We start from the raw sequence: 144,179 nt of genomic DNA, 5'->3' as shown, positions 1-144,179 counted from the left end.
ATTGAGAATGCTAACGCGTTTCTTTTACTCCGAGGTAACGTAGGTCGGCAACGCGTTCATTTTTATTGCAAGTAAAGACTAATTCATTTAATAACTTTTTTTCCTGTAACGCCTACATCACCGATATGCTCAAAACAAACTTGCCTCGAAGATTCTAGAGGAGTGTGGGCAGATAATTACGGATAATATCTGCCGCGTAAACCGTACGTCTTCTTCGTGGTGTACGACACCAGCGTAGCTTCGGCTTTAGTCTGAAAAGTCGAGAATTTCTCCGCAGGTGATAATTCTGGAGAAAACGAACCCGTTAACGTACTACTCACCTCGTTTTAACATGAGTACCTAATTGTGTTACTTAAAGTGTTTCCACTGAATATATTCACCCGGCAGACTCGTTTGTTCGTCCACCGCGTATTCGAAGACCCCCAAAGTCCTCCTTTGGTCGGTAAGTCCAAGATTTGTTTACTTCTATCTCAGCATCCTTCTCAGCAAAGAGGAGACGAAGCATGCGAGCCCTCAAAAGACGACATGACGGGAAGTTTGCGGGGGAGTCGGGTGATCCGGTACGTCGAGACCTCCCTAATGACGCTGACAATCTGGGGCCAGAATAAAATCACGCGTCGTCGGGAAACCGTCTCAAGGTTTCTCAACGGTTGTATTACGACTACATCGAACGCACGCCATTATTTTCCGAAAAATACGAGGAAGGTTTTTATTATTAATATTATTCTGCAAAATAGTTTGCGCGTCTGACTTCCCGCTGACCACGGGGTCCGATTATGGTAAAGGGAAGAACCAGGACGTTTTCTGCTGCTGATTAAACGTGGTGCCACAGCTTTCGCCTAAACAGACAACGACACGCTTTGGGCAGATTCGCGACTTCACAACCGGCCGATATATTAGTGAAAATATCTGACCACATACCAATAACGACCACTTCTGATGTGCTAGTCTTTAGTACTTTTTTATCCCACCGGCCGATGTCAGCTTGTGTATGACAGTGGAACAAACAGCTTGAGATTTGCAAACGAAGCGCGAGTCGTCAATGGTTTCCTAAGTAAAATAGCAAATGATGACATTCTCAGCTGGCGTCTAATCTCACTCCGCCGCGGCGCTCGGAAAGTAGTAGTCGATAAAAGAAGGATGGATTCCTTGTGTATGTGTGTGTGTTCTTTGTGTGTGTGTGTTTTTTTTCTCTGCAAATCACGCTTTGAAGCAGACGAGCCGTTAACGAACCCTATCTTTGGTCGCTCGGCAAAAGACCAATTAGAGCTCGCCTTCGCTTTTTGCGATGACCATTGTTAAATCACAGATCCGGAAAAATATACCCAAATAAGCACAAGGTACAGATAGTGTTTGAAGTCGTTACAATGATTTGACTTTGGGTACCGAGTGTCGTCTGACTGATATTTCAGTTTGCACGTAAAAAGACTTCCAGGCGGTCGAAAGCAGCCCTCAGTCCCTGGCTGAGTGCCAGAGAAGTTCAGTTTGTTCGGTCATTAGCGTTCAAGCTTTACTTCTTTTTTTGTTTTTACCCGCGTTTAACAAAGAAATCTAAAGAAAAAGAGAAAAAAGGAAAAGAGAGAGGAAAAAAGAGACAATTTTTATGCACCAAGTATGTTGCTACCACAATTGGTGCATTAAAAATATTGTTTTCTCACACTAATGCATACGGGACTGGAGAACGACATCTAACCTACAGTATCAATTATTTCAGTCGCTACACTTTTTTATATCGTGAATTAGAGTGGTTGCCTTTTTGTCTGCTGTGCGGGAAAGTAAGGGTCAAAACCTGACTTTTGGAGAAGGTTGTCTATATTTCTTTTCACTTTAGGTACCATGGCAGACGACACTGCCATTCAATAGAGCTAATTAAGCAGAACCAAAAGTGCATTGTCATGGCGCTTGTTGTGTTTTGTGGGTCCGCTATTACAGGCTATGCCATACATACGCGGAAAAATTGGCTGTATGTTGGGTCATTCTACCAAACGCCTTTAAATGAGGTGGTTTTGTAGGGTGGGTGTTGCACTAAGTTCTTGTGGGTGCCAAGGGCAGGATGACTCTTAGTCTTTCGGCTGCTGTGGCGGGTGGTGCTCTTAGTCCAGGTGGTGGCTAGGGCAGTGTTTTTGTATGAAAACAAATTACATCATAGCACTGACTTCTTGTGAGTCCTCGGACGCTTCCCCACCTTCAGCATCACCCGGATACAACGCCTTTGCTCTAAATTTTGCCGGTCACGAAGGAAGGGGAGGCGCGCGTTCATACGCCCTTGTGCACTCTTTTCTTATTCTGCGCGGTCTTTGTACACTATCAGTTTCTGCTCCTCTCTTTCTTGCCATTTTCACCCCTCTCCGCACCCACCTGCTTCTTCTCCTCTCGTTCCTGCGTGCTGGGTTCGTGGATCAGCCAGGAGCGCACTCGGCTTCCACGCCGGTGACTGGGGGTCGGTCCCTGGCACCGGTTGTCTCTTTCAAGATCGTGCAGCAGGTAGGAACTGACCGAACTACGCATTTTGTGCTTACGCGGCACCTGAGGCTGGGTGGCCCTATAAAGCTTAGCAACCTGGAAAACTGCAGTACGACGTCGCGGTTAAGTTATTGGTGTGGTGAGCTCTTTAGCATCAACGAGGCCGGGAAAATCACATTCTTTATCCAGATCACACTCGCGGCGCAAGCACATTCCAATGGTGACAGGCTATAGCTGAGCTTTCGTTGAAAACAAGGCAAACTCTGTTTCAAAAACGGGATTTTTTTATTTATTTTTTTTTTGGGGGGGAGGGGAGGGGGGCTCGGGTCTATATGTTATTTGTCCACAAGTCCGATCGTAGCCGACGCTACAATCCTATAAATCCAAAAGTGCAATTGACGGCGCTCATTGCCTTTGTGTGTTTGCTATTACCGACGAAACCAATCGTGGAAAGTGAATGCGCCGCCATCCTGCAATTTTAAGTCGGTCACTCGTAAAAAAGGGATTAGCGAAGTAATGCGTTTTTGTTGTTTAGTTTCGTTTCAGAAAATTTGTTTGCCACTTTTACAAGCCGCAACTTTAGACTCTTAGGAGTCTTCAAATCTAGAATTTCGTTCGTCAAAAATGTCCAACATTATTTTCAGTGTGCCTGACAACACCAGTTTTATGTACACATGAAGACAAAATGACAAACCAGCTCGCACGCCGATGGGCACGCGCATGCGTGAAGATCGCATTCCCCGATTATTTAGAGCCGACGTTACACTACTCGCACAACGTACGAAATACACGGAGTTTCTCTGGAAACATGCTGACAAAATCATCTGCAGACACGGGTCAAGCATGTTGGCTTTATATATATATGCATACTTTGAACATATCTGTACTACTAATGTGAAAGGTCCGTCATACACAACCCTAAACGCGCGTCAGACAGTGTGTGCAGATAGGCTTAAGCGAGTGCATACTGATGGCTCTTTAAGTTCCCAGAAAACAGATGTATTTAACCGACGAAGCACGAGCTTCAATTTATTACAGAGGAACCCGAAAGGAATTTTTGTTTTATTAAAATTGCTTCTACGTGTTCGTTTTCTTTTTTTAACGCGTGAACTTATAGGGCTGAACAATTAATGGAATGATAGCTAAGGTTATTTTGTACTGCGTGTATGTAGTACGTCTTGTTGATCGGCAGTTGCAATTATTTCCGAAATGCCGCTGCCTGTATAGGCCTTCGAGCTGTTGGTAAGCACGCGAAAATAAACATTGAATTGAATAGTCTCCGTTACTGCTTGGCATACATCCTTCCGGCAATCTTGTCAGTCACTGTGTCGTAGACATGTAAAACGTTTTGAACTCGGCTTTCTTTCTTGCCTTTGGAGCTTGTAGGTAGGCTCGCGGGAAGCCCTGGAAGCCCTTCGGAAAAAACCCAGGGTGTGTTTGCTCGAGGTAACTACCCTTTGGACCGTGATGATTTACGCCCGTGGAAGTATTTTTGGCAAGACGTTAACCCGGAATACGGTTTCCGCGCAAACAATCCTGTCACGGTTCCTGAAAACACTTTATAAATTATGTCTGTCCACTATTCTGCTTTTCTATACGTGCGTCAATTTCTCTTGATGTTGACCGTTCTTGTTTTGATAGCGTTTGGGGAAAGTGTGTTTGAATCGCTGGTCGTTTACACACCTCCAGTTACCTGTGTCTGCCTATTTTTTTTTGTGACGGTCGTTCCAACTTTTTCTATGATGGGGCTGTGTTCGGCCGTTCGTGCTTAGGTTGCCCTTTTCAGCGTTTTTTTTTAAGCCATTTTTTATGTGGGTTTTTGCTGCTCGATGTTTGCTAGCATGCACGTTTTTACAGAAGAGTTTTATGGATATTGTTATTCCTCTTCGCGTTGACCTGCCTTAAATGTCCAATCAAGATTCACAAAAAAAGAAAGGTAAACAAATATACACAAAGGAAACGCCGATAAAATGACGTACCGCTTTGCGCACGACCCTCAAAGAGTTCAATTAACGTTAACGCGTGGCGTACATCTTCATCTGGCTTTCTTGTTTTGCGCGTGTTTGTTCTTTGTATAATATGCCGCACTCCGGCGTTTTTGTTTTTGCACGCGTTTAATATTTTATATTTCGGACTATATTTCTCACTCGGTCTGTGGACCAAGACAGCGTTTACAAACAAGTCAGCGTTTGTCCACGCCAGGTGAGGTCACTGCGCGTGCGCAGAAATCAGACTTCCGTGAAGTGTGTGCACATTCCCATTGCCGACAGCAGCGCCACCGCACTGCCTCGACGTCACAGGGTTGACTTGGTGTATGCGGAGCGCAAGTTCATCTGCTTCTTTAGCAGGGGCTGTGGTGACGTCAAATCTCCGAGCTCAAGCTGGCTTTGATTAAAGAATAGTGGGTAGACCTCACAGAAACCTGCCTTAAGCTCTGCCCACTACACTTCAACCAGAGCCAATCAGAGCTCGGCATTTCGACATCACAAGTCCTGCAAAAGAAGCAGACGAACATCCGCTCCACGTAGTCCGCAGAGGCAAAGTCTGCTTAAAAAGAACTTTCCTTGGATAGTTTTTACCCGATGAGAGCTCACATCTGCTGCGTAATGCATACCCTTAGCAAAAAGAGGCAGTATTTGAAACGAACTAGAAATATATTAAATACGAATATTAATTTTGTATTCATTCTGTATTATTTTCTCCCCATTCAAAATACGTGCGAAAGGTATTCGAAATATATCATAAATATTCATCAGAAAAAATTTAAAAATACCAAAAATATAATTCCTCACCCCTCAAGATGCCATTTGGGCACTTTTAGTGCACAAAGGGCATTTTGAGGGGCAAGGAATTATATTTTTGGTATATCTAAAATTTTTTCTGATGAATATTTATGATATATTTTGAATACCTTTCGCACAAATTTAGAATGGAGACAAAATAATACAGAATGAATACAAAATGAATATTCGTATAGCTACACAGCTACACCAGCTACACATTTTTGAGGATTTTGTTAGTAAATGTGTCCTTGCGGTATTTGAAGGCACTACTAAATACACCCCACAAATTAAATAACCATTAGAAACGAACACAAACATAAACACCATGACGCACTTAACACCTGAATGACAGTCCCGTTGACTGCTCTAGAACCTTGTATAGCCTACATATTGAAGGTAATCATTTGGCCGGTGACCAGCCCTGCACTTATTAAGGTTCCAAGCATTCGATCTTCTCCTCGGGAGTCTGTCAAAGGGGAAACTGTGTTTTGAAGTTTGTGGACGATATCTCTTTCTGAAAGCATTAATACAGCTAATAATAATTCGGCGCAGTCGCTAAAACAATATCCATAAAAACGGCTCCTACAAAAAATTGTATTGCTTTTCTGCGTAGCATCACCCATGATGAGGTGAGTGGAGCTAGTTTCTTCACTTTAAAATAGTTATTTTGCTTTTCTTTACTAGTTGACTATTTAATATGGTCATTAACGTCACTATATTAAAGTCACTGCTCACATCACGTACAATGGTGAGTATACCCATTCAGTGAACTAACATTGTGCCAACACAATTCCACGCCAAACATATCTGCTCACAGCACTTGCTGAAGCTCTCCAGTATCAGCAAGCGTTGTGGTTGTAGGATCCCGAACCCCGTTTGTGATTGGTGCGCAAGAAACTCATCAGGTCTGTTCTTGATAGAAAAAAGGAAACAATAACATAAACTGCGCTGATTTATCAGTGGGATGCTACACAACTCAATTGACAAACTAATCAAATGTTGTGTTTAGGCGCTTCAGTGTACTCCAAATCTGCTTCAAGTGAACTTCTGATAGGCAAGCTTTTCAATACTTTGGTAGTTTAATTAAGTCAAACTACCAACGTATGGCACTCAAAAGTTACTTAGAGCATAACACAACAGTATTTACGATTTCCAGGTATTTTAAGAGTATTCTGGAACATATTTTTCATCGCTGCATTTTTATTAGGGTTGGAGTATATTTTGCATGAAATAAATACATATTTAAAAAAATCTATGAGAGGCACTTTGGGCCTACTAATTTAGTGTTTACATATTTCAAAACGCTTGAAGGGAACTTGAAATGTAGTTTAAATAAAGGTATTTTTAAAAGATTTCAGAAATATATTTTAGTACTAAGTAAAAAAAAATAAGTGTATATTTTCGGTCTATTTATTGTTTAATTACAATTATGAACTGTACTTCAAATACACTCAAATTTGAATGTGGTATATTTTAAACGTCTTAGTTTTCGCTAAGGGTAAGTTGATTCAGTCTACACCTTCTAAAGACAAGTGGTGCAAGCTAATCTTTTAACGTCCCCAGCGGAAGTAAACGAGGGTCGAAAATTAGGCACGAATACCGAGTCATCGTTTGACTGGAGCTTGCGTTCTCACTGACTAGGGGTCCGATATCGGCAAGATTTGGGCCCCCGCCTGAGCGAGATCTCATTCGTCTCTCGCGGAGCCGGGAAGATAGCCTTTGTAGGCGGCTCGTCTGCTAACGCGAGCAAAGAACGCGGTTTGCCTGCTACGGGGCGCCATTTGCAGCCGGAAACAAAAACGAGGAAACATGGTTTGTCGTTTGCTAACAAACCTAAGAAAAAGTTTATCGTCTGCTACAAACCGAGCGCCGCGGCGAGGTGAGATCGGCAGCGGGTTGAAACTATGACCGCCTGCTCTTTCACATTTGCAGCCATTGACAACTCGCGCTTCCTTTGCAAATCTCAAGTTGTTCTGCTGCCGTACACACGCTTCCATCGGCCGATGGCTGAAGGAGCACAAAAGACTAGCCCATGTGAAACTGAGGGACTCTCGCGATTTGTAAGTTGGTGCGACGCTCCCACCAAAATGGTACGCAATTGCGACCTCGCAAATGGGCCAAAAACCTTTCATTGGTCGATTACGCACAAGCTTTGCAGCGCCACGTCCAATCAGCAGTCGAGAACATTGTATCGCTCTCTTTTTCACCTTGACAAAATTCGAACTTCAGGACTATCAGCCGAACTTTGTCGGATTAGTAGTATCCAATCTGCCGCCGGGTTCGCCTTTTTAAAATGATGCCGAAAGTCCACCACTACGGTCCCGTTATCTACAACATGTAAACTAACGTCTTAAACGCACTTTAGACGGCCCGCAAAACTCGCTTTCTTGACGTTTCGCGCTGCAATTTACAACAGATGTGCAAGCAGGTACTGGAAGTTTACAGTGAACAAATCGAGGAATAATCTCACCTCCTTCAAAAGATGAAAAACAAAAAGACAGTGGGAAGTCGTGAAACTCCTCATCAGTAAATGTGGGCAGTTGTTGAAATTGACAATTTACTATCGTCCCCTGCCCGATCGATGTGTCCAGTTGCCCGCATGACGAGTCATCCTGTGACGAATGTTCCTATGTGATGAATCGTCCTGTGACCAATCGTCCTGTGACGAGTGTGCATGTGACGAATCGTCCTCATCTCTATATATATATATATATATAACGGGCATGGTGGCGGGAGGCCGAAGGCGTGGGTATAAAACTGAGCAGAAAAAAACCCTTAGTGAAAAACAGCAACAACGGACGATTTAATCTTCGACGTTTCGGCCGGAGTCCGGCCTTCGTCAGGAAGAGGCCGGAAGAGGCCTGACGAAGGCCGGACTCCGGCCGAAACGTCGAAGATTAAATCGTCCGTTGTTGCTGTTTTTCACTAAGGGTTTTTTTCTTCTCAGTTATATATATATATATATATATATATATATATATATATATATATATTGTGTGACTCTTGTTGAGATATTATTCCAAGTTTATTCATTATCAAGTCGATGAGGATGACTGCTGTGCGCTGTAAGGAAAAGCTGACTCATATAGACGAAACAAAATCAAGTATCCCATTTCCACGTTACCGGAACGTAGAGGCTTGACTCACAAAATCCCCGTGCCAAAAATTAAAATCTAATTCATACATCTCTGAAGTTTTGGACTTAATAACGGGCGAGGGGGTGGCTTTTATGAACTTTTGTAGCTGCTCCCCCAATATTATCGTCCATGTGGTCAAAGCGAGTTCCGAAGCGAGGAGCTCGCACATACGTGTACTGTCCACACAAAATAAATCAAAACCGTGCCTATGAGTTTTTGTTGGCCAAACACAAAATTCCAAAGTACAGGACCTGTGTACTATGCGTAAGGTATGCCACGTTTGTGTCGACTATAGCATACCAAGTAAAGAAATGGGGGAAAATAAACGCTATACAGTTCCAGATGATGGGCCGAAGCACTTCTCGATCCATTAAAGACGGGGAAAAGCATACGCTGTGGTTGGGAACGCTAGGTACGCTCAAGAAGAACGTGTCTAAAGTTCCCAAATAGTCACCTTCTTCCTGCACTTCTATGGTCACTGAGCGTCAAGCTTCGAATCTCATCCTCACAGTTCATTCCGGTTCCCTCGTGTAGGGCTTTTTCTTTCGGTTCTTTCGGAATTCCTAACAGACGTAAAATGCACGTTAACACAAAGTGGAGGGACACTGTCAAGATCATTCTTCTGCAAACAGCATGCATTCCGGAAAACACTTAACGCATCTAAATAAATATGAACAGCCACAGCAAGAAAGAAAGATGATGAAATGGGCAACTCGAGAAGAAATGCCGAAATACAGTCTGATCATAGCAAAGCTAAAACCACCTTCACCAAAAGAGGCACCCATACACGAATGCAGGTTGCTAAACGACCGCCTATTCTACACCTTAGCCCCCGTGCTGTAAAAACATAAGAGTGCCCATAAACGGCTAACATAGCAAATGACATGAATGTTTACGCGGATACCTGGTCACAACCCAACATCTGCGACAGAAATGAGCCCGAGATTAGGCCTTGCTAAAAATACTTCCGTTGAAGTTAACCAATACGGTAAAAAAGACATTATCCTGAACGATGAAACCTCGGGTCGTATTGCATACAGGTGGGCACTTCCAACGTCTATGCTAAGGAAGAGAGCTGAGTTCAAAGCGTTGTGTTTACGATCGGGATTGACAAGATTGACAAGATAAAGACATTGCCGACAAAACGTCCGGGGGAGTAACTGAAGCTATTTACGCGGCGGCGTTTAGAGATGAGGGAGGCTGCTGACCAACAAGGTATGCATACGCGGGAAGCTCAAGTGTAGTTTCATTCATTGTTTACCACCTGAGCTTAACGACTCAAACACGCGCCTCTAAGAAAAACATCTAGACATTTTGTCCAGATTCCTATTTCAAGAATCCTAGCAACGCCGAGTCGAATTCAATGCCCCTGTTTTGCGTGCACTTAAAATGCCTTCAGAATAGAGTCTCTTAAAGAATCGTTGAATCAGGCCCCGATCTCAAATCTATGCATAACCATCCGCATACCGTAGTTCGTAGATTCTTACAAGATGATCGTTCAGAAACTTTTTAAGTGCCCGTAGAGCAGGGGTATATAAGGCACATAACAAACTATTTTTCTTTTTGTCAGAAACATAATCCTGAATTGGAAATACGCTCAAAACTGGTAATTACTTTTCGCGGAAGAAGTTACTCTAAAGAAGCAAGTAAAAACACACAAATTCACCTACTTTTTTCTTTTTTTATCGGATCACCTGAAAGACTGTCTGTATGACGCCTTAGTCACCTAATTGGTGTGGTCAGCCTTTTGTCCTCAACGAGCCCGAGGACACTAATGTCTTTACGAGTGTTCAACAAGATGCTCGACAAAAGTCTTTAAGATAAGTTCCTAAATACCTGCTTCAAAAAGTATCTAAGGCACAACTCAAGTCGGTTTCCTCGCAAAATATTTTGAGCAGAGTACGAATAGTTAGTAATGTAATTTAATTACATTTTACGATACTACTGAATTGCGTAATATCGACTCAGTGCCACCAGAGTGCTATATTTGCAAGCTACAAAATAAAGGAAGCAAAATTGCAGTGCTTCTCTCTGAAGTTCCAGTGCAATGAGTGGTGTCAATCTGGTAAAGGTTACAAAAGAATAAAAAAAATAAAAGCTCATGGTGGCATTATGCGCACTTTGCACGCATTGCTTTACTAATCGCCGAAGTCGATATATATCCGCAGTTGACGTTAAACAGATACGCAAGTAGTTCACCCAAACGCTGCATTCGGTGATGACTGAACTTCAAAAAGAAAGGCACAAGGGTACACAAAGACACCCACCTGTTTTTTTCGTAGTAGTAAATTTAATTATTTATCCCCATACCAAGAAACCCATTCAGAAAGGTCTACAACTTTGGAAATAATTTTTGTTAGCGTTTTTAGGGTTCATCCTGCTCCTATCTTGTTTCCTGTTTTGCTGTTACAATACCTGTCTTTATGAAAGGGTGGGGCTGTTCCCGCGATAACAACGGTGTTCCCAAGAGTGCCAGACTGAGTAAAAAATCTGACATTATTGATGCAGCAGAATCAAACGAAAACAAAATATGTAAAAAGAATTATGTGTTTTTTTTTTCGTTTTTTTTTTGTCCTTTACTTGGCGTTTTGGGTCGGAATCTCTGTTTCTGTCTTCTTTCCTGTGCTTTGTTCGGTTACTTCTGCTTCACGTTTGCAATCGCTCTCATGACCTCGACCAAGGAAGCAAGATCCTGCTGGGTCCATTTAGTTGCAGTGACCTAGATTGAGCATCCCCAAAGACTACTTTCCTGCAATTGCGGCCTATTCGCGTCTCCAGCTCGTTGCTCGCCCTCCCGTGGCGGAAACGGGAAGCGCTCTAGTGAGGGTCCCCCGATTCTCCTGCTCAGTGGGCACGGCGGTACTGCGCGCGATCATGGCTCGCGAAATGCAATGTCCGAATGCAAACAACACTCTTCACTGTCCCAACGTGGTGCTGCAGCCGGTATGCCATTGCACTTTATTAGAGAGTTCTAGTATTGCGTATAGATGCAAACACTGTGCGTTTGCGTTAGGGTAGCGTGCTTCACGTTGCGCATGCCCGTCGTTGCCATGCTCCCATCCAAGACCCCGATTTTGGGCTCCGCTCACGCGCAGTGTTGAACGCGCAAAGCTAACGCAAACACACAGCGTTTGCTCGTGTATTCAATACTGAATCTCACTACTGTTTTACAGGTTTCCAACGCCAACGCAACGTGGTACAGTGAGCAGACGTGCAAGCAGGTAGGCGTTCCTTCGAAATGGAAAGGCTGAGATTGGTAAAACGACGGCGCGTAAATACGAAAATAAATAAATGTTAAAAAAGATTACTAATTTAAACAAAAATTTGTCTTTCTTTTTTTCTGGGAGGGGGGGGGGGGTGAGGAGAGGGGGAATTTGGTCTGGAAGAACATTGGCGGCGACTTTGGAAGTTTTGCCGATTGTCAGAATTCACTACGTTTATAGCACCCTCAATTAATCTAACTTTACAAGAATTTCTCAGATTAGCTAAAATGTTTTCATTGATTTTAGACTGTATTTATTTTATAACTTGGTATTTGAAAATGCTGCAATGGGCGCCAGGTATGACAATTAGCACGCTTTAGATTGTCATACTTGTTCGCCCGTTTAAAATTAGATCATGAGCAAATAAATATTTTAGGGCTTCAAAATTTGTGAAATGAGACATCTTAATATTTATATTTATGTTATTATTAATACAAATCAAGGCGACGTATACCCCCGATTAACGCCACGATCACAAAAATACGCCATTTAGCCACAATAATATTTCCAGGAAGGTATCATTATGTTTTCTTTTTAGCACATGAAGACCTCTGACATCGTTATCAAGGTAGAAAAACAGTCAAACACTGTATGCAATATAAACTCATATGCGTCACGCGTTACTTTAATAAACATGCACACTTCGGCTGCCTGACTACGATTCCCTCTTTTAATTTTTCTAGTGAGAACAGTGTTTCTTAATTCATACAGTTTGTGATCATATGGTATAAATTGCATATATTTTGTTCTTCTTGTGCTGGGTAAAATGTTAAAAAATAATCATCGAAAAACCCAAAATCCTATTGAAAGGCCCGCAGTTCATTATTTCACATGACAGTTATCCAGAGCTGGCCAAATTACTCATATTTTGTAATTAAATTACATTACTAATTACTTTGCTGAAAATTGCTGAAATGTAATTAAATTACATTACAAATTACCACAGCCAGAAAGTAATTAATTACCATTACAAATTACTTTTAAAAGTATTGACATTACTTTCACATTACTTTTGTATACTTTTAAATATAAAGGAGCTATTGATAACTTCCTTTTACAGATAACTTTATTTACACTATTTACACAGTTCATGGCACACAGCTAGAACCAGGGTGTAAGATAGACAGGTGGGGAAACGGCCCATGGAACCCTACCGCAGCGCCGTGACCGGATTGTGTACTCGTCTGGTTGCGGGTACCCCCGATTTGCGACAGATGGCGCTGCGGAGAGAGGAAAAAGAATTGGAATCGAATTTGCATGGACCTTTATGGGAGAGTGCGCAAAATAAACCGAGAGCACGACATTCCTTGATTGAAAATCCACGAGAAATCATCTCCGTCAGTTTAGCCGGTCACCACCGGTCGCCCACTCGGAGTGAGAGTTCGCGGTGCTCCACATAGATGGCGCCACAGGAAAAGAGAAACCCGAGGGGGACACAATCCGGTCGCTCATTTGCCTCTAGTTTCCCCCACCTGTCTATCTTACACCCTGGCTAGAACTCTCTGTTGCATGTTTACTGATGGACAGAGGAACGCACGCGACTGATCCGTTTCCCACCCCAACCCGGACAACTATTTTTGGAGATGACTGAGGACCCTACGCTGATTATCTTTGGGAGGGGGGAGAACAATTGTCATTGTTCGCCAAATCGCGTCGAGGGCCGTTCCACCAGGGGCCTTAGTTCGACCTACTTCCCCTCCTTCGTTTCCCGAGAATGTCGAGCAGAAAAGCTCGAATGGAAGGCACTTACCAGCCCTATTTCTCACAGTGGAAGATCACGCAGAGAGGGTACGCAGTATGCATCAGAAAAAGTAAGCGGAAACTTTCAAGAGGGGCCAGAAAACGTCGAATGCAAAACCGCAAAACATAGGTAGAGAATCGCGCTGAGCGGGTTTTCACAGTTCAAGAGAGTGGCAGAAAATGTCTATACTTCGTCTCACCTTAGCAAGGACTAACTGCGAAGGCTATGCAAGCGCGAGCGGCTAGCTAGAGGCTTTTACCAAAGCAACTAGCTCGCGCTTTTAGCATGCACGGCTAAGGTGAGACAAAGTATAGCTGATAGCGGGCGCGAGAATCGCACCAGCCGCATTAACATCAGCAACATAGCGGCGGCCAAACAGCGTTTTTTGGAAACGTGTAGAGGAAAAAGAAAAAGTAAAATAAAAAGAAACGCGCTGTTGTGTATTGCGGACACAAAAAATATGCTTGGTGCGAAAAAGTAATTAGGTAATTTAATTACAATTACCGTCGCTGGAGTAATTCATTACATTACTAAATTACCTGCTACAAAAAGTAATGAATTACATTACTAATTACTGGAACAAGTAAATAAATTACTGTAATTTCATTACAGTAATTGCATTACTGCCAGCTCTGCAATTATCCGAGCGAGAAAGGGCAGAAAGAACGCACAAATATCAGCACTGATTTTTTCTACAAATAATAATATGCTGTGTTACCTCTAAGGCGTATGAAAGATCCTCTATTTAAAGGGACAAAAGTTTCCGCGAAGAACTTCTTTAAATAAATAATTACGATGTGGGACACATCTGGAGTTATGAACTGATCTGAAATGAAGGCCTATACAGAGAAATTAAATACCATATAGAAGTTAGTTTCAGTTTTGCTCCATAATTAAAACGTGCCTCCTGGCGTAACTATTAAGCTAAATACCATTTTTGTTTTCAGGATATAGAGGTGGCTTGGTCTCAACACCCTAGCATCCTCGTATTACCAGAAATAATTTGTGTCGCCCAGTGCATTCTGTCCAACCTTCAACCAGGCTGAGCCGCCAAAATCTCTTACCATATTATCATTCTCGTGATTGTTGTTTTAGCAGGAATTGCTTAAAAGCCGAAAATTCACAACAAACAAAACCGGGATCTAGCTCGGATTTAGCGGAGCTGTTTATGACATTTTTAGCATTTCTAACTTAAAATCAGCGTCTTTAAAAGTGCACGAGAATGATAATAATGTAAGAGATATGTCTGCAGCTCATCCAAGTGGAAGGTTGGACGGAATGCACAGTACTGACATTGGCGGGACATTTTAGAAGTGGTATGGCGGGCACTTGGGTTCTGTACGCAAGTGTTCAGGGTGACTTCGAAGTACACTTAAGTTTGTGTAACCACAAAATTGCTCGAAATTTTCGATCACTAGGCAGCTGAAGAAACACCGTCCCTATGATTCCTCGAGTACGGGCCGAGGCGCTTGGGGATTTAGCAAATTGTCTATTCGCGCGTAATGTTAACACTTCGAAATAATGAAGCTACATTGAAATCCTCGTGAAAACTAGCACAAATAATCTCAAACTTAAGCTTGTGAAAGCTGAAGTTTGGGATTATTTTTGCTAATATTTAGCTCACGAACAATGAGTCATTCCGAGGTTGCCAAAAAAATGTTTAAACGTTTTTTTTTTACTTTTTAATATATTGAAAACCGGCCGCCAGATATGTCTGTATATACGCCAGATCAGTCTGTATATACGCCATATCAGACTGTATATATGCCAGATAAGTCTGTATATACGCCAGATAAATCTGTATCTATGCCATATCAGGCTGTATATACGCCAGATAAGTCTGTATATACGCCAGATAAGGCTGTATATAGGCCGTATATAATCATATAATGTTTGATATGGCCAGATATGGCCCAGATATAAGATTTCCATACGGGATATAGTACTTCTTATTCCACCGGTCGATGTCAGCTTGTGTATGGCAGCGGAACAAAGAGCTTGAGATTTGCAAACGAAGCGCGAGTCGTCAATGGTCTCCAAAGAAAAATAGCGAATAATGACATTCTCAGCTATGGTCTAATCTCACTTCGCCTCGGAGCGCGGAAAGTAGTAGTCGATAGAAGAGCGTTGGACCTCTTGTGTGTGCTTTTTAGTTTTTCCTTTTGTTTTTTTTTCTCTCCAAATGACGCTTTGAAGCAGACGAGCCGTTAACGAACCCTATCTTTGCACGCTCGGCAAAAGACAAATTAGATCTCGCCTTCTCTTTTGCGGTGACCATTGTTAAATCACAGATGGGGAAAAATATACACAAATAAGCACAAGGTGCAGATAATGTTTGAAGTCGTTACAATGCTTTGACTTTGGGTACCGAGTGTCGTCTGACTGATATTTCAGTTTGCACGTCAAGAGACTTCCAGGCGGTCGAAAGCAGTTCTCAGTTCCTGGCTGAGTGCCAGATAAGTTCAGTTAGTTCGGTCATTAGCGTTCAAGCTTTACTCTTTTTTTTTACCCGTGTTTAACAAAAAATCTAAAGGGGAGAGAAAAAAAGAGGAAAAGAGAGAGGAAAAAATGGCACAAAATTTTTATGCACCATGTCTGTTGCTACCACAGTTCGTGATTAAAAGTATTTTTTTCTCTCACTAATGCATATGGGACTGGAGAACGACATCTAACCTACGGTATAAAATATTTCAGTCGCTACACTTCTTTATTTCGTAAATTAGAGTGATAGCCTTTTTGCCTGCTGTGCGGGAAAGTAAGGGTCAAAAGCTGACTTTTGGAGAAGGTTGCCTATATTTATTTTCACTTTAAGTCTTATGGCAGCCGACACTGCCATTCAATAGAGCTAATTAAGCAGAACCAAAAGTGAATCGTCATGGCGCTTGTTTTGCTTTGTGGGTCCGTTATTACTGGCTATACCAAACATACGCTGAAAAATTGGCTGTATGTTGGGTCATTCTACCAAACGCCTTTAAATGAGGTAGTTTTGTAGGGTGGGTGTTGCACTAAGTTCTGGTGGTGCCAAGGGCAGGATGACTCTTAGTTTCTCGGCGGCTGTGGTGGGTGATGCTCTCAGTCCAGGTGGTGCCTAGTGCAGGATTACTCTTAGTCTTTCGGCGGCTGTGGTGGGTGATGTTCTCAGTCCAGGTGGTGCCTAGTGCAGGATTACTCTTAGTCTTTCGGCGGCTGTGGTGGGTGATGCTCTCAGTCCAGGTGGTGCCTAGTGCAGGATGACTCTTAGTCTTTCGGCGGCTGTGGTGGGTGATGTTCTCAGTCCAGGTGGTGCCTAGTGCAGGATTACTCTTAGTCTTTCGGCGGCTGTGGTGGGTGATGCTCTCAGTCCAGGTGGTGCCTAGTGCAGGATGACTCTTAGTCTTTCAGTGGCTGGGGTGGGTGATGCTCTCAGTCCAGGTGGTGCCTAGTGCAGGATGACTCTTAGTCTTTCAATGGCTGTGCTGGGTGATGCTCTCAGTCCAGGTGGTGCCTAGTGCAGGATGACTCTTAGTCTTTCGGCGGCTGTGGCGGGTGATGCTCTCAGTCCAGGTGGTGCCTAGTGCAGGATGACTCTTAGTCTTTCGGCGGCTGTGGTGGGTGATGTTCTCAGTCCAGGTGGTGCCTAGTGCAGGATTACTCTTAGTCTTTCGGCGGCTGTGGTGGGTGATGCTCTCAGTCCAGGTGGAGCCTAGTGCAGGATTACTCTTAGTCTTTCGGCGGCTGTGGTGGGTGATGTTCTCAGTCCAGGTGGTGCCTAGTGCAGGATTACTCTTAGTCTTTCGGCGGCTGTGGTGGGTGATGCTCTCAGTCCAGGTGGTGCCGAGTGCAGGATGACTCTTAGTCTTTCGGCGGCTGTGGTGGGTGATGTTCTCAGTCCAGGTGGTGCCTAGTGCAGGATTACTCTTAGTCTTTCGGCGGCTGTGGTGGGTGATGCTCTCAGTCCAGGTGGTGCCTAGTGCAGGATGACTCTTAGTCTTTCAGTGGCTGGGGTGGGTGATGCTCTCAGTCCAGGTGGTGCCTAGTGCAGGATGACTCTTAGTCTTTCAATGGCTGTGCTGGGTGATGCTCTCAGTCCAGGTGGTGCCTAGTGCAGGATGACTCTTAGTCTTTCGGCGGCTGTGGTGGGTGATGCTCTCAGTCCAGGTGGTGCCTAGTGCAGGATGACTCTTAGTCTTTCGGCGGCTGTGGTGGGTGGTGCTCTCAGTCCAGGTGGTGCCTAGTGCAGGATGACTCTTAGTCTTTCGGCGGCTGTGGCGGGTGATGCTTTCAGTCCAGGTGGTGCCTAGTGCAGGATGACTCTTAGTCTTTCGGCGGCTGTGGTGGGTGATGCTCTCAGTCCAGGTGGTGCCTAGTGCAGGATGACTCTTAGTCTTTCGGCGGCTGCGGTGGGTGGTGCTCTCAGTCCAGGTGGTGCCTAGTGCAGGATGACTCTTAGTCTTTCGGCGGCTATGGCGGGTGATGCTCTCAGTCCAGGTGGTGCCTAGTGCAGGATGACTCTTAGTTTTTCGGCGGCTGTGGTGGGTGATGCTCTCAGTCCAGGTGGTGCCTAGTGCAGGATGACTCTTAGTCTTTCGGCGGCTGTGGCGGGTGATGCTCTCAGTCCAGGTGGTGCCTAGTGCAGGATGACTCTTAGTCTTTCGGCGGCTGTGGTGGGTGGTGCTCTCAGTCCAGGTGGTGCCTAGTGCAGGATGACTCTTAGTCTTTCGGCGGCTGTGGCGGGTGATGCTCTCAGTCCAGGTGGTGCCTAGTGCAGGATGACTCCTAGTCTTTCGGCGGCTGTGGTGGGTGATGCTCTCAGTCCAGGTGGTGCCTAGTGCAGGATGACTCTTAGTCTTTCGGCGGCTGTGGTGGGTGATGTTCTCAGTCCAGGTGGTGCCTAGTGCAGGATGACTCTTAGTCTTTCGGCGGCTGTGGCGGGTGATGCTCTCAGTCCAGGTGGTGCCTAGTGCAGGATGACTCTTAGTCTTTCGGCGGCTGTGGTGGGTGATGCTCTCAGTCCAGGTGGTGCCTAGTGCAGGATGACTCTTAGTCTTTCGGCGGCTGTGGTGGGTGGTGCTCTCAGTCCAGGTGGTGCCTAGTGCAGGATGACTCTTAGTCTTTCGGCGGCTGTGGTGGGTGATGCTCACAGTCCAGGTGGTGCCTAGTGCAGGATGACTCTTAGTCTTTCGGCGGCTGTGGTGGGTGATGCTCTCAGTCCAGGTGGTGCCTAGTGCAGGATGACTCTTAGTCTTTCGGCGGCTGTGGTGGGTGGTGCTCTCAGTCCAGGTGGTGCCTAGTGCAGGATGACTCTTAGTCTTTCGGCGGCTGTGGTGGGTGGTGCTCTCAGTCCAGGTGGTGCGTAGTGCAGGATGACTCTTAGTCTTTCGGCGGCTGTGGTGGGTGATGCTCTCAGTCCAGGTGGTGCCTAGTGCAGGATGACTCTTAGTCTTTCGGCGGCTGTGGTGGGTGATGCTCTCAGTCCAGGTGGTGCCTAGTGCAGGATGACTCTTAGTCTTTCGGCGGCTGTGGTGGGTGGTGCTCTCAGTCCAGGTGGTGCCTAGTGCAGGATGACTCTTAGTCTTTCGGCGGCTGTGGTGGGTGATGCTCTCAGTCCAGGTGGTGCCTAGTGCAGGATGACTCTTAGTCTTTCGGCGGCTGTGGTGGGTGATGCTCTCAGTCCAGGTGGTGCCTAGTGCAGGATGACTCTTAGTCTTTCGGCGGCCGTGGTGGGTGGTGCTCTCAGTCCAGGTGGTGCCTAGTGCAGGATGACTCTTAGTCTTTCGGCGGCTGTGGTGGGTGGTGCTCTCAGTCCAGGTGGTGCCTAGGGCAGGATGACTCTTAGTCTTTCGGTGGCTGTGGTGGGTGATGCTCTCAGTCCAGGTGGTGCCTAGGGCAGGATGACTCTTAGTCTTTCGGCGGCTGTGGTGGGTGATGCTCTCAGTCCAGGTGGTGCCTAGTGCAGGATGACTCTTTGTCTTTCGGCGGCTGTGGTGGGTGATGCTCTCAGTCCAGGTGGTGCCTAGTGCAGGATGACTCTTAGTCTTTCGGCGGCTGTGGTGGGTGATGCTCTCAGTCCAGGTGGTGCCTAGTGCAGGATGACTCTTAGTCTTTCAGTGGCTGGGGTGGGTGATGCTCTCAGTCCAGGTGGTGCCTAGTGCAGGATGACTCTTAGTCTTTCGGCGGCTGTGGTGGGTGGTGCTCTCAGTCCAGGTGGTGCCTAGGGCAGGATGACTCTTAGTCTTTCGGTGGCTGTGGTGGGTGGCGCTCTTAGTTCAGGTATGCCTAGGGCAGTGCTTTTGTATGAAAACAAATTGCATCACACCATTGACTCCTTGTGAGTCCTCGCACGCTTCTCCACCTTCAGCATCACCCGGATACAACGCCTTTGCTCTAAATTTTGCCGGTCACGAAGGAAGGGAAAGCGCGCGTTCATATGCCCTTTTGCACTCTTTTCTTATTCTGCGCGGTCTTTGTACACTATCAGTTTCTGCACCTCTCTTTCTTGCCCCTTTCACCCTTCTCCGCACCGAGCGCTTACTCACACCACCTGCTTCTTCTCCTCTCGTTCCTGCGTGCTGGGTTCGTGGATCAGTCAGCAGCGCACTCGGCTTCCACGCCGGTGACTGGGGGTCGGTCCCTGGCACCGGTTGTCTCTTTCAAGATCGTGCAGCAGTTAGGAACTGACCGAACTACGCATTTTGTGCTTACGCGGCACCTGAGGCTGGGTGGCCCTATAAAGCTTAGCAACCTGGAAAACTGCAGTACGACGTCGCGGTTAAATTATTGGTGTGGTGAGCTCTTTAGCATCAACGAGGCCGGGAAAATCACTTTCTTTATCCAGATCACACTCGCGGCGCAAGCACATTCCAATGGTGACAGGCTATAGCTGAGCTTTCGTTGAAAACAAGGCAAACTCTGTTTCAAAAACGGGATTTTTTTTTATTTATTTTTTTTTGGGGGGGAGGGGAGGGGGGCTCGGGTCTATATGTTATTTGTCCACAAGTCCGATCGTAGCCGACGCTACAATCCTATAAAGCCAAAAGTGCAATTGATGGTGCTCATAGCCTTTGTGTGTTTGCTATTACCGACGAAACCAATCGTGGAAAGTGAATGCGCCGCCATCCTGCGATTTTAAGTCGGTCACTCGTAAAAAAGGGATAAGCGAAGTAATGCGTTTTTGTTGTTTAGTTTCGTTTCAGAAAATTTTTTTGCCACTTTTACAAGCCGCAACTTTACACTCTTAGGAGTCTTCAAATCTAGCATTTCGTTCGTAACAAAATGTCCAACATCATTTTCAGTGTGCCTGACAACACCAGTTTTATGTACACTTGAAGACAAAATGACAAACCAGCTCGCACGCCGATGGGCACGCGCATGCGTGAAGATCGCATTCCCCGATTATTTAGAGCCAACGTTACACTACTCGCACAACGTACAAAATACACGGAGTTTCTCTGGAAACATGCTGACAAAATCATCTGCAGACACGTGTCAAGCATGTTGGCTTTATATATATATGCATACTTTGAACATATCCGTCATACACAACCCTAAACGCGCGTCAGACAGTGTGTGCACATAGGCTTAAACGAGTGCATACTGATGGCTCTTTAAGTTCCCAGAAAACAGATGTATTTAACCGACGAAGCACGAGCTTCGATTTATTACGGAGGGACCCGAAAGGAATTTTTGTTTTATTAAAATTGCTTCTACGTGTACGTTTTCTTTTTTTTTAACGCGTGAACTTCTAGGGCTGAACAATTAATGGAATGATACCTAAGGTTATTTTGTACTGCGCGTATGTAGTACGTCTTGTTGATCGGCAGTTGCAATTATTTCCGAAATGCCGCTGCCTGTATAGGCCTTCGAGCTGTTGGTAAGCACGCGAAAATAAACATTGAATTGAATAGTCTCAGTTACTGCTTGGCATACATCCTTCCGGCAATCTTGTCATTCACCATGTCGTAGACATGTAAAACGTTTTGAACTCGGCTTTCTTTCTTGTCTTTGGAGCTTGTAGGTAGACTCGCAGAGCCCTTAGGAAAAAACCCAGGGTGTGTTTGCTCGAGGTAGCTACCCTTTGGACCGTGATGATTGACGCCCGTGTAAGTATTTTTGGCAAAACGTTAACCCGGAATATGGTTTCCGCGCAAACAATCCTGTCACGGTTCCTGAAAACACTTTATAAATTATGCGTGTCCACTCTTCTGCTTTTCTATACGTGCATCAATTTCTCTAGATGTTGACCGTTCTTGTTTTGATAGCGTTTGGGGCAAGTGTGTTTGAATCGCTGGTCGTTTACACACCTCCAGTTACCTGTGTCTACCTTTCTTTTTTTTTTGTAACGGCCGTTCCAACTTTTTCTATGTTGGGCCTGTGTTCGGCCGTTCGTGCTTAGGTTGCCCTTTTCAGCGCTTTCCTTTTTCTGAATCCATTTTTTATGTGGGTTTTTGCTGCTCGATGGTTGCTTGAATGGACGTTATTACAGAAGAGTTTTATGGATATTGTTATTCCTCTTCGCGTTGACCCGCCTTACATGTCCGTTCAGGATTCACGAAAAAAAGAAGGTAAACAAATATACACAGAGGAAACGCCGATAAAATTACGTACCTCTTTGCGGACGACCCTCAAAGAGTTCAATTAACGTTAATGCGTGGCAGACATCTTCATCTGGCTTTCTTGTTTTGCGCGTGTTTGTTCTTTGTGTAATATGCCGCACTCCGGCGTTTTTGTTTTTGCACGGGTTTAATATTTTATATTTCGGACTATATTCATCAGCCGGTCTGTGGAACAAGACAGCGTTTACAAACAAGTCAGCGTTTGTCCACACCAGGTGAGGTCACTGCGCGTGCGCAGAAATCAGACTCTCGTGAAGTGTGTGCGAATCCCCATTGCCGACAGCAGCGCCACCGCACTGCCTCGACGTCACAGAGTTGACTTGGTGTATGCGGAGCGCAAGTTCATCTGCTTCTTTAGCAGGGGCTATGGTGACGTCAAATCTCCGAGCTAAGACTGGCTTTGATTAAAGGATAGCGGGTAGACCTCAGAGAAACCTGCCTTAAGCTCCACCGACTACCCTTCAATCAGAGTCAATCAGAGCTCGGCATTTAGACATCACCACAAGTCCTGCAAAAGAAGCAGACGAACTTGCACTCCACGTAGTCCGCAGAGGCAAAGTTTGCTTAAAAAGAAGAATTTTCCTTGGATAGTTTCTACCCGGTGAGAGCTCACATCTGCTGCGTAATGCATAAGTTGATTCAATCAACACGTTCTAAAGCCAAGTAGTGCAAGCTAATTTTTAACGTCCCCAGCGGAAGTAAATGAGAATCGAAAATTAGGCACGAATACCGAGTCATCGTTTGACTGGAGCTTGCGTTCTCACTGACTAGGGGTCCGATATCGGCAAGATTTGGGCCCCCGCCTGAGCGAGATCTCATTCGTCTCTCGCGGAGCCGGGAAGATAGCCTTTGTAGGCGGCTCGTCTGCTAACGCGAGCAAAGAACGCGGTTTGCCTGCTACGGGGCGCCATTTGCAGCCGGAAACAAAAACGAGGAAATACGGTTTGTCGTTTGCTAACAAACCTAAAAAAAAGTTTATCGTCTGCTACAAACCGAGCGCCGCGCCGAGGTGAGATCGGCAGCGGGTTGAAACTATGAGCGCCTGCTCTTTCACGTTTGCAGCCATTGACAACTCGCGCTTCGTTTGCAAATCTCGAGTTGGTCTGCTGCCGTACACACGCTTCCATCGGCCGATGGCTGAAGGAGAACAAAGGACTAGCTCATGTAAAACTGAGGGACTCTCGCGATTTGTAAGTTGGTACGACGCTCCCACCAAAATGGTACGCGATTGTGACCTCGCAAATGGGCCAAAAACCTTTCATTGGTCGATTACGCGCAAGCTTTGCAGCGCCACGTCCAATCAGCAGTCGAGAACATTGTATCGCTCTCTTTTTCACCTTGACAAACTTCGAACTTCAGGACTATCAGCCGAACGTTGTCGGATTAGCCGTATCCAATCTGCCCCCGGGTTCGCCTTTTTAAGATGATGCCGAATGTCCACCACTACGCTCTCGTTATCTACAACATGTAAACTAACGTCTTAAACGCACTTTAGACGGCCCGCAAAAATCGCTTTCATGACGTTTCGCGCTGCAATTTACAACAGATGTGCAAGCAGGTACTGGAAGTTTACAGTGAACAAATCGAGGAATAAACTCACCTCCTTCAAAAGATGAAAAACAAAAAGACCTGTCCTTGAAAATCTACGCCCCCACTTCACAGACTATACACGCGTGATGAGAAGTGCTGCTAACAAATGGGTTACGCCGCGTCAAAAAAGCACGCACTAATACAGTTTTTTTTTTTTTTGAGAGGGGGAGATTGTTTGCTAATATAACCTAAATCGGCAGACACGCCCTCGACACGGCGTACGGCATGTGTCGGCAATGCTTCTCACTACACGTGCATTGTCAGCGAAGTGGCAGCGTAAATTTTGAAGAGAACAAGAGAAGTTTATAATTATAAAGCAATTAATGCAAAAGTGCAAGCGAGCTGGACAAGAGTGGCAATAATAATCCCTGGAGAAGGGGAACAAGGGGTACAAAGGAAAAACACAAATCTCCAAACAGAGCTAGGTGACTGGTGAGCGACCGAAAAAATTAGCCTGGTCGTGATATACAACCAGGAATCTCTTCATTTCCAGTGGAGCATTACCTGAAATAAAATCATAAGCTTACAACGCAGGCCGTTAACCATTGTTGGTGTTAGACGGGTGCCAGCTGATAGAACCCGTTGGCTCTACTGACGTCTAACTCCTGGTGAGCTTAGTTGGTAGAGCGCTCTATCGGAAATAAAGACGTCCCTGGTTCGATTCCAGTGTCAGGCGGATTTTTTTCGGTCGCGCACCAGTCACCTAGTTGTGTTTGGTAATTTTTGTTTGTCCTTTGTCCCCTTTCTTCCCCTTCTCCAGTGAATATTATTGTCTGAAGTTTATATAATGGTGTTTAACTGTAAACTTTAACCACCTCCTGCCACCTCCAAAGTAAATTGCAGCGTGAGAGTCGATGTAACGATTTTCGCGGGCCATCTGAAGTGTTTTCAGAACATTAGTTTCCATAGTGTACGAAGTGTGGGTCAGGATCGGCGAGGTGGCAAATATAATTATGCCCATTCAATGGTTATTTCGGGATGCTGACTAAACATTGTTGGCAACAGTGTTAACTAAACATGATTTCATCCGTGTCTTTCTTCTTTTCTTTCGATCTCTCTCTCTCTCTCTCTCTCTCTCTATATATATATATATATATGTATATATTGTGTGCCTCTTGTTGAGATATTATTTCAAGTTTATTCATTATCAAGTCGATGAGGATGACTGCTGTGCGCTGTAAGGAAAAGCTGACTCATATAGACGAAACAAAATCAAATATCCCATTTCCACGTTACCGGAACGTAGAGGCTTGACTCACAAAATCCCCGTGCCAAAAATTAAAATCTAATTCATACATCTCTGAAGTTTTGGAGTTAAAAACGGGCGAGGGGGTGGCTTTTATGAACTTTTGTAGCTGCTCCCCCAATATTATCGTCCATGTGGTCAAAGCGAGTTCCGAAGCGAGGAGCTCGCACATACGTGTACTGTCCACACAAAATAAATGAAAACTGTGCCTATGAGTTTTTGTTGGCCAAACACAAAATTCCAAAGTACAGGACCTGTGTACTATGCGTAAGGTACGCCACGTTTGTGTCGACTATAGCATACCAAGTAGAGAAATGGGGGAAAATAAACGCTATACAGTTCCAGATGATGGGCCGAAGCACTTCTCGATCCATTAAAGACGGGGAAAATCATACTCTGTGGTTGGGAACGCTAGGTACGGTCAAGAAGAACGTGTCTAAAGTTTCCGAATAATCACCTTCTTTCTGGACTTCTATGGTCACTGAGCGTCAAGCTTCGAATCTCATCCTCACAGTTCATTCCGGTTCCCTCGTGTAGGGCTTTTCCTCTCGGTTCTTTCGAAATTCCTAATAGACGTAAAATGCACGTTAACACAAAGTGGAGGGACACCGTCAAGATCATTCTTCTGCAAACAGCATGTCTTCCGGAAAACACATAACGCATCTAAATAAATATGAACAGCCACAGCAAGAAAGAAAGATGATGAAATGGGCAACTCGAGAAGAAATGCCCAAATACAGTCTGATCATAGCAAAGCTAAAACCACCTTCACCAAAAGAGGCACCCATACACGAATGCAGGTTGCTAAACGACCGCCTATTCTACATTTTAGCCCCCGTGCTGTAAAAACATAAGAGCGCCCATAAACGGCTAACATAACAAATGACATGAATGTCTACGCGGATACCTGGTCACAACCCAACATCTGCGACAGAAATGAGCCCGAGATTAGGCCTTGCTAAAAATACTTCCGTTGAATTTAACCAATACGGTAGAAAAGACATTATCCTGAACGATGAAACCTCGGGTCGTATTGCATACAGGTGGGCACTTCCAACGTCTATGCTAAGGAAGAGAGCCGAGTTCAAAGTATCGTGTTTACGATCGGGATTGACAGGATTGCCGACAAAACGCCCGCGGGAGTAACTGAAGCTATTTACGCGGCGGCGTTTAGAGATGAGGGAGGCTGCTGACCAACAAGGTATACATACGCGTGAATCTCAAGTGTAGTTCCATTCATTATTTACCACCTGAGTTTTACGACTCAAACACGCGCCTCTAAGAAAAACATCAAGACAGTTTGTCCAGATTCCTCTTTCAAGAATCCTAGCAACGCTGAGTCGAATTCAATTCCCGTGTTTTATGTGCACTTAAAAAGCTATCGGAACGAAGTCTCTTAAAGAATCGTTGAATCAGGCCCCGATCTCAAGTCTATGCATAACCATCCACATACCGTAGTTCGTCGATTCTTACAAAATGATCGTTCAGAAACTTTTTATGTGCCCGTAGAACAGGGGTATAGAAGGCACATAACAAACTATTTTTCTTTTTGTCACAAACATAATCCTGAATTGGAAATACGCTCAAAAACTGTTAATTACTTTTCGCAGAAGAAAACGAAGTTACTCTAAAGAAACAAGTAAAAAAACTCACAAATTCACCTAATTTTTTTTTATCGGATCACCTGAAAGACTGCCTATATGACGTCTCAGTCACCTGATTGGTGTGGTCAGCCTTTTGTCCTCAACGAGCCCGAGGACACTAATGTCTTTACGAGTGTTCAACAAGATGCTCGACAAAAGTTTTTTAAGATAAGTTCCTAAATACCTGCTTCAAAAAGTACCTAAGGCACAACTCAAGTCGGTTTCCTTGCAAAATGTTTTGAGCAGAGTCCGGATAGTTAGTAATGTAATTTTATTCCATTTTACGATACTACTGCATTGCGTAATATCGACTCAGTGCCACCAGAGTGCTATATATTTGCAAGCTACAAAATAAAGGAATTGCAGTGCTTCTCTCTGAAGTTCCAGTGCAATGAGTGGTATCAATCTGGTAAAGGTTACAAAAGAATAAAAAAAATAAAAGCTCATGGTGGCATTATACGGCGCGTAAATACGAAAATAAATAAATGTTAAAAAAGATTAATAATTTAAACAAAAATTCGTCTTTCTTTTTTTTCGGGGGGGGGGGGGAGGAGGGGGGGGGGGAATTTGGTCTGGAAGAACATAGGCGGCGACTTTGGAAGTTTTGCCGATTGTCAGAAGTCACTACTTTTATAGCACCCTCAATTAATCTAACTTTACAAGAATTTCTCAGATTAGCTAAAATGTTTTCATTGGTTTTAGACTGTATTTATTTTATAACTTGTTACTTGAAAATTCTGGAATTGGCACCAGTTATGATAACTAGCACGCTTTAGATTGTCATACTTGTTCGCCCGTTTAAAATTAGATCATAAGCAACTAATTATTTTAGGGCTTTAAAATTTGCGAAATGAGATATCTTAATGTTTATATTTATGTTATTATTAATACAAATTGCGGCGATGTATGCCCCCGATTAACGCCACGATCACAAAAATACGCCATTTAACCACAATAGTATTTCCAGAAAGGTATCATTACGTTTTCTTTTTAGCACATGAAAACCTCTGACATCTTGATCAACATAGACAAACAGTCAAACACTGGATGCAATGTAAACTCCTATGCGTCACGCGTTGCTTTAATAAACATGCACACTTCGGCTGCCTGACTACGATTCCGTCTTTTAATTTTTCTAGTGAGAACAGCGTTTCTTAATTCATACGGTTTGTGATCATATCGTATAAATTGAATATATTTTGTTGTTCATGTGCTGGGTAAAATGTTAAAAAAATTAGTCATCGAAATACCCCAAAACCTTTTGAAAGGCCCGCAGTTCACTATTTCACATGACAATTATCTGAGCGAGAAAGGGCAGTAAGAACGCACAAATATCAACACTGATGTTTTCAACAAATAATAATATGCTGTGTTACCTCTAAGACGTATGAAAGACCCTCTATTTAAAGGAACAAAACTTTCCGCGAACAACTTCTTTAAATAAATAATTACGGTGTGGGACACATCTGGAGTTATGAACTAATCTGAAATTAAGGTCTATACCGAGAAATTAAATCCCAGATAGAGGTTAGTGTCGGTTTCGCTCCAGAATTAAAGCGTGCCTCCTGGCGTAAATATTAAGCTAAATACCGTTTTGGTTTTCAGGATATAGAGGTGGCTTGGTCTCAACACCCCAGCTTCCTCGTATCGCCAGAAATAATTTGTGTCGCTCAGTGAAGCCACCACAATAGACAGGCTCAGCAGCGGCACGCATCTCTGACCTTCATTAAACCCGCCATTTTGGAAAATGAGTGGCGCCACCAATAGTGAATTGGAGTCGCAAATACTCGAACTGATATCTGTTACGTCATGGCGCGGTGGTGGCGCGTCGGGCGCACTTCCAGTTTGAGGCTGTTGGCAGAAGTCCCCAGACGTGTATTCCTGCGTTGTTTTGAAAAGAACCAAACAAAATCCTGCCTTCTCGTCCAAACGCCGCGACTGGGGCTGCACCAAAAAAGTTGAGAAAAGTTTTAAGGTCAGTTTTTATGTGCTCGGTTCGTCCGAGAACGAGGATATATGCTGTGAAAAGGGAAAACCTGACGCCGTCGGACCACGATTGCTTGAGCGGGAAGCCTTTTGGATTAAATTCACGGATACTTGTGGTTATCAAATTTATTTGTTTTGTTCCAACATGAACTCCGAAAAACCGTCAAGTTTTACGAACCACCTGCGGACTACGTTCAGTGCGTCTTCAAGTTCAAACGGCCGCCTGATCGTTCGAACTGTCGGCTGCTCTTTCAAACGTTTCTACTTGTCGTCTGCAATATTAGACGACACCGGCCCGGAGACCAAACGTTGGCCCGGTATTTTCAATAAGAAGTGCTTGCCTCAAAAGACTCAAGTTTGAAGGGTGGTAAGCAGGCTCGATGTAAGCAGTTGATACAAGGAGATGTTGATCGTTGTCGCCAGTGCCCAATTTACACTTTTGTGAGTGTACATTGGGCAGTGTACATTGGGCAGACGGGGAGATGTGTTAACGACCGGGCGAGGGAACATTCTCTGTCGTTACGCTCCTCCCCGTCTGGCAACCTAGCGGTCCACTGTGACAGATGTGTGTGCTCTCCAATGTTGAATGAAATTAAGGTTTTAGCCCGACATAAAACTAAGTATGCTCGGGAGATTGACGAAACTTTTTTTATTGCCAACCACGACGCAGGCATGTGCATTAGTGTTTTATCACTTGCCCTGGTTAGTGATGAAATGAATTTTATCAGAAACGCGGGTAAATACCTGTAGCCACGTATCGGTTTGAGTTGAGGATGACGTGTTATCGGGTCGATTGCTTTTATGTTTCTCTCCTTTCAAGTTTACTTGCTGAATGGCGCAGCAGTAAATATTTCAGTTGTAAGTGAGCGCTGTGCTATGTGTTTCCTTTTACTGGTCCTTCGTCTTTTTTTGCGCTGTTTTAACCCATTCAATATGACTGGTTATGCCTGAGACACTTGGTCCAATTCTGCTTGCGATTTTCAGTGTCGCCGTTGACCATTACAGCTACGGTTCACTCTTTTGGAGCCCGAGTGACGTCGCGACTGAAAATTGCGAACGAAATCTCATCATGCGAATCAGGCTTTAGCGTACATTCTGCGGCGTCCACGCGGAATCAATCGCCGCATGTCACAATATTCACATGAAGTTTTGCGGTGTAACGAGCCTCGGTAGTTTCGCTGAGGCGGCTCAAGTAGTGAAACGTTGCCCCCCCCCCCCCCCCCCCCCCCCTTCAGGAAGACGTAGACTCAACAATTCGAACGTGAAAAAGGGAAGGGGGACGCACACCAAAGCCGACAACATCGCATTTTAATTGTTTTTTTATGGGCGACGGCGAGCTTCTTGCCCCCACTCCATCGCGCATGCGCGGCGCCGGTGGCGTCCACTCGGGGCGCTCCGGTTTGTTTGTAAACATGAGTTGGTGTATACCCCCCTCACACACTCGCACAGACACCCTCTTTTCTCCAGGTTCGTTTTAAGACGCGTCTTCCTTTTCTGTCTTAATCCGCGATTTTTTCATCCTCAAAATTCTTTAGAAATTACTAGAGCCCTGTGGCGCCAGTTATCTCTAAAATTTTGAATTGCCGTGACAATTGTTTTGCAAACATGAAAAAACATTTTATTTGAGATAATGTGTACCAAATGCTGAGTAATGTAATTAATATTCTTCTTGTTCGTACAGGTCATGGTCTGCTTCCCGTTGCCGGCTTTCGGGCCGATGACGGTCCAGGATTCAAGGGAGTTCATTCTTCGAGAGCGCGTGCCAAACCGCGTGGATCACCGTGACAGTGGATTTGCGCTTCAAGAAAGTGCTGCGTATCTGTGGCCACGTCGCCACATGATCCTCGACGATAGTTTCGCCGTATCGACAACGTCAACAGTCACATCGACATCGCCACCACCATCCAGAGCCGATATAAACGCCAGCCGGCGCCTCGCCGCCTTGAGATCAGACGATCGACGGCTCGCTGCGAGCGGTTTACAAAGTTCGGGCGGTCTTTCTTTCCGTTTTGCAGAAGAGTTTTCGTGTACAGTGTTGCGTCGTCAAGCGTCGTCAAGCGCATCCCCGGGGCGGTTTTTCGTACCGGAGCTAGCAGATTGTCTGACGACGGACAACCCCTGCACCACTGCGCGGCGGGACCGGCTGACAAGCATAGCGGCCACTTCGGGGGGCGCCCATTCAAGCCTGTGGGGTCCCGTCGGCATCCCTTCTGGTCGACAACCGGACGCCGGCGCCTGGAGACTCGTTTTCGGTCCCCTCCGTGGCAAGGACGGCGCCTTTGAGGTTTGGTTCCCGAGCGCCTCCTCTCTCGGGACCCATCTTGAAGACATTGGCGGTGTCGGCGGTGGACATCATAGGACCCCCCCTCCCGGACCGCGTCGGCGCCCGAGGCCCTGCACGTGCTACGGCAGAGCCAGACGGGGAGCTCCAGCGAGAGACCGCCCAAGATGGGAAAGAAGAGGCTCCGGCCGGTCTGGTACGCGGTGACGGCGGGAACGGCGGGGAGGGCTCGGACGACGGGAAATAGGGAGAGGACTCTTGCGCGGGAAACGGGGCACGACGGACGTTCGCGCTGGTGGCGACCACGCCTCCCGCCGTCCACGTCCGATGGGTGAGATGTCAGCTCATTTATTAGGCGATGGGACGCGTGCAGCCGCCTTTGTTCGCGTGTCGTTGCAGTGCCTTGGATTGACTGTTTTCGATCGCTCGCGTCAGAGAGGGTTTGCTGTGGGAGTATCTTAATACCACTTCCATTGCAGACGGCGGTTGCACGGACTGCATTGGGAAATTATACCCGAACTGCATTTTGTCCGAGGGGAGCCTAGCGTTCGAGTTTTACTGCACGCTCGCTCTCAGCCGGCCTTGTTTTGAGCTGTCGGCGCGGTTTTGAGTACCGTGCGTCCACAGCGTTTGGGTACAATATGTGTTCTTGTGGCTCCGACCGCACTGATGCAGTACCTTGCGGCCAGAGGTGAAACCTTGGGACTAATCCTCCCAAGTGTTGCCGGATACGCGATGCCTGTTGTGAATGCATTGGAATTCCGAGAGCCACCGAGTTTCCGTGCCCACCTCATAAGTAGCTGTGTGTAATGCTCCGTGGGGCCCAGGTTGACGCGATTGTCACGTTCCGTTTGTCCCCGTCTGTAGAGTCGTGAGGGTGATCCCGCTTAATTGCATGCAGTTTTTGCCGGACCCTCAGACCGCCATATCGGAGTTTGCGCTTCGGGCGGAGATTACTCTCGAGTTGTTGTCCCCATGCCCGGAGAGGGGACGGTAAAGTGCGTGCCCTGCGTTGCCGCTGGGCATGGTACCGGTTCTCCGCCGTGTTTGGAACGCGTTGGGACGCGAGGGCGTGCGGAGGGATAACGTGTTAGAGTAAAAGAGGGAAAGACGGTTAGGTGGGGAAAGAGCCGTTCTCGTGTAGTGAAGAGCCTCACGAAGGAGGTGACGGTCTTGCGATAATGAGACGAGTTGTTGATAGTTTATCCTGTACAGCTGCGCGGGAGGCCCGGAAAAACGTACGGTTCACGTCGGCGGGTGCCCGGGAAGCCTAGAAATTATGGCAGCGGCATGGACGTCGGCGGCCTATAACTGTTGTGCGTTAGGTCAGCCCGTCGCTGTACAAACTGCAGCTTTTGCATGAATGACCAGCGGGTGTTGGAAGCCAGCGGTAAATGCGGTAAACACTTCGACGCTGCGGAAACGGTTTATGCGAAGCAAACATAGTTTATTAACTCGTCCATTTCCAAGATCGGCCGTTTAGATTATATGACACTTTGCTGTCGCGCTTGTAGCGCGGAAGAGAAAAGGCGCGTGCGGGGTGCTCACATTGTTCGAACCTGGCCAGTCTTTTCAGTCGCAAGAAGACTTTTGAGTTATGCGGTGCTTTGACTTGGTCTGGGGCGGGCTTTGTGCCTACCCTGCTGCGTTCATCCAAGGACTCGTTGCTTGGATTGAGAATAGAAGAGTTGCGAGACGCGTAGATGAGGTACCTCCATTGCTCGATCCTGGCCGACCTTCACAGTCGCAAGAAGACTTTTCTGTCATGCGGTGTTGTGGCTTGGCCGGGGAAGAACTTGAATGTGCGTCAGTGCGTTGATCTCAACTTTCGAGCTTGTGCACGGCCAGGACTCACAGTGGTTGCTCCACTAGACTTTTGTGTGTACCCCCGTTGCACGCTCGTCGCTCTTGTTTGGAGATTATCCCCGAACAGTGACGCGGCAACCTCTGGTACAGGGCCAGACGTTGCGGACAGGGCCTTGTAAAAAAGGACGTCCAACAGACTTGCTGGGCGCATCATCCGGCATATCAAAACGTTGTCCCCTTGTGCTGGTCTCAATGGCCGGTACCGCGGGACACGGGCCTCTCGGGGTGGTGGTTATCCATCCAGCATGCCGCGTAGCCTATAGTCGCGGCTTGCTTGTGGCATAGGAGTCGCGAAGGATGTCTGCGTGAATGTGCGTAATGTTAATTGATACTGTTAGCAGCAGGTTTTGTTCGTATGGTTATTGTGCATCGCACCTCGCAAACGGTGTAGGATTTGTAGCTGCTTGTGACGTGCAGCCGGTAATCTTTTGTGTTCACGTTTTGTGTTTTCATCACAAGTGATTTAGCTGTGAGGAAAGTGAATTTTGTTGTCAGAGAAACGATTCTCTAGCGCTCCCGTAGATTATGTAACATTTTAGCAGAGAGATTGGGTTGTCTTGTATAAGAGCAATGGTTGTCTAATGACTATACATTTCGACAATAGATTAGTGTTGTTGCATGCTTCCTGTCTGGATTATTAGTTTTATTTTTGGGTACGTCTTTTGAACATGTAGCGTGACGGCCTTGATGAGTGCACGCTTAATAGTTTTAGAACGGAAAGGCTTCGTTTGTATCTCGTGGCAAGCTCACTGTGCTGAAGATTTGGTTTTGTCATGCTGTCTGATATTCAGTGCCGCGATTTGTTGGCGTTTGTTTTTCTGTCTCGAACACTGGGGGGAAAAGACTTTAAAGTTTTGGTGTATTGTGTGTGACCTAGTGCCGGTGCGTGCTGTGAGCGGTGGTGCTCTGTGCCCGCTTCTGGACTGTACGCTGCCTGGTCGAGCTTCCCGGCGAATGAACTGTCCCCGCGGGCTTGCCTCGTTTGGCACCCTCGCCGCAATCATCAAGGGTGATCGCCATTATCGGCGACACTCAGCTGAGCTCCCGTGCGGTATTTGGGTCATCTGCGCCACCTCCACTTCTGACCTTCATGACCCCCGGGCCTTCGTTTGAGGGGGGGATGGTGTGGGGTCCCGTCGGCATCCCTTCTGGTCGACAACCGGACGCCGGCGCCTGGAGACTCGTTTTCGGTCCCCTCCGTGGCAAGGACGGCGCCTTTGAGGTTTGGTTCCCGAGCGCCTCCTCTCTCGGGACCCATCTTGAAGACATTGGCGGTGTCGGCGGTGGACATCATAGGACCCCCCTCCCGGACCGCGTCGGCGCCCGAGGCCCTGCACGTGCTACGGCAGAGCCAGACGGGGAGCTCCAGCGAGAGACCGCCCAAGATGGGAAAGAAGAGGCTCCGGCCGGTCTGGTACGCGGTGACGGCGGGAACGGCGGGGAGGGCTCGGACGACGGGAAATAGGGAGAGGACTCTTGCGCGGGAAACGGGGCACGACGGACGTTCGCGCTGGTGGCGACCGCGCCGCCCGCTCGGGCGACGGCCCGGTGACATGGTCCGGACTTAGACCCCGGATTCGACCCTCGACGACGGTGTTCCCAGGATGCGGTGTGGAGTAGCACCGCAGGGACGATCGGCATGCAGCATACAGTGGCGGCGCACCCCTTCCAGGCCTCCTCGATCACTTCTCCCGATCCCGAAACCCCCAGCAGAATGTGAGTGGAATAAACCCCTTCTGCCGAGAGCTATGCGTTTGCTGTGTCACGTTCATCCGGAGACAGGGGCCCGGGGAATCGGACGAGAACCCTACAAGCCCCAGCCCCATGGATGAGGACCGAGGCCCACCGGCTACACCAGGTCGGCTATATCGGAAAAGGGACCGCGACTTGAGCCCCACTTCGGCATCGAATGCGTCAGTAGCATCCTTTTCCTCCGAGGCTGAGTCGGCACTGGAAGACGGGACGAACGCACATGCCAGCAACAAGGGCGAAGGGGACGAGGGCTTCACCCTCGTAGGCCCGAAGAAAGGTCAACGGGGCTCGACCAACAGCGGCGACACAGTAGTCTCTAAGGAATCGCGACTAGCTGCCAGGAAAACTGAAGCCCGGCTCACAGTAATGTTCTGGCCTACAGAGAAAGCAAACGTCAGGAAGCTCAACAGGGTAGAACTAAACGCTCACTTCGACGTCATCGCTCCTCGCCAAGTGAAGGAGATACGGGTCAACGGCCGAAAGAACGTGATAGCGGTCGACGTTCACATGAAAGAGGCTGTGCCTAAACTTCTACTCGTCAGGAAGCTCGGCGGCATACCGGTTGAGGCCCGCGTACCATGGACGACACATCATATCGCAGGAGTTGTTCGAGACGTAGATCAAGGCTTGTCTGAGGAAGACATCTACAACAGCATGCGGGCCCCAGTTAACATCCTCGGCGTGCGGCGCCTGGGGAAGTCGACGACTGTCAGGGTCACCTTCGAAGGCAAGGACCTTCCGCAATATGTCCACATGGGATACGTGCGTCACCCGGTTGCACTCTTCGTGGCTCGTCCTCTGCAGTGTTTCCGGTGCAAAAGAATGGGCCACATCGCCGCGGTCTGTGAGAGAGAACGAACGTGCGCGAAATGTACAGGTAATCACGAAACATCGACGTGCGAAAGCGAGACCGTTCGGTGCGTCAACTGTCGACGGGACCACGCCGCCACTTCGTCGGAGTGTCCAGTCCTGAGGAAAGAGAGGAAAGTGTGCAAGCAGCGCGCCAGGTCGGCCTCCACCCACGCGGAAGCGAGAGCAGCGGTACGAAAGCAAAACACGGACAAGGTAGCCAGCCGGCGTGGCGCACCTCCTACAGCGACCTCAAGAGCTGCGAGTGCAAAGGGACGGGCAAGACTGCCAGAAGACGATTTCCTGCCGCTAGTAGCGTGACAAACTGGGGCGAAGCAGATGGCGGGGCACAAAGACGCAACCCGCTCTGAACCAACGGAAAGTAACCGAGCACGCGAACCAGAAGGCTCTGCACAGGTGGAGAGGCGCCGGTCTTTTGCCCATGTGGCACGAGATGAACGCCACAAGACCCCATTGACGGGAGAGGCTACAGACGCCGTCCTACTACGAATGGTTTCTCGGCTCTTCAGGGCGGTGCGACAACTGGCACAAGCACGACGCCACACACCAGAAGCGAAATTTGCACTCGAGGTACTAGATGCTGTCGGAGAGAGTTCCGAAGGAATGATCACACAGAATGCCTAAGCCGGGTATTGTGAGTCCACAGAAGCAAGAAAACTCGACAAGCACCCCAACTTTGAAGGAAGGGCGAGAGCCGAGTCATAGGACGGGGAGACGGGACGTCCCAACCGTGCTGCAGTGGAATTGCCGTGGACTTACGGCCAGACACAGCGAACTAACACTGCATCTGCAAAGCTATCCAAGCCCAGTGCTGGCACTCGTAGAAGCCGGCCTTCCGGGAAAGCAGACACTACCTGGATACGTGAAGCTTACTACGCAATCCATCCCCAGTTTTCCCCATGGAAGTGCGGCGCTTTTTATACGGCAAGGAGTGCCCTACTTTCAAATGGACACCAGTCAGTTCTGTACCCTGTCGGCGGAGTTTGTGGCCGCAAGAGTCAGCATCGGCAAAAGAACTTTCCATGTGCTCGTGGGTTACGTCCGGCCGGATGGCACGGAGTGGCCGACAGCTGATATTCTGACATGGTGCAAGAACATCGACGGGGACCTGCTTCTGTGTGGTGACCTCAATGCGCACGGTGAAGCATGGGACAGTCGGAAAGCGGACAAACGGGAGGACGCAGTCACGAAAATGCTGGAAGAGCTGCACTTGGTCGTGGCAAACGACGGAGGGCCCACCTTTTTCAGGCCTCCCAGCACGTATAGCGCCATCGATGTCACGGCGCATACACCAACACTCGAGCTGGCATGGGCAACTACCCCGGACACCAGAGGGAGCGATCATTTACCTATCCACATCACAGTCAAGGGGTGCCAGACGATCAGGAAGGTTGTGCGGTCGTGCACAAACTGGGACGTTTTCCGTGCAGCTTTGAACACAAGCCGTGCAGACATTGCGACAGCCATCGTTCAGGCTCTGCAGGAGGCAACACACACGACGAGCATCTCTGAATGGCTGCCAAATCCCGACCTCACCTTCCTAAACCTGCAGGCGGCGCGAACAAGGGCCCAAGGAAAGTACCGACGCACGAAGAACCCGGAGGACAAGACCCAATTTAAGAGAGTGTCGGCAAAGTTACGAAGACACGCCAAGGCGCTGGTGAGAGCTCGATGGAAGCTGATGTGCAGGAACATCAACGCTCACTCATCGCTGCCCCAACTCTGGAGAGTCCCAGGTGCAATGACTGGGAGCTGCAGAACAAGGCATGCGCTGCAGGTGTTAGCACTCTCAGCCAACATAACAGAGCAGCTGGCAGCAGAAAGATTATGTGCTCTATACGCCCCTGCGGAAGCGCCAGAAAAACCGGGAACTCCAAATCTATCCCCGGGGCCCCTAGACGCACCCTTTACCGTCCAGGAACTTGAGAGTGCTCTCCGGAGATGCCGAAAAAAGAGTGCAGCGGGACCCGATGGAATCCCATGCCAGGCACTCACGAACCTTCCGGATGACACACAAGAAGCCCTCGTCGCCTGGTTCAACACCATATGGGACTCTGGCGACGTACCCGACGGGTGGAAACTGGCAACCGTAGTGCCCCTACTCAAGGCAGGAAAGCCCTGCGGCAAGGCGGAGTCCTACCGCCCGGTGTCGCTAACGTCATGCGTAAGCAAAGTGTTTGAGAGAATGGTGCAACCACGCCTTCGCTGGTACCTGGATGCACACTGTCTTCTCTCCGAGTGAATGACTGGTTTCAGGAGAGGTCTGTCAGCCCAGGACAGTATATTGGACCTTACGAGTGACCTGGAAGATAACAAGAATAAACGAAGAAAAACGGTGGCAGTCTTCCTCGACGTGGAGCGGGCTTACAACGGCGTCCCGCTTGCCACCATCCTCTGCAGACTGACCGAGGCGGGGATCACAGGCAAAATCCAAGCCTTCCTGGCGAACTTCCTGACGGGGCGAAAAATACAAGTTTGCTCTGGACGGACACTATCGTCACCAAGGGTGCTCCAAAGAGGGTTGCCTCAGGGAAGTGTGCTGAGTCCGGTGATCATCGTGATGGCCCAGCTACCGTGCTCCATCCCACCAACGCCCTTGCCGGTGCATGTATCGCTATACGCAGACGACGTATGTCTCTGGGTATCGGGCATTTACACCACGCAGGTCCATCGGAGCATACAGGACGCCATCCACGCTGTGGCCAAATTTCTGACCAATTCAGGGCTGAACCTCTCCAGAGATAAGACAGCCTGGATGTCCATACGGGGGAACGGACGCCACTTTCGCCCACCAGACATCAAGTTGGCAGGAGAAAGAATCACACGCGTAACAAGGCAGCGGTTCTTAGGAATCATCCTCACAGACAGACTGCAATGGGCACAAGCCGCGGAGGCGACCATCACAACCTGCAGGCCGGCCACGAATGCTGTCCGCCGCATGACTGGGGCCACATGGGGCCGTACAGAACGAACCATCCTGGCCGCCCAAACAGCGCTCGTCACGTCAAGGATACTGTACAGGCTGCCCTACATGTCCCCATCCCCGACGGACGTGGAGAGGTTGGAACAGCTGCACCGCCAGGGACTTCGCACGGCGTTGGAAATCCCGAAGGCTGCCAAGAACACCCTGGTCCTCCAAGAAGCGGGGTTAGAGTCGCTCGAGAGGCAGTCTTGGGAACGAAACCTCTTCCAACTGGCACGACTGTCGACAACCCACCCAGGTAGATGGTTCCTGCGTAGAATTCAGGGCCGGACAACAGCGTCATGGAGCAAGGTGGTGGAAGTTTTCCTTCGAGTCGCGGACCCCCTAACGATGCCACAGAGCGAGTCAAGGGCACCACCATGGGAAGTGCCGAAGATAACTAGTGAGGTGCGGATTAAGTACCTGCGCTCCAAACAAGACAAGCCACCCCTTGTCATCAAGGAATTAGTGGAGGCCCACCTCGAAGAACGTCACAGCGGAAAGCTGCAGATATACACTAACGGGTCAATAAACCACTCACGAACCTCCAGCACGGCGGCTTATCACATACCGAAACTAAGTCTGGAGTGGAGTGGCAAACTTCACAAACCCACATCGTCAACAACGGCCGAGCTGGTGGCCATGGAAAAAGCTCTCCTAGAGGCCGCCAAGTTACCGCCCCAACCGATGGTCCTTCTCACGGACTCCCGGTGCGCCATCCAAAAGATAGCCAATGCCGAGACCGGAGACGCTGCAACGGCCGCTTCAAGGAAGGCCCTGCCTATCTTGGAAGCGCATGGCTCTTCAGTCTGTTTCCAAGGGATCCCAGGGCACGTCGGCAGCCAGGGAAATGAACGCGCGGATCACCTCGCCGCGGAAGCGCATCAGTTTCCCCCCCCCCCCCCCCCCCCCCCACGTCCCCACACCTGCACACCCGCAACAGGCAGCTCTCGATGTCCGCTGGCATCTCCTGCGGGAGAAGCCGGAGAAATTTTTACCCAAAGATACCTTGACCGGTCTCTCCCGGGCAGCGGAGACACTGGTGCGACGACTACTGACAAATACGGCATACACAAACGAATTCCTTGCTAAAATGGGAAAACGGCAGAGCTCAAGCTGTCTTCAGTGCAGGGCAGAAGAGACGATCCACTACATCATCTGCGTCTGCCCGGCATACGAGACCCAACGGGAAGCGCTGCGTCAACGGGTTAAGGAGGGCACCCAGATGACAACAGACAGCTTGCTCTTTCCCGACGGGCCCAGACGAAAGTGCCGGAGGATTTTCAAGGCATTGTTGGCGTTCCTACGACACACAAAACTGACTGAGCGCCTGTAGCCAAAGTAGGCCCAGGCTCATGGTTTTTCTTAGAGCATTACCCCCGTTGTTGTTTTCTTTTTTTTTAGCTTTATTGGAGCTCGTCACCTGCCCAGGCCAGCACATCAGAGCTAGGCTAACCTAGGAGACGTTAAACCCAACAAACCACCACCACCACCCTCGCCGCCTTGAGTGAGCACGGGAGCACCTGTAACATGCAGTCGACTTACGCAGCGCCCTTCCTCTTCGTACAGGTTGGTTCATCCCCCTCATTATACGCTAAAAGAACTAGCAATGTCTTCTTATTTGTGCTCCCGTGCTCACAAGTGCTATCTGAAACCATGTGCGAAGGTGTTGACGCTTTAGCCTCCTGCTTCTCACCTCAGGCGATGTGGAAACTAATCCTGGTCCGATGAACACCGAGCAGTTGAAACAGTTTAATGAAATGCATCAAATGCTTCTTGACGTTAACGCGCGATCAATACAGATTCACTCGTCACAATCGGGAATCCTAACACCTATTAACGAGATTAAGCAGAACCAGGAAACAATGACGGCCAACATCTCGGACATCAACTCGAGGCTCCTTGCAGTCGAATCCAGCGCGTCTGTTGTAGCACAACTTCAAACAGCAGTAATCGACGCCAGAAATGTTGCTGATGGTTTACAAGGCGAAAATATTGCATTGCGAGCACGTCCTGACGAGGCGGAAGATCAGTCCCGCCGAGACAATCTGATATTTTTGGGATTACTGACACCACATCAGAAACTTGGGCCCAGACGGAAGAAAGAATGTTGAGCGTTTTTCGAACGTCCCTAGGCACTCCAGTTGCGTGCGACTCTATTGTTCGGGCTCATCGTCTCGGAAGATTCTATCACAAAAAATGCCGACCTATAATTATAAAATTTTCGTCATCTAAACTGCGGTACCAAATCCTGATAGCAAGACAAGCATTAAAAACGCACCGTATTACGGTTAGCGAAGACTTTTCGCTTGCTACGCGTAATGCGAGAAAAAGACTGTTAGAATTTGGTAAATCTAACGGAGGAACGTTTAAGCTTAGGTACAACAAGCTGCACATTAACAACCGGTGTTACGCTTTCAACTTGACGAATGGGGAAGTCTACCAGCTAGGTCCTTCTAGATAGCCTATTGTCTCTCCCGGACAGCCGGCAATTCCCCAGACGCAGTCATCTCTTACTCAAGATTCCGCTGAGGCGCGCTCGCCAAAGTAGGTTTTGTCGAGGGGTAGAGCTAGGCTGTCACAGTTTTCCGACGTCTGTTTTATTTACTAACATAAGGAGTGTAATAAAAAAACGTGATGAATTGTGTTCCATCATTGATACTACCGATGCTGATGTTGTTCTAACCGAAACATGGCTTTCTTGGAAGATACAGAACAGTGAACTGTTTGATGGTTCAAAAAAGTTCAATGTGTATCGGAACGATAGACAGGAGAGGTGTGGCGGTGGCGTCCTGATTGCAGTTGCTGACCATATTAAATCTTTTTCATTAAACATTGCGTGCGATATAGAACTAACCTGGGTCAGCCTTGTTTTGAACCATAAGAAGTGGATCTTGGGAGTATGTTATCGGCCACCTTCATCTTCGTCGTCATTTGTTGAGATTTTGCATAACGCCATTAACAAAATAGTGATGCGGTATCCCAGCACACCCATCTTCCTTCTGAGTGACTTCAATGTTCCCGCTATATCATGGTCAGATGACGTTCATTGTATGAATGTACACACTACAGAGTGTGATTCGTTCATTAACTTGTGTCTGGATTTTAACCTTTCGCAATTAGTGCTTCATCACACCAGAGTGTCTCCGACGACAGCAAGTGTCGGAGACACTTGCTGTCGTCGGACTACTCACCCTGAACATGCAAGTGACATAACTTATCTTTTAGGGATCAGTGATCACTCTATGTTACATTTTCATTTCAAAACGTCGGTATCTAACACTTACCAACGAAAGAAAATACGCGATTACAGTAGAGCGACTTTTGATCAGATCAACAATGATCATGCGGTTTTCTTTGACCAGTATTTGACAGACTTTTCGGGGCGCTCTGTTGACGAAAACTGGAATTTGTGTAAAGATAAGATAATCTCCCTTATCGACAAATACGTACCGCTCCGAAATATACTTGAAAATAATCAGTCACCTTGGTTCACGAAAGCCCTGAAGAGACTGTCAAATAAAAAAAAAAAGCGCTTGTACCGTGCAGCCAAGTTTTCCCAGTGTGAGCGTCGCTGGGCCGCATATCACAATTCTGTAGAAGTGTACAAAAAAGCGATTGAAGGCGCTAAATCTCACTTTTTCACACATAGTCTTCCAGACATGTTGGTAAATAACCCCATTAAATTTTGGAATACTGTTGAAAAAAAGGACCGTTTTTCAATTTCTCTTACAACTTCTAATGGTGACAGCGTGCCCAGTGACGAATGTGCTAATGTCTTAAATAGTATATTTCTGGAATCTTTCTCCGATATTCGCTACATAATTTACCCTTCGATGAGCTGTTCCTGTTATCTGCCAATGGATTCTATCTTTGTTGATCCTGCTGGTATTGCAAAAAATTATAGATGAACTGAAGTTATCATCCTCATCAAGAGTGGACGGAATTAATTTCAAGTTTTTGAAAAGCATTAAACTATACTCGTCTCTTATTCTCTCAAAATTGTTTGAACAGTCGCTGCAAGTTGGTATTTTACCTTGTGATTGGCGAGTGGGGAAGATGGTTCAAATTCCGAAAGGTGGCGATAAGTATTCCCCTAACAATTATCGTCCCATTTCATTAACCAGCATACCATGTAAGCTTCTGGAACACGTTATCTTTTCCCAACTCGTACATTTCCTGGAGTCGAATAATTTTTTCACCGAAGCACAGCACGGATATCGTAAATCATTATCTTGCGATACTCAGTTCCTATCCTTCACTCATGACATTCATTCTATTCTTGACCGAGGCTCCCAGGTGGACTGCATTTTCTTAGATTTCGCCAAGGCATTCGATCAGGTGTGTCACGAGCTATTACTGTTAAAACTTTCAAAAGTTAACATTGACCCTAACGTTCTCGCATGAATTCGGTCTTTTCTAAATAACCGTTCACAATTTGTAACAATTAACAACGAAAACTCTCCTCCTGTGTCTGTGAATTCTGGAGTTCCTCAAGGGCCGGTTTTAGGCCCACTACTAGTTTTAATCTATACTAACGATCTTCCCATTAATGTGTCTTCATCCGTTTGTCTCTTCGCCGATGACTGTGTAATTTACCGTGAAATCTGTCACGATTCTGTCCTGTCTACACTTCAGTCTGATATTAACTCTGTCTCTCGTTGGTGAGAATTATGGCTAATGAAACTAAACACTAGTAAATGTAAACAGATGAGAGTGTCCCGCAAGCCTAACAACAGTCCTTGTTACCACCTAGATGGCAACCTTTTGGAGCAAGTGGCAACGTACAAGTACCTTGGTGTTCACTTAACAAATAACCTTTCATGGAAACCCCACATTCAGTATGTTACTACCCGTTCTAACTGCATGTTGGGCTACTTAAAACGCAACTTTTCATTGGCACCTATTTCACTAAAATTGATCCTCTACAAAACATTAATCAGGCCTAAATTAGAATATGCAGCCTCCGTCTGGGATCCCGGTCACGATACTCTAATCACTGCATTGGAATCCATTCAGAATAGGTCAGCCCGTTTCATTCTTTCCAACTACCATCGTGCTGCTAGTGTCACATCAATGAAAAATAGTTTATGTTTACCACCTTTCTGCTTGCGGTGTAAAATTTCACGCCTATGTATATTTCATAAAATGTGTTTTCCTAACCCTCTCCTACGCAATCGGATGATTACTCCCTCCTTTTACATTTCATCCCGTCTTGACCATTAGCATAAAGTTGGAGTTCCAAGTTCGTTTACCACAACATTTCAATCTTCTTTTTTACCCCGCACAGCCGAGGAACGGAACCACCTCCCCGGTTTGATTGCTACTATAACTGATATTAACCTGTTTAGAAATTCCATCACTAGCTATTTTAGCACTGACCCATGACCTATTATTACAATTTTAGAGCGCAGCTCTTAGGGGCCCGTTCCCGGCTTGAGCGGCGTCGGCGTCGGCGTCGGCGTCGGCGTAACCGCAACCCTCGTAACCCTCGTGAGGGTTACGAGGGTTACGAGGGTTAATCTCATGAGGGTTACCCTCACGAGGATCACGAGGGCCACGAGGGTTACTTACCCTCGTAACCCTCACGAGGGTTACGAGGGTTAGTTACCCTCAAAAGGGTTACCTTCACGAGGGTTACCCTCACGAGGGTTACTTACCCTTGTAACCCTCACGAGGGTTACGAGGGTTAGTAACCCTCGTGAGGGTAACCCTCGTGAAGGGAACCCTTTTGAGGGTTACGAGGGTTAGTAACCCTCGTGAGGGTAACCCTCGTGAAGGGAACCCTTTTGAGGGTTACGAGGGTTAGTAACCCTCGTGAGGGTAACCTTCACGAGGGTTACCCTCACGAGGGTCACGAGGGTTATGAGAGTTACCCTCACGAGGGTTACTTACCCTCGTAACCCTCACGAGGGTTACGAGGGTTAGTTACCCTCACGAGGGTCACGAGGGTTATGAGAGTTACCCTTACGAGGGTCACGAGAGTTACCCTCACGAGGGTCACGAGAGTTACCCTCACGAGGGTCACGAGAGTTGCCCTCACAAGGGTTACTAGGGTTACCCTCACGAGGGTCACGATGGTTACCCAGGTCGTGACCCCCCCTGGGGTCACGTGACCTGGGGATACCCCCCGAGGTCACGTGACCCCCCGTTGACGTCATAGCCACTGATGACGTCATCAGTGACGTCACTGATGACGTCGCCGGCATCCGCATCGTCATCGTCATCATCACTGATGACGTCATTAGTGACGTCATTGATGACGTCACCGGCATCCGCATCGTCATCATCATCACTGATGGCGTCATCATTGACGCTACTGATGACGTCATCGGTATCGTCACGTGGCCCCAGGTCACGTGACCCCCCGACGTCACGTGACGTCCCAAGGTCACGTGACTCCCACAAGGTCACGTGACCCCCAAGGTCACGTGACCCCCCCGCCCCCCGAGGTCACTTGACCCACCCCCCAGTACGCTTCCCTCCTCCTCCTCAAGAGCTGCGCTCTAATTCGGCGTTACAGGGAGTTGTAAACGGCTTTCATTTTTTTTCTTTGTTTGTTGTATATTTAATATTGTTGACTTGTCACTATATTACTGTCTTTGTTTCATGTATGTGCTCTCCCCCTCTGTACTGCCTTCGGGCCCTGAGGGTACTTTCAATAAATAAATAAATAAATATAAAGTAGCAAACAAATTTAATCAAATATATTTGACAGATACCAAATTACAACCGCAAGTATTTGAAATGTAGTATTTGGAGTAGAGTATTTGAGATAGAAACGCGTCTGGTCTTTACCAAGATGACACGTCCTGCACAAACGGACCTCACAAAGACAAGGGCGTAGTTACTTGTACTTTTGATGTTGTTTCATTGGTCCCATTAGCTCGTAGCGTCGGCTGCGTCTGGACTCAGGAGTAGAGCCAAATCATGCATGCACTGTAACATTTTTTTAAAGCGCAGCTCTTAGGCGCCCGTGTCCGGCTTGAGCGGCATCGCCGTCGGCGTAACCGCGCGGTGCATTATGGGACGACTGCTGACGTCATCAGTGACGGCATCGGCATCGTCATCGGTATCCGCATTGTCATCGTCACTGATGGCGTAATCAATGACGTCACTGATGACGTCATCGGTATCCGCATTGTCATCGTCACTGATGACGTCATCGTCACGTGACCTCATAGGGTCACGTGACACCCGTGAGGTCACGTGACCCCTGTGAGGTCACGTGACCCTCGTGAGGCGACGGCGACGCCGCTCGGAAGGAGGAGTAGCAGAATGGGGAGGTGAAAACGAGGTAGGAACTATGTACCTTCCCCTCGGTACCCTTCCTCTCCTCCTCCTCAAGAGCTGCGCTCTAATTCGGCGTTTCAGGGAGTTGTAAACGGCTTTCATTTTTTGTTGGTCTGAACACACCAAGCATTATAGGACACGTCAGTGCTCGGTGTCCCATGCAGGCAAACGATCGGGAGCAATACAAAAATGCACTATTTTTGTTTGTCGGCTCTATAGTATGTTTAGAATACAGAGATCGCTGTTTTGGGATATGTGTTATTACTAGGGGTACCTTTGTTTCGTGTTTACCTGCAAGACACGTGCCGATAAACGGACAAACAAAAAAATCGATCACTTAACTTGCGTTTCTACCACTTCGTCGCTGGATATTTCATATATGCGAGGTCAACAGAGGTGGCGTGAATCTGGAAACGATGGCTCTCCAAGGAGAAAGTCGGAGATAAAGGCTCAAGAAGACAAAAAAACTACGTGGATTATATATGTTCTTCTGCATTCGCTGACTGACTCATCGCTGTTTTGTTTTTATCAATATTTCACATATTTACTTAGATAATAAATACATCTTACTATGGCATATATTTACTGAAATAAGTAAACGCCAACATATCAACAAAAATATTGCCGGAAAGCGCCGTTGGACATTTATTTAATATTTCCTTTGGTTCTTTGTGTTCTGGCCAGAACTCGACATATACAAATTAATTCTTTATTTATCTTGGGAATTCAAGTAAAGAATAAAACCAGCTTATTGGACAGCCTATTCCAAAATTTTGTTTTTCAATGTGTACGCTTGGCTTTCCGAAGTTTCAAGAAGCGAGGGTTTATCGTCCCCGATCTCCACAGGAAAAATAGAATGCTGGATATTGTTTTATCAAAATCTGCAAAAGTCATAAAAAAAAATTAAAGACGTTTACAATTTTTTTGGTATGCCGAATTAAAGCGCTAAAAGCGCAGCTCTTGAAGAGAAGGAGGGGAGGGTACGGGAGGAGGAGGCATAAGCTCGTTGTGACCTTCACGAGCGACTTTGACGTCACGCGTGACGTCCTTATAAAATAGTCCCAAGATGCAAAGCGCGGGTCACTAGTGACGTCGCGTGTGGCGTCAATATGGGAAACGTCCCATAATGCAATGCGCGGGTTACGAGTGAGACCTGCGCGTTGCAATATGGGACGTTTCCCATAATGCACCGCGGTTTACGCCGACGGCGACGGCGACGCCGTTCAAGCCGGAAACGAGCGCCTAAGAACTGCGCTCTAAAATCGGAAATGTAACTTTGTATCTTAATTTCTTTCTTTACTTTATCATAGTATTTTTAATGCTTAAAGAAAAATTTTTCGCGAAGAAAGTGTGGCCTTCTGCTGTGCTGCACTGAATTGTAAAGCAAAAAATTGGGCCACGCACCTCAAGACGTGCTTGTCAACGCCGCGCACTTCTGTAAAAATGCTCGACTTCCTCGATTGGTACCTCCGGCTGGAGGGGGGGGGGGGGGGGGGGGGGGCATGATATTTAGTAGCACTCCATAATTATCAATTGATGTTAAACGAGGTGAATCCTACGATAGCAGTTCTTTACGCCTCGTAGATAGGCGAGTTTTTTTTCTCCTTTAGAACGGTTGACTGTTGACAAATTAACTTGCAAATAGGGGCTCTACAAGTTTATTTTTAGGGCTACAAAAGGGGCAATAAGGAAAACACTATTAAGTATATAAGACAAGGTTTATTCATTCCTCCCACATTTCACGAGGAAATCAGACCGTCTATGAAGCGACCTCTTCATTTGCTTCCTAGAAAATGAAGAGGGAACAAACACGGAAAATGACAAAAATGTAAGTTCATGTAATAATCAATAAATAACGAGAAACAAAACGCCGTGGAAGGAGGGCATGCGGGTCAAACTCACAAACGCACAAAACATACAATTAAGAAGAGCTAACGTTGTGCCGTCCTGCTTTGGACTTTTTATTTACTTTAATTTTTTTTATAAAGAAACAAAATCTTTTTCTGTCTTGCTTTGAGCTGAGCAAACGTTAGGTTTGTTAGCTCTTGAACAGGAGTCATTAGTTTTCTAGACGGTGTTTTTTTTTTACTTTCGAAGTTTAATTTTCACTGGTACCATTTCTGCTACTTCCGAACGAGCTAAAAAAAAAAACTGCATATATAAGAAAAAAAAAAACAGAATATGTGTAGACTGCCTCCGTTGGTATGTATATATCTCTTTCTTTCTCGGACACCCACACGAGCAGACACACACACAGACGCAAAGCGCACACACATACACGAGCACGCAGGCAGGCACGAGCTCACGCACTCTTTAATTTCATCTGAAAGGTTGACAAAGATAGACGGTACAGTTCGGTAAACTTGAGTATTTTTCAGTCTTGAAGCACGTTTCCTTTTCGCTTTTACAATTAACCCTAGCCATACACGTCTCTTGGCTTTCCAAAGTACGCTTTAATTTGGACTTGCGCGGATCTGGGGCATTGTGGTCAGTACGGCACACCACTATGCAGTTTGCGAGCATGCGGACTGGAAACTCCCATGAATTTTTTGTTCACAATTATCCGAAAAAAAAGGAGAATCAACAAGATTGCAACACACTGTCTAGTTACACAAACATACTGCTAAATTCGACCACTTCAGATAAACCCGTCGATCGTTTTCAGGTCTCAAACACCGAGCCCATGGTTAAAATTTCCGCAGACACCAGTTATACAAAAAAAAAGTCACGTTAGAGCATTTTCTTTTCTTCCGACATGTTTCTCATGGTTCCTGGGTGCTTATAAGGTTACACACGCTTAAAGTATGACTTTTCGGTTTAAGGTTCTTTTAAGACTACAGACAAACGTTTTGGATGTAACTTTATTGTATTTAGACTGGATACGTTATCTAAATTGAGCACTTTAAATGACGGAAGGTCTATGTGGGATGTAAAGGTTTTGCGTGGGTTAGTTCATAAATCAATAAACAGTCCTGCTGCTTTCGTTTTTCCACACTACCGTATCTATTTTAGCACACGCTCCTGAAATCGTAAACTATTTGACGCATATCCACTTCATAATTTGTGCCTGGTATCACGCATGCAACATGTTTTAAACACGAAGTTTGGCAAGCTTTCATTTCTATTAGTGCAAATTGCCCTTTTCCAGCATATGCATAAATTTTCATTATGCGTACGATTTTAAGTATGTATACTTGTGGTAAATATGTAACTCATATTATGTGTTTTTCCGCGAAGACCTTCGAGCTGTTGGTAAGCGCGTAAAAAAAACAAAAAAAACACATTAAATTGAATTGGATTGAACTGACAACTATACTTCGGCCCAAGGATCTCTTACGGCAAATGCATTGTCACGTTGGCTGACGGAGCCACGTGCTTTGAAAGCCTCAGCTTTCTGCTTGCCATGAAGGCGTTGTACGCGGCACATCACTGTCTTAACGTGAACTACCCTGCCGAGGTGATACACACTTGAATTTCTTCAAAGATGAATATTGAAGGTACCAAATATTTGTGCGGTATACCTGGTCTTTGGAAAACTTTTAAATTGCGTTTTATTAAAAAACAAAATCATAAAGTTTTTTATGTGTTTCCACTAGAAAAGGCTTTTTGCAAGAAATTATGCATTCCATGTGCCGTATATCACATCTTGGCAATGCTGTAAGGCGTTTACCATACCCTGCAAAGGTGATGCAGCTTGAATTATTTAGTGTTGGAAAAACCAATATGGTGTTTACTTGGCAGGTATTTTATTATGGCCATATATACTTTGTCTCGACTTTAGATGAGTTATATTGGAAACGCGCGCCTATAAAGGGTCAATCACGTGGCACGGGGTCGTATTTTTGACAAGGTTAGAAATGCAAAGTATTCTTTGACAGCGCTTTAAATATAAAAAAAAATATTATTGGGAAATGTTAACTAAAGAGTATGAATTAATTACTTGAAAAGTATTCACAGTTTGGGGTTAGATAACACTGAATTCCTTTGTGCACAACTTCAGGCAGGTTTTTCTTTGGTAACTTTTATAGCGTATGATGCACTCTTTCATAAAGGCACAACAGTAAGTCATGTGAAGATGGGAAACTGGTCAGGTTATTGGTGAAAACTGATAGCGATTGGGCATGACTGACTTTTATGAAATCAAGACTTGTCTTGATTCAGCTAGAAATAATAAAATATATTTGAGGCTCACCTTTCTATATATTAACACTAAGACCATTTCTAGGATACCCCTTAAATGTTTCCCCATTCCAGATCAAGTTTTTAACGTGTATTTTTTCGGGTCTTTTTTCTGAAATTTGTAGCATATGCTAGCTTTTTTATGAACATTTTAATATGTTGTATTTGTTAAATAAAGCTTCTTAGAGGGGTCATAAAACGATATCGGGTTGGAAAGTTCATGACCTGGCAGAGGCGTACCGGTCCTAGTCTGGCCCAAGTATATTCGCAAACACCGCCACTGATACAGAAGCTTCTTTGTCGCCTTGAAATTGCGAAGACAATAAGGTACTAGTTCGTTCAGTCTTGTTTAGGAAAAGCCTCATGACATATTTGTGGTATCGAGACCACCAACCTAACGACAGTCGAGCGCGGCCCATGTATTGGACACGAAAACCGAGTGAGCACTCGACTTTGACTCGTAACAATCAATACCTCGGCGGACACTCGGGTAGTGAGTGGCTCGTGTTCCACCATTGCAGTGTCGAGAATAGCTGAACTCCAACAGTGCTTGGAGCTCAACACGCGTGTTACACTTGGCCAACAACAGGGCGTCGGAATTGATTAACTTTGGCGGCATAGGATAGGCACATAGCCACGTGGATCTGGCTCCGAGTTGATTGGACGAACGATGCTTCTATTTTTCGAATATTTTGGTGACTGCCATTGCCCAGAAAAAAACCTAAGGCAAGTTTATTTCGTTAAGCGTAAAGTATGGAGGCCACGCGACTCAGTACTTGACGCTTCTTCATCATCGCAACCGTCATCTTCGTACTGGACTACCACCGCCGAGAACCTGACGATGACCCCTCGTCTCCAATTTGAGTGAGGCCTGTCCTTGGACCCCCATTTTCGAACTTTACGTTTCATTATATTTGTTCTCCCGTTTGTTGTTTGATTACTTTACTGTATTGTTAAATGTTCTATTTAGAAAGCTAGTAATGTTGTAGCGCGGCGTCTGTTCGGACTTACTAATTACTGTGTAGTGCTCCGTTGGAACATTGGCTTTGTTGTTGGGAAATCATTGCTTATGTGACAATCCTTGATATTTCTTTCTCGTAAATATTGATACTTTTTGATCGAAAGGATGTATGCCCGACTGAGCTCATTGCGTTTACCCCGACTTTGACCCAGTGGCCAACTTCACGGGCTAACTGGCCTTATAAAAAGAAAACGGTTGCTCACAATCCTTGTAGAGGGCCCGTGGGCAAACCGTAAAGGGAGAAACAGCGGCTCTGACTTCTAGAGAGGTTGACTGTGACAATGTTTTAATCTTTCAAGTGCGTGCAGCGAACTGTTTAAAGATCGAGGAAGGTGGGCATCGATCGCCGACAAACCTGCTATTTGCGACTCGCTAAATTTTCTGGGGCATAGCAGGTACGAGACCGCTCGGGCGGAGCCTACCTCAAAATACAACTGGCAGTCATTTTTAATGTGGAATGGTTTAGTGCTTCTGACGCAGTTGTGCTGGAGGCTGCCATCATTTTGAATCTATTTTGTATTATTTCATACCTACATCCGAGAGCCACTAGCAATAATTTTTAACATGCAGTTAGTTTTCGTGTTTGTGCTCCAATTGTGCTGGTGGAGGCCATGTTTTAGATCATTTATTCATTATGTCATGCCTACCCCACAACGTCAGTGGCAGTCTCTGGCAGTGACCTTTAACCTGCAATGTTTTGCCGTGTTAGTGAGCCGGTTGTGCTGGCTGCCATTTTAAAGTTAGTTATTAAATATTATGCCTTCCTGAGAAAACCTGTGGCAATCACTTTTAATATGCAATGCTTTCCTGGGGTTGAGGGTCAGTTTTCCTGGCGAATGTCTGTAAATCATTTAAAAAATCTATTCATTACGTGATGCCTACCTTTGAAAGCCAGTGGCGGTCACTCTTGTAATGCAATGTTGTCCTGGGTTTATGGGCTAGTTCTGCTGGTGGATTAATTTTTTTTTAAATATCATTGCTAATACATGTCTCTATACACCTCCACCTAAACTTGTTAAGTGGTTTGCATCTTTTTTTAAAACTACACCCTGTGCTCGTCTTGTTCTCATGTACTTCTTTTACTTGGTACTAAAAGCTTTTGTTTTATCTATACTTGCCCAGTTTTTTTTTTTATCACGCTTTTAAGCCGCTTACAGTGTTTCGAGAACTTCCATCACAGGCAACACTATGTTGCATTTCATCGAATATTTATTATTAATATTCTATGCATGAAATGTAATAGTTTTTGTTCTGCAAATATTTCACTGTTAGCGACCCTGTGAAATAAAGATCTTGAACTTTCAGGTCTATATGAACTAACCGATTTAATGGTTACCGAATCCTCCAGCATCTGGTGAACATACACCACCCACTGTTCACAGGCTCCTTCCTGACTGCCTTTTGGTGACGTCCGAAAGAAAAAAAAGGTAGCTTCCTAAGGAAAATATCTTATGTCTATCAGAAATCTATTTGTCCAATAAACGCATATGATCAAATAAGATCACATGAAAGAGTACAAGAACATTATAGAAACATATGAGATCAATATAAGATTCTATTAGAAGCTATAAGAAACTTTTATCAGTTTCTTATAACTTCTTGTAAATCGTAAATTGATCTATGCACTTATAAGGTTATTTTAACCTTTTATATGTTCTTATTTGATCATATACGTTTATTGAACAAAAACTTCTGATGTATTTAAAATTTTCACTAGGGTTCCGGTGAGTTCTCGTGAATACTGGCGAATTCGGTGACTTCTGGTAAATTCTAGCGACTTCCGGAAAATTCCGATTTACTGTCAATTAAAAAGAGTTTCATAATCCAGTAAAATAGATCTGTTACTGGAAATAATTTTCCGATAAAAGATTTTCTTCAATAGGATGTGCTTTACTAATTATACCTTTTGTTTTATAAAAGCTCGCAATTAATATGTTGACGTTTTCTCTAAGAGTGCATCTAGTCGTCTTCATGAAGGTTAGCGAATGCTTCAATCGAGGCGTGGTTTTAAATATCACTCAAGTAGATCTCATCTGCCTAGAGTTCAAAGGTTTTCCAACTGATCAATTGAGGTCACGTGATTTGTGGGCCGTGTTTGCAAAACAAGCTGCAAGGAGAAGGGATAAACGTCTATCGTCCGTAAGCGTCTCTAATTTTGGCATAGCCTCTTCGCCAGTTATCCTCCTCTTCACGCGCCAACTTAAGTAGGCGCGTGAAGAGGATTACGCATGGGAATATTTTCCATTCGTATGCGTAATTACGCATGCGAATACAAAACGGATTTGCGCGGCAGGTGTACGCCATCAAGGTGCAAACACTCTCCATGGTTTGCGTTACGTTCCTTCTCTCTGCCCCTCTCCCTCTCTCTCTCTCTCTCGCACTCTCTCTGTCTTTCTCTCTTTCTAAAATCTAGGCTCTCTAACTAGACACTATTACTATCCACTATTACCCTGCAGGGCCAATCACGTGGCTAGTCAACACCTAGAGATCGAACAGATCAAACGCTGGACACGGGTAGGTTCTCAAATGCTTAGGTAACCAGAAACTAGACCGAGTAAATTTTGGAATACGGCCGGAGGCATAAGAGTCAAGTACAAAGGGGCTTCCGACGACCTCTGATCTCACCGCTCGAAATTCTCGAACTGAAAGCGGAATTCCCGTTGTCACGAACGAAAACAAGCGCCTTCTACAAGTTACGAAACAGGTCGAAGCCATCGCCAAATCCACCCCGTTGCTCCCAAGCCACTCAGAAGAACCGCCTTCATTCCACCCTGTCAACCCTCTCAGCAATTCCCTTTGCAGACGGCAGTCATTTTACGAATGCCAAGTACCTCGTTCCTGCGGAGGGGGATTGAGCAGGCGACGCCACATGAGCGGGGTGCTCAAGCGGCACGGAAGCTGGCGTGCTTCTCGTGCGCGGGATTGGAGAACGCGTCAAACCCACGTATTCCGTCTTCTGACCTTAGGGGATTCGAGTAGGCATACATGGAACCGTGAAATCGCAGAAAAAGTGCGCAGCCGGGTCGCCTGTGAAAACCATCGGAGTACGCGTGCCTATAAAGTTCTTGCGGGGATAAGATTTTTGCTTATGTCACTCAAACCAGTGTGCTTATTATGGCGTGTATAAACGTTCAAGCGCGACGCAGTTCCTATTGTCGGCATTAGGCGTAAGCAAACAATAATATAGTTATTTTTTTTTAACTATGGTTTGTTTTTTGAGAAATAAATACACGCGTGTGCCAGGCAAAGATTCCCGTGATCAATTTTAAAAGGTGTTCACGCAAAGAGCGCGATCTATGCTTTATTTCACCTTAAGTCCAGAGGCAGTTGTCGCTAGTAACTAATGGTACCAATTAAGCAGCATCAAAAGCGCGTCAGTGGGTCCTTTCTGTTTATGATTGGTTCAGCGAGGATGGAACACGTACCGAAACATGACAGACATCATGATGGTGCGCATCCGACGATCTCTCATTGGTCCCATCAGCTCGTAACATCGGCTGCGTCTGGGCCTAAAAGGACACTAGCACATCCTCAAAATAAACTTTCTTATTTTTGCCAGGCGATTTACTATGGTGTCAGAAGACGATCAATATTTTGCTACAGCGTCCCGTATATATTTTTTTTTAATAAAGGTAAAAAAAACGCAGCTGCTCGAAACCAAAACCGAAGCATGAGCACGGAGATAATTTAATGGCCATCACATGTGGGCGGGGAATTTGCGAAAAATATAGTGGAGGAGAGAGGTGTCGGAAGTCACGTGGCTAGACCCGACCGCTTTTTTGTTCCCCTTGGTTTCTACGGTTGTGCGAAGAAGACGAAAAACGCTCATGTCGCACAAAACACGCAAATGCGAAACACTTCGTACCTGACGTTTGCGCGTTTTTCACTGTCTTGCCAATTCGCGTTCGTAAGACAAGTGATGTCTTAAACCAGGTGGAGGGACGACGACTCGGCGACGTCTTCGTGCGAATCAGCTTAGTGGTCGGGCGTGTCGTATGGAAGAAATCCTAATTGCTTTAACTGGTGAAAGATTGATCTTTTTAAGCTAGTCAGATTCGCCGGTACGACGAAAAACAGTCCTGGAGTAGAAGTCCCACGCCCGTCGTTTGCCGCCATCGTTTACTCCGCTTCGTCCAGGATTACAACCCGCTACTCCCGCGATACTACGCCATGTTGAGAACTGGACAGCACATGTACTCTGTGCAACTTCTTTTTTTTTAAATTAATGTATTTGCAGCTTTTTAGAAGCCACAAAAAATTAGTTTAATATTTTTTATATATATTTAATAATGTGTGTGTGCCTTCGATGACCCACGACTTTGATTTTATTTTTGGGCGTGTGTCTGAACGGCACATGACGACGGAGAAGAGTGTGGGCGTAACTCAAACCGGCCAGTCCTCGATCGGCAGTTTTCGGGAGGGGAAAAAAGCGAATTTTAATCCACAAATTATGTTTTGGGCAGCTGCGCTGTCATATGTCATGTACACATAAAAACCCTATAGACCATAAATACCCTGCCAGCGTTCGTTTAACCTGAAACGAAGAATAGTTTAAAAATAGGGTGTCTGAAATGCCGAGTAAAGAACTATAATTGGGCGTAAATATCAGTGCTTGCACGTAGAAATCTAAACTTTTGGTCAAGGGTGTACTTCATGAGTGGGTTTTGCCGTCGTGAAATTACAAGGCGTGGCGCCCTTTCTGCAAGAAATAGGGCCAGAAAACTTGCCAGCGTGAACTGCATACGGCAACGCAGACGACTGAGTTTAGTGGCGAGACGTGTTCGGCCCACGTATTATAGATGGCGCTACCTCCTTCCCAGTATACAGAGGCTTTAGTTCAAGCTTGCTTTTAAAAAATATCGCGAATGCCCGCGACGACCGTGTTCTATTAAAATAAGCATAATCCTTTTTCTATCTACCTTTGGTTTACAAATAAATACGGACAATGCCAGCAAAACGTGAAGGAAGAAATATAAAAGAAAACGCGGTGGCATAATCACGGCGCTTTCGCTGCCGACGGATTTCATCTGCGTGTCGTCTGCATTTTTTTGCTGGTCGGCTAAACCTCCGGCTGCGACGCTGCTCCTGACACCATCTCTCAATCCATGCGCCAAACGCGCCCCGCCACTCGACTCGGTCGTCTGCTTCGCCGTCCGCCGTTGACCCTGGCAAGTTTTTTGGCCCTGTTTTTTTACAGAAAGGGAGCTACGCCTTGTAATTTTAGGATATAAAATCCACCTGGGAAGTACAGATTTGACGAAATATATAGGTTGTTACTTTCAGGCGCCGATTTTTGGGGCCCACTATAGATCGAGCCTCGGAATTTTAGTCACCTTATGAAATGAATGAAATAAACCCTGCACATGCACTATATTTAATTTTTTTTTTCTGCGTCCAGAGTCCTGCGTTTTCTAGTTTTGGCTTTTTCACATCCCTCCGTAAGTGTAAAACGTGTTTCTTTTTCGTTTTTTAGATTTCGATGTTAGTTTTTGATTTGTTGATACAGATATTGCAAGCTCGTCGCGTGTTTTTGTATATTCAACAAAAAATAGGAAGTTTCTGTTGACGGACGTTAAAAGAAGAAAAAGACGATGTCTCGTTCAGAACGACACAGGTTGTCTATTATCGGGGGGGGGGGGGGGACGACATACAGCGGAGTTCCGAATCTGAGTGAAGCCTCTAAAGTGACAGCATAAATCAACTTGGTGACGTATCGCGCTACGATCTACCACCGATGTGCCTTAAGGTTCTGGAAGCATCTTTCAATATTTCAAGAGACGAGCTTACACGTCAAAATCATGTATATTTTTCTATTATCTGAAACGATTAAAAACCATTGCCTAGACATTGCCTTCAAAATCGGAACTTGGGAATTCAGTATTTGTGAAGTAAAAAAAGAATTTTCAAATGCCGAATTTGAAATTCCCGCGCGATCGCTGCCCTGCGAATCGACTTCCTTTCACGCCTCCGGTCCGAACGTTGCCACCGCGACCCGCAGTGAGGAGGTGAGGAGCGGGAGAGAAGGGCGCCGGGCGTACCTAGAAAAAACGGTTTCCTCCGTGCTTGCCATGCCGCCTGCCTATCGCTGCGAGCAGATGACGCTTGACGTACGTCTCGTCGCTTCTGCGTGGAAGGCTGCCCCGGCGGAATCACAACCAAAACTACGATATACAGAGACCACACAGACATCAAACTCGGTTGCTTTGATCGTTCGACGATTTCGTTTTCGGAGTCAGAGGGGTCGTCGGGCACCTAAAAAGGACCACTTCGTCTGATTCCCCGACTTATCGATCAGCCATGTTTTCCGAAGGAGGATAAACATCCAGGAGGCGACATCGCAACCAAGTTAAAAATTCCCATTCGATTCCAACTGGAATTTCCCATTGGTACGAGTTAGGTTTTCGGTCACCGCCAATGGGAGCCAAAGGGAACCAACGACATACATTTGGAACCCATTCAGTTTCTAACTGGAAACATTATTGCAATTGGTGAGACCCATCGGCCAGTGTGCTTCCAATTGGAACCCATTAAAACCAATTGGTTCCAATTAAAACCAGTTGGAATTCCATTTTTGATCTAATGAAAATATTTAGGAGAACGGACTCCGATTTTTGGTATTTCAAAAAGAAGGGCCGTAGCGCGTTCGCAATTAAACGCTATATTATTAAACGCTATACAAATGTCGCCTACGAAGTTTCTCATTTTTATGATATTTGGCGTCAACAATCAAAAAAAGCGAGGAAGTGAAAATCGAGAGAGAAAAACGCCAAAAAAAAAAAAAAAAAAAGGCGCGTGCGCGCGTAGGGAAATCTGTTTTCGTGGTGCGGTATTTTTTTTTTTTTCGTGTCTGTGACTACAATTTGCATCGTTTTAGACAATAAGGAAAAAAACGGCCTTTGGGGTGTCAGTGCTCCTTCAGTAAAACACTAAAAAAAACGATAACCGAATATTTTCTTTTTACCTCACGCGCCCTTTTGTTAATTGCGCACTCTCTGGCTTACAGGACAACCGTGGCGGCAGCGCGACCACGCGCCTTAACGGCGGTTCACCAGCTGCCCGGTCGCGCCAAAACCAGAAGACATGTAGCTGAAATTACACGACAGACCATCGGTTTTATTTGTTCTGTGTCCCCTTAGTCTGTTTTGTTTGGAAACAAAAATGAAATTACGCACTGAAAAGTACAGCACTGAAAAAGCGCGCCCCGTTTCTGAATTGAAAATGTTGTCAGTTTTTGGCGGAACCGGACGGCTGCTGAGCTGCGGCGAGCCGCCCCTGCCGCCATCTGTCGGTTGACGCGCCAGTTAGAGGGTGTGTGGTTAGCAGACGGGTGCCGTAGGTAGGGAAAACCCGTTATGGTAATTTACTTTTACTGAGGTAAGTTCATTCTTAAAACTTTTTATGCGAAGTTCCCGCCACTTTCAGACACCTCTGTGGTGGATTGTAACGCGTTATGTTACCAGGTCGATTTATGCGGCCATTTTAAAGGCTTCACCCAGACTCACGACCCAGTTGTAGATACCGCAAAATAAAACGTAAGAAGCAAATAACGTAAAAATCCTAGAAAAAAAGAATAAAGTGGACCGTACCTTTTGAGAATGTCTACACGAATTCTTCCGTGGTCTTCAAAAAAAAAAAAAGGAAAAAAAAAGCAGAATATGCAAGCTCAAGCAATAAACTCAACGTATAAAACAAAAAGGTTTAGTGAAGACGGCAGACGTAAAATTCCGCGAGTGGTATTAAGCGTTGTAAGAAAATCGAAAACTAGACGACATTAATAAGTTGCTTCATATTTGAACTCAACGCTATGTTCGGAAGTTGAACATCGTAGAAAGTAAATTTTGCTCTTGGGTTGCCGAAGTTACTACCATTGAAAAAGTCAATTACGAAAGAAAATAAATTCATTACGGGGCGTGCTCACTTTTTAATGTTTCTCTCTGCTTTCTTCAGTTGTCTGTGTTTTGTTCTGTTGTGAACGAATACGTAAGTTGTGTTATAATTATAATTTCGCCGTCTTCGCCTCCTTTCCTGTTGCTTCCTGAAAATGTTTCTCAAGCATTCTCAATTAATGAACGTGAGTGACCTCAAAGATAGTCTTTGGTCGTTGGCAGTAATCCCTTGCCTTCCTACGACGCGTCTGCTTTCCTGAACTGGCATAGATATTAGTTTTACTCCTACCATAACATCGCAGTGAACGAATCAAAGCAAAGCCAGCTTGCTCGCGCGTAATCACCGGTTTATTTTATTGACGCTTATCTTCACCAACTTTTGGTTTGAAGCTCCCGTCTCGACCGGTGTGTCGATAAATATCTGAAAATAATTGCGTTCAAGTGGGCCCGTTGTGACTCGAGCAGAATAAATGTTTAGTTGTTTGAGAAATGCTTTTGTCATTATAATTTTATATTCTTATGTAGATAAAACCCGATTGGCTAAAATCTGCTGTTTTACTGCCACGCACCCCGTATTCATAATGAAAGAACAAATAACATTCACTTGTGGCGGTGAGCTTATTTTATCGCTTTTCTGGAATCCCGAAGAAAATTGCGATTTTTACAAATTAACGAAACTAACCCTCACTGAAATTCCGCCTACGCCCGGTCACGAGAAGAAGCCTTCGGTAACCGATCACGAATGTGCGAGCGTTCCGGTTCTGCGGGAAAGTGAAAAACTCGTGGCTTTGTGAAAACGTAGCCTAAAAATATGGGGTTACGCAGGGCGCTCAGATCCAGGCCTTTCCCCCCTTTAGCACAACCCAGCGAGGACAGCACGCGGTTGCCCCGAATACTTTACTAGGGGAGCGCATTCCACTTCCCGACAATCTAATGGCCTTGGCGAGGACTGGCTTCGCGTAGTTGGAACAGCTATTTGCGCCGGAGCCTCGAAGCTTTCCCATTAGAATCGGGAGGTGGAACTTGCGCTATATATCGTGGTGTACATCTCAACTTCTCAAGCACCTGTTAATACAGCTGTCTCTGCGGCCTTGGCGAACCCGGTATTTCGCCGGCGCCTGCTCTTTGCACCGGCGCCGCCCACCTGGGTGAAAGCGTGCAATGCGTGAGGCGCCTCCCTTCTCTCGGATGCAAATTACGACAACCGCCAGGGGAGTATTTGGCGCTCTATGCACGCAGTCTGATGCAAATAAGCGGAGTGGAATCCATTCAAACTTATCAAAGCGTTCGTTATTCCTATTCTATTTTACTCTCACTTCCTTTCAGTAAGACGATTGAAAGCCGTGAAGTCAAAGCTTTGCCAGAACAACTATGCTGCTTTCGGCCTTACACGGGTTGTAGAGAGCATTGTCTACGTTTCGTACTGCCCACAGGATTCGCACAATTATTCTCTGGTCGTGTAAAGGTATGCATTACGTTGACTTCTCATGGATGAAGAAAGAATAAAACAAATAAAACAAGGACAACACAACCACATCTTTCAACTAGCAACAGACGAGTAAACTTTCAAAAGCGAGCAGCCGACTATACCCAGTAGGAGTAGGGGAGACAAGGGGGAGAGAAGGAAAGATAAGAAACGCGAAGTGCAAGTCAGGGTGGTAGGGTTATCTCGGATTTTAAAAATTCAACCTCAGTTTTCGTCAGCAGGAGGGAAGGGTTTGACACGTTGTTTTTTGCTGTGGTCATGGCGAATGATTCTATGATTTCCCTGCCGAATCTGCTGTCATGCCCCCCCCCCCCCCCCCCCCCCAGGATTTTTGTGTCATCAAAGAGGGGATGACAACGCGAACATGAACGGGCATGTATAACTATGGGATAATAAGAATCTGGAGAGGCCTTAGAAACTTCGTTATGATGTTCGCGGAGTCCATGATTCGTGCCTCTGCCGGTCTGTCCTATGTATTGATAGCCGCAGCTCAAGGGGATGGAGTAAACTTTCTTCTCTTTGCATGGAACGAATTTCTTTTCGTGTTTGACAGTGCAGCCAATCGGAATCCGGTTGTTGTTCACTTGTTGACCGAGTTGTTTAAGACGCATGCGGCACGAGAAGACAACATTCGTGTCGAACTTTGAGGCCATGGATTTTATCCGGTGGGCTGAATTGTGTACGTAAGGAATGATGCCGAATCGGGCTTTCTTTTTTGTGGCTGGTCACTGGCGATCAGGCCCGCGCATCATCCTTTCCATTACAGATCGGAGAAGGTCGACGGGAAACCCTGCCCTGACGAGCCTCATGTGCTGCAATCTGAAGCTATCTTCTGAAAGATGACAGCAAGACTTCGTGAAGGATGAAGAAAACAACGATTTGATGATACCGTGTTTTACCGACTTCGAATGGGCGCTAGAAAACGGTATGACAGGTTTGGCAGACCTTTGTTGAAAGGCCTAGCAGAGTCCAGTGGCACTGACATGAAGCCACAAATCTAGGTACTGAAGACCTTCATTCGATGGTTCTTCCTTCGTGAATGTAAGGCCTGACGAACAAGCGGAAAAAACAGCTGTAATGCTATCTGGAGAAGTTCGAGCAGGATTCATGATTAGGTAATCGTCTACATATCTGAAAACATGGCAGCCAGGCGCGGAGATCTCCAGTTGTGCTTTTATAGCTCTGTTAACGAATAAAAGGAATAATTCGCTGAGAACAAGGGTGAAAGATGAACTATAAAAGCACAACTGGACATCTCCGCGCCAGGTGGCCATGTTTTCAGATATGTAGACGATTACCTAATCATTCATCCTGCTCGTACTTCTTCAGACAGCATTACAGCTGCTTTTTCCGCTTGTTCGTCAGGCCTTACATTCACGAAGGAAGAACCATCGAATGAAGGTCTTCAGTACCTAGATTTGTGGCTTCATGTCAGTGCCACTGAACTCTGCTAGGCCTTTCAACAAAGGTCTGCCAAACCTGTCATACCGTTTTCTAGCGCCCATTCGAAGTCGGTAAAACACGGTATCATCAAATCGTTGTTTTCTTCATCCTTCACGAAGTCTTGCTGTGATCTTTCAGAAGATAGCTTCAAATTGCAGCACATGAGGCTCGTCAGGGCAGGGTTTCCCGTCGACCTTCTCCGATCTGTAATAGAAAGGATGATGCGCGGGCCCGATCGCCAGTGACCAGCCACAAAAAAGAAAGCCCGATTCGGCGTCATTCCTTACGTACACAATTCAGCCCACCGGATAAAATCCATGGCCTCAAAGTTCGACACGAATGTTGTCTTCTCGTGCCGCATGCGTCTTAAACAACTCGGTCAACAAGTGAACAACAACCGGATTCCGATTGGCTGCACTGTCAAACACGAAAAGAAATTCGTTCCATGCAAAGAGAAGAAAGTTTACTCCATCCCCTTGAGCTGCGGCCATCAATACATAGGACAGACCGGCAGAGGCACGAATCATGGACTCCGCGAACATCATAACGAAGTTTCTAAGGCCTCTCCAGATTCTTATTATCCCATAGTTATACATGCCCGTTCATGTTCGCGTTGTCATCCCCTCTTTGAAGACACAAAACTCCTGGGGGGGGGGGGGGGGGGGCATGACAGCAGATTCGGCAGGGAAATCATAGAATCATTCGCCATGACCACAGCAAAAAACAACGTGTCAAACCCTTCCCTCCTGCTGACGAAAACTGAGGTTGAATTTTTAAAATCCGAGATAACACTACCACCCTGACTTGCACTTCGCGTTTCTTATCTTTCCTTCTCTCCCCCTTCTCTCCCCTACTCCTACTGGGTATAGTCGGCTGCTCGCTTTTGAAAGTTTACTCTTCTGTTGCTAGTTGAAAGATGTGGTTGTGTTGTCCCTGTTTTAATTGTTTTATTCTTTCTTCTTCCATGATTTAAACCAACACGTTCTTCTCCCAAGCGTCGACTTTTTGTAGTGTACCCCGTTGGTAGACGACGAAACCTCGCTAACTGGCTTATCCTGAAGCAGGGGAAACCAGCTGCACACGGTAACCCCTAACACAAAAAATACCGAGCTGTCGCGCAAATAGACGCGAATGGTGCACCTAAAGCCGTGAGGAAACTTGAATCCTTCACATGACCGTTCGCCACGACAGGTTAAAGTTTTGGACGTCGACCAAGTCAAAGTCGAAAGCTTTGTGAAAATATGTTGTTTCGAAGATCGCACTCTGGGTGTGATCTCATTCTTGCAAAACCCAGTTTTGGCGGTATCTATATGTACTCTTCATTCAAACCTGAGTAGACGAGGAAAATAACTGGTTCTGAGCGTGTTTTCATTACAAGGAAACACATTTTCAGCTGACCGTAGCGCTTTCGTTTATTTATTGGTGCAATCTATAGCCGAAACTGAGTTTAAACACAGTTGAAGCCCACATCCAGGTGCGTAATGCATGCTGGGTGGCAGCGGCGTAGACTTTCCATTTTCCCGGGGATGGGGGGGGGGGGGGGGGGGGGGGTGCTTTACAGCGCAATTTTTTTTCCACCGGAAATTATCAGTAGTTTATTTTAGGGGGTAAACTTTACAGCGTCTGTATATCGCCATGTCTCGGTCGCTGTGTGCGTTATTTTGTTTACATGCCACTACTAGAAGCTCGTTACATGGCACGTAAACAGCATCTCGGTAACTATCATGGCCGGGGGGGGGGGGGGGGGGGCACGAGCCCCAATGCCCCCCCGTGGTCTACGTCTATGTTGGGAGGAAATATAAAAATAAATCAACACATTTTTTTATTTGTCTAAGCGTCCTATATCAGCCACATTGGAGCAACAATCTGTCAACACCTGATCCAATACTCATGTCTTAATAATTATAAAACTAGTGCGCATGAGCGGTTCATTATATTGAACGAAATACTCGACGTGAAAGCTTTAATGTGATTTGGATTTCAACAGTTCAACGTGAAGCCACAAAATTCAGAATTGTATCTACAAAACGAGATAGGGTAAAAATATTGATAATGTTTTAAATTCAGTTGGGCAGGTAGCACCATCTATAGAGTGAGGAACTTTTGCGAAATTGTGTCGTTCCAGCGTTGGAACCTTTACTAAGCTAGACTGTCCCACCGAACAGTGACGCAGCGCTAGTCCCCAATGTACCTTTTCCACATACCGACGGCAAAAGGTGGTGGCTGTACGAACTAAAAATCGAGGGATTTACCTAGCTGCGCTACCAATCGATAACACGCTACCAGTTTCTTCGCTCTCTGAGCTGCGGCGCGTGCCCAACGCGACTTTAAAGAGGGCCATCCGCGGCATCCACCCAAACGTCGTGTTTTTCTTTCCGTCCACTTTTTTTTTGTGTGTAACACAATTAGATGTATGCTGCAGTTGTGTGTTCCACTCGCTGATCCACGGCCTCCTTCCGAATTTCATCGATTTCTAGTGCCGACTTCCGCCGTTTGGCATCGGGCGTTCGCGCGTGCGCAGAACGCTTCTCGGAAAAGGTCTATTGGGTCGTGTCAAAAAATTTCCGGATATTTGATGATCTCCATTAGCTGTTCTAACCGTTGCGTCCATTTTTTTTTTCGCTGTCCATTGCCTAAAGAGCTCTTGTGATGGACGTTTTTCAAAGCGTACACAAAGAATAACTCAATTGGTCCAGCTAAAGAAATTTCTTACTATCGACGTTATGAACAAGGTTTCATCGCCTAATGGACGTGTAGGGGGTGGATTGTGAAGGTATGTCAAAGTCCACTTTTTATCGATATATTTTTGTGGTTCGTCCTCCTGTCCAATCTATGACACATGCAGACGTCCCATTCTCGATAATTAGCTAATTTTTATATATATATATGTATATATATATATATATATATATATATATATATATATATATATATATATATATATTTGTGATTAAAAACGACTTTTATGAAACACTTGGACAGCAGTAAAAAAGTGGGCAGTTATATTTCTTTACGCTGTCTTAATTTCAGTTTTATAGAAGCTTTTTCTCTCGGCCTAACGAACGCTGACTTTTGCAGTTTCGCGCCTAAAGTGCAACGTAAAATATTGGCTTCTTTTTTAACGAGTTTAGCAAAACGGTACATTTTGTGAAAGATATTTTTTTCAGTATTCCGAACACTGAAGAAAGAAAACGTTTTTTATAACACTGCATCAAAACAAAGCGAGAATTAATCATTAAAGTTGTGTTGTTCGAAAACAATATTTTTCATTTTATATATATACCTCCTGCTAATGGAGGAATTGCGCCTAATTCATAGCGTTCTGAGCGTGAAACGGCCTAGTTTAACGAAAGGTTTGTTAAAAAGTCGAATTTCTGCATCCAACTTTAGCATCTTCTTTTGTCTTTTAATATTGGTTTGTTCAGATTTGGTATTAATATTGAGCTTAATAAATGGCGGTCAACGCTTTTCCAAAGGTGTAGGAAACGCAAAAGCAAGCCGCCATTTTGATACTCCCTAAAGAATACGGTGAGCAAGTGCTCCAAATTATGTCTTTCGCGCAACGAAACGTTAAGATGAGCACGCCAAGCAAAGCACAACAATACGGGCAATTCGTCTGGGTAAGCAGAGCAGCGGCGCAGTGCGATTCGTGGTACTCGGAAGGCTAGAGGGGAGAGGGAAGCTTCGTTCTCTCCCCGCCAGCCTTCAGTGCACTAAACTGGAAAGAATAGACCGATATCACTAAGTGTTTGGCGCATGCGTGACGCCGCCATAACTTTAGTTCACAGGAGGCAGACGGCCGTGCACGCGAGGGCTCGTGCCATCTCATGCTCTACGCGCCAAGAGCTCCAGCGATGTTGCCGCACGTGCGTAGAGACTAATAAGGGCCGCCCAGACTAGCGAGAAAACGCGCGTGGCACGCCGATCGCGGCAAGTAACAAAATGTCGCCGAAGCACAGTCAGCGCCACGAGCACGTGCAGAGACACGCCCTTTATCTTCCCGCTTAACCGATTTATCGGCGCGCCGGGCGCGTTTTCTCGCTAGTGTGGGCGGCCCTATAGGTTGTATTCGTGAAGCGGTGCATGCTGGGACCAGCGCCATCTTGCCGTCCTCGGGAGCAGACAGTCGCACAGTCGCGTACGGACAACCGCATCCTACCTTTTCAAACTTCAGGCGAAGCCGCAGCCGCGCTTTCTGCCTCGGGTATGGTGTCGTGTGTGGTGGTAGGTTGCCACAACAAGACGCAATCGTCAAAGAAGAAGAAAGAGTGCAAGGTCGCAGACGCTCGGTTCTTTAAAATACCGAAGGTACGGACTCGTGAATGCGACACGACGCGAACACTGTCCGCGAGGAGACAGCGAGAATGGTTGAAACGCATCAACAGAAAAGACCTGGACGCTGACCTCGACAAGTACAAGGTGTGCTCACGCCACTTCGTCTCGGGTGAGTGTCGGCATAGTTTGTTTTTCTCTGACATTAACTTCCTGGAGCTTTTCGAATCAGTGGGCTAGGCCTACTTGCAGCGCAAGTTCGATCGAAGTTAGTTGGTTCAGTCATTCTAAAGGATCTTAAAAACACTCGAATGCGAGCTTTCTGTCGCAGGAGCGGGAGAAACAGGATTTAGATAACTATTTTACATTCATGAGCACGATTTTCTGTTTTTATTTTTCAGGTAGTTGTGTATGTCGCCCATTTCTACCTGCGGCCATAGGTTGCTGTTCCGGACTAGGTCCATCGGCGGCAGCGCGAACGGATCCGCGCCGCACATTTTAACCTTTTCCTCGTAACGTGTGCGTTCCCGTCCGCTTAAACTTAGGCCGTATAAACCCAGCGGTGGACAACCACTTGAAGAAGACATCTTCACGTTAGCGGGCGAGCAAACACCATAAATACGTCGCACTGCAACGGTGCGTGCGTAACGCGTCCGTCACCTGTCGCTGGGCGCTACGGGAGTGCGCGCGCGGCTGTCTGCTCTCGAGGACGGCAAGATGGCGCTGGTCCCAGCATGCACCGCTTCACGAATACAACCTATAGGGTGCCTTCACGTGCGCTTTGCTTAGGGTAAAGACATCTGGCCATTTTGTCTCACACTTTTTTCTTTATTTTTTGGTCAGAAGCGCGTGAAAGAACGTGTCCCTGCACGAGCTCGTGGCGCTGACTGTGCTACGGCGACATTTTGTTTTTGTCGGTTTCTTTGTATTTTGCCCGTGAGCGCGTGCTGTCGGCATCGGGTACTACAAAGGGTGGCATCACCCTAAACAGAAGGACATTGAGGCACCCTAGAGACTAAAGTTCCCTCGATGCATTGCGACAGCGGTGGCGTAGTCCAACTGGCTGGTGAGATCGGTCTGTTTAGTGGACGCGTGCGGTGTTACGCAGACGAATAGGCCAAGAGAAAATTAGTAGGAAACGCACGATGACTGGGCACCCAAGCGTACGCCGTCATTGGTTCAGATCGGGGCGAAAGAAAATTACAGGAGGACGCTTAAGCTTCGCCTTTAGGAGTGGAACACAATAGCTAAATATATAAATCCCAGCTCGTTCCCAAGCCGTGCAAACATGTCTGTGTGGCCTCCCACTTCCGGCGCTCGAATGAGACGGACATGCGATGAGGAGCTCCGTAGGAGCGGCGAGAGCGGCCGTCGTAAACCGTGGCATTCCTGATGTGTCACTTCAGGATACCTGCCGCATTGTTCTGCCATCCCTGCCCTCGGACAACATGTTTTTAAACTCCGTTATTTTGGAAGGCGAAATCACGGGGTGCCCGTATAAGATAGAAGATTTGAGGGACGAACTGCACCACTTGAGCGTCTTTTCCGCCCTGAAGGCGGGAGGGGCGCATTAAATGAACCACGTCTGGTTGTTCACGTTCGAATTGCCGGAGGCTTAGCGAAAGCTGTTGGAGGCCAATGAGCTGTGGGTGAAGGTCAAGAAGTGCCTCGTGCTAGATCCCAACAACGGCGAGGTACGTGCAAGGTTGTTCTGGTTGCCTTTCCATGTCAGCGACAAGGCAGTTCTTCGAGCGCTCGAGCCGTCTGGAAAGGTAACCGAGGTCACCCGCAATACGTGGCGAACGGAAGGCTTCGCGGGTGTCCAGTCAGCCACGCGTCTGGTGTAGATGACTTTGAGAGAGGGTGTCACGAAAGACAAACTTCCCCGTCCGCTGCGAATGCTTGAAGGCAACGTCCCCATGTTGGTTTCTGGCAGGACACCAAGCTGCCTCTGCTGCAAGAGGACGGGCCACATCAGGAGGGACTTTCGAGTTACCCGGTGTGAAAAGTGTACTCGCATCGGACACGAAACCCAGGACATCGCGCGTAGCGGTCACTGGATTTGTCACGACGGACACCGATGACAACTAGATGCAGGAGGAGGAAACCGAGGCGGCTTCGACGAGCGGCACGTCTAGAACGCTTGTTCCTGTCCCTTAGACGCAGCCCAAAGATGCAGCAGCAAATGAGGCACTGGCGGATGATCCCACCGGCTACACGCGGGAAGGCCCCCGACCCAAAGAGCCTAACACCACCAGCGAGTCCATGGTGCTCAACAGTGATCCACAGGGTCATGTTCTGCCCGAACCACCTGTCAAGGCTGCTCCCGAGGGGAGCGAGGGTTCCTCGGCCAAGGAGGCGAAGACGACCTCGGAAAACCCAGACGGCACAAACCATCGACGGGACCCGGCGGTCTCCGATAACATCGTATGGCGACAGCATCATGGACGCCAAAGGGGTAGCGGTGAGGCGACGACTAAAGGACATAGCCTGGAGCGGAGCGGGAGCTGACACACCTCGAACATCTGTGGTGCTTTAAAGGGGCCCTGCAACAACTTTTTACTGGTTTTTAATTTGCACCGAACCTGAGCGCACTGAACGTAGTAACTTAAAGGAACTTTTCTCAAATTTCGCTTTATTTTAAAAGTTATAGGCAAATTAGAATTACAAAAACAAGCAAAAAATAACCTCCTTCATGACGTCGTAGGTCCTGGCTTGAGTGGCCGTGAACTAGAGGAGGAATAGTGAGCTCATCGAGCGCTCACGGCCGCCGCACTCCGTGTCGACGGCGCGAGAGGGCGCCACTAAAGCATGTTCTGGATAGGCTCTATGCAGCGGGCAGCCAAAGCGCCTTTAATTTCATTTGCTGCGTGATTAAACACTAATTCGGCATGACACTTCATTGGCCACGAACGACAGCAAACACGGGGTAAAGATCAGTTCAGAATGGGAGCCACTTCGCGCTGCCATACTGCGAAACGGCCAAACCGCAAGACAAAGCCTCTCGCCGAAGGCCTTCGGAACGCTCGGAGCCGTTCGGATCCTGCTGTCCATACGACTGCAGCGCCACCGCGTATATCCGGGATTTTTCCGTTTCGGCGCCTTATCCCACTACTCCTTTCTAGTATGCGCTGTATTTCCACCGCTTGGCGGCGGGTATGTCGACGGGTCATTTCTTGTTTTCGTACTTTATAAACTGCATTTCTTTCTTTTTTTTATCTATAATAATGAACAAGAACTACTTTTATAAATAATTGAAACGGTTCGCGCCACTTATATTTTGTATTTCGACCAAAAATAAGGTTTTAGCGGCACTGACCAGTAGTAAGCCCAGGACCAAAGACGTCACATTTTGCGCGCTTTCGGTACCGCGGGTCGCCCTCGTCGGTGGAGGAGGTTTCCGTGTCGTCCGGTTAAAATATGGCGCACTGATATTTAGCTACTCTTTCCGTGCCCGCTGGCTTGCCCGAACCCCAAGAGACGTGGAAACCGCATAAAAGGTAGACCTTAAATATGATTGCAGGGCCCCTTTAAGGTGGCACGCTTTAAGGCCCTGTCTGCGTCGCTAACAAGGAGCAACGAGTTGCCGCAGTGAGTTTTCGCGTGTGAGAATCGTGTTCTTCACCTGGCTTTTTCTAGTCGCACAAGAATCTTGAGAGGTCTTCGGGGGTTGGCACCTTAAATGTGCGAGGCTCAAACGAAAGGCGTGGGCAGTGTCAACTAAATCGCTTGCACATTGAAAAGGACCTCAATATAGTTACGGTACAAGACTCAAAAATGGAGAGCCAAGACCAGACGGACAGCACGGCCCGACTGTTTGAATCGCGGTACGACATATGTGTCGGCCAGGCTGTCGGAACATTAGGGGGTGACTGCGACACAGGTTGTTGCTTAACACACGGGATGATTTGTGCTGTTTGATTTTTTTCTTTTTGAGTGTCAATTTCCGCATCATGTGCATTTATGCGCTCAATAGGTTGGTTGAAAGAGTAGTATTTTTTGAAAGTATAAAAGTATACATGGTACGTACAAACTGATAGACGTTTTTTTGTTTTTTTTTGTTATGAGATCTTAATTTTGTTGGCGAGCCGCGTGATAGATCGAATAGCAAACGATATAAAGACGCTAGTACCAAATACTTAAAAGGTAACTGCAAAGAAAAAAAAAATTTTTTATTAGACAGCCTAATAGAGACGAGCATGTCACAAAACAAATTTTCCTCGAAAAACAAAATTCACCAATATTTATTGTGCGAAACTGACTTTTGTCTGTGGCTATTTCGTCCGTTTCAGTTTGTATTATATATCACGGAGTTGCTATTATACGTCGCGGAGTGGCGTGCAATAGCAACTCTTATTGTCTAAAAGAGTGATTGACAGCTTAGAACTTGGTGTTTAAACCTTTGTAATATGCTGTAATTTCTTTTTGAGCGGCATATTTTTACGTTTAATGAATAACCAATGTAATGAGGGTTATTATTGTTCTTTACAAAATGTTTACGAGACGGTCATTTCCGTTTGGATTAATACCGTAACAAACAAAAGCTTCACCACTCTTTCAACGGCCACCGCTGTTTCTGTTTCCGCCTCTCTCGACTACCTCGGCTAGTCGTTTGGCCTAAGTGATATCTGCCTCGTTTTGACCCACGTGCTTGGGTGAGACTTCCTGAAGTGAAGTATAGTGGGCGACAACGCAGAAAGGTAGGGCGAAGGAAAGAAAGAAGAGAGAAAGGAGGAAATGAACGCAACTGTGGCGAGGCGAGGAGGAACCCCCCCCCCCCCCACTCGGCAGCGTTGCGCCCGCTTCCTACCCTCCTGCCATCCTTTCCCTAACCCTACCTTCTTAACCTGCAACATACTATACACTCCGTGCGACGCGACTGGCGCGCCGCCGCGCGGCCGGTACCGAAGGTGGGCAGTGAGAACTCCAGAGAAAACGAAACCGAAACCACGCCGCGTACGTTGGTACGCATTGGAGTCGGAGTGGTGCGGTTGCGCTAAGTTCACAGCATGAAGTGCTGCCTGTGGTGCGTCATTAAGTGCTTCAATAGTTATACGTTGTATCTCGTGGAGACAAAGTTTCACAGTTTTTCACCTCGCCAATGTTTTGTGGGGCAGCGACAACGATGGAGCCGTGCCGTACGACGCGAGAAATTTGGTGTCCCGATCATGTCTGCCACTGTATCGGCACGGCTGACATATTCTACACTGCCGCTTTGCGCTCTGCGTTTGTTTTCATACCAGTAACGCCTACATGTGTCAGCGCCGATGGGACAAACTGAAATGCCATCCCACACTCGCGGGTATGCTGTGCCAATTTCGTTGGAAGAACGCCCTCCAAACAAGTTTCGTCCCCATCGTACGTGTCGATGATATTTCCGGACAAGTATGGCACACAATCTGTACTTCATGAAGAAAGATTCGAACGGTAAAAAAAAGTGACAAATATAAATCTAAAGAAAACAACAATAAAAATCGGAATCACTGGAGAATCGGCGTTTCAGTATGGAAGTTTATGTGGTGTGCTTTCTTTCTTGATCAGCCTCCTTCTGGATGTGGAAACGCTGACACCCCGAGTTCTGTAGACAACAATTTTTTGTTTCTCGGCTTTAGAGCCACCTATCGCAAAGTGGTTCGAACTGGAAGTACCGTCCACCGGTCCCTTCCTACCTGTAAAGTGTGCACCTCCCACGATGAGTGGTATTATCTGACAGCCTTTGACGGTAAAAGCCAGTTCCCATTTAGTTACGCCGCCCAAACTAAATTTCCACCTGGTTTCGCTATGCCAACCATTTTTTTTATAATAAGTGTTGTGTCAAGTGACGGTTATATGAAAGTACCTGTGCGCCGAAAATCAGCACCTCGCACAACAGGTTATTACACAACAGCTGACCGCAAAAGCCCTTGGCGGCCAAACCGTGTGTTGGCCGACAACTTTTCTCGGCTTTGGAACCACCTTTCGTAAAGTTGTTTCAATTGGAAGTACAGTCCACTAGTCCCTTCCTACCTCTAAAGTCTCCACCTCCCCCGACCAGTGGTATTCTCTTGACAGCCTTTTCATGGTCAAAACTGGTTCTTATTGAGTTACGCCGCGCAAACCAAATTTTCACCTGGTTTCCCTATGGCACCTTTTTTTTTGTATAATAAGTGCTGTGTCATGTTAATGTCAAGTCCAAGCTTCTGTGTGCCCAAATCTGCACTTTGCACAGCCCGCTATAACACAACATTTTGGGTCCAATATTGGATATACCGTACAGCTTTATTTGTTTATTCGTTAGAAACATAACCTTCACACCTGCTGTCTAAATGAAACTTGGCACACTTTGTGCACAAACTTAGTGAACATCTCACTCGCCTCCAATATCATCGTTCCAGCAGTCCTACGTTTACAGCGACGAGCGAAATAAATTTCCCACTCGGAGCAATTATCGTGGCGGCCGTCTTGCTTTTCGGAAAATCGCTCCAACTCCTTTTTTGGCTGCAACTAGAGAAATTACCCCTAATAACGACTCAAACTTAATATATAAGAAGTGGAGAACAGCTAAATGCCTTTCTTAGGTATGCCCCATCACTCATGCAACGTCACCCTTAACGTATCGGCTCAAAAAGCAAAAGTTTCGTCCGTGCGCGCTTCCGCCGCCACAGCTTGGCATGCGAAAAGGCGCCGCAGGCTGCTGAACGCGCCTCACGGTCGAACGCCAGCTCCTCCGCTAGCGGCGCTCCGCGCGTTTTTTAAAGCGCCCCCTATGTTCCCGCACGGAGTGTATAGTGTGTGTTTAGCAGCTGTCGCAGGTGTTAGTGATAGGAAGCGATGCGGGGTTTTGGCTTTCATAGCGCGGTTTGTTACTTTCGTTTTCTTGCGGTGTTCTCTTTGCTTTCGTAGCGCGTTTCCTGGATCCATATCACAAGAGCGAATGACATTTTAGCGAACGGCGACAACTGAGCGAATGGTCGTTTTAGCGAATAACGGGGGCTCGCGTTAACCCATCCGTCGCGCTGCGCTTTACGCCGCTTCGCGGCGACAGTCTGCGGCAACTCATTACAAAAATATGAACTCACTTGGCCCGACCGAAAACGCCGCTTCGTGGCGTCCGACTATTCGCTAAAGTGTCATTCGATGAAACGTGGGCGTTCGCTAAAACGTCATTCGATCAAGTGAGTGCCTCCCGCGTTTCCTTTGCTTTCTTAGCGTGTTTATTTTACCTTACTTGCGCGTGCAAATGCCGATGTTTTCGGAGATGTCAACTCCTCTAGCGTGGCGCCATTGCTCTTCAAAGCGCTGCCAGATTCGTGATCGCGACAGCGACTCTTCCAGCAGCCATGTCCTAGCGCGTCGTCTTCGTTCCGCCGAAGGCTCGGGAGGCACGGGCGGTGCGCCGTCTTCATTGCTGGCAGCCGTCCTCCGCGGCGTATGTCCGTAGGGCCGAAGACCCAGTTGCTCGCAACGACCAAGAAGCTGACGCTTCAATTCAGGGTCCATTTTGCGCGCAGTTCCCATAGAGCACAGAAGCTACAAAAGCTACACCGGAAGTTGAGACGCTGACTACGTCGTTCGACTCCGCAGCCAAGTCAATCCAAGAGCAAATCTTAGAGCGAGGGGCAGGGCGTACTTCTCCTCGCGGGGCGAAAGAGCGGGAGTTTAAATGTGGAGAGGTTGTGACTCCGACTGAATTACGTCCTGTGGCGTAAATATCGGTAAAAAGTATTTTTTTAAGAAATTTTTTTCTTGTGACATTATTGTCCTTATTAGGGTCTTTAAAAAAGATAACATTATTTTTTGCAGTTACCCTCTGAAACGACACTAACCCCCCCCCCCCCTTTCCTCCCCCGAAAAAAAAAAGTTTTTGCTAGGCGATTTAATATGGTGCCACAACACTACTCAAACAATATATTGCTACAGAGTCACGCATATTTTTAATAAAGCCAAAAACGCAACTGCTCGAAACCGAAACCGAAACCTGCGCACGGAGGTCGAAGACATAGAGGATGAAAGAGTGCCGGAAGTCATGTAGCTACAACCCACCGCGAGCTTTGCCCCCACCCCCCCCCCCACCCCCTGTTTTTTTTTTAATTTTTTTTATTTTTTTTTTTTTTTTTTTTTGGGGGGGGGGGGGGGGGGGGGGGGCGGGGGCTGCGCGCAGCAGATGATATGCATTGCGGGAACCATTCGCCGTTCGATTGCTTTGCAGTTATGCTTCTTCCGCTCGCCGTCCTTCGCTTGAAGATGAGTTGTTTTGTACATTGAAGAGGTAGAAATAATTGATTAATGTGATTAATGCCTGTGATCGACTCCGAAAAGAATGTCCCCAAGATGTTGCGTGAAGAGCTGCCTCACATGTCCTGCAGCCGAAAGCGGCACTGTGCGGCAGAGCCTGCACCAGTTTCCGAAAGATCAACGGGATCGGGATTAATGGCTAGCTGAAATTCCTATAAAACAGTTACGGGCACCTCAAAAAGCGGACGCTACCTGATTTATACGCTCCTTGCATTTTATGGAAAGTGACTACATTGAATTCGCAGGTGTGTAAAAGGGAATCCCATACCATTAAGCTCAGATACGTTTCGTCCAATTTTTTTTTCCAGTTATAATTGTAAAAATAAATGTGTAAATACGGCGAAATGACAGAAAAATAGTACGTCCACGTTCTAAATTTAACCTGTGTCCGTTGCGCGTGAAGCGGACACCTTTTCAATGAGCTACTGGAGGAACTCTTCGCTCGTAGTAATGCAGCCGGTGACTGCGGGTCGGAAAGTTTGCTGCCGACTTCCCTCCAGTAAAGGCACCCCTCAGCTCGAAGTCGGGCAGCACCACGCATTGGCCACATTCGCACCTAGTAAAGAGATCGTTCGCGTGCATATTCAACTCGAAGTACGCACTTCGTGTTTGACGTCTGCGCGAGCAATTTCTTCAGCCACGAGAAGGGGCGACGGCTCGGCGACGTCTTCGTTCAAATTGCCTTGGTGGTCGGGCGTGTCGTACGGAATGTATCCCAATTCTTTTGATCGGTCCAAAATTTCTCTTTCGAAGGAAGACTGATTCGCCGGTAGTGCAAACGACACCGAGGAAGAGGTTTCACGCCCGTCGTCCGCTGACATCGCAGTCCAACCCGCAAGTCCCACGATACGCAATACGACGCCATGTTGAGAATTATGCACTGAACGCACAGAGTGCTTTCGGTTTTCTGTGCAACTTTTTTTTTCAATCAATGTTTTTGCAGCTTTTTAAGTCCACCAAAATGGGTTTCATATGTTTTTTTGCTATTTTTAATATTGAGTGTGTGCCTTCAATGACCCACGACTTTGATTAAAATTGGAGGTTGTGTCTAAACCTTAGGAAACGGCCCGTGACCACGGAAAAAAGAGTGAGCGAGACTCGAACCGGCCAGTTCTCGATCGGCGGATCTCGGGGGAAAGAAACCGAATTTCGAGCCCCAAATTTTGTTCTGTGTGGTTGGACTCTCATATATCATGTACAACTAAAAACCTCGGCGAGCATAGATACTCTGTCATTAACCGACATGGTCCAGCACTGTGAACTGGAAGACATTGTTCGGTGTATCTCGAGGGCATCGTGTTTGCCGTTTACACACTTCAAAAGTGCTATTCATGCACGCTTGGATAGAACATATATTTCCGTTGAACTCGTTGGGGCTTGTGAGAAGTACGCGGTGAACCACGTGGCTTTCAGTGATCATTGCGTTGTTTCTTTTAAGGTATGCTCTTCTGCGCAGACTGCCAATCAATCGACCTGGCATCTGTGGAAATTAAATACGAAGCTTTTAGAACATGAAGCATTTGTGGACGGAGCGCGGGAGAAACTTGGTGAATCAGAGAGCGTGAACAAGGAAGGGTAAAGATCAAAATGGGAATTGTTTAAACAAGGTATTAAGGTGAGTGCCATCGAAGGATTTAGTTCGGGTAAACATGCCGAAAGAAAAGAAGTAAAAGAGTTAAATAACGGACTATGCAGCTTCTACTGCGGGAAGAATGCCTCTTACCCCGCGTGTGCTCGGATGCTATCAGCAGTTTGAAGAAGCGCCTCGAAGCTCTTGATACCGAGCGGTATCAGGGGGCTGTGGTGCGGGCACGGTTAAATCGATTATCACTCGGAGCTGCCTGCGGAAAGAGCCGTGCCCATGGAAAAGAAGTATGGAACAAAAAAAAATGAGCTCATGTCCGCGTGGTGAATGATGGTGATTGGGGCAAAGCTCTGGTTCGTTTTCATCCATGTCAGAAAGAAAATGTGTGGTATGGAACGTGGTTATATAGGGGACGCGGGAAATTCTTGCTGCCTCTTTCTGTGCCTATACTGTTTCACGTATTTCTACTGTGCTTTCATCCATGTCGCACCGCGGAGGAGCGGAGCGCGCTGCTTGTAGTAATGCGCTGCATGTAGGAATGTTTTGCATTCCTACACGTAAGCAGCCTTAAGTGTCCTCCTATAATTTGTTTGATCAACTTCTGACACATTCGTGCTGCTCTGATGATCCCCATCTGACTTTTTTGTCGAATAAATGTTCTTGACCAAGAGGAGCAATAAGCAAACACTGTACACAAGCATTTCAATCCCACTTGGATAGTTATTTTTTGGGGGGGCTTCAATGTCAACAACTGCTCGCAAAAGAAGGTGCCTATGAGCGAGTGGTAAAACCGCCATTCCTCTGGTTTGCTGAAAACTCGATTTTGTCTTGTAAGGGCTCAACAATTAGTGTTCGTTGCCTTTGGGGGCTATTACAAGAGGCCAGAGGCATTTCAAAACCAGTTTTCAAGAGCTAAGTTCAAAGGCGATTACACGACTTCTATTCCCAGCAAGCGAAAACATCCTCTCTATTTCGTAGCTTCCCCAAATCTGTGCATGATTGATGGTGGACAAACAAAAAAATTGGCAGGTGAATACGATTTCGCCCATTGAATACGCGGCGACTTGCGCTACCAAGCTATCCTTTCCGCCACCTGCGAGGAAAGCTCATAGCAACATGCGTTGGGCGTTAGGTTTGCAAAGTAAAGAAAGTTAGGTTTGCAAAGTAAAAAAACGGCATAAAAAAGGAAGCAAATGCGACAAAATCATGTCCTTTGGGGAGGAAGAATAAAGGGGGGAGAGACGTGAAAGAGGAGGAGGCAAGGAAAAGTGACCGCGACAAGTGGGCGTTAGCCACCGAATTATAATTGACGCATGAATAAATAGTGGGAAACGTGGCACCCCACAGGCTGGACGGAAATCCGAGGTGGGTGTCGACGGTCGAGAGCCTCCAAAGCGAGTTATGTCACCAGCCCATTTGCAAAGGGAGAACCAAGGGACGGGCTGTACTTATACAAGCGCTGATCTGTCTGTGCAGATTTCCCGGGTGGCAGGAGCGCACGCCATCTGCACACACGTGCGCTCGGTCGCATGGCACCCACACGCAGTGTCTGCTTCTCAGCTTATACAGACCGCAACTCCAAATAAATAATTGCTGCTTGGATGTGGAGGGAGTAAGTAGTACGCCTTGAAGGGGCTGTGCAACGATATTCATTTGGAATGTTTTTCGCTCTACACGAGCTTACTGGCACTAGTGGGACTTAAAGATACTCGCACAAAACGACAACTGTGTAATTTCGAGGACAAAGGCGGGCGTTGCTCTCTCTTCAATCCATCCTTTACGAAACTAGACGTAACTCGGGGATTGCAGTATCCTCCAGTGACAATATTCGAATGCGGCTCATAGATAGGACCCAAGCATTGCGCGGGCACTCGATTTGGGCTCGTGATAACCGATAGCTCGAGAAGCATTCGGGTAGTGGCCCGTGTCCAATCGTTGAAATGACAGCAGCCGAACCATAACAATCTCTGGAACTCAGCGCGTGTCCTGTGCCTTGCCAACCCCAGAGCGAGGCTCTATGATCTATATTGGCGGCATATAATCGGCTCCAGATCACCTGGCCGCTTGTTCTGGTTGCAAGTTGAGGGGGTGAACGCAGCTCGTTTTTCTTCAATTTTCTTCTGCTACTTCGACTGCGTGTGGTGAAAAATGAACGGGTGTTTCACGGGTAATTAACGTCAAAAAAACCGTTCTAAGCGGTATTTACGCAAACTACAAAAATCGTTTCATCGCCCCTTTAAAGGGTGTGTCTGGTCACCTCCGCTGTTGAAGAGCGCTTTAAAACAATCAGAAGCAAAAATGAGATGAGACCCGACTTAGAAAAGGGTGTTTGAGAGGATGGTATGATTGCCACGTGGCAAGGACGGAAAAGAAGCTTGGTTTTATCTATATGTTTTGTTTGGGTTCCGGAAGAAATGTCCCCGGAAAAAACGTCCCCGGAAAAAATGTCCCCGGAAAAAAAGTCCCCGGAAAAAATGTCCCCGGAAAAAAAGGCCCCAGGTGAAAAGTAGGAAAAAATGTCCCCAAAGGGACATTTTTTCCACTTCAAGTACAATCCGTTTTTGACTTTTGTGTATGAATCAAGAGTTTGTCATTTCATTCCTGATTTTGCAACATTGCATCTAAACTGTTTGTGTTTATTTTTCATTGTGAATAAAACATTCATAACACTTCTAGCTAAAACCAAATTATTGTGTCAGGAAATTTGAGAGGTACTTGTGTACCCTTTTCCAAATAGCTAAAACACACTTAACACTTAACACAAACAAACAATCGCTAGTTTTTTGGTTTTTTTTAAGGGTCGAAGCTCCTTAGGGTCCAGCCTTGTCCGTCGGGCGTTTGTGTTCACATCGATTGCCATCCCATCTGTCTTCTTAAAAAAAGAAAAAATGTTTGCGCAGTCAACAGGGTTCCAACCTGTGCGGGGAGACCCCAATGGATTTCTAGTCCATCGCCTTAACCACTCTGCCACGACTGCGGGACGAGTAGGGGGCTCTGAGATGTGATAGTAACTCAAGAGCTGGGGTCGTCATGGATGAAACGTTGCATGTAGCCGCTCAACGTCTATACAACAGAGGGCGCTGCGGTCAAATGCCTATGTAATCGCGTTAAACTTTGCATGCATTGGCTCAACGTTTATAGAGGAGAGGGCGGAGGGCGCTGCGGTCAAATGCTCAAATGCGTATATAACCACGTTCTATACCACACATTCTCTTTCTGACATGGACGTGGAGATGCTTCCCCACGGCATCCAGCGGATCCAAGCTGATCCGCTAGAAGAACCACTGGCTCTGCATTTCACCGACCATAAAGCAGTAATAATGAAGTCGAAACGCAACCCGGAACTCAGCAATGAATCCCGGACAAAAGCACACCGGACAAAAGCTCACCGGACAGAAGCTCACCGGACAAAAGCTCACCCGACAAAAGCTCACCCATTTTTTAACAGACCCGGACAAAAGCTCACCAAGAGAAAATTTCATGTTGGTCTTACAGAGAAACCAAGTTTAGAAAAAAAGGCGATGAGCCTCCTTTTAGCGAATTCGGCCACCGCGAAGCGGCGTGTACGGATAAGTCAGGTGAGTTAACATTTTTGTAATGAGCCGCCGCAGACTGCCGCCGCCAAGCGGCGGGAGCGCAGCAAGGGGCTTGGGTTAACACGCGCACCAGTGATACACGCGTGAAGTAGAAAAGCCTTTTTTAAATAGCGTCCCCTTTTCGATAAACGGCATATCTCTAAACTGAGGCTCTGCTTTCTCTAAACCGGGCTTCAATAAAACGCGCTCGTTCCCTAAAAAATGTTTCGACGAAATGGCATTCGATCAACCGTAGTAAACCCTTGCGTGGGATGAGGCACAAGTTCGCCTAAAAATGGTGGAATGTCCATCGCGTCCGCATTTTAGTTCAGCCCGTGTTTCGCCCGGGTAGCGAAAAAAAAATCAGGTGAGCTTTTGTCCGGGTCTGTGAAAAAACGGGTGAGCTTTTGTCCGGTGAGCTTTTGTCCGGTGAGCTTCTGTCCGGTGAGCTTTTGTCCGGTGAGCTTTTGTCCGGTTACCCTCAGCAATACCTATGAGCAATAAAAAAAAATCAGCACCATCAGCACTACCTATGAACAATAAAATCAGTATCATCAGCACCACCAGAGCTTCGCCCTAATCAACATAATTCACCACGTGGAGATGCGGTCATTTTTTTATAGAAACGAGAGGTTAATTGTCATCAAAGTTATTATAGGTATTGAAGGTGCTTATTTGGGGATATAATGCAAACGGTAAAATTTCGTTCTCACTAATCCTCTTTCGGAGCCGTTTTCCCCTACCTGCCACACGGTGCCTTTTTTCCCAGGACATATGACCGGACCGCCCGAAGCACATGAGGATCAGGGAAACCCAGAGATAGAAAATCCTTTGGGGACATTCTTTCCTACTTTCCATCTGGGGCCTTTTTTCCGCGGCCTTTTTTTCCGGGGCCTTTTTTTCCGGGGACAATTTTTCCGGGGACATTTTTTCCGGGGACATTTATTTCGGGGACATTTTTGCGTTCCTTATTGTATATTACTTTTCGTGAAAAAACAATTTAGGAAATCTGAGGCATTTATTTATTTATTTTGATTGCCTCAGTGCACATAGGACATTTCAGAGGGGCAGAGCATACAAAATCACACTTTACAATTCAACACAATAAGAATACAAAGTAAGCATTTTTGCTAGAAAATAATTAATCTGGCGTGTTAGAAAAAGTGGTTAGTTAACGCCTCGTTAAATAGTTCAAGTGATGATATGTTTACCAGCGGCGCTTTAAGGCGGTTACATCAGATGACGTACTTGGAATGAACGTGCCGATGAATGCTCACATTTGACAATTAGATATACTGAAGGAATGAACGTTATTTAGACGTTAGTTTCAGTAACGTCGCATCAAAACCAACGTGATCACCTACAACTTGGCAAAATTGTCTTCACCTCCAAACTTGTGTGCCAAGTTGAATTAAAATTATAAAAATAAAACTGAGCAAAAAAAGAAAGTAACGTGACGGGAGACAGAAATACGATAATTTACAAAGAAATCGCAAAAAAAGAAACTAAGAACTGCACGTTTGTTTTATTACTTTACTGGGTAGGTTCACCCTGGTGTGTACCAGACATCCATCATGTGGTTTTGTTTGAGAGAAATGAACTACAATTGATTAGGCACAATTCTGTCATATATGAGCACCATATATCAGACATTCAATAGGTGACTACAGATTTCCTCGGAGGCATTCTGAACGCATTTTAAAGCGTTCGAACCTTGATCGAGATTAATTGCAAGTTCCAGATCGTCTACGTTTATTTAATGCATCCAAGCAAGAACTTTCTTACGGTTAAAAAAGATCCCTCGTCGAGGTGAAGGTATAAAGTATGGGCATCTTCATCCACCCCTCCTCATCTACGTTGCCTTCAGACGCAGAAACACAAATGCATATCGCAGGTTAAAAATGTGTTTATCTTTATTGTTACTGTTAAAAGAGAAGTCAAAAAGAACTCAATCTGCCTATCAGACTTGGAGTAAGCAGTGCAAAATTAATGGTTTTTTTTCTCTGGCTTGCCGGAGCAAAATACTAAAAATAAAGTTTAACGAAAGATGTAAAGAATGTCTAAGAAACGTTTGAAACTCATAAGCGGAAGTGAGCGATCAAAATTTTATTTTTTGTTGATGTGTAAAACATATATACACGAGAAGTTTATACTCAGGTATCAGTGTCAAAGAAAACCGAGCACATAAACATTTCGACAAAAACCCCGAGACAGGGACAAAAAGGGACGGACAAACACAAAGTCTCAAACACAGCTGAATTTTATTTGACAACGAAGGGTGCTTATATAGGCGTCAAATCTTACACAAATCAAAAGAGACGAAGGAAAGAGAGGGAGAAACCTTCACAAAACAAAAGAGACGAAAGAAAAAGGGAGAATTGGGAAAACCCGTGCCACAAGCAGTACAACAAAAAACAAGCATTACAATAGAACTGAGAAGTTTATACAAAAACAAAAGCTAAGTAGAAGGACGAAGAAAGGGTAAAAGCACAGGCGAGCTGGTGAAGAACTTCCATCGTAAACCGGAGACACGGAAAAATAAAAAAACGGACAAAACAACAACAAGTCTCAAACACAGCTTCTAGTTTATTTGAACACCTCCGCTCTTATATATACACAACAACCCTCCTCTCCAAAGGTCGACACACCTCCTCTCCACTCCATCAACGACATCTCAAACTGAACCAATGACACATGCTACCTCCCTTCCTTTCATACCAACCAAAAACTGACCCCTTTCCAATCCAAGAAACAGGCACTCAAACCCTGCTAACAATGAAAACACCCCCCCCCAAAAAAAAAAAAAAAAAAAAAAAAAGATAAGTTTTACGGAACCGACCAGCCACAACTGATAACAGGCCTATCGAACAGACACGGTGTTAGCATTCAACCACCCCTCAAAAAAAAAAAAAAAAAAAAAAAAAAAAAAAAAAATTAAAGACATAAAAAGCGTTTCAGTTCACTTCCGAAACCCAAGGACGGACCGTCCTTGGGTTTCGGAAGTGAACTGAAACGCTTTCTATGTCTTTAATTTTTTTTTTTTTTTTTTTGAGGGGTGGTTGAATGCTAACACCGTGTCTGTTCGATAGGCCTGTTATCAGTTGTGGCTGGTCGGTTCCGTAAAACTTACCTTTTTTTTTTTTTTTTTTTTTTTGGGGGGGGTGTTTTCATTGTTAGCAGGGTTTGAGTGCCTGTTTCTTGGATTGGAAAGGGGTCAGTTTTTGGTTGGTATGAAAGGAAGGGAGGTAGCATGTGTCATTGGTTCAGTTTGAGATGTCGTTGATGGAGTGGAGAGGAGGTGTGTCGACCTTTGGAGAGGAGGGTTGTTGTGTATATATAAGAGCGGAGGTGTTCAAATAAACTAGAAGCTGTGTTTGAGACTTGTTGTTGTTTTGTCCGTTTTTTTATTTTTCCGTGTCTCCGGTTTACGATGGAAGTAGAAGGACTAAACTGGATTAGTCCCCAAGAGACCCCAACACTACAACAGGTTGTTTATACAAAAACAAAAACAAAAGCAAAGTAGAAGGACCAAAGTGCATTAGTCCTCAAGAAACCCCAGCACTACAACAGGAAGGACGCAACGAACAAACGACTAGGAAACAACAAAGCGAAAAGACTTAAAATAGGACAAAAGGCCTCAACATAGCAATTGACAGGACGCGCAGACATCAAATTTGTAAAAACTTTCTTTGTTCTTTATCTATTGTGAGGGATGGCTTATTTACCGCATTCCCATGATTCATGATTGTTATAGATTCTTTTGTCAAACGCTTCCGATCATCCTTTTCTGATAAGATGACTTTTGTTGAGTCCAGTTGGGTAGACAATTATTGCATTCAACTACGTGTTTTGATACTTCCGAATAAGGATCTTTGTTTTTGACACAACGTTTGTGTTCGGTGAGACGATCGTTTATACAGCGCTTGGTTTGTCCTATGTAGCATAATCCGCAATCAAACGGGATCCTGTATACTACTCCTGACACGCAACTGACCTCTTTTTCCTTGTGTTTTTTAGTGCACCCTGCTCTGCAGGAAGCAAACGGAGTCAAACGATTCAGTTTGTAATCATTGCTGAAAACCGTGCTAATACCATATTTATTACCAATAGATTTAAGATTATGCGAAATCTGGTGAAAAAACGGAAGAACTACACGCTTTGTGGGTTGAAGAACACTTTGGCACTTTTTCTTGAGGGAGATGAGAAACAACAACTGATTGAACACGTAATTTTGAGGGTACCCAGTGGCTTTAAAACGGTCAAACAGGCGCTTGAGAGCAGACTCAATAAAGTAGGAACAAGATTTTTTCAGAGCACTGTTGACCAAATTGCGTACTATACCAGCCTTTACATGTTTTGTGGGACAACTGTGAAATGGAAGGAGAGGTTTTGCATTTGGCTTGCCGTATTCCCGGCACAAATTGGATGGATGTTTCAGCTGTAGATCTAAAAATTGTAAGATACCCCTCTCTTGTCTATCTACAGAAAACTTTAATTCTGGAGAACTGTTAAGGGCAGCCCTTTTCAAGTGATGACGCTAAATTAGGATCGGTACTGCATATCAAGAGGTCGTCGACGTACCGCCTTACAAGAACGTCGCTAGGAGAACGGTTCCGGTCGATATCATGGAGCTTCAGATCTAGATAACTTAAATGAATCTCTGACAAAATTGGAGCAACTGCCGAACCTATGCATATTCCACGTTTCTGAATGAAATTCCATTATTGTGTTGAACAACAGTTGCTTTTAAATATAGTTCAAGAATCCTAAGGAAGTCGGCTACCCCTATCCCAGAATGTGACTGGAATCTAACAAGATTGCTTTCAAGGAACTGACTTACGCGTTCAAGTAACATCTTAGGTTCTAGCGAATAATATAAGTCTTTGATATCCATCGAGAAAAGAGTGCAGCGCTTACTATGAAAAGGCTCCAATTCTGTCAATAAGTCATCTGAGCAACGTAGGGTCAATGGACTTCCGACATCTAAACCACTCAAGGCCTTTTGAAGAAAGGACGACACTAGTTTTTGCCAAGTGCCGTTCTCATTTACCAGAACTCGAAGAGGAAGGTCCACCTTATGTTCCTTCAAGAAAAACTTGATTCCAAAAGTGTCTTTTGAGGTTACATTCATTTTGGAAACCAAGGCAGGAAATTCATTGTGTTTCATTATTCTTACAATTTCCCGCTTAATCTGTCTTAGGTTTCCATTGAACTGCCTGAACAACCCCTCTATGGCTAAATCTGATTTTTTTCGGAACTCATTCATTGGTAAAACAGCAAATTTCCCAGATTTGTCAGCTTCGAGAAGCATGATGTCCTTTTCTTTCAACTCATTTTTCACGGAGGAAACTTTTCGAAAATCCCTACGGTCAGTCCGGTAAGATGGGTCTACTAAGGAAGACGTTATTTTCATCGAGGTTGATTCCAATGCATTTTTTTCAGCAGGATTGGGTAAAACATTTGACAAACTGTGGATGGCTGAAACGATATCGATTCTAGACGGTTTCACATTTTCGCAGAATTTAGGACCGTTGGCAAGGCACTCTTGAGTTTGCTTCGTTAACTGAAGGCCGAAGGGATTGACGGTTAACCCAGACACTTTTGAAACTACTGAGGAGAGAAACGGTTTTGAAACATATATAGGACGAATGTTCCCACGCAAAGTACGGAACGTAACATTGTAGTCTCTCCTTTTTAACAATTGCCATTGCGTGTAGAGAGGTGAACAGCCAAATTTTTCATCGATGAGTGCTGTCCACAGATTTTCGCTGAGCTGGTTCACAGTCCTTAGATGTTCCCTGGTGCAGGCCCGGTAGTCGTTGAGCAGTTTCTTTTTCCGATGCCAGCCGACCTGCATGGAAGCCAGGTGACCGAAGCGATCCGGGTCGACGTACTTAATCCTCAGGCACATACCGATGTAAGCAATCTCTGCTTTCAGGTGGGCGATCCGGTGGCCAAGCTTGCACAAAACCCACAACGAATGGGAGTACACTTGCGAAACGGGCAGGGAGTGAACGGAAAAAAACGTAAAGGGGACGAAGCTTTTTTTTTTTTTCGTGTTTTTTGTTTTGTGAAGGTTTCTCCCTCTCTTTCCTTCGTCTCTTTTGATTTGTGTAGGATTTGACGCCTATATAAGCACCCTTCGTTGTCAAATAAAATTCAGCTGAGTTTGAGACTTTGTGTTTGTCCGTACCTTTTTGTCCCAGTCTCGGGGTTTTTGTCGAAATGTTTAACCACCACCAGCTCGTTTGCGCCCTTACCTTTTGTTCACTCGAGCACATAGTTGGTTCCGGGTCGATTGTATTTTGTACTTTCTATTCGCTCTCAATATTTTAGATAAACACTCGAAAAAAAAAGTAGAAATAAAAGAAACACGCAGTTTGAATGGCTGGTATCCTACGACGAACTAAAGGTGCAAAACTTTACCAGCAAAGAGAATGAGGCTAATACGGACTTTGTTACTCATTGTACGGGTTCAATGGCCCACCTTGAGCCGGCCGGCTCTCTAGGTCCGGATGAGGTGACAAACTTCGTTGTGTGGGACGCTGGGCACGATATGTCAAGAAAGTATCTTCGAGACCGATACCCTATACCATAAAAAATTGTATTTTCGATACCGACACAAGATACAGAAGCGAAATTGATTTCCGAAACAGATATTCAATACTGTATCGTCGATACTTCGCTACATCACTGAAATCATCACTATTAATAAAGTTGGTAATATGATTGGATAAATTACAAAATTTATCCATTGTTTTTTGAATATATAGTGTATTCGATATAGCGGACTGTTTTTGAAAGGGCTTGAAGGAGTCGGTCCACACGAATTTCTCTAGTCTCCACTGACAAAAAGCTGGTTTCATTAGAACTTTAGCATTGGACAGAAGCCATGGTGACGGTTAAACAATCACTTTCAAATCAGCGTAGCAACGTTTTTGACTGCTTTTTTTGTGCAAATCGGTCTCTGAGCACTTGACTATACGCGCGAACAAACTTGGAACTTAATCTAATGACTTTCGTTTCTTACTGCAGTATTTACTATGCTGCCTCTGCCTTTGCCCTGTGCTAAAAAAGGCAAGCTCCATGCGCTTAAGAAAATCTAAATGTTAAAAGTTGAACAATATACGTGAAAACTTGAAGAAAAACATCAAAGATTAAAGGGCTGAAAGCCTACAACAGAGAGATGTATACTGCCCTCCTCCTCCTTCTCTCCGCTGCAGTCTGCGATTGCCGTGCTCCCCTTCTTTTTAGTTTTTATTTGCTTGTGTGAGTGTGTGTGTGTGTGCGCGCGGGTGCGTGTGTGTGTGTGTGTGCGGGTGCGTGTGCGCGTGTGTGCGCACGGGTGCATGCATGCGTGCGTGCGTGCGTGTGTGCGTGTGCGTGTGCGTGTTTTCACAAAAGAGGGCAAGGTAGCAGGTGCTTGCGGTATAACGGCGAGCCGCCGCGAAACCTCCGCTCCCCCTCCCCCATCTTATCCACTTTTTTCAGTGTGCTACCGCCGGGGCGAGCACCGCGGGCTTGCTGTGAGTCCCACATGAAGTGGGACTCCCAGAAACTTCAATTTTTTTAAAGTTTTTGTTAGTATCGAGTAAAGGGAAAATACACGATACACTAAAAATGTATCCTCGATACCTATACACCGATACTTTAATTTCTGCCAAGAGATGCCTAATACGGATACAGCAAATGTATTGAAAAGTGTCGAAAATAAATGTATCTTCGATACTGCTGCCTGCTCGGAGCGACATTAAATCGCCTAAAGTGCGAGCAGCGCCCTCACCATGCAATATGTCGGACACGCGCTCGAATCAGTCTTTCGTTTTGGTGGAAACTGTACCTGTCTTCAAACGGTTACCCTAGCCATTTTGATTGGGCTTAAAGAAAGACAAGCAGCATTGTGATTGCCAATTTAGACATTATATTTACGGCTCTACTTATATGGAATTGAAAATTTAATGGAACCTAAAGGAGAAAAAAAATTAATTGTCTTTTTAAGCTCCCGATCAGCTTTCTTTTTTTCGTTTTTCTTTTTTTTTCGTAAGGAAAAACAATTTGATTTTAGCGAGACTCTTGATATATACCGAGATTTCTACTGATGCACTAATCGAAGACACTAATTTCTACAGCTATTATACAGCCTTCAGGCACAGAAGTTAGGAAAGGGTCGAATATAGTTACCTTGCTTCCGTTACTACCTTCAGAATCTATACTGGGAAAGTGCTTACGTATTTTTAGCGAACAAAGAAAAAATACTAGCAGACTGTGCATGCATGAATTATTCACACACCCCGAAACTCTGTGAACAAAAAATAAGTCCGACATTCAAGCCCAAGATCGTTCGCTTTGAAATAACTCATTTTATAGAAACACGAGTCCCTGTTGAATTCAGAACAATGTCATGCCACATTAATAACTTAATCGAAACCCGACACTTGCTGAATTTTGGGACACAGAAATCCAAACAGTAAAAAGGTATTAGAAACTATAATACCATCTTTGCATCCTAAAAAAATGAATTCTCAGTTTTAGCCATGCCTTCAGTATTGAGCTAAACAATTTATGACCGTTTTTATTTCTCAATGAATAACCCAAATTTTAATTCGTCCATTTGCATGAGTTTAGTAACCTGATCAAGAGGTTCTTGTTTTTATTATTGCTCGTTTCATTTACCTTGTAAGAAGATTGGCTGGACTGCCACTCCTTTTTCAATCCGTTTTCTTTTTTGTGTGTGTGAGTGTGCGTGTTTAGCGGTTGCGTGACAACTACGAAGACTATAGAAACGGTCGAGGCAGATATTGCGTTGCACGGCGCAGTGGCTTTGAAATAATGTGAGCTGTTTCTGAAGCGTAGTAAAGACGAATCCAGCCAAGATGAGTGAAAAACGGGCATCACGGGGAGTATACGACGAGTATACGACGTGACCAATCTCAAATCACCAGACTAGGTCAATTTTTTGTTCAAGTATGGAACTTACGCCAATGACTCAAATGTCGGAAAATAGGGCGACTCAAAACAAAACAAAACAAACAAAAATTTAAAAAGAGTCAAGCCTAGGGAATTGCCTCACGTTTCGAAGACGTACCAAGACGCGTGATGGATTACGAGACATCATTACTAAGAAATTGCTCTTCCGCCTTTTTCTGTTTATCTTCTTTTCGTTTCTGGAAGCTGAAACGATATACGACTCGGAATGAGGCTCTATTCTAATTTCATGACCTACGCGATTTGTAGACAAAAGAAAAATGAAAGGCGTTTACAACCCTCAGTAATGCGAAATTAGAGCGCAGCTCTTGGGGAGGAGGAGGGGTGGGTACGGAGGGGATGGTATGCCTTTCCTCACTCTCCGTATCCTCCCCTACTCATCTCCTCTTCGCCCCCCCCCCCCCCCCATTTAGCGGAAAATTTAGCGAAAATTTCTCCGCTAAATTTAGCAGATGAATTTTCCCCGCTAAGTTTAGCGGGGAAATTGATTTCGCGTAACCTCAACACCGATTCAAATTACCCGCTAAATTTATCGGGGAAACTGTGACGACCCATAATGCAACGCGCGCGGTTACACCGAAAGCGACGCCGCTCAACCTGGAAACAGGCGAATAAGAGCTGTCCTCTAAAAAGCTTTTTGATAATCTTTTAAAAAAGAAATACGTCTACAAATCTCTGTAATGCGAAATCAGGCTGCAGCTCTTGAGGAGGAGGAGGGGAGGGTATGCCCCTCCTCCTCCTTCGTACCTTCTCCTCCTCCTCTTCTCTCCTTCCTCAGTTCCCTCCTTTCCCCTTCTCCAATTCACAAATCTAGAAATTTGTGTGAATGTGCGGCTAGCGGTGGTGAAGGAATGCGAAATATTGACAAAAAACCGGGACAAAAATAAAAACAAAATAAAGTTTTTTTTTGGGGGGGCCGATGTTCATTTTGTATAGATATTCCTTGAACCAAGAGTGGCAGTCTGAACACCTGCAGCATTTATTTCATTGACCACAACTTGTCAGCATGGATTAAAATAAGGCTGTCTTTCTTGCTGACTAGGTGTTTTACTCAAATAAATGCCACAAGCTCCTACAGTGCCACCTCTTGGTTTTACAAACACCGTGCTTCGATGGACGTCGGCCCACAAGGAAATCTCGTGTTGCTTTTTTTACATTTTTCATAAGATTCATAAGCTTTCCCAATCGATCATTGCCGCTAGCGTCAAATTCTCAAGAGGTTTCAGCTTTCTGCGTTGCAGCAAGCATCGCCATAAATCTCCCAAAATATCAAAAACATGACTCAAATTTCTTGGTAAGGCCCTGTACAAAGCCTCCCCCCTCCTTTAAAAGAAAAAAAAAGTTGCATGGTTTTTTATCGCAAAAAAGAAACAAAAAAGAATAAGCAAAACAGACCTAAAAGCAAAAAAGAAACGCGTGCGCGCCGCACTAAAATGTCAAAATAAAATATGCGATTAGCAATTCACGTATCACGACGTTCTATTAAGCTGCCATTTTTACTCCAGTTAAGTTGGCGCCCTACTTATGGCCAAAGGTTGCTTTTCTGCGTTCCTGCGGGTCATGCGGGTAGCCAATCATGGGGATCCACAGATAGAGTTACGGAACGGAAATAAATCCCTCACGCGAGAATGCAGAATGCTATCTGCACAGATTTCAGTTTTGTTGGGATTTGTTTTCTTTTTTTCTTTTCAGGGTACTCCTTGCAGATGACGGGCAATGTGTGCCTTGTAACCATAATTATCACCATTATCGTCACCATCAGCAGCATCGTCATGATCGCAATCGTGTTCATTGTCATCATTACCACAATACCATCATCATTATCATGGTCTTCATCACCATCGTCGTCGTCGACGCAATTCTTTTTGTTTTTATTTCATGTTTGTTTCCTCATCTTTGAGAGCACTAAACTACTTCGTAAGGAAACTTGTAGGTAGAGCAGTTTGTTTAGAAATAAGCTAATTTAATAGGTCGCCCAACAGAGGCGAATTTTTATTTTAAATTTAATAAATTATTTTATAGAAACTGACAGCTAAAACAACACAGGACATGGTGAGTACGAGCATTTCATTATCGCTACGGAGTCGAGAAGTTCGCGTCATTAGTCGACAAAAACACCGAACTGCTGTACTTCGTTTCCCCATAAATCTAGACTCAGCCGACGCCACGAGCTGATGGGATCAATCAGTCAGCCTCAAAAGCGCATCATCATGGCGACCGTCACGTTTCTATACGTTTTTATCATCACTGAACCAATCATCAACAAAAAAAAAACCGAGTGGCTCGCGCTTTTGGCGCTACTGGATTAGTCCCACGACCTCGTAGCGTCGTAGGTTGCGTCTGGACTTAAGATGAAACGAAGCATAATTACAAATAAAAAAAAAAAACAGATTAAGCACCGCCATGAGGTTTATTAAGATGTCACTGTGGCTATCTACTTGTAAGACACTCGCTGTTTCTTTGACTTTGGCTTTGGCTTTAGAAAATCTTTTTTTTTTCTTTAAAGTGTGAGCTTTCTGGCGCGTTCACGGTTCTATATGCGCGTTTTCAACAATTACGTTTTTGGCTCTAGCACAAATGTATGCCTTAATGCTGCACCATCCGTAAAAGTAGTTTGGTTTTACAAAAGCTCGAGAGTTTGTATATTTAGAGGTAATAAGGTAGAGGACGTAACGCAACGCTGTAGACGCAAGCGGTGGTATGTTTCTTGGCGTACCAGAGTCCCATGTAAGGCCGGTACAAAGGTGCATATAATTAACTCGAGCTACGGTATCGCCGTTTGTGCTTTTACTTATCAGATTTCTAAGAGCAAAATAGCTGTCCCGGAAAATTGTGACTTCGAGTAAGGCAACTCAGCAAGACCGCCAAAACGCTCAATACAATGCAGAAGGTAGACGTTTTTTGCGATGTTTTGGCTCACGAATCACTGCATCAGGGAAGCAGCCATGAGAGTTAGCTCTGCCAGTTTCGACACAACGGATAAAATTGATGACTTGATCGTGAACTTCCAATAGGTGCATAATTGGTTAAAGCGCAGTCAGCTCAGGCCCCAGGGTAAAGAAAAACATTTTTTACCAACGTGGTTCCACCTTCTGATTTCTCATCTACTACAACTCTACACAATCTGTAGTTCACAGCACACGCACGAAGTCATTACGAAGCACAGAGCAACCTATTCTTAAAGTTCACTTGGTGGCGTGATTACGTACACATTTCGTCGTTCCTGTCGAGTGCGCAACAAAAAAACTACATGGAATGGTAAAAATAATAAATATGATAACAACAAAAAAAAATGGCGAACCGAGTATTTTAATTGTACAAGAAACCGCCAAAAAAAACACTATAATATATTTTAAACCAAGAAGTTATGTCCTGTATATAAACGCGCGATAGAACTATGAGTTTTCTTAGAATGGTATTTTATCTCTCCCAAAAATGCAACCACAAAAACAGCAAAAAAAATGTAATGATAATGGACGTCAGCTGGTACAGTCTCCCAGTCTCCGAAAACAGCCTACGCATTTTCTCCAACTTGCTATTTGCTGCGTTTTAACGACGAACGCAATGATTGTATGTTTCCTGCGGGGAAACAGACCCACGGGCGTTGTTTATAAACAGTGCGTCGGTTACATCAGCACGTTGCATATATTTATGCAGTACAAAGTAAACAAAGAATCCCACCAAGTTTTCCTTTTTCTTTATTTTCTAACGTAACATTTTTTTCAACTTTTCGAATGTGAGTTTTAACAATAACCGTCTCGTTCCGCTGTTTGCAAAAACGAAAAAGTGCTTAACAAAATGTTTTTTTTTTTTTTCAATTTGTAGAGAAGAATTCAAGTGAGCGTAAAAACCTACGAGCCGTTATTTCCGCTGCGAACCTGAAACCTCTGATTGGACAGCCATTCTTATTTTACTCCGTTGCTTGTTAAATTCCGCGAAGCATTTTTTTTTTGTAATTATTATTCATGAAGTGATGAAGCGCGTGGTTTTGCTCGCTCCGGTTCGACGCATGATGACTGAAGATTTGTTTCTTACGCGCAATGCTTACCGTCCTCATCCGTGGTTTAAGCACGAGCCCATCACAAAAATTGAACAGCTCTTCACTCGGCCGGACGGTTGATGAATGCCGAACACGGAAGTTGTGCGTGATTCTCTCGTCTAAATAAATTACTCGGTACACGCAAATGGAACGTGCCGAAGAAGAATAACGAAAACAATTCCTATATTCTGGAATGACAGTAAACGGAGCTGTTTAGGCGTCTCAAAATTATCCAAAAGTACCTAAGTAGATTTAATAAAACTATTGAAAAATAAGGATATGTTGTCGGCCGTTGGCAGTAGCGGCCGCACGCAGCCTTGGGGCTGTCGTTGTGCGCACAACCGATTACAAAATATCAATATAACTACCGTACCCGTTTATATATTGTTTATTTGTACTTACCTGCTTAAACAGATGCATCTGCCAGTATATGCGAAGTCTCGGAACCAACGTTTGAAGGAGTTAACAGCAAATATATACCGGCGACATTTGGGCCGCAGGCACGGTGAAGAGGGACACTCGGTTTTTTACGTATCTCCCCTACAGAAACACTGACGCGGTTTGTATTCGATAAAAAGCACAACCTGTCTTCATTTTCCCCCCAAATCATGAACATCGAAATTATGTTTCAGAAAGATATGCCAAGTAGCCACGAGAGCACTTCCAAAATATAGCTGAAGCAATACCACGAAAAAGACAAGGCCTGCACTCTTCCCCCTCTAAACGTCATCACTAGTAGATCCCCTCAGCGACCCCTAGGTTTCCCAGATAAGCACCATCGTCGCCTCCATCGTCTGCTACATCGTCTGCGACATCGTCCGCTCCATTGCCTGCTCCAGTGGTTTGGGTAGCAGATAATGAAACAGAGGCGCACTTCCAGTGTTTGTTGTTATAGCACACGATGAAATTAGACGTTCACATGGAGCGTCAAACGCATCAGTGTAAATGCCTTACTGCTGTGCGAAAGACTGCAAAGCCCTTCGCTGGACGCTGGACGCTGCCACTGGACGCCATTTTTGAGGGCGCTGTTATAGTCCGTTAACTCTTGTCCAGAGAATGCAGCCAACGCCACAAGCACGAGAGCTCGAGGTCGCTGCTTTGAAACGTTCTTCGACAGAACGAGCGCGCGCGCTAGAAATGAACGTCTCAAAGCCAGGAGCGCGTGCTAGCTTGCGCTCCCGTGGCCGAGAAAGTGTTCGCATGCACGTTGCAAATGAACTGGAAGCTCGCTATCAGCTCGCGCTCAGCAGTCCCGCACAGAGCTGTGGCCGCCAGTGAATGCTACGTAGTTGTTACGCGGCCCATACTCTCGTCAAGCAATGTTGGCCGCTTGGAGCGGATCGGGGATCTACAGACCAAACGTCATGAACAGGTCTTTTCTTCGTGGTGGTATTGGTTGAATCCCCTCCTTCTCGGCGCGAACAATGGGGGGAGGAAATCGTGGCGATTTTACAGAGGTCTCAACATTTCCGCCCCTTCCGCAAGGCTTACAAGAGCCATCACAAGCACTGCTCGCGTTTTCCTACCAGTGGCACGTGCAATGCAGTTGAGACCTCCGGGTATGATGTGATAGTCGAGATAACATAGTAAAAATACGCTAAATATTTCTTTAACTCGTTTTTTTACGCGTTTTTTAGTTTTTTTTTTTTATTATAAGTCTAATAACAAAAAGAAAACGTACGACAAGCCCTTTTAACATTAAACAACTCGGACGCTCGCTAAATAAGGGAAGAGTGCACTTGAAAATAAGAAAAATGTCTGGATTATTTTTTTGTCAGCGGAGCAGTTTTTTGTAAGACTCCATTGAAAGTTACATCCGTGGAACGGAATTTTTTGACATTTAAACGTCTTAACTCGCACGCATAAATCTGTATTTCTATGACGTTGATACAGCAACTTCGGAATAGTTGGTTGTTGTAACCAAACTCGACGTGCCGGTGCTTCTGCAAAAACTAGAAAAGAAGGAAAGTCAACCATTTCCTTACAAATTAATTTTCGAAATATTAAACTTCAACGGACACTGTACTTCGTAAACTTGAAGAATGATGTCTAGCTAAAATATAAGCAGACGGTATAGATACGTCGATGCTAAAACAGGTTTGACGATCACGCGTGATAATTCGAAAGTGAAATTGTAGAGAGCATTTTACGTGTTCGTAGTGTGTCGTCTTCATTCAATATTTCTCCAGTGATTTTTCTTATCATTATTTAATTTTTCGTGAAAGTGGAAACCTGTAAGCGACGTGGATAAGAACCCTCACATATGGAATCCCAAAGGCAAACCTTAAAGTCATAAAAAATTGTATGCACTGTTAATACGTCTGAGTTATTCTAAGGCAATCTTTTTTTTTATCTCATATCAAACTCAACTCATACTACGTACGAGAACGTCTGGGGAGTGCCATGAACGTTGTTCCTGAAAGATAGTTCATGCTGTGAAGACGTTTTATGAAGGTCTGAAACATACGTTTCGAAAGAGTTCCAATGTGAAGAAGAGCTTACCAAGAGTTTCCCATAAATCCTTGAAATCCCAGCCAGTCTGCCAACTCTGGGCAGGGGTGAAAGCCTAGGCTAACTGGCAGCCGGCCGCATGTGCAACTGTTTTTCGGATCCACCGAACTGTTGCTTCATCGATTATTCTGCTTGAAAAACCCGAGAAAAGATAAAAATAATGAGATGCTTGTAGATCTTCTACTATATGAGTGTGTTAGTGACCTTTAAACAACTAGAAAGTGGAGAGACATAGGGGACTACACTGACGGGACACTCTTTGAGATACTCGATGGAGAAAGGATAAATAAGTAAGCCGATTATAGTATCAAAAGAACAGCTTTCGTCGTTAACCTGACCATTTACTTGTGAAAAGCACCGCGGTCCTCACTTAAAAGAGGGGTAGCGATTAAAATTGAAGCTTGAACATAAATTATAAGAAGTTATTACAGATTGTTTTACACTGGAGCGTCAGTTTGCCTCTAAATTGTGCTTTGCCTCAATTAGAGGCTCAATGATGGGAAGCCAAATTTTTTAAATTTGTCGCGCTTTCCCTACATTGTTACGGCTGTTCCTAGTTGACTCAAAGAGCTTGACTGGTTTTGCCTGCTCCGGAAAATTCTTCGATCTACAATGAAATATAAACTTGATGGCAGGCAAAATGAATATTTGTTTTGCTTTTCCGCTACATGGTTTTACTCATAGACGCAATCATAACCATAGTATATGCAGCGTCTACGTGCTTTTCACCCAAAGGGTTAAAAAACAATAGTATTCGGAACTTTAATACATTTAGTAGTAAACTGCCTTGTCTGTTGGTGGATCTGCAAAACAAATATTCTATATTCTTCCATAAAATCGTTAGTAGACATACATTAGTTGAGTTCGATCATCTTCAGGAACTCATATATGTCGTATAATGTAATCAGTGTAGTGTGAAATCATAATGCTCAAATACTATGTAGTTCAGTTTCTGAAGTTATTTCTACGAGAAATAAACAACACAAATTTAGAGCTATGGTAGCAAAAGACTGCGTTTTTTTTGTTTAAGTCGAAATGTTTTATGTGTGTTTGTTTAACATTCGAAAGAGACTGAACAGCGTAAATTAACTAAACGACTTAAATTTTAGCAGATTGCCTTCATTTCACAATCAAGTTTTATATTTTTTTTTTATTTCTAGCTTGAGAAGAATAGTTTACCGGTTAATATAGGGAAGGCAAATAAACCTAGTAAACTATATGTACCACGTAAATCCCCGTATTAAGATAATAAAAAAACAAATCCAACCGTTATAACTGTCATATATCGCTTGGTAAGACCCACTAGCAGCCGTCAGTCGCTCGGCTCATTCCTTTTAATTATGACATCCCGAGTCCCCAAGTTCCCTGCACTTTTTAACAGCGCGCTCTCACCATGCCCCCGCCATCTGCTAGCGTAAGCAGATTCATCACATCTTCCCCTCACTTGGATGCGGTCCCGTAAAGCATTTACATGTTTTATCTTCCAGTCTATCCACATCCCCACTTTCGACAGATGTAAACTTTTAGAAAATTTTTTAGAACAGCTGTTTCTTTGCATACCGATATTTCATAGAGCACAAAAATCCTATTTTTTAAGATCAGAAAAATACTCTCTTGTATCAAGCAGTCATTTTATTAAAGAAATGAGTCTCTAATCCCGCGACTGCTTCATTTAAGAAAGAAGGGGGGAGGGAGGGGGCTACTCTACGCATACAATCTTTGTGCAGCACGTTCTGTGCGAATGCGTCATAGACGTCAAAACTCCGATAATATAAATATGGTGTCCATATATTTAAAACATTTGATCAAAATATGACTTGCGTCCGTTTCAAACCGTGGATATCTTTTTTATTTATTTCATTTTCGCAAAAGTTTGGTCACTGACGCATAATCTGCTAGGAACAGATAATGGTTGCGGCATTAGAGCTGTAAATAAAATCAATGATGAGTCAGATAATCTTACGAAGACGACGATGGACAGCTTGGTGAAAAACGAAACACGAGCACGCGTCGTTCTTGCTTGAGCGATTCCGGTATTCTGGTAATATAAAAATCTCGTATTGTTATTTCTAGAAGTCGCAATCATATGTATATACAATAAACACCGATACAATAGGAACGCTATGCAGGCTGGGGCAAACATTTTGCCCTCAAGAATTCTGTCCGCGCTGTACACCCCTAATCACACTTAGCTACAACATGCAGACCGTGGTTTTCCTTTCCTCCCAGCGCCCACATAGAAAGTGCACTCCAAAACGCTGCGCAGTTTAAAAAAAAAACAAGTTCACTGCACCCCGCATGCGGCGTATTTGTAAGCGCACCTGCTATTTCGGTGATGAAGGACGGAAAAACCAAGGACTGCTTGTTGTAGCTAAGTGTGAGTATACTTTTACGTGCGGGGTAAAAAAGAAAAGAACATATCATAATGATTACATTAAGAAGTTACAAAAGAGCAAATTTGTTCCAGGTTGTCTGGGGGGTAAAGGCAAGACGAAAATGAACACGTTGAGTTAAAAAAAAAAGTGTTTATTAATTGCAAAACTTAATTTCGTTTGCGCTCTATATTAGATAAATTGAATTTCTTTTGAAATAAAATAATACACGTCAGGCTAATGGTTCCCTTTAATGGAAAGCCTGTAATAGAAACTTTCTGAGCTCCAGTGAAACTACGCGAGACTCTCTAATATTTTTATATTATCTTTATGCGTGTGTGAGTGTTGAACGTTTGAGTGCAACGTTGAACGTTTGAGTGCAACGACTGGCAAAGTGTTGCTTCTATTTCGTACGAGTATGCAAGATGCAGTAGTGATTACTGTATATATTTGCAAAGATTTATTGTGAAAACACTATCGTTTCAATTATCGCAAATACCGCTTTTTTGTACTTTCAGAACATATGTTATTGCTACCTCGCGCTAAAAACAACTAGTGCAGAATGTTAAAGATAACGAAGCCGCTGTCAAATAAATCGATCAACGAGATACCATAAAATCAAAACGCGTTTTTCTTTTTTTTTTTATTATGGAGGCGTTGTGCATACTGAAAACGTTCCAGAGGGAAAAGTGAAGAGAGAGAAATATTTCTCTTTATGCCTCAACTTCCCCTTCAAGTTCGAGTGATTTTTTTTTTTAATTCGTGCCATATCTATAGCCAGTCACGTATCTACGGGTTTGTGATTAAATTTGGGAGCGATGCCATAAAACTGTTTAATGTTAATGGGTCTCGGGCCCGCGGTACGCAGTTTATTCCGGCTGCAGGGTCGACAGTTAAAATTTTGATAATTAGTATATCGAATATTCACTCTATACATCTTTTACTACAATCGCCTGTTAAAAAAAATAATTTCGCAGACCATAAGAGAAACAATTCAATGATCGACTGAGCAAAAAACGATTTCAAAAAGTAAGAATATTTAGGTCGCCTAAATGCATTCCCTGCTAGAATATAGAACCTAACGATTCGCATGTTTATTACCGTAGCTTACTGCTTGTTTCTGCGTCACACGGTCATCTTTAGTCTCATTATTTTTACGCCCCTGGTAGATCATAGTAAATTAATACATTTTCACGAAAGAACCGCTGTTGCCGTGTCCAATTACGTCAAATCTTAAAATATTTGTTGAATTCCGGTTGCTATTTTTCAGTCATTTTCAACAATTAATATTTCGTTAATCTTGGGTGTTCAGATTGTTTCGACCTAATCGTGAAGTTGTAACTTCGCTCAGCACGGGTAATCTTCCTTCTTAATATCGAATACGTTGAAAATATTACAATTTTAGAGCTCTTGATACCTGATGTACACCCCCCGACAATATACACTCTAAAAAAAGCCCGTGCGTCTGCTTTCCCGCACAACACTCGGAGAGCCAATCACCGCTACTTACAGAGACAGCTCAGCGAATGACGATGCCGAAACATCTGTTTAGACCAAAAAACGCAGTCTGAGTTGTGACATTAAGCAATGCAAAACGTCACGCTTGCATTGCTTAATGTCACAGCTCGGACTGCGTGTTTTGGTCTAAGCAGATGTTTCGGCATCGTCATTCGCTGAGCTGTCTCTGTAAGTAGCGGCGATTGGCTCTCCGAGTGTTGTGCGGGAAAGCAGACGCACGGGCTTTTTTTTAGAGTGTAGCGGAAACTCTCGATCTGGGCTCTTACTACGCCCCCAGTTCCTGCAAGCTATACTATCTCTAAATTTGTCAAATGGTTCAGGCATTAAGACTTCGCATCCCTGTTGAATTTTCGGTCAATGCTTGTATAATAGTATACTGTATATGGCCCTATACGATATTTAGGAGATATTATTTCAAATGGTCGATGGACCTTACACACTCATTCCGGGAGTAAAGTTTCTAAATTTAGTGAATTTGGGGAAACTCAACTGGTGTGTCATGTGATCTTGGATGGGGGAGGGGGAACAGAAGCAACTGGGGAGAGGGAAAGGGCATTGTAGGTCAGTGAGGAGAGCGATTGGGAAAAGGGAAAAGGAAGGGAAGACAGGGGAATGGAGACGATGAATTGGCGTAAAGTGACCAAGGGGGAGAAAAGGGAAGAGGGTGGAGGTCACCGTAGAAAAATGGGTGATGGGGAAAGAGAGAGAGAGGGAAGGCGGAGGGAACGAGATCGAAGGAATTAGAGGTAGGTGGAGAGGGAGGAAAGGAGAAGAGAGAAGAAAGGATAAGTATAGAGGGAATTTCTTTGTTACGTAACGTATGTTTCCCCGCTAAATGTAGCGAAAAAACTGCGGGTGTTTAGGTCACGTGAAATCTATTTCCCCGGCAAATCTGGAAGGGAAAATTCATTGGTATATAGACCCTTCCATCTCAGTAGTTACCTGATCGGCGGAAAGACGGCGCTAGTGCACTCGCCGATATGTGTGGCGAAGGCGCCACCTAATGGGGACAGGCTCCCTTTGGATTTGTGCACCTCTGGACAGGAGTAAATGCAAAAGAGAAGAACAGTTAAATGGTAGAATGTATTTTAAAAGACATTATTTAGCTGGGAAAACATCTCAAATCAATTATTCTAGGGACATGAATGCCCATTTAGAGGACCTGGATGGGTGCACAGATTCAACAGGAACATGCTGCTGGGGATATGCGAAAGACATGACATATGTTTATGCAATAGCGATGAGAAGTGCGATGGGCTCATAACATAGAAAACGGGTTGTTTGCATTCTACGATAGATTGCGCACTGATGTCAAATAGAATATATGGCTGAGTAAGGACAATTTAAATGGATGAAGAGGGTTCGGAAGGCCTCGGAGTGATTAAAAACAAATAAAGCTGAGCTTTACTTGGAAAGGAATCGCGGGAATAGACGAAGACAAACACCCAGTCCAAACGTTTTATACAAAGTAGTAGTTGGAAACAGTCGTTAAGCAAATATAGGAGGCAATTTCTGGGGACTCAATTTTATTTGTGTTGCACAAGAATAACTAAGCTATTTAAGCAAGAACTGTCTAAAGTGTGGAGTAAAAGAGGGGGAAACGAAGACGTAAACTCGAGAGCTGGTGGAATGATGAAAACAATGAATGCAACAAAGAAATACAAAGAAGCTTCCAGAAAGCACGGATATTTTAAGTGCAATAGAGATCCAGCATGTGAGGGAAACAAGAAGTTGGGTACATTCATTAAAAGTAGGCTGGAGGTATCCTGCTTGATTAATAAAGTCAATCAGAAAAAGGGATCACGATAGCTGTCTAAAGTAAATAAAAACAATAGAAAGGCACCCAGGAAGTTTTGAAAATAGTTGAATTCACTAAGTCATGAGACAAAGTCAGAGCAGAAGTACATTGTCGTGCGTGAGCTTAATCAACTTCAAGGGGATGAGGCAATGAAATATGTAGGAAAACTGATGACAGGGAAGTTCATGGAGCAAGGATACAAAGGAGGCCCCTCACCAGTGGAGGATAGTTCAAGTACTGATATTGAAGCTATCGGACAAAGAGAATGGGAAAGGGCAGAACCAAAATAGCCAACGGGTACATCAACAGGTGTAGATGGTATACCAAAAAAGTTAACAAAACTGTTAGTACCCAAAACTAAAGAAGCGTTAAGGAAAGCGGTAAGTAGCATCATCATGAAGGGAACTGCCAGGAAGAATGAAGGCTAAGGAGATTGAGTTTAATATATGAGGAAAAGGGGGTCAAAGCTGACATAAGTAACTATCGTTCAATACCTGTAACAACCATCATCTGAAGCTTGGCAATGCGGATTATCAAGAATAAATTACAGGCATGGGTAGAAATGAGAATGTACTGGGAGAACTGCAAAATAGGTTCCGAAAAAAAAAAGAGATTGGAGGACAATTTATTTTAATTTACACAGTGTATCAATGTAGAAAAATCGGAAGGTAGACCACTTTGGTTATCAATCTTAGATATAAAAGGGGCTTATGACAAAGTCATTCAAGGTAATTTGTGGAACCTAATTAATTAGGTGCTTTGATGTAAACAACGGTATATTGACATTTTGAAGGAATATTCACAAAGAGTACATGCTACTAATAACATGGGAAGGAAAGAAAACAAAGCCAATAGAAATAAAACGAGGTCTTAGGCAGGGTTTCCCTTTGTCGCCATTGTTGTTCGTGTTGTATCTCCAAGGATTAAAAAAAAGCATAAAGAAACAATTTTGGGTTTGACCTTTCATACGACAACAAGGTCCAAAGACCAATAAGTCCTTACCAGGGCTGATGTATGCTGACGACAAAGAGTTAATGGCTGATAGCAGCATAAAGCTTCAGTCCCATGTAAGCCTTGTAAGGCTTAGAATGTCACATGTAAGGCTTAGATTTCAGTAGTGACAAATCAGCGGTCGTGGTGTTCAATGATTACGGAGTTGCAGAGTTAAAGATACAAGGATTAGAGGCTGAGCAAGTCGATAAATACAAGTATCTAGGATTATAAAATAACCAGAGTATAGAATCCCTCAATGAACACGCAAAATGAGTAACTGGTAAGGGCAACATAAATTCAGCTGTAATAAAAAATAGAGCACCGTGGAACTATAACTGGTATTAGGTGGTGAGGGAGATCTAAAAAGAATTTATGGTTTCGAGCCTGACGTTTGCAAATGCAGTTTTGTGCATAAAATTGGACGTCCAGTCAAGGCTAGAAATAATTCAACATGAAGTAGGTAGATTGGCTCTGGGAGCACATGGTAAAACACCACAACAAGGTCTGCAAGGCAATATGGGATGGTTCTCATTCGAGTGCAGGAAAGCTAGCAGTGAGATAAAATTTGAGGATAGGCTAAAATAAATAGATCAAGACTGATGGACATGAAGAGTTCTTAGCAATTTACACATAAGACGCGTCGATACAAAATGGAGAAAACGAACTAATAAACTTGAATCTGAACATATGGACAATAGCAGAGAGGCAGAGCAGAAAATGAAGGTTAAGGAGAAAGTTAAAGAAATTAAGAGGGAAATATGGGAAGCAGGCATGCTCACTAAATTGGCTTTGGAAATTGACAGATCGTTTAAGGAAGACACTACTAAGGAGGCCATTTTTAACGATTCTCGGTGGAGCTCCTTCTTGTTCGACACGAGGACGGTAGCGTCGCGCACTAAGCTATCTAGAACTAAATATCAGGAAGTAGATACAGTGTGTGGAGCTTGTGGAGTAGAGGAAGAGACGGCTGAGCACTTAGCGATTTTATTTAAAGAGACTTCACCTTGTTGTAGCTGAAGACGCGAGAAATTTAACAAACTCACTAGGATTTAGGCATAGTGAGGGAAAATAGTCATGTGGAAAGCGAAGATAACCAAGAGGAGATGATCTCACTGGTTGCATAGGCCAAGGACGGATGAATATTCTCTCATTGCTTTCCGGGCGACCTGTAGGGCGGAAGTTGTGTGTACCCGTTTGCACAGAGGCGCCTTCGTTGTACGGATTGTATATTTTCTTTAAGAATAAATCTATAGACATATAACTCTATGTTAAATAAATGTTCAAAAGGAAAAAAAAAATAACTGGCGAGGTGGCTCAAGCCGCTGCTTGATTCTAAGGCTTCTGCCCTCATTTACTCATCTATCCATCTATTGGGTGGCTTCAGTTTGGCTAATAATAAGAATACAAAAAATAATATTAAAATGATAATGTTTATTGCACATTTAAAATACAAAATAAACAGTGCTGGCCCTCAAAAGCAGAAGTACGCTTCTGTGTGAGAAAGGGAACCAAGTAAAATGCATACTAAAGAGATTTAAAAAAAAAATATTAAGAGCACGCACGCACACTACGGAATGGAAAACAAAATTGCGAAGGAATTACACAGACAACCGCCAACAATAATCTCTGCAGTCCAAATGACGAAGAACGCCACATAGAGCATGAGAAATAGATGTACATATAACCAATTGTAGAAATGGAAATTCGCACTTGACAAGATAAGCAATAAAACGTAACAAAAGTATAATAACGCGGACAAGCTACGGTAGCTATGATACAGATCTTTGGCCACATTTCTTTAGTTCTCTCTTAAGTATTTTGGTCAAGATTAGACTCATCAGGGACAGTGGAAAAGCATTAAATAAAGATTAAATGTAATAATTGCGACGCTTTTTTCCGCGTAATGCATATATTTTTGGAATTACGTACCTCACAGTAAGTCTCAAATCTCTGCCTTTATTCACGGGAGTTTTTTTTTAAAGTATTATTAAAAAAACTATCTCGAATTACAACGAACGTGAAAAAAACTCTTAAAAAATAAAATCCTGACTCTTGTTTTTTTCTTCCTTTCCAGTACCTGATAAATGTTCACCGTGTCTTTTATGATCGTATCAATCACTCTTACTTCGTAACGTGAACGCTGACCGTACAGTGTAATGGCGTAGCGCAACGCGGATTCCGCTACAGATTTCAACGCCAGTAATCTTACCTTCAAGCTACAAATACTTTTCATGCTATAGACCAACACGGTGTTAACAAACAAGATCGCGTTTGCCCACACCAGGTGTGGGAACTGCGCGAGCGCAGAAACCACGTACGCGTGTGGTGAAGCTCTGCGCATGCGCCATGGCGAAAAAAGCGCCACGGCAGAGCGTGACATCGGACCCGCGTGGTGGTGTATCGATATATGCAGATATGACTGGCAGTTTATTTGCCACAAAGTCAACCTCGTCATTCCTTTGCATTTTTTCATATCTATATACGTATATATATATGCCTAAATATGATAAGGGTTTACAACAGCAATTAATGCACTTTGTCGAATGAAGGCAAAAATATGGGGACATTAAAATATGTTCGAGCGGATTTCGGAAACGAATAAGTTTTGTTTTTGAAACATTTATTTCGGTTTCAGCGCGATCGCGGCTGTGTTGGTGTTTTGTGCGTTTTCGCTCAGGGTTTTGATGCAAATGTGTCTGTTGTAGCAGACAACTAATGCAACAATGGTAATGACTCACTTGAGACCTATAAAGTCATTTCTAGTCATACCTTCTGATTTTTAAGAAGGCTTAACGATGCATCTGGTCATTCACGTTTGTCATTATTTTTGCCAGTTTCGGCAGAGAAACGCCGTAACTGATACACGAGGGATTCTATTGTCTATTGCCGTACTCGCTGAGCCTAGTTTCCATGAAAAAAAACTAATCAAGAGCATATTAAAGAAGCAGATCGACAACCCGATTAGCAATGTGCTGGATTGCAAAGAAGATATGAAGACTGCTCGCCGTTTGATATTCGCGAACACCAACATTTTTGTGAACTTCAGCAGCTATACTCCATTTCACCTTAGGTCCCAGCACATCGGACGCTACGATACGACAGGGTCAACCAAGTAGCAACAAAAGCGCACTTTTTGACCCTGATTGGGTGATGCACTCCACGACGTTGCACCTTTGCCGCTATTTCATTGGCTCTGTCGTTTCGTAGCGTACGCTGCGCTCGGACTTCAGGTGAAAAGGAGTACTGACAAGTCTACTAAAATAAAGCAGACAATCTAAAAAAAAGTAACATTGTAAGGCGAATAGACAATAAATATTGAACTGAATTGAAAGGTTTAATCAGCGAACTTTAGGCCAACAAAATAAGAAACGACCCTCGAGGAAGCAAAAAGGTGGGTGGCGATTTGGTGGCGTAACAGGAAGCGAGAGCGAGACTGACTGGACAAGGTCACTGCCAGCTCTTTACCTAGTCTGCGTCCACATCGCACCAAAATTAAGTCCAAAAGGTTCGAGCATCTCGATTTCGGGGGGAGGCTGAACAGGCACTTTAGAGAACAACAAACTAAGACAAAATGCGAAATGGCAAAAGCTAACCCCTGAGTAGGAATAAACGCGCGCGAGTCTTCTAGAATTCCGTAACCGAGTGTTGCTTGTTCGGCGCTGCGCGCGGCATTATCCCCCCCGAAAGGAAATAAAAAATAGCTAAAAATTTACGGCGAGACGATATAAACATGCAGTGTCACAATCGTGACGCGCGTATAACGGCTTGAGTAGAACTACGTGAAGGACTTCGGGTCGTCGCTGGCGGCATCCTGATGGTCGGATTCCGTAGGGGAGCACCTCGTAGTTCAAGTCCCCAAGGCAACGAATGACCTTGTTGGGTTCGAAGTACCGTTTTAAGAGTTTTTTACTGAGGCCGCGGCGGCGAATGGGCGTCCACACCCACATCCTGTCACCAGGCTGGAACTCCACGTCAGGGCGACGAAGGTTGTAGCGGCCAGCATTGGCACGTTGTTGGTCCTTTATGCGAATGCGGGATTGCTGGCGTACTTCTACTGCCCGTTGGATGACCAACTGGGCGTCGTCGGTGCCGTCGTCCGTCGGTCCCTGGGGCAACATGGCGTCGAGCATCGTCGTCACCTTTCTGCTGCGCACCAACTGAAAAGGTTGTGGGATTTCTCTTGCTGCTACCCGTCTCGGAGAATGACACAGCACACCGGTCCAACAATACGTAAACATTTAATGACCGCTATCGCCTGCGCCGCGATCCTAACAGCCCCCGCGCATCCGCTGCGACGGCCTTTTATCAGCGGCGGAGCGCCGCTCGCGTGGCCAGTTGCCCTTGGCCCCCTCGTGGTCAAGATGACCGCTTATGATTGTCGGAGGGGCAGCCTGGGCCAACCGCTTGGAATCGCAAGGTTGCACACAAATCTCCCCCCTTCCAAAAACGAAAACAGAGGACGTCTTAGATGGTCTTGGGGGGGGGGGGGGGGGGGGGGGGCTTCCTTCTGGGCCAGCAAGGGTCTTCTCAGATGGGCGAGCACGGGTCCGACGTCAGTACTTTCGGACAGGGGAGGTGGTCTGATGATGGGAGCTGCGTCGCCGCTGTCTGGCACGAGGAACTAGAAATTAAAAACAACATGAGGCCATGACGCGGTAGGAATAAGTAGCCGCGCACACGAAAGATGCCTGCCCCACTGTGTATGCGGGAGCGCGGCCCCTTTCTCTTCTCCCCCACCGCCCCCCAAAACACCGAAGAGGGCATGAACATAATGCACTTAAAGCTCGTGCTACTCCCGGTCGTCTTCACCGCCGTCTGAAGTTGTACCGCAGTAGAGACGGTGTGCAATCTTCGGAGAGATGGTCCGGATAGTCGTCATCTGGAACCTGCGATAAATCTACCTCCTCGGGTTCATAGAAATCTTTTAGGTCGGCGACATGAATAGACCCACACACTTCACCAGAGTCACAATGCACCAGCTCATAAGACAGGTTGGAGAGCTTCCTACTAATACGGTAGGGGCCATCCCACCTCTTTGCTAAAGAGGCCGTGAAGCCTGTAGCAGCATCACCCAGCGGATGAGTTCGCCTCAGTACCAGATCTCCTACCTTGAACTCAGATTTCGCCTCCCCTTGTTGTACTGGTTTGCCTGCTGCAGTCTCGAGACGTCGAGGCTCTCTCGAGCTTCACGCAGGTTCTCCGTAAAACGCTTCCGGAGATCTTCTGCGAACTGAGTGGTAGTGCGCTGCTTGCTTGCAGGATCTGTGCAAAGGAGGCCGTTTCCCAGGGGAAACACGAGCTTTTTCCCCAAAGTTAAGTTGGGCCGGAGTAAAACCCGTGGACCGGTTGATTGTTGCGTGGGTAGCGAACGCCATTTCTGCTAATTTCACGTCCCAGTCTTTTTGTCGCTCTGTATGCGATACAATGATTTGCTTCAGGTTACGGTTCACTCTTTCCGTGATATACGCCTGTGGATGGTATGGCGAAGTCCGTTTGTGCCGGATGCCTAGCGCCTTACACGCATCCACGAACACCTTGCTAACAAAATAAGAAGCGTTGTCTGTAATAATCGTTGCGGCAAAGCCAAAGCGCGCGAACGTCTAGAGAAGACTGTTTCAGATTTTCCTAGAGTCTAGTTTGCGCAAAGGAAACATTTCGACCCATTTTGTGAAATGGTCGGTCACTACTAGCAAATACTGATCGCCGCTTGGACTACGGGGAAAGGGACCGACAACGTCGCAGGCAACACACTCCCAGGGAAACTTGCTTTCGACCGACTGCATTAAACCTGGTGGCTGGCCACCTCGGGGTTTCGCCTTCTAACAGACCGGGCAGCTACGTGCGTACCTCATCATATCCTGCCTCATACCTGGCCACGTTGCAATTTGGGACAACTTTTCGTAAGGTTTGCTCCCACTGCTGTGGCCTGCCAAGGCGGGATCATGCATATACCTTATAAATGACTTACGCAGTTTACGTGGTATTACTGTGCGGAATGGCGGGCCGCTGGACCCATCGTCCGCATGGGGATGTATCGCAGCAGGATGCCGTCGCTGCTGAGCAGGTATGAGTCCAAGACTCTGGGATTCCCAGCGTCGGCTGAGTTTGTCTTCTGCCAGCTGGTGCATCATCTTCTGACAAAGTCCATCGGACAGCTGGGCCGCTCGGAGCTCCTCTCTGCTCACCAGTGTTCCCCACCGCGACTCTGGTGTGATGGGCGCCGCATTGGCCAGTGCCACGAAGTCGGGATCCACCTGCATTTCCTGCCCGAGAAGTGGAGCACGGGACAACGCATCTGCAACGTGGTTAGCCACTCCACGCGTCTACTTGATTGTGTATTTGTAGCGCTGGAGCGAAAGGGCCCATCGAGCGAGTCGTCCTGCAGGGTTTTGAAGCCCTTGGAGCCACAAGAGAGCCATGTGGTCAGTTTGAATGCTAAACGAAGCGCCGTCAAGGTACAGTCAAACTTTTTAAGCGCAAAAATAATTGCCAGGCACTCTTTTTCGGTTGTTGAGTAGTTTCGCTCCGCTCCGGTTAACGTATGACTGACGAAAGCTACGGGACGAAGAACGCTGTCACGTTCCCGCAGAGGGACTGCTCCTAATCTGTAATCGCTTGCGTCGGTCTGCAAGATGAACGGACGATTCAAGTCGGGCAGGTTTAAACGCCTGTTTTCAGTCACAGCCCTTAAAAGACACGCGAATGCGGTTTGCTGCTCTTGCCCCCAGCACCATTTCGTTTTTTGCGGAGCAATCGGTTCAGAGGTTCAGTTATCTCAGCGCATTGCGGAATAAAATCTCTATAAAACGCAATCATCCCGAGATATCTCTGTAGGCTTTTGACGTCATAAGGGGGTGGGTACTCTGTTATTTCGCGCAGCTTATCTTCATTCGGCCGCAGCGTTCCGTTATCCAGGTTGATTACCCTTGCCCAGCAAGGATTTCCCTTGGTGCTATCCGTCTCGGAGAATGACACAGCACACCGGTTCAACAACACGTAAACATTTAATGAGCGCTATCGCCTGCGCCGCGATCCCAAAAGCCCCCGCGCATCCGCTGCGACGGCCTTTATCAGCGGCGGAGCGCCGCTCGCGTGGCCAGTTGCCCTTGGCCCCCTCGTGGTCAAGATGACCACTTATGATTGTCGGAGGGGCAGCCTGGGCCAACCGCTTGGAATCGCCAAGTTGCCCACAAGGTCTCAGATTTTTCATGCACCACCGTCTTGTGCGCAATCGTAACGTAGGGCAACACCTCATCCCACGTCTTGTGTTCCACGTCCACGTACGTCGAGACCATGTCGGTTGTGCTCTTGTTTAATTGCTCCGTCAACCCGTTGGTCTGCGGGTGGTATTTCGTTGTTCGACGATGGCCGGTGTGGCTGAGCCGGAGTTAGCTGTGCCATGAACGAGGAGCCTCGTTTCGTAATCACGATTTGGGGAGCGCCTTGTCAGAGGACGATATACTCAACGAAGCACTTGGCTACTTCCACAGCGGTTCCCGACGGGAGTGCTTTTGTTTCTGCCTCGGCGTACCGGGTGAGATAATCAGTTGCCATGATTATCCAAAGGTTTCTCTACGTCGACAGCGGGAAAGGTCCAAGTGTATGGATTCCTTCCAATCTGCTGGAAAGGTGGAGTCGGAGGCGCGATCGGCTGCTAGGGCCCTGCCGGCTTCTTCAGCGGTTTCTTCCGTTGCTGGCACTCGTCACACGATCGTCTGTAGAAATGGCCACTTTTCGGGAGCTTGGGCCAGTAGTACTTTTCTCGGATCTTTGCGAGAGTGCTGCTGTAGCGAAGGTGACCGATGCCGGGTCGTCGTGGCAGGTTTGGAAGATCTCTGCTCGAAAACTATTGAGAATTACCAGAAGCCACGTCGATTTGCTGTCCCGAAGTTCTTTTTGTGGAGAATAGCTCTGCGGACGGCGAATTTCGTCAGCGCACGTGAAAAGGCTCAGGGAATCCTACCCCCTTGTCCCTCCAAGTGGTCGATCAGTGCGCGCAGCTCAGGATCGTCCAGCTGGAGCGCTTCCATACGGTTAACGATTTCTGCGCCAAGGAAGTGGGCGTCGTCGTCGTCGTCATCGCCGTCGGTGGCGCAGCCGGTAGCTGATTCGACGGGGGCGCTGGACAGGCAGTCGGCGTCGCTGTGTTTTCGTCCTGACACGTAGACTGCTAAATTTAGCGGGAAACGCACCGACGAATGGACGGACGGACCGACAGAAAACATTTTGGGATTGGTTGTTTTGTTAAAACGCATTTCGTGCTTTAAGACGGGAAAGTAAGTAGAAAACCATGGAGGGCTGTTTCAACTCGTATTGTCGATGGTAATAAAAGCCTGAAGATTAGGAACAATTTGGAAGATAATTGACACCTTACTAAGTCGCGGGCGCCATGTCAGATTGATCATCACAAAAATGTTACGTTAAAGTGTAAGCATCAACTCACTTGCCTCATAAAATTGTTTTTATGTTTTGTTTGCGTACTTTTCGACCTGGCACCACAGCCAAAACCAAGCTGGCCATTTGTTTTTTGGGCCCCTCGCCCATTTGTGCACCTCTCTGCTGCTTTCGAACACAGTTCGTATCGAGGCAAGGTCTCCGTCTTCCGAAACTTCCCGTTCATCTCGTCCCTGATTAATTTAGTCCCGACGATAGCGCGGGTGTCCCATAAGCCTCTGAGCAATCACCGCGTATGTGGTCCCCGGTGGAAGAAAAAAAAAAAAGTCGTAACAAAGCCCAGAAAAGGGGCTTAAACTCCACTTGGGCTTCACGCACCTCCCTGCGGGACACGGCTTGTTTCGAGCTACGCGCGCGGGCGCTGACGCCCGCCTTGCGGCCTCGTAAACACGTGGGGAAATACAGACGGTTCCCCCAGCTCCTAGAGTAACTGTATATGCTCCGCTTGCGGAGCAGAGTACCGCAATGGTGCCATTCTGGAGCCAAGCACTGCGGGAAGCCACGGTCGGTTTTTGCAGGGGACGCGAAGGCGCAGACGCCAGGCAGCGTGCTGTGGCGTGCTGCGGCGCGCTGCGTAAGGAAAATAGTGCGGCGTGCGGCGACAAGCCGCGCAGGCGCCGTCATCGTTCTCTCGTCGTTTCCTGTTTCCCTCTCGATTGCAAAAATCGCACCCGCGGATCCTGCGGGTCGCGTGTGAAGTGAAGTCGTCAATTCATTGCGGTAAACGACGCAGCGGCTGACGAAAACGCCGTCCCCTAGCTTTCGGATGAGAGCTCGCCGACTCGTCAAGAAGGCCGGATGCGCCGGTCGCGTATCGCGTACCACTCCGCGAGAGCCGCAGACGCCAGCAACGCGATCGTCGTCCGTGTCGTCTGCTTCCCATACCTTGGAAACGGATGTCCTAAAACATCGCTCGCGTTTTAAAAAAACAGGATTGTATTGTACCCAGCTGACGCACATGATGTTCAATGACTTAGGAAGCGTTCGGTTCGTTCGAGTTTATTCTGGGATCTATATTTTGCGAACTCAAAGCGGAAACTATGTTTTCCCGAAACTCGGCGCTTTGGAAGGCCGCTTTCCCGCACGAAGGTCGGATCCAGTTCCGCCCACGTGACCACTCCTCCGCCAATACGGAGATGGCGGCGAAAGGAAAAGGAACGCGATACTCTGGCTCTGCAAGCAGAACCTATACAGTTACTCTACCAGCTCCTGTCGCGAAGCGCCATCTGACGGCGTTTGTCGGAACTCGGAAAGCTCATTGCGTTTTAGTTTTTCTTTGTGGCCCCTTTTTGAAAAACATTCGAGCGTTTTTGTAGTGCCTGTATCAGATAATGCAAGCGCTGTGCGTTTGCGTTCCCGTTAGCGTCGCCTCCTCAACTCTGCGCATGCGCGTCGTGGCCATGCGCCAATCTAAGTTGATTGGCAAACGCGCAGCGTGGAACACGCAACGTTAACGCGGACACACGGTGCTTGCGTTTGGCTGTATACGCAATACTGAAGCTCATTACTATGTTCCGTGCCAAGATCGCAAGGGAACAACAACAACAACAACAACAAAAAAGTTAATGCTCTATAAAGAAGTCATGATATCACGTGAAAAAAAAAATGATCGAATTAGATAATTTTTTTTTTTCAGGTACGGAGAGAAGTTTTAAAAATTAATTTGTGCTACCCTGGATTACAAAGTTATGGGAAAAGTGTTCTTGAGATCATGTTAAAAAACAGCGCGACTGGGACGAGATCATGTCAGGAATTCAAAAATAGTTCACGCAGGCCAACGAAAAAAGACGGGAAAATTTTCCAACGACACATTTTATAATGTTATTCCTTTGCATAATAATATTGAGTTGAGTTGAGAAAACGTCTTTACTCAATGCCGTGCTTATTAATTTATTACAAACCTGTGAGATTATTTAATACTCTGGGTGCAGTTGGATTAAAGTATTAGAATAGTGGACTCGGGTAAAGGAGACTCTAAAGTTGATTCTGCTAATCATTTCTTATTTTATTCACACAGAGGGTGCAAATGAATCTAGGATCTCCGATATGTTTATGAACTTTTTGAGCAAGAGATGTCACCAGATGCAATCCAAGATTCGTTTATCATTAAGTTTCTACAACAAAAACAAAGTCAGAAAAATGTTTCGTTTACTTTTTGTTTCAAGATACTTAGTTAAAATACATCAGTGCAATACTAACGCCGAACTTGAGATATGCTATAATCTTGGAATAGTAATGGCAACACATTTTTGCCGCAACAAAGTACGCTTACATTCTCATGCAGCGTGTGTTTAGTTTCCCAGTTGGGAGGCGGCATTTTCACACACTGTAGCTAAGCAGTTGTGGCAGGTCAGTATTGCCGCTGACTTCGGGCCTTTAACGTGCATCGCGCAAAAGTGACACACAACTGCACTTCGATATGAGGCTCATCCAGGTCGAAAGGGCACGAGTGAAGACTGAACCCAGGATCCCTCTGTGCTGCAGTGCTAGTTTTCGCTCCTCGTGCTCCGAGCTGCGACGTTTGTTACCAGAAGAGTCAAATTTGACGTTTTATGTTTGGACAGTACGAGGCTAGTTTGGAAGAGGTTTTGCTAACATTCTTACACGTTGTACATATCTAAATAATATACTGTTGAAGAGTGGCGTCAGTTGTAGAAACGCGTTTAGAAACAAAATTATGAATGAGAAGTAATTAAGAACGTGCTCAGCATGCATCTCTGATTTTGAGAGGAGCCGTCCACAGCCGTCTGTTCCTAATGAAAAGGCTTACATCCAGTAGCCATCATCTAAAAAAACATAAAACTTTCTTCTACATAATAAATAAATAAATATATATATATATATATATATATATATATATATATATAATATATATATATATATATATATATATATATATATATATATATATATATATATATATATATATATATATATATATAGGTGTGCAGTGAATAAGTAGTTTACGCACGACCTGCTTGAAAAAAAAAAAATGAAACTTGGAAGCCGAAGCTAATTTGAGGGAACCGACAGGCAATTTCGCGGCCGTGCTGTCAGCCCCGTATAATAGGATTTAGGATTTCTTTTTTGTGCGTTTCGCTTCGTGATGTCATTTAGTTTGGCAGAATTTGTTTGCCAGGTTTTGTAAAATAATTTTGTAAACATATTCTACGTCATTGCACCGCATTCCGCTTACAAGCATGCGGCTACTATAGTTGGGGTCGACTTTCTCCGGCATTTTAGAAGTGAACAGTGTGCTTGCAAAGCTTTTATCGACGCTAAAGATGTGCAAGTGCATGGGCACACCAAGCTCTAGCTTCATTGTTACAGACATTTGGTGCCAAGTAAAACGTAATTTCTAAAGTGAAGGAAATCTCTAAAACTATAAAACTAAAATATTTGTAAACAACAATCATTTAACAAACAAATTATGCAACATCCCGATTTTATGGAACATTGCTGTGAACATGTAATAAATATATCAATACAAGGTTGCCATTCAGCCTGAGCTTGCCACAACTAGCGCGCAGGGACAAGCCAGAAACTACTTTCTCCGTCTCTCATCGGTAACTGACCCTTCTTGTCAGATTGTCCCACAGAACAAAGTAACCTCGTCCAACATCTAGCAAGCAACTGCTGCTTGGAAATATACTGGGTGACCCAAAGAGCGGCCAGGCTTTTTAAATCGACCGCAACATTCGGTTTTTTAACCTATTGCGCTACGGTTTTGTGCAACGTTGCGCACAGATGGTGCTTTTTTTTTGTAATATTTGCGAAGAGTCAACTTACCTGAGAGCAAAAGCAAAGAAAGAAAAAGGCTTAGCTCCTATGGAAACGCAGCGAAGCCACCGGTCTTCAAACAATACGGCGCCGCTTCGCACGAAAGACAAGAGTTGGTGCAAGCGGTCGCGATGCCAACTGCCGCCAGCGAACGATCATACGGCGCCGAGAGCCGGCGTCTTTAGCAGACGATCGTTTCGACTCAAAAACGGCGCGCGTTCCGCAGGCGGCGACAGTCGCGGAAACAAAAACAGGCTCGGTGACACTGATCTCTATGACAATCGCTGGATCGCATTTGCCCGCTCCGCGAATGTGGCCACTGGCCACATTCGCGGCCAGTGGCCACATTCGCGGTAATATAACTCTACCTTTTTGGTAGAGTTCTATTACCTCTAGCCAAGGTACAGCTGATGCAGCCACTATCATCCATACATGGCAGACAGCGTTGTTGCAGTTGTGGTGGCACGCTTCCATCAAAATAGCGTGGGTGATATTTCGTGCCTGATTGAAATTGTTTGACGAAACATACTTCTGAAACACGGCGCGAGCGGCAGCCCGATCTTCGAGGACCCGGTGAAAGTTTCACGTAATTTCAGAACCGGGGAAAAGCAGCACAGCACGCATCGAAATTCGCATCGAAAGAAGTATCGAAAGCAGACGCCGGTACGGAGTCTGCTTTTGATGCGAGCTGCGCTGCTTCCCCCGGTGCTGATCTCTCGTAGAACTTTCGCGGATCCTCAAAGATGAGGCTACCGTTCACGCTGGATTTCAAGAATCTGCTTCGTCGAACAACTTTAATGAAGCACGAAATATCACCCACCGTACAGTGTACTAGATCCACGGCTATTTTGTGACAGCCTACCGCCATTGTGCTGTCCGCCATATTACAATGATGGCGGGAGATAATATAACTCTACCAAAAAGATGGCCGACCGTGGCCGCAATCCCGTCCATAGGCGGAGCTGGACGAACGTGATCCAGCAATTGTCATTGAGATCAGCGCTCGATAACAACAAGGAACTGCAAAGCAGACGACATCAGTACCCCGAAAAAAACAGCCAAATAATCCCGACAAACCATTTTTTTAATCGATTGTTATTCGATTCAATATGTTTTATTAGTAAAGATGATAAAATAATGCATTGGCGGCTGATATCAAAAAAGCGCGCGCCGCTTTTGTTACGAAAATATCGTCTGCTAATGACGTCGGCTCTCGGCGACGTATGTTCGTTCCAACGAGGTAGAGGGGCTTAGAGTGATAAACCGGAAGTTCGGAAGTGGCACCCCCCCGGTTGCCTCCATATTGTACGCAAATGTGACCACTCGTCACGTGACCTCCCAAGAGCCGTGACGTCACAGGTAAGATGGCAGCGCCCAGGGCTGGCGGATGCGAGTTTGTTCGATGCGCGGTAGCCGTGATGTGCGGCTGCTTTCCGACGACTTCGGGCTTCTTCGTGCTCGCTGACGCAGGTATAATGTGAAAATATGAAGGAATGGGACTTTATACCGTTTTTGCGCAAGATCGCTCTGGATCATCTGGATATTAACGCCTGTGAGAGCATCAGCTCTATATCGCCGTACCGGTGCTCGGATTCCGGGATATGTTCGAGGATCGATAGAACTTTTAGTGCTTTTAACACGAAATTTGCGCATTCTCTTAGCTTCGTTTGAACGTTGAAATATCTCAGAATCGACGCGAAATGTATACGTCGCGTTAGGGCCTAGGGAAAGTTGTTTCAGCCCTGCGTCACCGAACAACCATAGCAACTTTTAGCGAGGAAGCTCCTGCGATTTTAACCTTTTGTGCTAATCCACGATTCTACATTCGATCGCTTTTCTTCCTTTTTTTTTTTTTGAGTGCGAACTGCACATTTATTTTCAGCTACGAGGATGACGTTTTATTGAGTGTGGGGAAGAATAAATCGTTGCAGGCACCTGCTTCAAAGCTACTCGACTTGCTATAAGAACAACTGTATTGGTGCATGCATAGATTAACTGCACATTTTTTTGTCTTTCGTAGGATTTATTGCAGCAACACTTTCTTCCATGAAGAGTGCATTGTATTAGTCGGTCAATTATTTGTTTGTTCTAATTACCTGGATAAGATGATTCATATTTGTGTTCATCCCTTGCCTGGAGAGCAGACCTGTTGAAAAATGCTGACTACCATTTCTTTCGGTCTCTTCAACAGACTCTTTTCAAAAGTGTGGGCTGCCTATTCTTCGTATCACCGTAACTTGAAAAAGGCCAACCGCCACAGCCCCCTCGAGTCAATCAGAAAAACTGAGCGAAGCCCAAGCAGCACATTACGACCGGCTCAATCTTGAGCCAGACTGGGTAGCCAGGGAAGTTTCACTGGGCCTAGATTGTTTTGCACCATGGCGCTAGGCAGCCCCATCCTGGTATGCCAGTCTGGCGACCACCGGCAGTTGCCTGTGTAGCCATTGACTGGCTCACCACTGGAATTATGGCCTGGGCCAGGCGGGAAGCTCAGTGGTACCCCAAGCTTGGCTCTTTATTGTATATACAGCATGGGCCAGGTTAGTGGCCGGGTGGTCAGCCGAGCTTGGCTGGACAATAGAAATTCACCATGCAGTTAAATCAGTTTAACTGGTCATATTGACAACACACGTCGTAAATTAATAAAATTCAATTTATTTCCACAAAAAATACATACTGCAGGCTGCAAAAATAAACATAAAAAGATATTTACAATGCAAAAAAATTGGCATGATATAATCCATGTGTCCCAGGCGGTTGGCGAGATCCTCCACATCTTCTGGAGTGTCGGGGTTCCGGTGGTGGCTAACATAGTACCGTAAGCCATCTGAAAAAAGAATAAACATCAGTAATTAGAACCATGGCAGATTTATTTGCAGCCGTCTGTTCTAAAACGGTAAATAACTAATGCCACTAATAAAAAATATGCACTATCATAAACAGTATGAGAGGGAATATGGAAGCGTGTGCCAATCGTACATGTGGTGCCAGTCTCGCGGCAATTAAGTAGAAACCGCATGTAAGAGATTTGACGAGCCACGAGACAAGCGACGACGATCCGCTTCACTGTCGTTCGGTCACTCGCGCGACGCGGCAAACCGCATGAAAGCGACGGGAGCAAGCGGCCAAGGCGATGAGCGACGATTTCTAAAAATCCAAAAACCGAGTGATGCGACAAGCGACCGTGGGAAATCTCCGCCGCTCGTCGCCGACTCTCGTCGCTCGCTTAATCGCTTACATGCGGTTCAGCCTTTACGTTGCATAGCGGACGACAGACTAGGAAGGCAGGAAGGAGCAACAACAGCAGGATCCTCTACCACAGTGGTTAACCACTGCGGTAGAGGATCTCTGAAGCTGAATGTATACACTGGCGGTTGTATTACTAGCATGGCTGTTCCAAATGGGGTTGCAAAAACGTTCGGATTCACTTGACCCTGATTATGAAAATGAATGCAAATGGTCGAGCCTGCTTACCTGGCTCGCTGGCGCCGAGACAGAGACAGCCAGTGCCCGCGCTGCAATGAGGACGGAGCGAATTCCGAACACGCCGTTCTGGGATGCAGCCACTTCGCCCGCGAGTGAGTGGAACTCAGGCGAAGTCAGGCGGAGGACGTCATCAGCCACAGGAACCATCGGCAGAGGCAGCACTCAAGGCACCGGCAAACTATCTTATTCAAACACAGCAACTACAGCAGTGCGAACAAAGACCCAAGTCCGCGTTACTAATGCCAGATCCGGTTTTCTTTCTTTCTTTTTTTGGTTTTCGGAACTTCGCCGGCCACCGTCTCAAAACTGGCGCTTCCAGCGGACGCGAGAGCCGCGCTGATTGGCCCGCGCACTCCCTGTCCTTGCACGTGAGCAGCTCTTCTCTTTCCCGCGCTGCGCGCGGGGAGACTGCATCATCCCCGGTCCCGGGGCACTGGCGCATTCCAGGCGCATGATTCATCTGGAGGGTGCGGGATGTTTCCCGCGCTTTTCCAGGCACCCCGCCTCGGGCACTTGCGCTTGAAGCGGCTTCTCCGTGCAAGCCAGGGTAGATAAAGGCCGCGGTAAAAAGCGGGAAAATGATAAAGTTCGAGTGGGACCAATTTCGATAGTTTTATTTTCAATTTCTCCGGTACAATTCCGCTACAACCAGTTCATTTCGGGTTTGGCCTGTTCATATCCAAACTCTTTTCAAAGAGTTTTTTTTTCTTTTTCAATGGGGAAAACGTGTTCTTTTTTATGTCTCAAGCTAAAACAGACTTCTTGCACTCAAACGTCACTTTCTAGTGCGAGGGCTCTTGCCACAAAGCACCAAAAATATGTTAAGAGAACGCTCATACGAATTTAAAAAAAAATGAAAGAAAGTTAAACGAACTATAGAGTAACAGTGGCTTTCAGCGGGCATTCTGGGTCCGATAAAATACGAGCTTGAGCCACGGAACGTTGCATAGCGGCAATTCCCTGACATTCTTCGGCTCACCCCATCTTCGATCTGGCAACATGCCCGAATATTGGCTGTTGCTTGTGTTGAGCGGACCAGTGAATTCCTGCGAACTACCATGGAACCCCAAAGCTTGGCAGAGGCATTGCTACCCTGGCGATCTCTGACCGAGGAAAATCAATAGACAGCCAGGGTACATCAAATACTGGCAGCGGCCTGTTTACACTGGTCATCAATGACCAAGGAATTTGATTGGTCAACCAGGGAAAGCGTTCCCTGGCAGTTCCGTGACTTTCTGGAGCAAGGAAAGACCATGAAACGCCAGGCTGGCATACAGACGTACATTGCTGGGCAGTCGTGGCCTAGCTGTCACAACTAAGTGCCAACCCTGGCCCCAGCTAAACCAAGCAAGTGTGCTACCTGGGAGGTGTGTGACAAATATGTGCAGACGAGCACTCTGATGATATGTTGTCATGTGCCTCTCTCCAATGTGTGTGTTGACTCACCGAGACTGTAGTCTTTGCCGTCTGCCAAATTCTGATGAAACAAATTACAATAACTACTACTTTAATTACCCTAGGCTTTCATACTTTGGGCATTTGTTCGACAAGAATGTGATGTCCGCCATCCCTGTGAATTCGGCTCAGCACCTATTGGACTCGAATGCTCGAATGCTGCATTAGCGTTCGACGTGAACTGAAGCCGATTCGTGTGCTTTACGCCAAAAAAAAGAAAAAAAAAATGGTGACAGTTGTGTTGCTTGATGGGGCTCTGCAAAGGGTCTATTGTGTCTTACGTACAGAAAGTGTCCTGCTATATAACAATGCATCCAACACATACTATTAAAGTATATGCTGAGAGGTGTGTTTGTTTTTCCAATTAACAAGTTACAGCAGTGTGCTTTAATGTTATTATCATGTGTGTAGTTTTAAGTATCTTCTCTGCAATGCCTACGAAGACCCCTGGAGGAAATAAATTAATAAATAATATTTTCACATCACTACAGTTGGTTTTCGGATGCACGACATGTTCAGGAAAGGTTAAACGAGTGCAGCCCCATGTAACAAGTCTGCCAGTCTGGTTTGTCCCATTAATAAATATTGAAGGGTCAGAGATGCGAGTGTCCTCGTAAGGTCCAGAGCGTGCAGTGAACACAATTCTCGGCGTATAGACTCTCAAGGCGTGAAGGCAAGCGGATATATGTTTATCTGGTTAGTGTATCAAATATGTTTATTTCCACTTGATTACATAATTATTTATTCTTAGTAAATGGTTCCATAACGAGTTCTTTCTGCGACAGTCTCGTGTGAGGCGTTCAGTCGTAGTACCTGTGGACCTTGTTGCCGGATGACGCTCCTGGCACGTCGGTGTTCAGTTTGGTCGAGTGGCAACTTTGACCGACTGATGCTGCCTTGTAATCATACGTTATGTGGGGCCACTAACGTCTGATACACTGACGCTGCAGGGCTGGCTCCTAATCCGAAAATTTTCCTGGTAGTTTTTGCATCAATGCAGCAAGCTCGGGCATGTATTGCTTCCGTGGCTGTGCATTTTGCTGTACCGTTGACTTGATAGCTGGCAACAATGTTTGTTTGCTATCCAAGTCTGGTGATGCTTGCTGTTCACTTTTGAGAGTAACAAACCATTCTATTCCTTCAAGTCACTCAGTGGCACTCTCCCTCAAAGTTGGAAATTGTGTGCTTCGTGGCGTGAACACAGATAATTGGTGTCAGAAAATTTCAGGTATTGTCCTTGGACGACAACCGACACCAAATCCATTGTCACTGCATTGCCGCTCACCTGCTTCTTCGTGCTTACCTCTCGTTGAGGTGATGGACATCAGGAGCTTCGGGGTAATCAGGGATTCAGCATCTTCGATTCAGCACCTTCGGCATCAGGGAAAAAGGTCGCTGAAGGTAATCCTTAATCTCCCGTGGTCGCTCCTCGAGACGTGATTGAGGGTCGTTCGGCACGAACCCTCGCAGACCAATTCATAGGTACGGGCAGCTTTGGTAGACATGGTCGGCTTCATGCAGTGGTAGCAAAGTGGTTTTCGGTCGGCCATTCGCATCACCTACGTTTTCCTCGGTGTACTTTGTTGAGCACAGACCTACACACAATGTCGGAAATGCTTCGGCGTCGGGGTGTCTCATTGAATTGGCATTGAATACTGAGGGGCAGCCGGTGGCGGTCGTCGTGCCATTGTGGCGTGAGGTGCCCTTGGTTTGTCAGATGCCGCTTCGCTCGCAGAAGTCTCGGTTGAAATACCTGTCAAACATGCTCCGAAACAATCTCGGCAATCAAATCAAAAGCCGGGCAACTGATGGCAGGAAGTAGCTTCCTGATCTCCTCCCAGACAACGTCGTGGATGATGTCGCGGATGCCTGGGAGGCTGGCGTCGAAGTAGCCGCTGGACAACTTGAGTGTCGAGACGCCAGCAAGTTGTTCATAGTGACAGGCTCGGGCATGCAGTGCACATTCATTGTTGGAAGCCTCGGTGATATGAACACTTCGACTGTTGTTGGGGGGTTGCGGACAAGGCTGCCGAAGGTGTTGTCCCTCACATGAGGTACATGGGATTCTTAGGTTCTTGTCTTCTGTAGCATCAAGGTCGGCGTGGGCATGGGCATGGGCGCTCGATCAAGCGCAAAACATCCTCCACGAGTGCGGGTGCGCTCGCGTTGGGGCAGTGTCCTGGACAGAATCAAGAATGCGGCTCCCTCTCGTTGATGTTGGCTGACGAATGCGCGCTTGAGCTCGATCTTGCAAACTTCCCATGACGTTAAGCAGGATCCATGGTTCTCAGATCAGCGCCGGCAGTTTCTTTCACGAGAAGTATAGGTTCTGCAGGAGCTGGTTGTCTGTCCACCGAATGTGGCAGACGACACTGTCATATTGTTCGATCCAGTCCTTGACGTCTTCATACACCTTGCGTGAAGAAGCGTCGGAGTGTGATTTGCGACGGGCATGCAAACAATGGTGGCAGGGGACGCGGTTTGCTGCTACAGGTTTGTAATTGTTGGCTTAGTCAACTTCGGTTTTTCTGGCAGGAGACCGAATTCCGGTGGTTTTTCCTGGTAGCAGTAACTGGCTCGGATTTCAGGTGCTTCGTGGTGTATTTCCGAGGTTACTCCTTGTGGTACTCGCTCGTCTTGCAGTTATTCTGCCAGGCTTGGGTTAGGACTTTGCTTACGGCTCGCCGGGGGTATAAGACGCAGGATAGTTCGCCACCCGTGTCCCATTATCGGGCAACTCGGCTGAGGAGCCGCCGGGTTCACACAGAGTGAAGGGCTATGGGCAAAGTACCCAGCACCTCCACCAGAACATACGGTGACAGCCGAGCATGACCTGCAGTGTTCCAGAATAATGAATATTGATAGAAGATAGGACTGGAACAAGGATCCGGGACAATATAATAAAACTCGCAGAAAAGAGTCTATCCTGACCACTGAAGAAGCTGCATTGTTTTAGTGGCATTCTGTCCGAATATATCCTCGCCTTCGGGGTGTGGCAAATGCCGTGAACGAACTGAACTGAAATGGATGTGGGACCACTTTTCTGGTAAGGAGCCACTGCAGACTGTTGCCACAAAGCGGCGTGAGCTGGGTAGGTAACACGCTCGATGAAATGTCCGTACAGCTTGCAATTCGCGTAACGAGTGTGGATGAAACGTTTGTGTTGACGAAACGTGCGACAGACCAGCGGGATCAATACCAACTGCAACACCTGTGTTCCGTGAAAGTGTACGTCTACGCCGGAACAATTTCGGAAGCAGCACAGCATCACTTAAAGCATGGCACAGGAACTACCAGCTTGAGGGCGGCTCTTCGGTGCGCCGCACACCTGTGCTCCGTGAAAGTGCACGTCTACGGCGGAACATTTTGGGAAGCAGCACAGCATCATTTAGACGGCACGGGAACTACCAGCTTCAAGGGAGCTTTCCGGTGCGCCGCACAACCAAAGTGAGCCTTCGGTCATTTGACCGAAGCTGCACCACGATTGCTCACCGCCAAGCACGACTCACGCAATTTCCGTCGCTAAACTGTGTATGCAAAAATATTGCACACGCTTCACTGAAAACCTCGAAGATTCCGATGGTAAACGAGAGCACAGAAACGTCGCCTTAAATTTTATCCTAGCGGTATCCGAATCAATCCGAGGTCGGAGCAACGTAGTTCAGATTGTCTCTTCCATGGCAATATCCCGGTCGGTCACCAGCAAAATGCACACCGTTCCTCTGTATTTTCACGTTATACCTACGTCATACACCACGCTGAACTCTGAACTCGCTTTCGACCGGCCTCATATGACGGCTTCCGCGTCTGAAATCAGCTCGCCGAGACGAACGACAACCAATAAAGCATCCGACAAGCTCCGGCCCAGCTGGGGCCAGCCGCTGAATGGGCGTTGCCATCTTTCCTGTGACGTCACGTATTTGGTTTGGTCATGTGACGTATGGTCGAATTTGCGTACAATGGCAGCCGCCTTATGGGGGACACTTTCGAGTGCAGACCGGAACCCCGGTTTATCGCTCTAAGCCCCTCTACCTCGTTGGTTCGTTCGTTGGGGGCAGTTGGCATCGCGACCGCTTGCGCCATCTCTTGTCTCCCGTGCGAAGCGGCGCCGTATTGTTTGAAGAGTGGCGGCTTCGCTGTGTTTCAATTGGAGCTAAGCCTTTTTCTTTTTTTACTTTTTCCTCAGGTAAGTTTACTCTTTGCGAATTCTACAAAAAGAAATGCACCATCTGTGGGCAGCGCTGCACAAAATCGTAGCGCGATGGGTTAAGAAACCGAATTTTTCGGCCGATTTAAACAGCCTGGTCGCTCCTTGGGTCATCCAGTAGTCGTACCCTGCAGAACCTTCCATAAAATGCCAATTTATAGCTCTCGAAGAATAAAGAGTGCAATGCTCACCACATCAATAAACCCCAGTTGAACAAAACTAAGGTAAGAAATCCCCAAAAGAAAACACGGGCTAGGTTTGACGCAGTACTGGGGATATGAACTTCCAGGCAATACTCCACTGTAAATCTCACTGTCTTTTAAACAGGTGCATCTGGGAGGATATGTTCATGACCCTTAATTTCAACACCTTGCCTATTGCAAATATCTTTTTTCCTGGAGGAGCAGACCAGGCGTTTTGTGTGAAACTGAGCCGACCCGAACCCTCGCGACAATTAATGAAAGCGACGGCTGTCACGCAGAACGTTGGGGCGATACTAAACAAGCACAGATGTGATGGATCTTAATTTCCGACCTCTACTGAATTGTGACATTGGCGAATCTAAGACACAATTATGCGAAACTGTTATGGAAAAATTTGCGGAAAAGAAAAAGGGATAGTCTGCACAGCAATGTCGTGGGGATCATTTATCTAACATTGTTTACCGCAATTAATTGCAGCATGTGCATTTTACATTGAAATAATAAATCGGTAATTTTACATAAATGTTTAGTTTTATAACCCAAACAAATCGCTGTATTTTTGTCGGGACACGCTTCATATTAATTCATTCAGGCAAGGCAACAACACAAATGGGGTGCTCAATTTCTTACTCATAATCAAGTTATAAAAAAAAATAGTACGAATCAAATTTAAAAAAAAAAAAACTTAAATATTGTTTTTTCCTTTTTTCTCAAACGTTCTACGTCTACTCGGCGTACCCCAGAAGTTATTCAGATGACGATTCCGTAATCTATAGTGTCATACAAGTACAATGACCAGGCGCAATTTGCGCCGAAGTACACTCCTCGAGTGTTCGAGATTAGTTTGGGTGCGGTTCTTTGATTAACGGCCACATGTTCCACGACAAGTAATCTGAAAGCTGCGCCCCCGGCCATCGGTGTGCTTTCACCGGTATTAATGATAGCTCATCAGCCCAGCGTGTCCTACAATCAGCTTCCAGAGCGCCGCTCTTGCCGGAAACCTTGTAAGTGTTTAACCAAGAATGGCGCTGATGAGCCTGTCTTACTCTCGAAAACCGTGTCCCTGGTGAAATCTGTCGGAACATTATAACACATTGGCGCACAGACGATTAACTTTCGGTGTGGTAAAAAGAAAGGTAAAAATAGTTCGTCTTGTTTTGTCACTTGACACGTGAGATATTTTAGTAAAATAAATATAGCATCCATATAATAAAAATAATCGCTGTTTCTTTCTTTCCACCGCAAAGAAAGGTATCGCCGTGTGTTTAGTTAAAACTCAAATCTAAAGCTAACGTATCCGACCAGATGTCAAATCAATAAAGCTTACCATTACCTGATTCAAAGCTTACAATCACTTTTTCAAGATTTCCAACTAAAGAAACTGTCAGTTTGCAGTGGCATCCGCCATTCGTCTCCATGTATCGGAGGACTTTATCGTCCAATATTTTCTCATTTACACTCTCCGAAGTTAATTTACTAATGTTGAATGAAATAGCGGAACGCTCCGATACTTTTTTATTTGTCCGAAACGCATGTTTGGCCGGAGATTGAAAGTTGAACGACGCGAATTGTAAATGTAATAAAAAAAAAAGTTTTTTTTTTTTCGGGGACACTTTGTATATTTTCTATTTTGCATGGCGGTACGAAGACCGTCAAGAATCAATGCGTTTTATATCTGTATTCCTACCAAAAAATGCCGGCAATACTTCATTTTCAGAAAACAATTACATAAAATGTTAAAAGCCACAACGTCGAGTTATGTGACGTATGATTAGTTGGAGAGCTCGAGATTTAAGCTGTAGTATTGAACCTATCTCCCCAAATATATTGTCTTCGTGGGAAAGACCGCAGGTTTCACTCGCGCGTTTTGTAACGTAACTTTTAACCCGGTGGTGCGTAGCGAAATGCTGCACAAATGTACAACCCCCTTGCAAAATTAAGATGTAGTAATTATCAAGGGAAAGTTCGTAGACACGTGGACAAAATGTTAACTCCCATTGCACTGCCCAAGTTCTTCAGCAGCATGAGCACAAAACGCGCATAACAACACAGTAGGCCGTCCCCCAACGTCACAGACGCGTACAACAAGAACACGAAGTTCCTCTGAGATTTTTTTAAAATTCACCTGTGTCTAAGTGCAACGTCTCAAAACAGAGCTCCGCCAAAAGATCGGTTACGCCAAGACAAGAATCGTGCCGATGCAGCAAGCGACTATAGGCTAATTGAGTAATGAAGTACGGTGTAACCATCATAACAAAGGATCCACCACGTTAGCAGCCATTTATGATAAGCACAAACTTACGTCAGGACAAAAGCCACCTTGCTGACAATGGAAGGTAACGAGAAGCCGAGAACTTTTCGTCTGGTTTTATTCAAACCCCAAGGTATTAGATCCTTGTGTCTGAATAGAACATGTGCGAATGTCACTCTGTCCGAAGACACGGTCTTTGAGACTAAACGGAATTAGGATTTGAAAGCTTTGCCGACTTCACAGGCGAGAACAGCGGCTCCAGAAACTCCAACCCTTTGTGTGCGCCAGGCCTAGGAGGAAACCGTACTTTGACAACGAGCAACCATGGAGGTCAAACTTAAGTTCGTCGTGGAGCAGTCTCACCAGCTCGCTGGAAACGAAAGCAGCCGTGTTGAATTAACTTCTACTCAGTGCAACTAAACAGGTTACACTTTAATGTATATTTTTATTTGATGATATCTTTTGAAGTAGAATCAGGGTTCTCAGTTTACTCGATGCTGCTATGCTATGGTGACCGGAGCGCGTCTCCGACTGGTGTGTTCAGCGTCCTATCCTGCCAATACATCGAAAGTGGTCCCGGAGTGGTAACAAATGACGCCACAGAAACCGGAGGGTAATGTTGTCGGATGTCGCGATGCTGGCGGTTCGTCGTAGCAATGCAGGCGAAAAGCACGAGCGAACGCGAGTGTCGCTGTCTTTATGGCGTCCCAACTTCTGACTGTTGAAGCTTCCATGGATGGTAACACCAGAGAGCGACCTGCAGCAGAACAGGCGTCTGCTACATCCACCACCGCTGAACACCTCCAGGATCGCGACTGGCGGCAGCAAGACACTTTAATGACGTCACCAGGCGGAAATTGAGGGACGACTTTTTTGGACGCGGTAAACATACCAGTAGAGGACGCGTCTCAGGCACCATAGCTATACTTCGTTTCAGCTGAAGTTCGAAAAGTGCCAACGCTAGAATCTGGGGGGACCAATGAAACAGCGTCAAAATCACGCAATCACTGTGTTTTTCATATTGCTGTACGTGTTTTATTATCCGCACCTGAACAAACGAACAGGCCGTCTTCAGCCGCTCCTTACGCGCACGCAACGCCACGGCTCATCTTGGCTGCCCCGTGCAGCAGCTCTATGGCGTCGGCTTCCATCTGACCACAACAGAACTTTCCCACCCGACGCCGACGACCTCAAGACTATAATGAGGGCTGCCCTACGGGCCACGTAGTGCAGCGCCAGTATTGGCACACGAACTGACCCGTGAACAACTATGAACAATAGGACCCAGGCTGGGCCCGCAGGCCTTTTGGTATGGGCACTCTGCCTTCTGCGGCCCTTGCAGGCCTGGATCTCCTAAAATATATGCAAATAAAGTATTATTATTATTATTATTATTATTGTACAAGGAAGGCCCAATGACTCGCGCTTTTGACGGTGTTTGATTGTTTCCATCAGCTGGAGCCAAATTACTTCAATGCAGAGCCAAACAAACGGAAAACAAGAACATACAATTAGCATGCAAAAAAAATGGCAGTGACCTGGAATACGAAAACAAAACAGAAAAATGGATGACCGAGAGTTTCTCGTAGCAACAACGAAGCCTGAAACGGACTCCTGTAGAGACGAAGACTCAACTGGAAGACACAGGACAAAAAAAAATACAAAATCATTCTATATTAGATTCCATAACCGCAGTGGAATTGAAAGAAACATATTCAACAGCTAAAGAACCGGAAGGCAACAGGCGCAGATGACATACCCAACGAGTTCCCCAAGGTACCATAAAAAAGAGAAGCACTAGGAAACCTTAGATTACGTTTTGTTTTTATAATATCCTAAAACAAGACATACCGAAATCTTGGAAACAAGCAAAAGTGAAGCTAATGTATAAAGGAAAACAAGCAGATCCGAAAAACCTTAATGACTACACACCAATATATATAATGCGTGACGAACCGTAGGCGGCAGAATATCTGTGAAAAAAAACAACATACTTGTACATGCTCAGAATGGATTCCGGCCTAACAGAAGGACAAGTGACAACCTACTCACTTTAACCCAGGCTATAGAACGGAAGAGCATACAGAACTTCAAACTATACCTGGCATTTTTAAATATGGAAAAAGCGTACGATGCAGTACCTCACCAAACTTTCTGGACAAAACAAGGAAAAGTCACTTTGAGGACAACAGCATACAACTCGTGAAGAGCCTATACAGGGTATGAGAGGCCTGCTATACAATAGAAGAAGACCAATCAAGGCCAGTGCCAATCACTATTGGACTGAGACAGGAATGTCCCCTGTCACCAACTATGTTCAATGTTGTTCAACGTTCAATGTTCAATCAACGACCTCCTCAGGGGACTGAAGGAGGTGGAAGCCGGAGTGCGCCTCAGTAGGATCATTAATGATGGAGGAGAGGAGTACACACGCATCCCATGCCCGGCCTTTGTGGGCGATGGAGTACTCAGAGCAGAAGCAGCAGCAGATATGCAACACCTGATGAATATCTGTACGGAAGAGGCATCGAGGGCCAACTTTAAATTCAACACCGAAACAACGCAGTAAATGGGCTTTAATACAGAGGGCGACCAGGACCTTTATTTGCAAGACCAGGTAGTAAAAAAAGAAGCTACAAGTGCCTCGGTGCAACGATTACAAATGATAAAGTCTACCTTGCCCAACATGAAAGACACATAGTCTCAAAATCAAACCATTTGAAGGGGATGGTGTGGCATCTGGTCAGATATTCATACATGAAATATTCGGTGGGCAGAATCCCGAGGAAAACACTCGCCGTCCCGGCGCCGTTACATACGCCAACGACGCACTCACATACAACGAGACCGTGATAAAAGGCTTGAACCGACATCAGTACGAGTTTTGGAGGTGGCTACTGGGGGGGAAGCAGCTGCACGGCGAATGCAGCAGTCACGAGAGAGATGGACTGGTCCACGCACCAAACTTGGGACGCCAGGTCCAAGCTACACTACATGGGAAGATTGAAATTCCTCCCACCGGAGATCATCGCGAGAAGGATGTATTACCATATTAGATACAAGGGAACGAAACGAAACTGAATAAAGAAGCTAAAAGCCATAGATTCCAAATTCAGCGGGGGGACGGCCAGGCAACAGGCGACCACGGAAAAAGAACGTACCAAAACGATTCGCGAAGAGGTAACACAGGCCGGAACCCAGCAGTAGCAGAGGGCGGCCCAGAAGAAACAGAGCCTCAAACTGTACCGAAAGCACTAGAGTGAGCCAGCTCCGTACCGCCTGTACAGGGGGAGACAGGGATATCGCCCTGCTTTTCCAGGCAAGAATGGGCTACCTCCTGACTCAGAGCCAGAGGTGCGAGTTGTACAGGGAAGGCCGAAACTGTCCAGTTTGCGGAGAGAAAAGAGAGACTATCGACCTCGTCGTCAGCCAGTGAAAACGCCTCGAACACACCGGGAAAAACGCCTCAAGCTGCAGCTTGGAACCGGCCCTGGGACTTGCGGATGCAGACAACGACGGCGCGCGGAGGGAAACGGAAGACACGGAGCGCCGCCTGGTGATGTGGGAGAGACTCTGCCACGACATGGAAACTCTCAACGGCCTTGGACTTCAGAAGTGGACATTCAAAAAGTGAACATTTTATTTTATAATGGAACCAGAGGCACTCTTCCAGAATACCCGCCCTGATCTGAAAGGTCTTGCTTCACCTGGCTTACTTGCTTACTTAGCATACAACAGAGACACCGTTGACCGCTCGCGCAGCACTCGTGTCCAGTTTGTGCCTCGCACTTACCTCTGGTAAGTGGCCTGGGCTGTGTTCTCAATCTCACTCAAATAGATCCGAGTCACTCCAGCGTGTCGTATCCCGTTAAAAAAACACTGGTAGAGCAACGCTGCACACGGGTAGGTTTTCCAAAGCCGGGGTAAAAAACCCTTACCCTGTAGTAAGACCGTGAAATTTTCGGAACACGGTCATAGAAACTCCAGGGAAGCAGCCTTGTTGAGTAGTAGGAGTTGGCCAAGTACAAAATTTGTCAGTGTTCGGTTTTATCAATATCTGGTGAAGTTTCTCCCCTTCAAAATTTACATAAAGAACCGCTTAAGTAAATAAGATCAAATAAGTTTAGTTTTATTTTCTGTACTACTGATATTTTTTATTGGATCAGAGGTATGCTCTTGACACTGTGAAGAAATGTTTCAGAAATGGTATGTAATTTCAAATCGCCTTTTCGAGAGGGAACCGAAAAATTTCTATATTACTCTGGATGGGAAACAACAACATAAATAAAAGAAAACCTAGAAATTCTCCCATTCAGTTCTTCATTATCTCAAATTTGTGTTCTAGAGAAGGTGCGTGGTCAGATTTATTAAAGAAAATATAAAAAACGCATATATTTTTTTTTAGTTTTTAAAAACTTAAATGCATCACCTGAATTCAGTAAATGTAAACAAAACATGTACAGATCTGCCCTAACATTCACTTGCTTATTCACATTAATTCCAATAGTTTCACGTACTCAAAATGTATAAACATAATATTCGGAAGCTATGGTTATATGCGTAAGATAAGACTTCTCTTCTGATATTACGACAGTTGCAGTTTACAATCTCCTGAAGACTGCCGTTTCCATTCAAGAAGGGATAGAATCCGACTCTCACAAAATGTGCTGTTCGCTCGTGCGTCGCCTGGCCCCGGTGCTTCATTTCATGCCTCCGTGCTTAAAAGGGAATGGGCGTGTGTCATGCATGTGGCATGCATGAGGCAGCAGATTCAGCGCCATCGCCGGCGGGTTATCGAGTTTTGTGATTGTTATATTTTTGTCACCCGTGGTGTGCGCTGATTGGCGCCTCGAGGAAAGGCGACGTGACGACGGAAGGAAGAATCGACGAGACGGGCAGTTGTGGGCTGGAGCTGAATTAAGGAACACTTGGAGCTCGAATAAAGCGCTTTCCCCCCAAAGGCTGGCTCCCTGCCTTCCCGGGTCCCACGGTGCCCAAACCATAAGCCGTGACTGGCGCAGTCGACAGCGGGAGCTCAGCTACGGAAGCTTGGGATGAACGATGCATGACGCAACCTCGGTGCAAGAACCAGTGGCGGAAAACAAGACTTCCAGGCTTCGACAGAAACCGGAACTACTGCCTGAAGGTAGTAGAATGTGGACTTCAGTGGTGCACGGACCCTGAGACATTCCTGCTAAGCATTTCTGCTGCCAGTGCCTCCGACTGCCCATCGACGACGAAGAGCTGGTCAACCTGAATCGGTGAGCGCATATGCTTGTCTATTTGGGTTGAATGATCACTCCAGCAATGGCGAAGAACTATGAGTCGGGCAAAGGGGAGGGTAAAATGCCTGATAAACTTAAGGAGCCTGACGACGCATCAGAATATGAGGGGAGAACGGATTCTGAAGTAATGAACACTCGGTTGGGAATTGAAAAAATAAAGCTCGAACAAATAGGGGCACAAATTGAGCTCCAAAAATTGCAGAGGGAGAATGGTGGTGGTGCCAACGGGGGGCTGGGATTACAACCAGATTCTGGGGTAGCCCACTATGCTGCACTCTTGAGTAATGTGCTCAGCCGGATGCCCGGGGACGAAACCTTAGTGCCTGGCTGGTTCGAGGCGGTAGAAGTCATATTTCGATCCTTTCAGGTTCCTGACGAGATGAAAACGGTTCTGATAATGCCGTATATAGCTGACAGGGTCAGGTCAGTGATCACGTGCAGTGGCATGAAGGAACTGCCATCTTACGCTCAAATAAAAGAACGAATTTTACGTGAGCTAAGATTGTCTCCAAACGAATATAAACGACTGTTAAATACGGCAGGCAAATTGCGGGAAGAGTCGTGGAGCCAGTTCGCCGGCCGACTTAATAGCTACTTCAGTTATTATCTTAACAGTAGAAAAGTGGAACCTTACGATGACTTGTTGCAACTAGTTGTCGCGGATAGGTTGAAGGAGTCTCTCCCCAATGAAACAAAAGCGTATGTTGCCTTGAACAAAACGGGGGAGTGGCTGCGTCCCGAGGCGATAGCTTAGCTGGCTGAATGCCATCAGGAGAGTAATACACAAAGGGTCCCAAAACCCTACCACAAGAAAGACACTACTCGAGACTCTGGTCAGAGCGACTCTGTGACGCATCCGAAGGAGAGAGGGCATACCGAGCATGTCGGCGACACTCGACGCTGTTTCGCTTGTGGGGAACGGGGTCACCTGGCAAGAAATTGCCCTGAGATCGATCCTAAGCTAACGGCCCGAGTAAAAGGACCTTTAGACTGCGAACACGCTGAGCAAACATTTGAGGTGCTCGATAAACTAGTACCGCTGGCTGAACAACACCCAGTGCTTGACGGAGAACGATTTGTGCATCACCGCTCAGGAGACAAGTACTTAAATGACAGGATTGATTCGGGTGCAGACATTACAGTGGTTCGAAGGTCCATGGCCACCATTTTGGATGATAATCAAAAGAAAAAGGTTCGGTTGAAGGGCGCTTTCGGCCACGAGGTGGAGGCAGATCTCATGTATGTCCCGTTTTGACTTGGTAGCAATGCACTTGATACTGGAGTGGATACTTTACTGCTCTGTGCTGTAACCGAGCAGCTTGCCGGAGAAGTTGACGCACTACTCACACTTGAGGATTTAGTAGATTTAAGAGAAGTAGAACAGGAAATGACCTTTGCAGATCAGGTAGATCTTCCTGGTGAAGCTGCAGTCTTGAAGAAAGGTCCTGTGATAGAGGCATGTGTGGTGAGCACACAGTCGGCGGAAGAAAACGGGACTGTAGAGTCTGAGGACGAGCGAAGTGACGCACACAAAATGGAATCTGAAAGTGGCCTTCAGTTTTGAACAGAACAGAAGAGCGACGAGTCGCTGGAGCCACTGTGGCTACCGGCGAAAAAAGGGACTCGTGGAACGCAAGTGGTTGATGGAATGCTGTTCCATAAAGAAAAAATAAATGGCAGAACTGTGGAGCCGCTAGTTTTACCGGAAAAGAGGCGGAAGACGGTGTTAGAAGTAGCCCACGACAAACCAGTTGGTGGGCATTTCGCTCGAAAGAAAACTCAACAGCGAATTAAGAATTTGTTTTACTGGCCGAATGTTCCAGTTATGAGAGCGCCAGACACCAGCCCGCCCTTCGTTCTGTCCACTGACTCATCGGATAGAGCGATAGGGGCATGTCCTGCAGAAAGTGCAGATGACGGGAAAGAGTACCCGGTGGCCTTTCTCATAGCATCTTCGATCAACTCGCACCTGAATCGCCCTGAAACCAGCACAGTGCACAGCGCTCCTCGGTCGTGCAGCGCGATGTCGGTGCAACATCGAGGACAAACTGCGCCGCGCCGGTGCACCGCGGCGAGCTCCACCTTGCGTCACTTCGCGTTTTGTTCGTTTTTTCTTGCGTAGGTCAGCGCACGGTGCCCGTCTGCTGTCAATTTTTTCTATTCTTTTACTCGCGGATTAGACGGTCTCACAGAAATAAACATCGTGGACGTGATTGTCGATGGGGTCTCGAAGCGGGTGACAATTCCACATGTATATGTTGGCCATCATTATTGGTTCAAGGAAACGAAACACCAGATAATAGCCGTACCTCGCTGTCATCGAAACGCCTCGCGCCGCTTTCCACAAAGTTCGTGCTTTCCGGGCTCTCCTTGCCACCGCAGCAATCGCCAGTAATCGCGGCGATGGTGAGAAGCTCGTCGTCTCGCCGTCAGAAGACCCGAGGAAATCATCTAGTGCAGCTGCGAGGCGTGTTCGTTTTTGCAAGATCGCCATCTCGATAGTCTGCGCGTCTGCTACTCCCGCCATCTTCTCGATTCCCGCTCCTGGCCGCAATGCCTGATGGGACTGCCCCCCGGCGCACCGCCGATTTTCTTGGTGCGCGTTGGGGCAACGAGAAGCCGCACCGGGAGGGTGCGCTTCGTTGATCGAGGACGTCCGGTGCGCACCGGTGCACTTGATCGAAGATGAAGGGGCGCACCTCAGTGCCCCGGTGCGCACCGGTGCGGTTGATCGAGGATGCTATCAGTAAACAACTTACTGCTCCCTAAACCCGGTTGTGTGGGCCTTGGGTCTGTTGGAAACGTGGGTATTTGGGGCGGAGGTCGAAATTCGCACCGATCATAATCTTTGCAGTATTTGGCGTCAGCAGCACCAAATAGTGCTAGGCTGACTCGTTGGGCGCTTGCGTTGCAAAAATTTAACTTGAATGTACGATATGTGAAAGGGACGAGAAACATCCCTGCTGATGCGTTATCAAGGCTGTAGTGGGGTGGAGTATTGTTTTGTGGTTATGATACTTTAAGTGTTCCTAATCAGTAAGTATGTCAGTCTTTCTTGTGATCATTCACGCCGAATGGACGGGAATGTGCGCGCAGTTCGCTTTTTGTTATAAATGCTAAGAGTGTAAAGGGATACACAAATTGATTTTGTTTTAATTGGAAAAGAAAAAAAAAGGGGGGGGGGGGGCGTGTCATGCATGTGGCATGCAGGAGGCAGCAGATTCAGCGCCGTCGCCGACGGGTTATCGGGTTTTGTGATTGTTATATTTTTGTTACCCGTGGTGTGCGCTGATTGGCGCGTCGAGGAAAGGCGACGTGACGACGAAGGAAGAATCGACGAGACGGGCAGTTCTGGGCTGGAGCTAATTCAAGCGACACTTGGAGCTCGAATAAAGCGCTTTCCCCCCAAAGGCTGCCTCCGTGCTTTCCCGGGTCCCACGGTGCCCAAACCACGAGCCGTGACTGCGTGTCTGTGTGTGGCGCGTATAAGGCCGAAATTTTCGCGCCAACGTGTGCGTATTCTCGGAGTAAGACGTCGGTACGTTCATGTTGGTGGAAAAAAATAACAACAGAAATAGCGAGCCTTGGGAACGCCTGAGAAGATTACATTAAAATCTATCTAAAACGATTAAGTATACTTCCCGTCTTTTGATTTTGCTCGCCCGCCTCCGTCTGCCACTTTGTTTTTCTTTTACACATCTGTCTCTGCGCGTTGTAATCTGAGTATGCTTTCGGCCCTTCAACATGGCACTTTAGTCGTTACTATAATACTTTGAAGGGCACCAAGTAACATATATATTTATTTGGCTTTCAACTTTCTTCTTTTAATATTTCTGTTTGAATTTTTAACGAGAGATCCTGAAGTGCCTCTCTAAGGATCTAGGCGGAATTTCATAAAACGTAAAATATAATTTATGCTATTTTTTTACTCCATCCTGGTGCGCTATTTTAAGAGTGCCGACGATACACATATTTAGGGATGAGGTGCTGAATATTTGGATTACTTCAAAATTTCAACAGAGTTTATGCGCACAAGCTTTGGAGTTTTCTATTTCATAAAAAAAAAACTATCGCAGATTCATTATGCCCGCATCAAAAAGCTGCGAAATATTCGTGAGTTTTTTTATTATCTTACTTTTTTTCTTATAATATTTGTGCAAAATGTCAGACAGTCATTAAATACTGTCTATCTTAAGCGTACCTTTCTACCATAACCTTTTATGACAAAACTCGCGATAAAAGTATATTAGAGCCATTAAAAGTGTGAGCAGCTCCATTGAGATTTGTGAAATGATGCCGCTCGTTTAATAGAAGCATCACATTAGTCAACGTAGGAAGAAGGTCGTCCCATCTAGGTAAAGGACGCGTATTCTCAATATTGTAAACTTATGCACGAAAGAACGTATAATTCGTGTCAAGTACCGTGAATAGGGAAGGAACTAAATAATTGCGGTGCCTCTTTATAGTAAAACAACATCCATGCAGCACAACGGGTCTGAACCGTATGGTGCAGACCTAAATCACATATTAGCAAATTTAGGGTGCCTTTATATGACCGGTCTTCATATTTAGTACTTATGACACTTCCGAATTCCACACGCAAACTATTTCATCGTGAGAATTACATAAAAATATTCAAAATAATATGGCAAGTATTTATGAAGTATAAATCCGTTTTCTCTAGTTCCACATTTCTTGATTATTTAGCACGTCATGAAAAAACTAAAGAAAACATTGTATAAAAATTCTGTTTTTTGACAAAATATATTATCGATTAAGTATTGTATTGAAATATATGGTTTTAACAAAAATCTTGAAATCATATTCAGTGCGTCGTTAACACTACTACTAAAATAACTACCGTTTCCAATCCTGGCAAGCAACAAAAAATCGAAACCTTGAACATGTTTATTTTGGTGTACGGCGTAATATATAGTTGGCATATACTGGAATATTATACGAGATAAAGGCGACGCGACATGCGGTAAACAAATATATTATTATAGGACAATTCAAACAGCTTATTTTTACATGTAATAATAATAATAATAAAAATAATTTTTTTATTTAATGTGCCCAAAAAACAATTACGCGGGTCTTCACATTGGCGCACACAAGACAAAAAGAAAAAACACAGCACACGCACAGCTTAAAATGTACAAATTAGCATGACTACAAATAGGTCGCACACTTTCCACAAAATGTAATAGAGTGTCAACTTTCAACTAGACTTGCCAAGTTCCGGCAAAAAACTTGATCTCTGAAGATGTCCAAGCTAGACGATGCGATTGTATTAAATGAAATTTGCATACGGGACAAGAAGGAGCATACGGGACAACAAGAAGGAAATTAAATCTGCTCAAGCATCAGCAAAGCGTGCCCCTGAAATTTGCAGTCTAGCTAGATAGTAAATTTTTATTATTTTAAAAAGAAGACATTTGACGTCGGAAGAAAACAAGTATCTTGTTAAAAAATAACACAAAAACGTTTTATTTTGGTTATGAGAGCAAATTAAATTTTTTTTTTTTATAAATCCCAAGAGAGTAAAATTAAAGCATGAAATTATAAGTCGAAGCTACGTAAAAAAATGGTGTATGCAAGCTGGCTTCTCATTCTAATGCAGACATAGGATGTCGACTCCAAAGAGGCCTTCATCATTCAGGAAGTGGAAGTCATTTACTTACATATCGTATCCCTCAAATATTACGCCTACTTTATGATACACCACAAACGGAAACCCACCTCAAAATAATAACGCTGTTTTTTATGTGTTTTTGTTTTGTTTCTACGCTAACATTACGGGCTGCAACAGCCCGTAATAAAACGAAATTCATATGAGCATTAAAGCATCGGCTGTATATTATCGTCGGAAATATTTCTAGGGTGCGGCTCAACGAAAATGCTCTTTCCGTTGCTACATCAATCTGTTCACGTGTTAATTTTTTTCGCTGGACTCCAAAGATATTTCTCTCAGAAGTAATTTTCCTACGAAAAAAGCGGTCGCGTATTCACAAAACAAGCGTGACCTGCCAGCTGACGTCATATTATATGTGCAGGTCGAAGATGTATACATTGCACAGGGCAACATTACGAATTATTTCATACAGAAAAAATATAATGTTACAGCTGAGTACACGGAATTCTGCAGTAGCTATTCTTTGCAGATACTACGATGATCCTCAGCTTTGGAATTGAAGTTTCATCTATTGATGTAGAAACGTATTTGAGAAGAATCAGAATGAAAGCAAGGCTCTTGTGTCAATTTATTTTGTTTCTTAGTAGCATAGTTATTCCTTGAGATCAAAGACATTATTTGAATATATCTTATCGAATACCTTCTTCTGTATCTTGCATTTCTGCTCTTGTGCTTTTCTTTTTGTCAAAGTTAGTATTATTTAAGACCCATCAACTGTGACTGGCGAGCGATAAAAAAGGAGAACAAAAAGTAAGAACGAAAATCACGCCAACATAAGGTATCAAGTAGAACTTAGCTATATTTACCACACCATAAGCTTAAAAGCATGATGGCTTTGACACATTCCTTCCTGAGCTAATGAAGCTGCATTAACCTTTTTTTCGCGCCATATGTTGGACATTGTTTCTGGTAAAATGAGGGCCTTTGATGTTTGAGGAATAAACTAAGACATGCAAAGCTCTACTCAAGAAGTATAAGAAAACTCAATGATAATACCACGTCATGTTATTTTTGTGATGGAACCGTTTGCATCTAAATTACTGAAATTAATAAATTAGCAATTTGTTTCCTATGACGGCTAGAGCAATAAAATATTTTAAAAATTCTTTATTAAAGATACTACAAGTTTGAAAGAATAAAGAATGTGTTGACTTTCAGAAAAAAGAAAATCTTGTAACTCCCTGAATGTCACTCAATCTGTATTCAAGGGGTAACAAAAATGAATATAACACAAAGTACCCGCCCTTGGGTAAATCCGCCCACTTGCGTGCTCTGCAGTGAGTTGTTCTAACCCCCACGCGCCAGCAAAACAACGCCTTCTTTTCTCTGTTATCTCCACCATTCTCGAAAGGCAATCTGCGCAAATGGGGAAGGCTTATTTCAGAGAAAGGTTACTGATATGCAAGCCGCGCGAATATTCGGAAAAATAAACAAAAATAAGATGGGCATAAGCGGAAAATTTGATGACGGTTGCCGCCCACCCGAACACGCACAAGGATGCCAACTCAAAAGCCCTCAATCCTTGCGGCGAGAGTTATCTCTCAGGAAACGTACTTTTATTTTCTCGTCTGACTCCAGCCCCATCATCAAACCCTTTTTTTTTTCTTGTTATGCCCACATAAACCATGACGGGCAAGAGAGAATAAAAATCGTTGAATCCCGCGCCCATAACGAACGTACCTAGGCTCGTGTTTGAAGTTCCAGAATCCTTGTCGAATCCTATTGTACTCTGTACGCTCCTCACATATCCAATCTCTAAGTATTTTTTTTTCGTTTAGCCCTTCGCGTTGAATCCATACTCCCCCTCAATTCCTCTACATAATTAAAGGGCGCTCTTGATCCTCTCCTCTTTTATAGTCTTTCTTGTTTTTCTAATTTTCTTCCCAAGAGAGCCTATACACGCATCTTGTTTTTTCGGCAATAGTCGTTGGGAAAAAGCAATACTCGATAGGTTTAACAGGTTTTGTGCTTCTTTATGAAACAACAAATATACTTGAAAACGTTTTTTAAATTTATCTGAAGATTATTTAAAGAATATCTTTAACATTAGTAAACTAAAACTAAAATTAAGTGTGAATAGCGAGATGTATCTTAAAAGTAGAAAATTAGTATACGTTTACTATATATTACATTTTATAAAGGAGCGCGCCGTGAAAGAAGTAAAATTTGAACACATCTCCCACGTTTCTGCCTCGCGGCAAGGAGACATCGCAGTTAACTCCGCTCTATCATAAAGAACCGTTGAAAAATTAACTCCGTAGAGAATTATATCGGTGCACGAAACCGCAGTCTTATGCATGCTTGAAGATGGATACGAGAAATGTTGAATTTAGGATCGATGCTGGATGGAAAACAGAGGCACAAAGACGAAGCGTTAAATTTTTGAACTATGCGGTTTTGGCCTTATTTACATATATTGGCAGCAGGAGAGAACGAACGCGTTTCAAGCATCGACAGCTAACTTTTCGTTTTTCATTACAAGAAAGGTAGCTAAATTCACCATGAGCTTCTCGCAATAACGGCAGCGCACCTTCTAAATAAACCGGCTTTCAGCGCCTTTTGAAATTATAATTTCGTAGGTCTCTTGTGTTATTTCTCCGGTGCTAACTTGCAAAGTATTTTTTTTACACTGTCATTGAATTATAAGTTTCAACGTTCTGCGCACGTGAGTTTGCCTGTTTGCGCCTTACATTAACGTCACCCGAATCATTGAGAAAGCAAAACAAATCTATTCAGAACTCAACATTGGGCGCCAACATCGACTCAAATATGAATCAAGCAAAGCGTGGTCTCCCTTCGATCCTTCTGTTTATAACTTGTTTTATAAAATAAAAAGCAATTATTCAAATATATATTTTTAAATTTTTTTATTTGTGCCAATTGAACATATAAGCCAAGTATAAAATCATATTCGAATACGAGAAGAAAAGTTCAGCTACTATTGCACATCCACTGTATACACCTTTTATTGCTTGTCTTAATGCAGCCAGAATAAATTAACTCCTAATAATGCAAAATGCTTCACCAAATTGATGATCAGCCTTTTTTTTTTATTATTTAGAGAAACTCTACTCACGCACAGAAAGTTTCGAAACAGAGGATACTTTTCTATTTTTTTCTTATAATACTTTCATTCTTATGTTATCTTTTAATATTTCCACATGTTGAAACTTAAGCACAGCAGTTGTCATTGAAAGTCAGTGTACCAATTTAAATACACTTCATCACGCTTGCTTCACTTAGTAAAAAATAATAAAACATTATATTTACAAAAATAAAAAAGACAGTAGCCGTCTGTACCTACCATTTTTTTTATTCTTCCAAACAAAATCTTCGCCTCATATCACACTTATCAGCTGTTCACAACTTTTTCCAACACACGCGCAGAAATATTAAGATAAAGAAGATGGAGTTCACCTCTGTCACAGCAAACTGCGTTACGTGATAATATAATTTTTCTAGCTGCTTAAGGGCTGAGGGTTCTTTCCGTTCGGACGCTCTCGTAGCCAACACGAAGGTGAGAGAGCTTGAGTTAATCTTCGTTTTCTGGTGTAATGCTGGTCATCAGTGAGGCACGTCTGAGCTCCGAGCGAGCTGGAGCCGTCAGTGAAGCGGCCGGGGTGAAGCTCGCCTCTCCGGCGACGTGAAAACGCCAAAGTGGTATGGCGAAAGCCCACGCACACACCGAGCACGTTTCGTGAGAAACGCCAAGGCTGCATTAGGTAGACACGTAGAAAAGGCTTCAAAGGCTCGGCGGTGAGAGCTTTATTAGTACTACTCAAGAAAGAAGCGGTGCGAATAGTTTTTTGCTAACTGCCTTCGCTGTTGAGCAGTAAAAGCAGCTGTTTGTTGTTGTTTTTTTCAACTAGACACAGCCATTTGATTCGCTAAAAAAATATATGTGGAGCGCAAATGCAAGCGTGATCATGGTAGTGGTGGATATATCGACTTGTTTAAAGTTTGATAAATAAAACTGCAACTATAACATAGGGCCGGACGAAAGATGTGCTGCTCTGTTGGTACCTAAGTTTATTCTTTCAGTTTTATTTAACTTCACCAACGCTCCTACGTCGAACTAAATCAAAGTTTGAGTTGAATTGATTTTTTTAACTGGTTAAGCTCTACTTTAAGTTCAAAATGTTGAAAAAAATACTACCACCATGATGCATTTTGTGTGCCTCGGCGGGTAGCTCAAACCTCTTAGATAGTCTAAAGAGGGATATTTTAACCCTTAATGCCCATTCTGCTTGTTCAAATTTCTATAGTCTCAATGTATTATGGCAGCATGTATTAATTTCATCGGTCTTCTCGACTGCTGGGATAAAATTGAAGTCATTTGTTGGACTCTTCTCAAGTCTTTCCGGTTCAGAAAGACCCACAGCGCGGCTGCAACTCAGAAACGAATAACACATTTTGGAGACCCTGTCTATTTAGGTTTGTAACACTTGGGGCCAGACATGAACATACTTTATTGGAATGAATAAAACAGCTACGTCTGGTTTCGCTTCGAATCGTGCTGTGGACAAAGACGACAATCGGGACACATCGGCTACTGCATTCGAGCACGCACGCACACTCGAGCATCACGAAAGGACGGACCAAAATAAACCTCAGGTATTTGGTGCTACTGTTCAAGTGCACTTAAATACAACAAAAGCATAACAAAATATAACGTCACAAAGACGACGAAGAGGCGGGGAAGGGGAGCAGTCAAGAGTAGATTGAATAGTACGACGAGTGTGCCACTTGACTGACTAACCTTCATCGTCCCACTGTACAATAAGTTCCCGAGAAAACAGAACCGTGTTTTTCGGCCCAAGGAACTAAATTATGAATCGAAAAAAGCACAAACTGCGGGATATTGTGAGGCAAGTGGTTGGGATAGAACGTGACGTTACCTGAATCAAAAGATAACCGAGAAACACTAATTTTTTCTATGAGCCGACGTCCACCTAAGCCTAATATCACCAAAACAAGAACTGACATTGTGAACGCTCGTAAGATTTATATTAGTGAAAACACCAATCAGCAAGAAACAAGGTATTGTTTTTTTTTTTCACAGGTTATTGTTTTTTTTCATTTAAATATATTTCATAGGCGCCTACAATATCATTTTTTTCAGGAATTAGGCGTAGGTGAACCTCGGCTCATTAAGAAATTTAATTTTACTCAATTATCTGTTAATTCAGGAAACGTAATGTTCTCAAACCTTCGCGTTCTATCCCAACCACTAGTTTCACATTCTCAAGAGGTTTAAAATTTTCGCAATGCAAAGTTTTTTTACCCGGGCCAAAAAAACAAGATCGTATTTTCTCGGGAACTACCAGTATAATAAACTCCATCCTTCACCACAAAAACTTTGGTGAAGGTTGTGGGAGCGGGGGGTGAAAGACGAGGCAGAGGGCACGTGACAGGTGGTCGGCGGAGAAGTCACGAGCTGGCGCAGGACAGTGCGAGCTGAGCGAGGCTGGTAGCTGGACAAGGAACGTCGAAGCCAAGCTGCCTGGCCTAGGCCTGGCCTGGCCCATAACGAACCCCGGAGCGGTCCACCAGCGAGGTCTGGAGCAAGACCGGTGGAAACGGCGAGCCCGGGCCATATCACCTGGGCTATGACGATCCCGGGGTGGTTCCGCAGCGAGACTCGGGCATTGATAGCCCGGGACAGCCAGCCTACGCAGCGCTGGCGTGGAAAAGGCGATCCGCAGGCCTGGACACGGACCCCGACTGTGAGCTCTGATTGACGGGCGACAACAAGGGCCGGAAGGCCCGGAGTACCGGCTCTTGACGACGGGCAACCGAGAGGTACAGTAAACCCATTCGCTGTCTTGTCGTTGCTGCATGTCACTCCCTGGGTGACGGGCGGAGCGCAAACCGATCGGGCGGGATTATTAGTAGTGGACCTCCGTAAAGAAACCCACATTAAAATTGCGCATCCAACCTGGGGCCCGTTCGGTATGCCTCTGCTTCTAGTCATCCCCAGGGAGTCCCATGCATTCGTTAAGCGCTTGTTCACTGACGCTAACGATGCCCGTTGAGACAACGTATGTTGGAATTTTGGTGACTACTCTCACAGCATAGCTCAGCAGGTGTCTCCTCGAATCGAGTACTTAAAGGTCTCGAAGGACGAGGTTGCGGACGCGCTTTCTCGGGTACCCCAGAATAGTGGTTGGCAGAAGGTGACGCAACCGGGGGGAACACGAGGAGCGCGGTTAAGATGTAAGAAAGTCGTCTTCGGAGGCAGAGGAGAGGCACGGCAGGTTCGCTGGAAGGCAGGATAGCGACTGGCAGGAGGGAAAACAGCCAGGATTTATTGCATCTTTAGGATTTAGGCTTGGAGTGATGCGGTGAGCCTACTGCGCTTGTCGAGGCCCGGGGTGCAGATCGGTTTTTGTCAGTGGGTGTCGGAAAGATTACGGGAATTGCAGTCGACACCGGGAACACTGGCGGACGAGATTGTCAGCGGGTGTTGGGTAAACTGGCGTAAATTGCAGTTGACACCGGGAACGCTGGCAGGCGAGTTAAGGAGCAGTATGATTTGTAACCGCTGGGCCAAGACGGCTAGTTGCTTCGCGTCACTCCAACAATCCATGAAGGGCAGAGGCGATTTATAGGATAATTTCTCGACTTCACTCTGGCCGGTCGTGGCAGTGACAGCAATACTTTTAATAAGTTATGTCGCGTCACGACCTGGCCGGGGATGAGGCGGCAGACATTTGGGTGGCTTGTAGTTGTTCAGCTTGCCTTGAGGCGTGGACGGTTTAAGCGGGCTTGCTCGCTGAGCTACCGCCCCCTCCGAGGACCGAGCAGTCCCTAGAGCTCGTATGCACGTGGACGGAATGGGACGCTGGCGCTTACATCGAGTAGCACATGCTATATGTAGCCGTTGCGGAATTGCGGGTATGGTATTTGGTCATCCCGCCACAGGCTTTGCATCCCTTCGCTTGCGCAAAAGATCGACTAGGTTTACGCCATCGTTACCTGTTCTGAAGGAAACTCACGCTTTGAGCAACGCAGCTAGTGGTTTTGCCGCATCGCTTGCTCCGAGGTGAGAAGGGCATCCGAGGTATAAAGACGCGAGCGTCGTGTCTTACTTCTAGGCTTACTCGGGGAGATACAAACGAGGAGGCTTGCCCGGTTCACATCGCTGACTTGAAAGAATACTACCGTCGTCGCGATGGGGAACACGTATAACATGAGGTTGCGATAGGACACAAGAAATCCCGTGTTCTTGGCCACCCAGGAGCGAGATCTGGGATGCAGACTTGCTGAGTTAGCCGCATGGTGGACGAACCCGTCGGCAAGCAATTTGGTGGTGGAGGCTATGGTCATTGCCGCAATCTGCGGCAGGGTATTTGTTCGTTGTGTGTTGTTTTAACACTTTGTTCTGCGCAGAGTAGCTTCCTGGAGAGATGGTCATAGACGGCGTAACCCAGGAAGCCCACCGGGAGGGAAGACGGGTCCATTCGTTTTCCCAAGTGCTCAGGGCGGCTGACAGTTGTTCGGCCTGACGAACGGTTCAGGCGGGCAGTTCTAAGCCCGCTGTGACCTCTAAGCGGAACGGGGAAAGTCCGTCTGCATCGGCCGGACCAGCTTAGAGCAAGCCCCCTGCTGCATCGCGGTAAGTGAGACAGCGAACGACAGACAGGTCGGCATTGTCTGCCGGCTTCGCTAGTCACCACCACCTACGCCGCTTTCGGACGCTGCAACCTGGCCACCCCGGCAACAGCAACAGCGGCCGCCCATGAAGTCTAGCGGCTCCCTGAGGCCCATGAAGTCCCCCGAATCGCTAATCGCACTCAGTACCCCGACGAGAGCCTCGTGGAGTACGTTCGCGCGCTCCAGGAGCTCTACTCGAGGGCCGAGCCATCCGCGTCCGACGCAAAGAAGGTAGCTAGAGCGATACGGCAATGTCACCCTAGATTCAAAGCCTATCTGCGCGGACGGGATTTCGCGGATCTG

The sequence above is a fragment of the Ixodes scapularis genome, unplaced genomic scaffold (genome assembly GCF_016920785.2).
Source record: "Ixodes scapularis isolate PalLabHiFi unplaced genomic scaffold, ASM1692078v2 ptg000378l_1__unscaffolded, whole genome shotgun sequence".
NCBI classification, from domain to species: domain Eukaryota; kingdom Metazoa; phylum Arthropoda; class Arachnida; order Ixodida; family Ixodidae; genus Ixodes; species Ixodes scapularis.
This window is presented reverse-complemented; position numbering follows the sequence as displayed.